At 39.4% G+C, this 130,000-nt stretch overlaps 5 protein-coding genes and 2 long non-coding RNA genes across 13 annotated transcripts in view; 6 read left to right on the top strand and 1 right to left on the bottom strand.

The window, feature by feature from the left end:
* Positions 1–432, top strand: part of LOC133662024 (beta-2-microglobulin-like) — a 4,150-nt gene extending 3,718 nt beyond the window's left edge. Inside the window, exon 3 of the mRNA XM_062065673.1 lies at positions 1–432. This exon is cut by the window's left edge and continues 1,071 nt beyond it. The gene's annotated coding sequence lies outside the window, so the exon portion shown is untranslated.
* An 11,452-nt stretch (positions 433–11,884) lies between these two features.
* LOC133662023 (beta-2-microglobulin-like) lies at positions 11,885–16,236 on the top strand. Of its 2 annotated transcripts, XM_062065671.1 has the most exons (4): positions 12,009–12,033; positions 12,263–12,388; positions 12,681–12,956; positions 15,840–16,236. In XM_062065671.1, the coding sequence occupies exons 1-4, from the start codon at positions 12,024–12,026 to the stop codon at positions 15,851–15,853; spliced, it is 426 nt and encodes a 141-aa protein (XP_061921655.1). In that variant the 5' UTR covers positions 12,009–12,023; the 3' UTR covers positions 15,854–16,236. The 2 variants fall into 2 exon arrangements, with proteins under 2 accessions (XP_061921656.1, XP_061921655.1); XM_062065672.1 differs by lacking the exon at positions 12,263–12,388 and having other exon boundaries at positions 11,885–12,033.
* Positions 16,237–20,577: 4,341 nt separating this feature from the next.
* On the top strand, positions 20,578–33,505 carry LOC133662025 (uncharacterized). Its single transcript, XR_009828051.1, has 3 exons — positions 20,578–20,714; positions 21,915–21,952; positions 27,864–33,505. It is a non-coding gene; the product is annotated as an uncharacterized LOC133662025 (long non-coding RNA).
* Positions 33,506–33,987: 482 nt separating this feature from the next.
* irak3 (interleukin-1 receptor-associated kinase 3) lies at positions 33,988–58,686 on the top strand. Of its 3 annotated transcripts, none has more exons than XM_062065658.1 (10): positions 33,988–34,529; positions 46,441–46,635; positions 48,074–48,222; positions 49,364–49,428; positions 49,516–49,630; positions 50,738–50,856; positions 50,927–51,125; positions 53,988–54,050; positions 54,554–54,718; positions 56,581–58,686. In XM_062065658.1, exons 1-10 carry the CDS (start codon positions 34,427–34,429, stop codon positions 56,932–56,934), a joined length of 1,527 nt encoding a protein of 508 aa, XP_061921642.1. In that variant the 5' UTR covers positions 33,988–34,426; the 3' UTR covers positions 56,935–58,686. The 3 variants fall into 3 exon arrangements, with proteins under 3 accessions (XP_061921642.1, XP_061921643.1, XP_061921641.1); XM_062065659.1 differs by having other exon boundaries at positions 33,989–34,529; positions 46,438–46,635; positions 50,765–50,856; positions 56,581–58,685; XM_062065657.1 differs by having other exon boundaries at positions 33,996–34,529; positions 46,438–46,635; positions 56,581–58,684.
* Positions 58,687–58,969: 283 nt separating this feature from the next.
* On the top strand, positions 58,970–79,792 carry ccdc107 (coiled-coil domain containing 107). Of its 2 annotated transcripts, XM_062065665.1 has the most exons (7): positions 58,970–59,472; positions 60,660–60,726; positions 71,979–72,190; positions 72,249–72,318; positions 72,416–72,506; positions 72,710–72,813; positions 76,474–79,792. In XM_062065665.1, the coding sequence occupies exons 2-7, from the start codon at positions 60,660–60,662 to the stop codon at positions 76,854–76,856; spliced, it is 927 nt and encodes a 308-aa protein (XP_061921649.1). In that variant the 5' UTR covers positions 58,970–59,472; the 3' UTR covers positions 76,857–79,792. The 2 variants fall into 2 exon arrangements, with proteins under 2 accessions (XP_061921649.1, XP_061921648.1); XM_062065664.1 differs by lacking the exon at positions 58,970–59,472 and having other exon boundaries at positions 60,277–60,726; positions 76,474–79,199.
* Positions 79,793–97,387: 17,595 nt separating this feature from the next.
* LOC133662027 (uncharacterized) lies at positions 97,388–98,166 on the bottom strand. The gene is made up of 3 exons (XR_009828052.1): positions 98,087–98,166; positions 97,797–97,959; positions 97,388–97,692 (listed from the first exon to the last, which is right to left on the bottom strand). It is a non-coding gene; the product is annotated as an uncharacterized LOC133662027 (long non-coding RNA).
* A 1,105-nt stretch (positions 98,167–99,271) lies between these two features.
* Positions 99,272–130,000, top strand: part of kcnc2 (potassium voltage-gated channel, Shaw-related subfamily, member 2) — a 142,247-nt gene continuing 111,518 nt past the window's right edge. For all 3 annotated transcript variants that reach the window (XM_062065656.1, XM_062065655.1, XM_062065654.1), the window contains exon 1: positions 99,272–100,111. In XM_062065656.1, the coding sequence (XP_061921640.1) occupies positions 99,557–100,111 (555 nt within the window). In that variant the 5' untranslated portion in view covers positions 99,272–99,556. The remainder of the gene's footprint in view (positions 100,112–130,000) is intronic.

Below are 130,000 nucleotides of genomic sequence, written 5' to 3'. Positions count from 1 at the left end.
CGTGTAAAATACATGGAAAAAATGTAATTTACACTACAGTAAAATTACCATATATACATGTCCTAGAATAAATTGTATGTGGCTGATTTACTGTAACAAAAGATACTCAGAAGTACTAATAATGGATATTACAGAAACTTTTAATTGTTTAGAATCAGAGCAACCATCTTTGAAGCCAACACGGTTGGTGAGGACTCTCCGACTTTCTGAGTAGGATATCCAACCTGTGGGGGGTTCCAATTAAACATTTCCAACTAGGACCTCAAAATTCAGACTTTCCAGTACAAATGGAACGCACCATAAGGAAACAGTTAAATGTTAGCCAACATAATCAGTTTGGAAAACAAGTAACACACATTGTAAGTTTGTTTTTGCACTTTTGCGCTGTTCTAAATATCTTGATTTGTAAAATAAACACATTTAAATAATGTACTTGAATTTTCCAATTTTTACTTTTCTCACCTTTCAGCAGTGTTCAATATACATATATAGTGTATGCAGTATATATATACATACATACATACCTATACATACATATATATATATATATATATATATATATATATATATATATATATATATATATATATATATACTTACATACATGTATGTATGTAATTTTGAGAGCCCTAATATATATGTAATTACTAATTGACATTATAATTGTGTATACATGTATGTATGTATGTATGTATGTATTTTTGAGAGCCCTAATATATATGTAATTACTAATTGACATTATAATTGTGTAGTGGTCTTCCATTATTATTATCACAACTACACTGTCATGGCGTTACCTGGTATGGACAACCCACTTGGTCTGGGAGAACATAAAAAGGGCATATGTGGCTGTCGTCAGAATTTTCTGCAAGCTCAGCAGGGTGTACAACTTCCACAGAAAGTCTCAAAAGGAAAGAAGGCAAAATTAGATGATCTGAGTGTAGAACCATGTTTAGCTTATGTTTAACCCCTATGTCTCAAATGTAATACTTCTCTCAGTACACTTCAATGAGTATACCGTGCACAGTGCTGTGTACTTAGGTTGCAACCATTTAATTGAAAATACATACTGTTGCATCTATCAGATACTGGAAAAAATGTAATTAAAAATCATCGCAGGCCGCTTTTAAGTATACACAGTGACTGATATCACTATCAAATACGACAGAGGTCGGACCAGACGAGCTCTGCTTCTTCCGATCCCTTTTGTAATAATTCCTTTAATAACCAGCAAAATTGTGTGCTTGTACATTTTTAACATGTTGCAAATAACATTTATTTATAGATGCGGTGTACACTATGTATTTCGTCCAAAATACATTACAGTAATGTCGTTGCACTCTTACCGGAATTGACTATTGTGATATTACGTGCTTGAGTTTGAGTTTATTTCGAACATGCAAGCATACAACATGATACATGATAATTTCCAGTTTCTCTTTTCAACATGTTCGAAAAGGAGTAGGAAGAAGCTGAGCTTATTTAATCCTACCCCTTTTCTTTACATAACAGTTGCTAAAACTTTTTGTTCACTTCCTGTTCACAATTTATTCACAATAAACTCCATAAGTAATCACAATAAAAATAAATAAATAATAGTAAGAATTTAATAACAATAATTGGTGAAGTAAGTCATATTTCATATGATGAGATAAGTAAGATTACTTTAATAATGAATGAATGGATGGCTGAAATAAATTGAGAATGTTTGTCATGGTTATTCTTCTTTGTACTTTGTAAACACTTTAAGTTTGAAGAGTTTCTTGAAGTGGATCATATTAGTACATTGTTTGATTGCTTTGCTTAATCCATTCCATAATTTCATTCCACATACTGATATACTGAAGGTCTTAAGTGTTGTACGTGCAAACAAATGTTTTAAATTACGTTTTTCTCTAAGATTACATTTCTCCTCTGTTTTTGAGAAGAATTGTTGTATATTCTTGGGTAGCAGGTTATAGTTTGCTTTGTGCATAATTTTAGCTGTTTGCAAATTCACTATGTTGTGGAATTTCAGTATTTTTGATTCAATAAATAAAGGGTTTGTATGTTCTCTATATCCAACATGATGTATTATTCTAACTGATCTTTTTTGTAGCACCGTTAATGAATGAAGTGTACTTTTGTAATTGTTTCCCCATATTTCTACACAGTAGCTCAGATATGGTAACACTAGCGAGCAGTAGAGAATATGAAGGGATTTTTGGTCTAGAACATGTTTTGCTTTATTCATTATTGACGTGTTTCTTGCAACTTTATGTTGTATATTTTTTACGTGAGATTTCCAGTTCAATTTATCATCAATCATTATACCTAGAAATTTGGTTTCATTTACTCTTTCAATTTCTATTCCGTCTATTTGTATTTGTGTTTGACTTTCTCTTCTACTGTTACCAAATAGCATTATTTTAGTTTTACTAAGGTTCAACAATAGTCTGTTTTTGTTAAACCATCTTTTTAATTTGTTAATTTCTTCTGTTATTATTTGTATTATCTCCTGTGTGTTCTCTCCTGAACAAAACGCTGTTGTATCATCCGCAAATAATACTAACTTTAAATCTTTTGTAACTTTACAAATGTCATTTATATAGAGATTGAATAATTTAGGTCCTAGTATTGATCCCTGAGGTACACCACAGGATATACTTAGCGTTGTAGACGTGTGTTCGCCTAGCTTCACGTATTGTTTCCTGTTCGTTAGATAACTTCTTATCCAGTTTAAGACTAACCCTCTGATGCCATATCGTTCTAGTTTTTTGATTAAAATATTGTGATTAATTGTGTCAAATGCTTTAGTTAGATCCATAAAAACCGCTGCCGCACATTTTTTACTATCTATTGCATTGGTAATTTCTTCTGTAATTTCAATTAAAGCCATTGAAGTTGAAACATTAGCTCTGTATCCATATTGGTTCTCTTCGAGTATTCTATTTTTATTTATGAAACTTTCTAATCTGTTATTGAACAGTTTTTCAATGATTTTAGAAAATTGTGGAAGTAGAGAAACAGGTCTATAATTTGTAAATTGATGTTTGTCTCCAGTCTTATAAATTGGTGCAACTTTAGCTATTTTCATTTTGTTTGGAAATGTACCTGTTTGAAATGATAGGTTACTAATATACACTAATGGTCCTGAGATCTCTTCAATAACCTTTTTTATTTACGTGCTTGATATTATTCTCTCTTTTTCTTAAATAAGGGACTGATTTAAATCCTTAACCTAAATTTGTCCCTAATTTTAAGGGGTCCTACGAGCTGTTTGAAATTTGCACAACTTCTGACATGTTTCCAACTTGTGACGTCAACGGATATCTCCCTATATGGTAAAGTTGTACCCCAAAAGCTTTGAGCGAGTTCGCCATTGTAGTCCGACGCTCTATTCAATAAGTTCCTTATTTTTCTTTATCCTCTGGATGTGAGGCAGACTGGCTCGTACATGCATATGCATGGGCGTAGGAACTGGTTCAACATGGGGGCGACACACAGTCACAAATGTACCGTATTTTTCTGACTATAAGTCGCAGTTTTTTTCATAGTTTCGCCGGGGGTGCGACTTATACTCAGGAGCGACTTATGTGTGAAATTATTAACACATTACCGTAAAATTTCAAATAATATTATTTAGCTCATTCACGTAAGAGATTAGACGTATAAGACTTTATCGGATTTAGCGATTAGGAGTGACAGATTGTTTGGTAAACGTATAGCATGTTCTATATGTTAGAGTGATTCGAAAGACTCTTACCATAATATGTTACGTCAACATACCAGGCACGTTCTCAGTTGGTTATTTATGCGTCATATAACTTATTCAGCCTGTTGTTCACTATTCTTTATTTATTTTAAATTGCCTTTCAAATGTCTATACTTGGTGTTGGGTTTTATCAAATAAATTTCCCCAAAAAATGCGACTTATACTCCAGTGCGACTTATATATGTTTTTTCCCTTCTTTATTATGCATTTTCGGTCTGTGCGACTTATACTCCGGAGCGACTTATACTCCGAAAAATACGGTATTGTATATCTACAATTTTCCCTAGACAGTGCATGTTGTCTGCTTGTTGACTTGCCAAAGCACTGGACAAGTACTGTGGATGTATAGGGTGACTTTCTTGTGCAGTCACAGAGGCAGCATGTCAATGTGTATGACTTTTTTCATGTGCATTAAATTTTTCGATAGCTTTTTTTCTCATTTCTAAATTCAGAAATGATAAAAAATAGACTCTGATTTTACAGAAAATAGTGTGAGTTTGTCCTGGTTAATGGTCTTGCAAGAAAACACAAAGCTTCCTTCTGTAATGCTGTAAGGAGTGCTGTAATGAAGCCAAGGAAAGTCCTTGTACCACTTTTCTTGTAAACTTTGTTTTGTTTCACAGAACTTGAGTCTGAATAAAATGTGGGTGTGGCTGGTATGGCTCTGTGTCTATTGGCTTCAGACTCTCGCTGCTGTCTGGCCCTACTCGCAACATCCTAAAATGAACAGTCACAATGTGACACACTGGGCAAGGGACCATGCCAGAACTGAGATGACTTAACTCAAAATACATGGGTTTCTAAATATGAATGTAAACAAACGGCAAGACGTTTTAAACAAGTAATATTCATGGCAACGTTCTCAACAGACTGCCTGCGAGTGTTACAATCAGACTTCTGCCTGCTCTCTCCTTCTTGCCCCCACACTCAGAGCTGTTTAAGGAAGTCACATGACGCTGTGTTGCGGTTTCCAAAAAAAGTATATCTTTTTAAAGGGATAAATGCATCTTTCTCCAATATTGGGGGCGACATGTACCCGAGAGAGACAAGTGGTAGAAAATGGATGAATGTACCCCCGGCCCCTGTGCACATGCATCGTCCGCTGTTGCCATTTCTAATACAAAGTAGCATAGTCCTAACTTAGTGTTACATTTTTAGGACAGGAGCTAATGTCACAAGTTGACCCTGGAAGCACTAAAAAATACAACATGGCTGACGGGGAGAATAGGCCGTTTACGTGCCATCCATCTTCTTCCGCTTATCCGAGTTCCGGTTGCAGGGTCAGCAGCCTAAGCAGTGAAGCCCAGACTTCCCCAGCCACTTGAACAACAAACAATAACAAGATCTGATAGCTCAGTTACAGCTCATTTTATTACCTATTCTGTGTTTTATGTTGCACGATTGCACCAAGAAAAATTACTAGTTTGTGAACCTGTTCTCAAACAATGGCAATAAAAACGATTCTGATTCTGATTCTGATTCACTTTGTGCTGCCTTCGACTGACGGCCAACTCACTTGCTGTCGAAGTGGAGGCGCATAAATAAGACCGGCCACAAAAACAACTCTACCTGAAGAGGCGTTCAGAAAGCGAATTGACCACGGTCTGTAAAACATAATCTATGCAAAATGTTGACCAAAGAACCACTATTACATGCTATGTGGACCACAAGGAAGTGTTTGTTGAAAATAAAATCCTAACTTGACCCCTTTAAGTGGCTGCAATTCACCACTAAAAATTAAAAAATAAAACAAATTGGGCCAAATTAGTCCAAGTTAGGGATTAATCCAAGTGGACTTTCCACTTGGTGACCATTTTGGCAACGTTTTTTGATTGATTGATTGAGAAGTTTATTGACATCTTAAAGAATTGAATCCATGTAATGCTTTAAAAAGGCAAATGGATGGCACAAAAAGACAGAAGGCTTGTTTCCATTGTGGTCCATTAAATATTCATCACATTTGATACATTCAATAATAAAAGATATAACCTGTAACATATATATAAAAAATTACGTTAAAAAATGGATAAATGATGACACAGTATACATGTCAGGTGATTTGAAAAACAATAAATACAAAAAAAGTGGGGGGTAGTAAGTGTCCAGTACTGCACACTTACTAGTTTGGTAGTTTTTTAAAGTCTTATTTATGCACTCCAAAAGGCTGTAGTGTAAATACGGAAGAGCTCGAACAGCTTGTTGACATCAGAGAGCCATTGTTCAAACAAAACCAGAATTTCAAGGTGTGAATCACACCCACATTAATTGTCATACAGAGTTTACATAACAAAGTATACCCAAGCAGCACAACAAGTGTGCACACAGTAATACTGTTTTTAAAAAAAATCATATAAAATACATAGTGGCTAATGTATACTTTCAATAGTTTTTACATTCAACACACATTTCTGTTTGGCATGTTCTCTATTATGGCCAATGTTTTATTTTTCCTAGTATGATTAAATCGTAATCTTCTATTCGTCCTCTTTTTTTTTTTTAACATTTTATTTATTGGATTTTTGACATACACACACCAGAAATATAATTAAACACATATCAGGTGTTCTTGTTTCCCTTTATATCTGTTCTCTTAATCTTCTGTGCATTGATAGATTTCTGTATATTACAATTTTTTTTCCCACTGTATATATTATCCCACTTAAGTTGCCATTTCTTCATAATTTCTTTTTTTTTATATTGCACTCATTTTCCAAATGTCACATTAATTGTTTCTGTTCTCTTGGTTGCTTTTTTGGCTATTCTATCTGCTCCCTAATTTCCTTCTAAACCAGAGTTTATCAATTATTTTCTGTCATGCCGCCCTCCCCCCCTTGGGTACATTATTTTTTCCCCCAGCTATCAAAGTGGATTTTGGAAAGGAAAAAACACAAATGACCCAGCTGTGTATTTGGAAGGGGAAAGTAATTAAAATTAAAAAAAAAAAGCAGAATTGCAGTATTTTCTATATAGAATAAGCTTATCATATGTTGTGGAAACAATGATTGCAGATTAAATTAAATCAAATTAGGATTAAAGGAAGAATGTATACATGGATAAAAAGACTTCTTAACAAGTCGAAATTGTTTTGTAAAACTAGAGAATGAATACAGTGGAAAATATGAAGTGGAAAATGGAACCCACAGGGGAGTATAATAAGTCCAGTACTATTTTTAATCATGATGAATGAAGCGTTTAGTGAAGTGGAAGGTTTAGTGGATGTGGCGCTTTTTGCTAATGATGGAGTGATGCGGAAGAAAGGTAAAAATACAAATTATTTTAAAAAAGAAGATTCAAAAAGCTGTAGATAAAGTACAAGAGTGGGGAACATCTTGGGGTTTAAGATTTGCAGTTGGGAAAACTAAAGTCATTAATTTTATAAAAAATAATGCTCAAAACAAGCTTCTTAGACTTAGACTTAGACTTAGAAAATCTTTATTGTCCCAGAGGGGCAATTTGGTTTGCAGCAGTAGTCATTAAAAAACAAGGTGCAACAGTAAAATTCATATTAAACTGAAAATATAGAAGAGGTACAAGTTTTAAAATATTTAGGAATATACTTTAAAACAATAAACCAATTACCTGATCAATCCATATGACTAAAACTGTGGAGAAAGCTAAAAACGTGTTGAATATTATGAGAGCTTTGAGGGGCAAAGATTGGGGGACTGATAGACCGGCACTAAAAGCAATATATATCAGTTTATTTAGATGTGTAATTGATACAACATTTATCCATCTGCATCAAAAAACATTACTTAGGAATTGATTGATTGATTGAGACTTTTATTAGTAGATTGCACAGTACAGTACATATTCCGTGCAAATGACCACTAAATGGTAACACTCGAATAAGTTTTTCAACTTGTTTAAGTCGGGGTCCACGTTAATCAATTCATGGTACATAGATAGAATGTAATCACAGTCATTCAAGTTATGTTGTGGAGCAACAAAATCCACCCCAATTCAAGCAAGCACAAGACATTAAAAAACAACATTGAGAACTTGTTAAATTAGGTCCTGACGCAACTCAAACCTAACGTTGAAACACTATGGTTTTTGACTATGTTTAATCAAGGTTGGGTTCTGATGTTGATTTGACCATTGAATCTTGATAATTTCCAACCAATATTCCACAACACAAATACAACGTTGAAACAACATGCTTTTTGACGTTTATTTAATGTCAGGTTGTGACGTTGATTTGACCATTGAAATTTGGTCACTTCCCTACCAACGACATGGATCCAACGTTAGATATCAATGCTCTCTCAATTTACAAATACAACTATTTTGCAGTTTTCTTTCAAAGTCAGTTTTAAAGGACTTGTATGTATAATCAACGTTGTATCAATGTCTTGTGCCTGCTGGTGTGGCAGCGTTAGAAATAGAAAATAATGAAAAACCTTTAGAAATGAGGAGAACTCAACTGTCAGCAGTTGATTAGGCAACTTAAAAGGGTCATGGTAGGGTTGTATGGTATACAAGTACTTATAAAGTACCGCGGTACAACTGACGTAAAATGTACGATACTGCCTTTAAAAACTACGGTACTTTTTTTTTTTTCATGTGCCGGATTGCGCACTGTGTTGACATTGCTGGTAATATGAGCCGAGGCGCATGTGAGTCAAAACATGCCCAGAGCACTTACAAGCAGAAACAGGGTGGACACAGAAGAGGGAGGATGGACATATTTTTTTAAACTAATGATAAAGGTGAATCAATGCACTGCAGAGTCTAAGCTAACAGTGTTTTAGCTGCTTCTAAATCACTAATCCTCGCCGCCATGGCCACAAATGAACTATATCAAGTATCAACCCTGCATGATGAGGATTCGCTAATCATGTTTCACTACACACTGTAGGAAGACACAATAGCTAACCGCTAACAGCAAGCTAGCGCTCCTAAATGTAAATAAATGGGTGAAACTCTAGAAATATCGACTATAACAATACCAATTACAACGGCCGTACATAGTCGATACTACAATGATTACATCAATATTTTTTATTATTACAAAATCTTTTGTCATTTTTGTTATCGTTCATAAATGTGTTATTGTTCATAAAGGAGGACCTTAAGCATGACCAACCCTGTAACTACTTGGTATTGGATCGATACCCAAATATATAGTATCACCCAAAACGTGTATGATATCCAAACAACAGAAAAATAAATGCTTATTACATTTTAACAGAAGTGTAGATAGAACTTATTGAAACAGAAAGTAAGTAAATATTAACAATAAATTAACAAGTAGATTAAAAATCCATCCATTAATTTTCTATCGCTTGTCCCCCATAATTTTGACAGAATAATAAAATGGGAAATGACACAATATGTTACTGCATATGTCACCAGCCAAATTGGGAGACTTTGTAACATACTATGTTATTTGATACCATTTTATTTCACTGTTCTAAAATTGTTATTTAAGTGCTTTAAGAAATGTATGTTTAATGTGTCATTAGATTTTCTGTTAATATAAAGCCAATAATGACACGTTTTGTGGTCCCCTTTATTTTGAAAATAATCAAACATTTTCAACATACATTTTGGTACCGATAGACAACACTCGGCAAGGGCTTTCAACTCACCAACTACTAATACATTGCCAAGAAAAAGAAAAGGTAAAGATTAAGAGGTTCGGATGGATAATAGGAGATAAATGTAATAAAGTTCCATTCATCCATCCATCCATTTTCTACCGCTTGTCCCTTTTAGGGTCACGGGTGGTGCTGGAGCCTATCTCATCTGCATTCAGGCAAAAGGCGCGGTACATCCTGGACAAGTCGCCACCTCATCGCAGGGTCAACACAGTTCCAATTGATAATATTATAGTTTGTCCAATAATTGCAAATCCTGGCATACCGCAGTGGATGTATGACATTCCAGATGTGGATATGCAATTATTAAACAATATAGGTTTTAATCATTATCAGATAGGAAAGGTTATTAAGGAAAAATATTCACATGTTGTCATAACATATACAGATCCACTTAAAACTATAAATCATTAAGTCAGAAAACATAACTTTAAATTAAAAAAATTGTGACAATTTATTGTTTTTTACGGGGGAATTAATAGCAATTTACATGGCATTTAATTGGACGGAGCTGCAGTGAATTAATTGGAATAAAAAAACATAGCTTCAGAAACAAAACAAGATTGACTAAATGAAATAGTTAAGACAACAACTAAACCAGAAATAAACATGGAAATTAATCACAGTAAAGCAGAAGTAGCAAGTATAGTTAACATAGAACTCAAGAAATAATGGCGAGATAGTTGGAATAAAGAAAAAAAATGGAGGCAATATTTACAAAGTCCAGAGGAGTACAGTGTGGGTTAGTTTTTGCCTCATCCCTCACTTAAAGCGTGAGTAAAAAATGCGTAAAGAATGCACTACCCACCTAACAAGACCCGATAAGTCCGATATAGAAAGAGATGATGTAGTATTTTATGCTCACAGATGCAACCCGGTGGTTGTTTGAGCACACTGCATCTAGGCCTGGATAGTCCCACTCCTTAATGCTTCAGTCATGCGCAGGATTCTCACAGGAATAAGGCAATCATACAGCCTTACCTACTGTATATGTACAATAAAGAGGAGGACATAAAACTAGAAAGGAAGAAGATATCAGTACTGGAATGAGGTTAGGTCATACATATCTTAATAGATCACTGAAATTAATAGGACAACATAAAACAGAGCTGTGTGATTACTGTAATAGAATAGAACATGTCGAGCATGTATTAATACAGTGTAGAAAGAAGTAAGTGAAAGAGAAGGTTAGTATAATAATTGAGGATTGTGGAGGGAGAGTGTGATCAGCGCGCCTGCAGGAGCAAAGGTCACCGTCTCTGTCGATGGTGTTGAGGGCGGAGCACCATCGGCTAGGGGCGGGGCATGTGCTGACGGCGAGACACAGCTGGCAGGTGATTAGATCTCACAGGTGGTACGTGGTAATCTAATCATCTATTGTCTTTAACAGTGAGCGGCCAGTGGAGGAGAGGTGGTGGGAGGAACCGGAGAGAAAATGTCTGAAAAATTGTTAATTGATATACACTACTGTTCAAAAGTTTGGGGTCACATTGAAATGTCCTTATTTTTGAAGGAAAAGCACTGTACTTTTCAATGAAGATAACTTTAAACTAGTCTTAACTTTAAAGAAATACACTCTATACATTGCTAATGTGGTAAATGACTATTCTAGCTGCAAATGTCTGGTTTTTGGTGCAATATCTACATAGGTGTATAGAGGCCCATTTCCAGCAACTATCACTCCAGTGTTCTAATGGTACAATGTGTTTGCTCATTGGCTCAGAAGGCTAATAGATGATTAGAAAACCCTTGTGCAATCATGTTCACACATCTGAAAACACTTTAGCTCCTTACAGAAGCTACAAAACTGACCTTCCTTTGAGCAGATTGAGTTTCTGAAGCATCACATTTGTGGGGTCAATTAAACGCTCAAAATGGCCAGAAAAAGAGAACTTTCATCTGAAACTCGACAGTCTATTCTTGTTCTTAGAAATGAAGGCTATTCTACAAAATTGTTTGGGTGACCCCAAACTTTTGAACGGTAGTGTACATGCACATTAAAACTTCGCTGAAACGGCACGCCTGGCTCCTGTGACGTGAGTATACGTGGAACGCGTAGGAAACGACTTCCACAAGGATATTTTAAGATTGCGTTCGTAAAGCAAACAATTTTAAAAAAAATACGTTTGCAGCTGAGATAGGCGACCCCGAGAGGGACACGTGATAGGAAATAGATGGATTGACGTTTAAATAAATACATTTAGAGTAAGGTACTCTCTAGATTTGTTATTTATTGTATATATTATATAAAAAATATAATATAATAATATATTAGTATATATTATATACTGTATATGTAATATTGTATATACTACATATATGTTATATTGCTACTATGGTACATAATTTCGTCTACTTTATACCTGCGTTATCCTTTCCATCCTTACCCTTTCCATCCTTTGTAACTGAGCTACTGTGTGGAACGATTTGCCTTGTGGATCAATAAAGTTGGTCTAAGATTCACACTCCATTCAGAAGGTGGCGGTAGTGCGCACCACAAGAATGCTTGCCAACCGTCATTCAACAAACGAAGAAGAAAGTTTTTATTTGGTGGTGATGGAGGTGGCGACTTGTCCAGGGTGTACCCCACCTACCGCCCTTAATGCAGCTGAGATTGGCTCCAGCGACCCCGAAAAGGACAAGCGGTAGAAAATGAATGGAAGGGGATGGGTTGTAGTAAGTACAGTAAAACACCATTTATGTGTTTGAAATGCCAATACGCAAATAATGTTAGTTTTTTTTTTAAACGGCCCCGTTTGTGTGGATACATGTTGTCTTTGTTATCTGGCGTGAATCTTTTGTGTGAGCAAACACCCTTACCCGCCCTGTAACACCAAATCAAAAAAATGGTCAAGTCTTGATTATGCCAGTGGGCGGGCAATAACGTTGGTACTTGTTTATCCAGGTCGACCAAATACTTTCGTTTTAGTTACGCGCGCTAGAGTAAGGCGAGCGGTCGTCATAAACATGAAGGTTCCAGCATGTTTGCTTGTCCTGGCTGTCGTTTACTTGGAAGTGGACTCCAAGTTCAGTAAGTATTTGTATAACTTTGATGTGCTTTTTTAGAAACAAACATGAAATTGCCGTCGTGTTAGTTAGGTTTCGTTTTCCTGGAACTGTTGCGACTGCACCCAGCAGTACCTGCATGGTGCATAGCACACTAAATACAAATGTATTACAGAATAATGTGTTTTTCTTCTAATACGAAGCAATACGAGGTCTATTGTACATAACTATGGGTATCACGGAAGAATAATCTGTGTCCTTTATTTTGAACCCATGTTACAATATGTTTTGTAACACAACTTCCTTCTTCGTGTCAGGTCCACCAAAAGTTCATGTCTACAGCTTCAAGCCAGCAAAGTTTGGGGAGCAAAACACGGTGATCTGTCACGTGAGCGAATTCCACCCCCCTGACATCCGTATCCAGATGTTCAAGAATGGAGAGGTGATTGGCAAGGTGGTTCAGACAGATCTAAGCTTCAAGAAGAACTGGCACTTCCATCTGACCAAGCACATTGAGACTACACTTGTGCAAGGAGACAAGTTCATGTGTGAAGTCATTCATGGAACGAGTGCCTCAAAATACTTCGACTGGGGTGAGTTATAATAATAAAGTCCTTCAAAATCTCTGGCGTTGATTCCTGGAATTGAAAAAAATCATGACCTATTATACATTTAAAACACGGAATAAAACTAAACTATTTGAAGGCCTTCCGGTGTAGGGAATTTCCTGCTTTTTAGAATGCATAGCTCTCATGTAAGTGTATAAATAAGGCCCCGTTTACACTAAGCCGGATAAGTTTATCCAGGGTAAATCACACCTAACCTTATCCGTTTCCACACAAAACAATGCCGCCGTTTAAGAACCCCTCCCCCGTCAGTCCGCCAGCGCAACGCGACTTAGTACGCATGCGCGGAAAATGCGCACATCATAGTCACTTCCAGTGTTGCTTTGTGTGCAAGGCGTGGCGAAGTTGGTAGCGTGGCTGTGCCAGCAATCGGAGTGTTGCTGGTTACTGGGGTTCAATTCCCACCTTCTACCTTCCTAGTCACGTCCGTTGTGTCCTTGGGCAAGACACTTCACCCTTTGCCTCTGATGGCTGCTGGTTAGCGCCTTGCATGGCAGCTCCCGCCATCAGTGTGTGAATGTGTGTGTGAAAGGGTAAATGTGGAAATAGTGTCAAAGCGCTTTGAGTACCTTGAAGGTAGAAAAGCACTATACAAGTATAACCCATTTATCATTTATTTATTTAAGTTCTTAAATGTAACTTATTTGAACAATATCCAGTGTTGTGGTATTTCAATTAATTGGAATGCAGTGTGCTGTGGAGCCCCGTTGTAGTGAATCACACCAAAGACATAAAAATTAATCAAATCTTTATTACACACGTAAACAATGTGATAAACATTTTACATCGATCAAACTAGGGATCTAGATATCTGGTCGGAACACTCACTCTTTTGCCTTCACCTTCATTGTCCATTCGTTTTTGGTGTTTTTATATACTCTGGACCTAGACGTTGAGTCTGCGACATATATGGCGGACAATAACTGATACAGTCTGCTTTGCCAGTCCAAAATCATTCGCTGTTTTCCGTAGTTAGTTTTCCCTCGACGGCCAGGTAATACAAAGCACATGCTACCCTCTAAAACAGCTTCAAAACCCTCCATCAACATTTTCTATACATACTGCAAGTCTGTATATAATGTAGTAACAGACACGTGCATAATAGTATGTAATATGAACAATATTTACAGTATTTTTATCATTTTAATCAAGATTTCCATGGCAGAGCACGTCCGATGATGTATGTTCCTACTTTCAGATACGAAACGCTTGTGTGTGTTCTAATTATGGCAGACTTGGTAACAAACAACAAAGACGACTATTTTTGGACAAATGAGGATTCACAAGCTTATCTTTTTGAATCTGAATTTATGAAGAATGAACTACTGCTTCGAGAAGCGAGCACGAAGGAAGAGTGATACGTTGGAGCAGACGTAAGCCAAGAGAGTGAGGTGAAAGTGAATCGAAGCTGCAAAATGTGGAATTTGAAGCCAAGCTATTTCAACATAAATGGTGTGCTTAGCCATAATTAACCATTAAAAAATGTCCCTGGCCAGCTGAACCAAGCAGACAACTGTCCATCGAGTGAGTCACTGTAATATCGATCATTAAACACGCAGCACGTCATGCGTGTTACTACAACTACAGTACATACGATGTCTGGCTAACAAAACATGACATGTGGGCTAATACTTTACAGATACTGTAATATGATTGTTCATGTTTTTCAGTCAGTACAGATTGTTGTCTTATCGCATTGTGCTGTGCATTACAAACTCAAACACGTTTCGTGTTGACGTAGAAGCCAGCTTATCTCTTTCCGCAGTTAGCTTCTATGGCTAATACACACGTAGCACGCCGATGTGTTACTACGCTAGAAAAAGAGTTCTTCAGGGTTCGCTCTTTCAATAACAATGTCGCGACAGTTTGGTTTTTATACAGATCACGGAAAGTAAATGAAGTATTGTTGACCATTTTTGAATGCATTTATAAAGTGATTTAGTGGTATATTAATTGCTCCCATTAGCTGCACTGCTAGCTACCTAGAACAAGACAATTTTTATGTTAGAAAGCGAAAAAAACAAACTTTTATCTTCTTGTCTTTCATAATGATTGTGAACGATGGGCAAAATTCCCCAAAAAGTGCAGTTCCCCTTTAAGCGGCTAATTAAAACGAATTAAATTGTTTTGTTTTGGTGTCTGATGGCTTTTTTTTTTTTGGATGTCGTACCTTCTTTTTATTTAGGAAATATATTACAATAATATATCTCCCACATGAAAAGATATCTTTCATTGTGCATATTTTTTTGCATTTGAGTCATTCCAGACGTACAAATTCGCTGGTGATACAATCCACAACCTCACACACAGAAACAAGTGTCAGGTGCCTATTTTTCTGTTGTCTAGATTGATATTAAAGAAAGATGTTACAGATTATAGGCGTGTGCTGCTGGTCCAACACATCGCACACAGGTGGTAACATGAATTTACAGAAAACTATCGTCTATGTGGTAAAAGCCCTATATCCTCATTTAAATAAGGCGGTCTACCATTTTTCAATTGCACACGCAGTGTAAGTAGATCACACGCAACACACCCACTGGTAGTACACGCAATTGTATTTTTTGGACACGCTGTCTAGCGTGTTGTTTTTAGATCTTAGCAAATCAGGCCCTATGGAAGTCTGTCTCAATGTTTACTTGGATACATATACTTAGCATTTTGTGTTGGTTTATGCACACAGAATGCTAAGTGAAAGTATGGAACTGCGAAAATTGAGACACACTTCCACGATTACATATAGTATTTTGACTGAGTGAAATTAACGCATTTAAAATGCTAAATTACTAAAAATCCTCATTGAATGGCTTTAAAAAAAATGTTTTTATAATAATGTTTTTTTTTTTCCAGAGGTCAACATGTAAGAAGAGGTCCAGTGATCTGTGAAACCTAAGAAATGCACTATCCAGCAAAAATAACGCAGGAATTTTACCTTTCATTCCTTCACATCTTCCATTGATCTGTGTCTGTTGAGGGACATTGGGATTGGGTGGTTCTTAATTTGATGTCTTCAATCAATCATATCACACTTTCAATTATTTTAAGGCACTATCAATCTTTTGCTCATGGCAACTGCCACTTTTTTCCACATGAAATAGGGTCTAAGGAAATGGTTGATTAAATGTTAGCCAACATAATCAGTTTGGAAAACAAATGTTGGTTTCTTTTTGCACTATTCTTAATATCTTGATTTATAAAATGGAAAAAAATGTCATGAACTTTCCTAATAAAAAAATTTCATCTTTCAGTGGTGTCCAAACTTGTTCATATGTTCATCACATTTGTGTTGGCAAAAAATGCTGAAACCAGCCAAATGTTGGTCAAGATATACAGTCCTAAGCAAGTATTGTTGACTATTTTCAGAGCGGAGTACATTTTTATTAATACAGTTCCTAATTACAAAAATATAATAGGTCATACTTTTTCCCCATGCAACTGTTTTTTGGCATAGTCAATTATAACACTGATGGATTACTTTTTTTTGTCATTACAATCTAATTATTTAATGTGATTGTATTTAACATGCCACTGGTCAATAAAACAAGCTGAAAAAAAAAGCTACTAGTCACACTTTAGATATAATTATTAGAGATTTAGGCCTCATTATATAAGCAGTGATGAATAATGTGTAGTTCAAATATACTTAATAAAGTGCTGAGATAGGCTCCAGCACCCCCCGCGGCCCCAAAAGGGACAAGCGGTAGTAAATGGATGGATGGAAATTTAATGTGTTGAAAGTGGGTCAGATAAAATCAGTCATAGGTTAACCGTCTAGTGACAAAACAAAACGTGTGAACATGATAGGCTCCAGCACTCCCCGCGACCCCAAAAGGGACAAGCGGTAAAAAATGGATGATAATAAACAAGGCTTTGATTACATTTCATATAGTAAAATAGTGAAACAAAACAATAATTAAACTGCGCAATATAAAATGGCGCCGTCTGTTTACTTCCGCGCAGGCCCAGTAGTATGCTTTGTCTCATGACCCAGGCACGCGCAAATGGGCGGAGTCGTTGTCACGTGACACGGACCATGCGTTTTACTTTTGTTTACCTTAAGTTCTATCTTACCTGTGTGCCGGTTCCAGTCCATTTAAAATCATGAATACACCTCTCTGCATTGTTGGCTTCGTCTTTTTAGGTCTCCTGAGCTCTTCAGCGACTAACGAAAGTAAGTAAACATTCAGTAAATGTATTATGTTGTAGTAATATGTGAACAGTCATATTGTTCTAAAACACGGAAGTATCAGACAAGTCCATTTGGTAAACATAACTCTGATGTTGTTCAAAGCCAAACGTGGTATAGAAATGTTTAGGTTAAAGTTATTCCGCTATATGGATTTAACGTGGCTGGAATTTCAACCACTCGTTTGTTGACTTTGGTATTTCGTGTGCGTGTAAATATTAAGACGAAGTCGACTACCGGCAGTGTTATATTTGCCATTTATTTAACTACGTGTGCGAGTTATTTTGTTCGCCACACCACTGTTTTGGTGTTCAAACATCAAGTGCATAAATGTGAATGATGTTGAAGTGTGTTTATTATCATATCATTATATATATATATATTTGTTATATTATATAATTTTAAGGGGATTCAAATGAATGTTTTGTACTCATGAATAATCACATTAATCGCTTGCATAAAGTTAATGTATCACTGATAGTCACACACACACTAGGTGTGGTGAAATTATCCTCTGCATTTGACCCATCCCCATGTTCACCCCCTGGGAGGTGAGGGGAGCAGTGAGCAGCAGCGGGGGCCGTGCCCGGTAATCATTCTGGTAATTTAACCCCCAATTCCAACCCTAGAATAGCACAGAATAGATTATGAATAGAACTATGAAAAAAAAACTGTGATTTATAATTCTCAAAACCACCAAAATGATTCCAGAGTGCGGCCACCGCTGCTACTCACTGCTCCCCTCACCTCCCAGGGGGTGGAACAAGGGGATGGGTCAAATGCAGAGGTTAATTTCACCACACCTAGAGTGTGTGTGACTGTCAGTGGTACTTTAACTTAACTGTCTGCCAGACCTTATCGGTCATCAAAACAAATGGCGGATACTTACGGTGGCCGAGAGACGTCACAACAAATGCGAATGCTACAAGACAATCATAAAGCAACAACACAACAATTTCAGCTACAGCACAATTGCAAGAGCCACAACAAATATGAATGCAACAAAACAATAATACAAAGCCGAAACACAACATTAAAACACAAAGTACGCGACAGACACAACGGATGTGACAGCGGAGCAAGTTTCGCCAGTGAACCAATCTCAGGTGGAAGGTTAAAACCAGTACAATGAACATAGTATATTAGTAATATTGAGAAAGTAAAAAAAGTTATTCATGATTGAAAAAGTGGTCACACTTCACTTACTTTTCTGACTTTTTTTTTCATTACACCCTTTTCAACTTTCCACCTCGGCCATTATGGTCTTTTGCCAAAACTTGTCCGCGTTTTATGTTGTCGTGTTTTGGCTTATCATTTTTGTGTTGCGGCGTTTGTATTTGTTGTGACTTTTGCAATCATGCTATAGCTGAAAGTTGTTGTGCTGTGGCTTCATGATGTTGCGACTTTTCTCTGCTTCAGTTGTTTATTAAAATGATAGCAGGTTGAACCATTGCTCATTTAATCTAAAAAGATTTGCATACACTTAATTTCTCAGGTAAACCTGGTGTTCGCTCAACCTGTAGAGATGTTGGTAGCACTTTATTTTTTATATTAATATTGCATTATTTTTATGCTGAAGAACAACAGCAAAAGTAGCAGGTAACTCTACTGTTAAAATGTTGGTACCTGTAGTTTTATTAAAACTGTTTTGAATGTGAAAAATGAGAGGTGAAAAAGTTTCCTCTTAATTGAACCTAAAGTGTTCAAATATGATGTGAATGCATTGGCCATTAATTGTTGTTTACTTGCTTGTTTGTATTCATCATTCATTTATACATAATTCTCTTACAAAAAATAACAGGAATACAGGAAACTTCACCTGCAGTGTGGAGTATCCACTATTTATTTCACAGCCGCACTCGTTGATTTATTTTTTTGGGCTAAAAAGTTACTGAATCAATTTCAACTCACTGAATCGTTTGAGGTCGTATCGTTCTAAATAAACTAGTGTCGTCTCAGAATCGTATCGACAACATCAAATTATGATTTTATTCGAATCGTTCTTAAAACTAATCATTACACTCCTAATTATCTAAGTGTGTACAGGATTAATGCAATCATTTTTTGACCTAATTATCTTACAATGTATTTATATTTGTACATTTTATTTCTATTATTTAGTGTACACATTTATTTTAATTATTATTAAGTATTACTCGGAAATCCACCTGCTTTAGATAAGTGGAAATAAAACTACCCACTATGATTTGACATGCAGTGTACTGCAATTACGTACATATCAGATGAACAACAGTGGTGTAATATGTTGCTAGATTTGAAATCCTATATTAAATAAATAAAAAACAACAACAAAAAGACACACACACAAAAATAAATATATATATATATATATATATATATATACAATCTTGTAATTCCACAAAAACTGAGCTTGCTCATGAAACTGTTGTTTTCTTTAAGCTACATGGATAAAGCTAAAGTTCATTTATTGATATCAATATTGTATATCATCTTCAATGACTACATTAAACCTTTTATATGGCCGGTTCATTTATTTCAAAAGATTTATGTATCAATTTATTTTGTGACGTAATGCGTTTTATCTCATATTTGTTGCAGCACATTTAATTAGACCAAAGTCCTAACACAGTGTTTTCCAACATTTATTGAGTCAAGACATGTAATTTACATGAGAAAACATTCACAGTACAGGGCCTTACTGTTGTAAAAAATAGTAACAGGTGGATACACACATTAATTATGTTCCTCTTTCTGTAAATGTCGTTATCTGATGCTGGCACTGATTAATAATAATAATAATACATTTAATTTCATAGTTCCTTTCAGGAATTTGAATGTCACTTTACAACAGTATAAAATACAATAAAACCAAGGCAAATAAATAAACAACACAATAGAATAAAAATAGGGCAAGAGTATTTGGTGATTTAGACAGAGTAGGCAGACCGGAACGGGTGTGTTTTGAGTTTAGATTTGAAGGTGGGCAGAGAGTCGCAGTTACGGAGGTCAGGTGGTAGATTGTTCCAGAGCTGGGGAGCAGAGCGAATGAAGGCTCTGCCCCCCATAGTGATGAGACGGGCAGGGGGCACAGAGAGGTGGATGGAGGAGGAGGATCTGATGGAACTAGTGGGGATGGTGACGTGCAGGAGATCAGACAGGTATGGAGGGGCGAGGTTGTGGAAGGCCATGAAGGTGTACAGAAGGAGTTTGTAATGAACCAAGCCTAATTCATAATAATTATCAGACCAATTAAATTAAATTGGAACATTTTCCACAGCACACCTGATGATCTTGTTCGCCAGTTGAGTTGTGTGTAAAATATTTCTGTTTTCAGCCCCGCCACTAGTTCAGGTGTATAGTCGGACACAAGGAGACTTGGGAAAACCAAACGTCCTCCTCTGCCATGCGAGCAACTTCTACCCACCGGTGATCAAACTCGACCTGCTGAAGGATACCGAGGTGATGCTGGAGGCTAATCAGACGGAGATGGCCTTTGAGGACAACTGGGACTACTACGTGACCAAACATGCTCTCTTCACTCCGCAAAAAGGAGAGGAGTACGCCTGCCTTGTGACTCACATGGGAATGTCCAGAGTGTTTGTTTGGGGTACATTTACTTTTGAAGTTATTTGAAAATCATATCATACAAGGCTGAGCTAAAGAGAAATAAATGGTAGACATCATATTGATGAATAATAATATATGAATATAACATAATAGCATAATTAACCACACTTTGCAATGATATACAATAGAATCTGCTTTATTTGGTCCCGTTTATGTTCACAACTAGTCTATGTCGAGCCACTTATGAAGTCTTGGTCCACCATGTTCCTTTTACAAAAAAAATGCCCTACTTCAAATTATACATACATTGTCAACCGCTTTTGTCGACATAAAATTTGAAATCCAAAGGGATAATTTCGATTAAAACTGGATCCGTTTATGTCAACATGCTTTGTAGTATCGTTAACTTCATCATGATTGCTAAGCAGTAACGTCTAGTTATTTTAAATGTTTTATTATAATACTTTATTAACACTAGCTTAATAATGGATGATGTGATGGTGGCAGTGCAGTACTACATCACAATAATAAATTAATCCCTGATAGTGTAATTAAACTTTTTTTATTTTTGTAAAGGCAGAATTATATGTTATTGTAGTTCTCTGGATTGTGGTTGGTCAAATGAAGACACAAAAAATATCCAAGAAAATGTTTAATTTGTTTTTAATTATTTAATTAAAATATTTTTTTACCATACCATACCATACCAACTTTATTTATAAAGGCCTTTAAAAACAACCACAGTTGAAAAACAAAGGGCTGTACACCACAAAGAAATAAAGGCAAAGGACAGACTAAAAAATAAAATTTAAAACAGAAGTAAAATACACATTAAAAAAGCAAATACAAAATTACCCTAAGAACAAATTTGTTAGATAAAAAGCAGTTAAAAGTTAAAAACAGTTAAAAGTTAAAAACAGTTTAAAGTCTCATGCTCACCCTAAACTATTTTGTTTCAATATTCGCCACAGCAAGTCATTTGCATAAATGATTTTGGTTTAGTTTTTATGCCGGATGCAAATTGTGTTTAGATATTACCTTATATTGTACACCAGTTTGTGTGACTGTTATGTAGATATAATGCATTGACGTAAGTAAAACAGGCAATCCATGTTAATGAAATACTAATGTACAAATCAAGTGAAATATTTCACATTGAAACCTCTTTTTGTTTTTGTCTCTGTCTGCAGAAGCTGATACCTAATTTCTTCGCACTCCCTTGTTTCGGGTATGTACTGGTTTCATTATCCCTGCTTATGTAAGTAAATACATTTACGTTTGTGCTATATCAGTAGTTGTTATCGTTATACTTTCCTTGCTAACATTAGGTCTGCTTTGTCTCAAGAAGGTTAAGGCTGAAGCCCAAATCTGCCCCTTACCCCTTGTCTTAGTCCTTGGCCCCTCGGTTGTGCATGTTCATGTCAAACAAGTGGTGTCCCTATTATCCAGAAGAGCGAAAACTATGAACATGTCGGATATTTAAAAAAAACGCCTTTTCAGTGTTAAAACGATATACATCCACCAAAGTGGAGTGTCAAAACAGTCTTTTGTCTACACGATAATGCATTCACCCGCTGTCGCGCACAGTGTTATGAGAAGAACGCTGAGCAGAAAGCACATAAGTCAGTGTAAGTAACTAAAAAGATTATTGGTTTTCATAGTAATGACCCTCGTGTTTTATCAGGTGTTGTATCTAGTAAACTACGTTGTCCACAGAGCAGCTAACAAGTGATAAGACTGCTAATCTACCTCTAATATTTATATTAGATATGTTTATAATGTTGTTTTTTTAATTTAAAAATCGCTTGACATGATGACCAACTAACACAACAAATTTACATATTGTAACTTCTGAATACTGTGACAATCGTTTTTTACAGCTTATTATCTGTCTCCTAATTGAATTGTAATGTAGTACATGGTAGTGTAGAATGTTTACTAATTACGTCACAGCCATCAAGCAGCTTGAGGTGAGGATGTAGCGGGAAACTAAAAAAAACGAATCAAAGTAAAGTATAGCAATGATAAACCAATAATACAAAAGTGGTCTTTGGATTCCTGGTCACATGACCAAAAAGCTATTGAAAGGAAAAACCAAAACATGAGCCGAGAATATTAACAATAAACAAACAATATTAAAGTTGTTTTGACGTTACAAGTAGAATGACAAAAACACCTATTGAAGATTAAAATTGTCAAAAATTTAAAAAAAATTAAATCCATTCATTTTCTACCGCTTGTGCCGTTCGGGGTCGCGAGGGGTGCCGCAGCCTATCACAGCTGCATTCGGGCGGAAGGCGGGGTACACCCTGGACAAGTCGCCACCTCATCGCAGGGCCAACACAGATAGACAACATTCACACTCACATTCACACACTAGGGCCAATTTAGTGCCGTAATGATGAACAAACAATATGAAAGTGGTTGGGGATTATAAGTACAATGACAAAAATACTATTCAATCAATCAATCAATCAATGTTTATTTATATAGCCCTAAATCACAAGTGTCTCAAAGGGCTGTACAAGCCACAACGACATCCTCGGTACAGAGCCCACATACGGGCAAGGAAAAACTCACCCCAGTGGGACGTCGGTGAATGACTATGAGAAACCTTGGAGAGGACCGCATATGTGGGTAACCCCCCCCCCCTCTAGGGGAGACCGAAAGCAACGGATGTCGAGTGGGTCTGACATAACATTGTGAAAGTCCAGTCCACAGTGGATCCAACACATCAGCGGGAGTCCAGTCCACAGCGGGGCCAACAGGAAACCATCCCGAGCGGAGACGGGTCAGCAGCGCAGAGATGTCCCCAACCGATGCACAGGCTAGTGGTCCACCCGGGGTCCCGGCTCTGGACAGCCAGCACTTCATCCATGGCCACCGGACCTATGCAACTCCCCCTCGCAAGGGACAGGGGAGAAGAGGAGAGAAGAAAAGAAACGGCAGATCAACTGGTCTAAAAAAGGGGGGGTCTATTTAAAGGCTAGATTATACAAATGAGTTTTAAGATGGGACTTAAATGCTTCTACTGAGGTAGCATCTCTAACTGTTACCGGGAGGGCATTCCAGAGTACTGGAGCCCGAATAGAAAACGCTCTATAGCCCGCAGACTTTTTTTTGGCTCTGGGAATCACTAATAAGCCGGAGTTCTTTGAACGCAGATTTCTTGTCGGGACATATGGTACAATACAATCGGCGAGATAGGCTGGAGCTAAACCGTGTAATATTTTATACGTAAGTAGTAAAACCTTAAAGTCGCATCTTAAGTGCACAGGAAGCCAGTGCAGGTGAGCCAGTATAGGCGTAATATGATCAAACTTTCTTGTTTTTGTCAAAAGCCTTGCAGCCGCATTTTGTACCAACTGTAATCTTTTAATGCTAGACATAGGGAGGCCCGAAAATAATACGTTACAGTAATCGAGACGAGACGTAACGAACGCATGAATAATGATCTCAGCGTCGCTAGTGGACAAGATGGAACGAATTTTAGCGATATTACGGAGATGAAAGAAGGCCGTTTTAGTAACACTCTTAATGTGTGACTCAAACGAGAGAGTTGGGTCGAAGATAATACCCAGATTCTTTACCGAGTCTCCTTGTTTAATTGTTTGGTTGTCAAATGTTAAGGTGGTATTATTAAATAGATGTTGGTGTCTAGCAGGACCGATAATCAGCATTTCCGTTTTCTTAGCGTTGAGTTGCAAAAAGTTAGCGGACATCCATTGTTTAATTTCATTAAGACACGCCTCCAGCTGACTACAGTCCGGCGTGTTGGTCAGCTTTAGGGGCATGTAGAGTTGAGTGTCATCAGCATAACAGTGAAAGCTAACACCGTACTTGCGTATGATGTCACCCAGCGGCAGCATGTAAATACTAAAGAGTGCAGGGCCAAGAACCGAACCCTGGGGAACTCCGCACGTTACCTTGACATAGTCCGAGGTCACATTGTTATGGGAGACGCACTGCATCCTGTCAGTAAGATAAGAGTTAAACCAAGACAAGGCTAAGTCTGACATACCAATACGTGTTTTGATACGCTCTAATAAAATATTATGATCGACGGTATCGAAAGCGGCGCTAAGATCAAGAAGCAGCAACATAGATGACGCATCAGAATCCATCGTTAGCAATAGATCATTAGTCATTTTTGCGAGGGCTGTCTCCGTAGAGTGATTTGCCCTGAAACCGGATTGAAAAGGTTCACAGAGATTGTTAGTCACTAAGTGTTCATTTAGCTGCTGTGCAACAGTTTTTTCGAGAATTTTGGAAATAAACGGAAGGTGGGAGACCGGTCGGTAGTTTACCATGAGGTCAGGATCGAGGTTAGGTCTTTTGAGCAGAGGATGAATAACCGCTTTTTTGAATGCTAGGGGAACAGTGCCGGAGGAAAGTGATAAGTTTATAATATTTAACACTGATGGACCTAATAATACAAACAGTTCCTTGATAAGTTTCCCAGGAAGTGGGTCAAGTAAACATGTTGTTTGTTTTATCCCACTTACACGCTGTAATAATTCCTCTAATGTTATTTCATCAAAAATAGAGAGACTATTTTGGAGGGCAGTGTCCGTCGTATATACAGTCGTATTTGTGTTAATAGAGCCCAGTTGTAGCTGGGATGCGTTGTCTTTAATCTCCTTTCTAATGAGTTCAATTTTCTTATTAAAGAAATTCATAAAATCATCTGCCGAGTGGGTGGAGCTACTGGGAGGAGTCCCTTGTTGGGTTAGCGATGCTACTGTACTAAACAGAAATTTAGGATCGTTTTTGTTGAGGCGGATGAGATTTGAGTAGTATTTAGTTTTAGCTAAGGTAAGCATGCGTTTATAAGTTATTAAACTATCACTCCATGCTTGATGGAAAACCTCAAGTTTAGTCGCGCGCCATTTGCGTTCCAGTTTTCTACATGATAATTTCTGAGCTCTAATTTCTTCTGTAAACCATGGGGTGCGCCTTTTAGGGGCCCTTTTTTGCTTTAGCGGTGCTATACTATCAATAATTTCGCGCAAGGCATCGTCAAAGTTGTTAGTGAGTTTATCAATAGAGCCGACATAATTTGGGAATGGTGCTATTACCGAAGGCAGTAGGTCAGCAAGAGTCATCGTTGTGGCAGCATTAATGTTGCGGCCGCTATAGCAGTTATTATTATTATTAGCTTGTTGACAAAGAGTCAAAACTTCAAATTTTATAAGGTAATGATCGGACATTACTTTAGTATATGGAAGTATCATAACTTTGGAGGTGGTGACACCCCTGACAAGCACTAGATCTATTGTATTACCGTTGCGATGCGTGGGTTCATGTATTATTTGTGTAAGACCACAGCTATCAATTATGGTTTGGAGCGCCACGCACTGAGGGTCCGATGGGGTATTCATATGGATATTAAAGTCCCCCATTATGATTATATTGTCGGCGTGCGTCACTAGATCAGCAACGAACTCTGAGAATTGATGTTGAAAATGAATAAAATAAAGTTCAATGAAAGATAAAACGGTAAAAAACAACTTGTGATAATATATAATAATAATAATATAATAATAATGAATTAGATTTACCGTATATGCATTTCTTTCTAGTGACTGAAAGCGTGTGACACTGAGAACCCATCATTTATTCAAGCCACATCCACACACTGATGGTGGTAGGCTACATTTGTAGCCAAAGCTTGTTAGGGGGAGACTGACGGAAATGTAACTGCCAATTTGCGCCAAGGACCTCTCTAACCACCATCAAACATTCATTCACATTCATCAGTGTGGACTGCAGTGGAGGCAAGTGTCCTGTCCAAGGTGATGGTAGCAGGATTTGTACTGAGCTGAGTTACAAATGTTTGAAGTTTTGTAGCAAACCATCAGATTAAAGTTTGGCGCCATGCCAGGCCCACATCTTACGGTGTAGGCAAAATTCCTTTGCAATATATCATCGTTCATCTGTGTAGTATCTGTCATTTTAATCGCGGCTCATTTGGTCAAAGTCCCTAGGAAGAGTTTGTTCAAGTATGACCCCTGTTTTTGGCCTAAAAATGGCCGACAAAAACCAAGATTGCTGACTTTCTGTTTATTTTCACAATACGTGAATCTGGTGGCAGGGGCGCTACAGTCTCAATATTGACATTTTGTGTTTGGGACCCCAAACATATCAAATTTTTCCCCGGACTTTACGCGCCTGCAAAATTTGGTAAGTTTTCATGCATCTTAAGTGTCTCAAAAATGCGGTTGAATTGGGCGAATAATAACAAATTAACAAATTTCAATTGGGCTTTCGCAGCTTTTTGCTGCTCAGGTCCTGATGATTGTGTTGGCATTAGTGAGAAAAAAAACCTTCCTTCTAACAGGAGACATAAACCGGTGGAGTAGCATTATGTCCCAACCGGTTGGTTTGAGGAGCCAAAACAAAACACAGTGGAATGTGGCGACAAAGTGACGCAGCTGACAAATGCCTACCTGAACACACCAGATTACTAGAGCTGTGAATCTTTGGGCACCACACGATTCAATTAAATTTTGGGGGTTAACGATTCAATTCAGAATTGATTCTTGATTCAAAACGATTTTTCACTCAAAATCATCCATTCATACATCAATACTTTTTTACGACATTGGGTGCCAGTTCTATGATTGACTACATTCCTCCATAAAAAAAAATAAATCCTATATTACTTAAAAGAAAACTGGTTTCGTTTAATAAAATTCTGCCCAAACATTTAATAAAGTAAAATACAAATAAGGCAACAAGGGATGTACCTCAGTCACACTTGTCTTTTCTTCAGTAAATCTTTACAGCAGAAATGGGCATCTACATCAACAATATGATTTGCCTCAGTAGCTGGACAGGACAGATTCCAACAACACTACTTTTTTTGTTTGTTTTTAATCGATTTTTTTAATCGATTAAGAATCGTTACAAATAAGAATCGCAATTCATTCTAAAATCAATTTTTTTCGACACCCCTAGATATTACATTCTGACAGGCTACATGGAGCAAGTTGGTGCTTGGAGCACAAACAGGGTGTAGGGCCCGTGCGCACAACTCAAGTGCTAACCATGACACCTATACATTTACCAAAAGTACACTGTTCAGTTGTGATCTAGTCAGGAAATGGAGGTAAATAATTGCATCTTTTGTCTTGCAGTTGAAGGCATGTCATCGTTGGCAGAGTTGTGTGGCATCCACTCGCTGTGGTGGTTTTCATCATCGCCAGGACAAGGTTGTCAACGTGCCTGTACCTGAGGCTTGGGCGTTGCCAGACCAACAGACTCCATTTATGAATTTAAATGAACACAAAACAAAAACCAGTGGTTTATGTTCACAAAATCCACTACCAAAACTATAAAACACTTAGTTTTCACTCCCTGACCATCTTTACAATCAGAAATCATATAAAATGCATTAATTTCTAGCTCAGACTGTCATATAAGTTTAAAATACTGTACAGTAGTGATGCCGGTAACTCGTTACTTTAGTCTAATATGACCAGGTTTTGCTGTAACAAGTAATCTGTTTACATCTGTTTACAAACCAGTAATCAGATTAAAGTCACTGTGCATTATTATTTTTGTCATTTTCCTTCGCAAAAAGATATATTTACCTTCTTCTTGCATTTCGGGAGTGACAGCATGCATGCGACAAGTCACGTTTTTAGCACGAGAACAACTCGCGTGTAAAGCGCTGATCAGACCCAGGGGCCAACTTACCTTAAGGCAAACAGGAAGTTGCGATTCTAAGGGACCCCAATTGTCTCATGAAAACGATGAATACAGTTTTTTTCTATTTGAAACAATTATTTTAGGGTTGTGCCGTTTAGGCGATTTTTGTGAATAAGTACATGATTGGCCATTGCAGATTAACGTCTTTTTATGCCGATCACAAACGCTGATTCTCTCTGGTTGACAAGCTAGCAGCTCATTGTATATCTCCATACAGTGTGGAGCTGCTGCCCTATAAAAATCACCTCAATTACGGCACATAAACTGCATTTTTTTGTATCTTAATTATCATTATCAAATATTATCACTGGAGGACGAGCCTCAACATGTTACACGTTGAGAGAAGCTATCTTGAAACAACACCAATAAAGAAGTGCTTAGTAAAGTTTAAGAAGGGTAGATGGAACTGCGTTTCAGCAGAAAGTAAACAGTTGTTAACTGGAAACTAGTAAGTATATTAATAAGAGTCTAGGTAGATTATAATTTTACAACAACTGCTGGTGTGTCAGCATTGTCTCAGTCAGATCACTACACTGTAAATCGGTGGCGTCCACACCCAAGCTAGTATCAGTATGTGATCGCTACTACAGTGATCCGATCGTTCTTTTTTTCTCATAATTTTTTTGGTTGCTTTCGTTAATGTTAATAAACTCAGGGAATAATTTGCTGGACACAGAAGTACTTTGAGGTAGATACCCAATGGTTGAATGAGTAGCAGATGGTAGTTTTTGCTTTTCTTTAGTTATTGTGTACTATTGACTTTATTTTGCTTAAACAATTTTGTGTAATAGAAGAGAATAGGGAATTATTTTAAATATTGTGTTGATATTATCAAACTGTCAATAGAAGTTACTATAAATAAATGGAAAAATGTACAGTTAATACATGTGATCAGCATTGGTATCGGCTGATCTCACTCATGGATGATTGGAATCGGCAGTATAAAACCTTGAAGATCCTTAAATTATTTATATATTTTGTCATAATTTGTACGGTTAAAATACACCAACAATAATTAACCAGTCATTATTGTTTTGAAATATCCCCCTCCCTGCTCACACAGTGGACCATTTCACACTACTGGCATGTTTAGGGGGACCAAAACAAATTTGTTGGTGCAGTTTTGGGATTTTTTAAAAATTGTATTATTGAAAATGAAGCGGATTTACTTAAGCAGAGTGAAGAATATGGGAAGGCGAAAAGAAAACCATCAGTTTTCATTTAAACTACCGAAGGTATCAATCTTTTCCTCAGTGACAGTGAATGTATGTGATCTACTCTGTAGGAAGCAGAAGTGACGCGTTTCATCACAAATATGGTAAACCATATTTAAAACAAATTATTATTTTTGACTTGACTAATAAAGTGGGGATAGGTTGATTGGCAACACTAAATTGGCCCTAGTGTGTGAATGTTACTTTTTAAATGAGTAATTCATTATCAGATTACTTTTTCAAAGAAACTGGCAACATTGCTGTACAGTACTACGGTATAAAGAGAAGTGCATATTAAAACAAATTGAAACTACTCTACTTTTGGTTACTTTGTACCCAATAAAGTTTTAGTATCAACTATCAACTTAATATGACATGGTGAGTGTTTGTAAATGTTTGACAACAACTGTACATGCTAAAAAAATGAACTGATTAAAAGGCCGTAAGCTAGTCCACTGAGGCACACAATATCTTGGGCCTTTTGATTCACGTTAGTAATCAATAAATACATGTACAGTATGTTGTCATAATTTCTCATTTTAAATGTAGGCTGGAGATAGGTTGATTGGCATCACTAAATTGGCCCTAGTGTGTGAATGTGAGTGTGAATGTTGTCTGTCTATTTGTGTTGGCCCTGTGATGAGGTGGCGACTCGTCCAGGGTGTACGCCGCCTTCCGCCCGAATGTAGCTGAGATAGGCTCCAGCACCCCCGCGACCCCGGGACAAGCGGTAGAAAATGGATGGATGGATGGACACCCTGCCATTAGGTCAAGCAATGTCAAGTGCATGTAATGGTGCCCCCTGCTGGCCATTCCAAATTGTGTATGAGAGCTACTTTGACCAAAAAATAAAAGAGTAATGAGCTATTTGTGTATTATTTATATGAGTGGCAACATTGAAATTGTAAGCAGATCTCCACTCAATCAGTGCGGTCCGATTCTTTTGGCTCTTTAGTTGTACAGTCGTCTCGCCACATCATGCTTCAAATATTGTAGCGTCACAACATGGCAGATTTTTTCAAGCATATTCTACGATTGTTTGGTCTTAACTTAAGCATTCTCAAGCATAACAATGGCTAAATAAACTAAAAATATAAATATTAGTAGTATTGGCCACTGGTGGAGACCAAACTAATCAGAGCGTGCTGTTCAGTATGTTGGCCACTGATTGACTCAGTCTCAGGCTATATTGGATAATAAAAAGGGTGTAAAGGTGACTAAAGGGTGTTATTTTATGTCTAGATGGCTGTTGAAATGTTAAAAAACATATTTATTTGACTTATCATTAATGATTCCTACTTCGCGCGACTTTCATTTATCACGACCATGTCTGGAACCAATGTACGGCGATAAATGAAGGACCACTGTACTTTGTATTATAATTTGTCATATAATTGAAGCACTAATGAAATGTTTCTTAACCATATGGCCAGGGGGCCCACTTTTGCACTGAGAAATCGTGGGACGGTGTGGCTCGGTTGGGAGAGCGGCCGTGCCAGCGACCTGAGGGTTCCTGGTTTTATTCCCCCGGCTTCATCCATCCTAGTCCCTGGGCAAGACACTTCACCCTTGCTCCTAATGGGTTGTGGTTGTGTTTAGGGCCTTGCATGACAGCTCCCGCCATCAGTGTGTGAATACTTTAAAGTAGGGCTGGGCGATATATCGAATGTACTCGATATTTCGCGGGTTTGTCTCTGTGCGATATAGAAAATGACTATATCGTGATATTCGAGTTTAAGTTCTCACGCAGTTTCTTTTAGCTTTACACTACAGGCGTTTCTTACTCTATCTGGTCTCTCCTTCTCACAGAAATAAAACAAGCGCACCTTCTTACATACGTGTCATACGCCCTCACGGAGCAGAAAGGTAGCGGAATGGGTAACATTAGCTGTGGTGCGAGTGGTAATACGAGAAAGAAGGTGCGAATCTGGTAACAAATGGAGGAATAATTAATTCCCAAGAAAAACAGCAGGGGTCCATGGTCTGGCCGTAGTTTGGCTTCAAGCGGGAAGATGTTGAACAGACAACCGTAATATGTCAAGTAAAAGCGTTGCAACAAAAAGTAGCATTACTGCTAATTCGTAGCATCATTTGAAAAGTCACCCGCTAGAGAATGAAGAGTGCTTGAAACTCCGCATGTCAACATCTCCGGCTGGCGCCAAACCCACAAAATGCCCAAGCAACCTGCACATCAACACCATTTCCACATCAACACCGTATGAAAAAAATAGTCAACAACGGAAGGAGATAACGTCTGCAGTAACCTACCACATAGCGAAGGACATACACTATTTGATTTCCTATTATGCAGCTCATTTTTATTTGACAGTTATTGAAATATCTTGTGTGACATCATGCACAAAAGTGCACTTTATTTGTTTTAAACTATTGTAGTGGCGTTCTGTACAAAAAGTGCACTTTAATTTAGTGTTGTTTTGTTATGTCATCTTTGTGACATCATGCACAAAAGTGCACTAATAATAATAATAATAATAATAATACCTGGGATTTATATAGCGCTTTTCTAAGTACCCAAAAGTCGCTTTACATGTAGAACCCATCATTCATTCACACACTAATAGCTTGTTTTAAAATGTCTGTGACAATCTTGCACTTTCTGTTTTGGAAATTATATGAATGTTTGTGCCACTGCTTAATACCTGTTTAATAAATACAGTTTTGGTAAATTGACTTAGTTGGGATTTCCCTCTGCATGAAAGTTTACAATTAGCATATATTAACGCATGAAGAAGAATGTTTTAATGTAGACACATAGAATCATCATACTGCTGTGATTATATGCATCAAGTGTTAATTCAAGGCTAAGGCAAAAATATTGAGATATATATCGTGTATCGTGACATGGCCTAAAAATATCGAGATATTAATAAAAGGCCTTATCGCCCAGCCCTACTTTGAAGGTAGAAAAGCGCTATACCATTATAACCCATTTACATAGAGGGCCGCCAAAAAATAGCTGTTTCTCAGCTGTGGTCCTTGTGGGGCGCAGCGGTACGCCGTTGTAATACACTTTTCCACCACGTGTGGCAGTAATGACAACGTGAAACAAACAAGAAATCTGGAGCTAAAGTCTTAGAGAACAATTATGACTAAAGTGGTGAAATTGTATTTTCATTTGCGCGTTAATTTTATTGACATTTTAGTTAAGAAACATATTCATTTTGAATTTTGTATATTTATTTTAGCACAAAATAATTGTGTGTAAATGTGTTTTTGTCAGTTATTTATGAGTCCCCTACTATGCTTATGTTTTTAATCAGCCTGATTTAGGCCTAAGGTCTATGTGTTAAATAAATAATAATCATGGTTTCATATCATTTGACAGTGTTGTAAACTGTAAGTAGGTTAGATATAATTCCATCCATCCATCCATTTTCTACCGCTAGTCCCTTTTGGGGTCGCCGGGGTGCTGGAGCCTATCCCAGTTGCACTCGTAATTTTATATAAATTAAATTTAAGAGTAAGATGACTAATTCAATGTCAATATTTGAGTGGGTCCCGGCACTATAGTGTAGTGGAAAAGTTGGGCCCCGAGGTCAAAAGGATTAAGAACCCCTGCACTAATGAACATTAATAAAAAACACCAAAAGTTGGAGCAAATATTATGTTCCCCTTTGTAAATAATATAACAATGTCAACAGAAAAAATACCATGATATCTAATCCACAACTGCATTTAATTAATGTAAACACATTTGAAGGCTATGTTGGTCTGGAGTGAACTATATATCGTTGTAGATGATTGCATTTGACTTGTTTTTTCTTACTGCTGGTATAATTGTGATATGTTGGGCGAATGACTAAGACTCAGGGTCTTCCAAACCTTTCCCGCACATTTGTATTGCTGTACAATAAATATTAATAGTTTTTTAGTGTTTGTGTGCGTGTGCAAATACATAGATACAAATTCATATAATACATTCACACGAGAGCAGGAATATATCGATCATATCAGTTTAGTATCGATCTGATGCTGATATCACCATTGGTTTGGTATTGTTGTTATTAGGATTGACGCCCACCTAGGCCCGACCCCCTCAGCTATGACTTTCCTAAAATGGCAATGTGTCCGGTAAAATGTTTTTATAAAGTTTATCGCGTATTTTTCGCCATTTAAAAGCCATTTAACACATTTCTAATGGGTTAATAAGATGTCAAATATTACAATACAACTGCTTTTGCTAAATCGCTAGCTATGAAAATCTTGCTCTTAAGCCTCAAGTTGCTTTTAAAAAGCGTGACGTCACTGTGTAATTAATACACTGTGGAGTTAGTAAACAACGAGACAGGAGACTTGAGCGTAGTCGAGGAAGTTTACTAGCTCCAACCTAGCATGTCATACATTCGACAACAACAACGACCTCTCAACCGGAAGCGGAAGAACCTAACTCCCCCTCCGCTTCTTCTCTTAAAGCTACAGTGTCCTCTTAGGTGAATGTCTCTCATTATATGGTTTGGGTCACCACAACACATTGTATATGCAGCCATAAAAGTTTCTTTTTAGCTTAAATATTTGTTTTTGAGCGTCAAAACTTTGTTTACAGTGGATGAAGCGGTTAAATAGATGTTTGACGTAGATATGAGTCAAACTTTTTTCATCGTTTCATCAACAAGTTTCAAACAGTCAATCAATCGTCTAGACGTAAGCTGTGGGACTGGGGAGTTTCCGCAATTTCGCCACACTCAAATGTATGCCACTATACGTGTCAGCGTGCGTGTAGGTGTGTGCGTGTATTTGTTAGAGCAGTCGTGTAAATGGAGCCACATACATTTCTTTACGATGTTCCCCCGTTGGTCATTGAACAATTCTGCCAAATAATGGACATTGGATGTTGCCGCTATGGATGGCGCGCTCTCGGTGAGTTTAAATTTGTATTTATTTTTAAGTAATAATAGTACTTTTTGTTATTGTTTTCATTATTCGTAATAATATACACGTATATTGTTAGTACTTATAGTAGTATCAAAACAGTAATACTATACTGAGTGGTTTTCAAACTTTTTTCCACCGAGTACCACCTCAGAAAAAAAAGGCTACTGCAAGTATATGGCTACTTGGGTAGCCATATAATGACCAACATCAAAATACAGTAACGTAGTAAGCCCAAGTATTAATTAAAAACAAGGCAGTTTTTAATGAAAACAAGAAGTATATTTAATATTTTTGGCCACTGTAACATAATACACAGTTTGAACAGCAATACAGTGTATCAATATATCAGTGGTGGGCAAACTACGGCCTGCGGGCCACATCCGGCCCGATGGTCCCATTAATCCGGCCCCCGAAATATTAAAACAGAATTGAGAATCTGTTTTGAGAATTACCACAACAAAACTGATACTAGACTTGGAGGCACTGGCAATAATGGGTGATTAAAAACACTGCTCCCACTAAAAGAAAATGTAAGCGTTAACCCTAAATACCATTTTTATGTTTCTTTGATGATATGATATTGTTGAAAATAGATGTACACCGCCTTCCGCCGGAATGCAGCTGAGATAGGCTCCAGCACCCCACGTGACCCTGAAAAGGACAAGCGGTAGAAAATGGATGGATGGATAGATGTATTATGATTAAAATAGCCTATGTGTGAGAAGCCTACTCCTAGTTCCAACATATTTGCAATGCTTTAAAATGCATCATGTGCTCGCCCGGCCCATCTGTCAAATTTCATAAGCCAATGTGGCCCCTGAGCACAAAAGTTTGCCCACCCCTGCAATATAGGAAAATAAAACACTGTATTTTTATCAAGTGATTCTTTAGCGCAGTGGTCCCCAACCTTTTTGTAGCTGCGGACCGGTCAACGCTTGAAAATTTGTCCCACGGACCGAGGGTGGGAAGGGGGTGGTATTTTTAAAATTTTATTATTATTTTTTTAATTTAAGAAATACAATCATGTGTGCTTATGGACTGTATCCCTGCAGACTGTATTGATCTATATTGATATATAATGTATATGTTGTGTTTTTTATGTTGATTTAATTAAAAAGAAAACAAATATTATTATTTTTTTTAATTTCTTGTGCAGCCCGGTACCAATCGGTCTGGTGCCGGGCCGCGGACTGGTGGTTGGGCACCACTGCTTTAGCGTACCACTCGATGGAGGCCGTCTCACAGTTTGAAATAATTTACTGCTATATTCTATTAGTGATGCTAATTTAATCGATTCTTATGACTCGGCTATATGGGATGAGCCGTTTCTTTCAAAGAGTCGTTCAAAACACTCGTTATATGTATTTTTTTCTAATTTCATACTATAGTGAATTCTCAAACAGTTAAAATTATGCCCAAAGCAAACTATAACTTACTACCCAAGAACGTACAACAATTTTTCTCAAAAAAAGAGGTAAAATACAACCTCAAATTTTTTTTTCAATTAAAACATTTGTATGCACATACAACACTTAAATGGGTTATACTTGTATAGCGCTTTTCTACCTTCAAGATACTCAAAGCGCTTTGACACTATTTCCACATTCACCCACTGATGGCGGGAGCTGCCATGCAAGGCGCTAACCACGACCCATCAGGAGCAAGGGTGAAGTGTCTTGCTCAAGGACACAACGGACGTGACTAGGTTGGTAGAAGCTGGGGATCGAACCAGGAACCCTCAGGACACTCTCCCAACCGCGCCACCCCGTCCCCAAATATCAACCAGGGGTAACAATCACTGGTAGAAAGTTATTACATCGGATTTAGATTGGAATAATTCTAATTTACACATCCAATAAATGCCAGTGATTCTCAAACTGTGGTATGCAAAGGAGTCTGTAAATATGTTCTGTATATGTATGGAGTATCATTGGCGATGATGTTTGTGCATTGTGTCTAATGTTACAGTGGCCAACAACATTAAATATACTTGTTATATACATTTACGGCTCTTCTCCTGGGAGTTTAAGCGGCGGGAATCGCTGCAACCATCGGCCGCTGAGCCAGGCAGCTCCGGCGGCTGTTACAGAAACTGGGACAAAGTGTGCACTTGTGAATGCAAGGTCAGTCACGAATAAAACTTTCATCCTTCAAAATTTCTTCAAATTGCTTTCTTTGGATATATTGTTCGTCACTAAAACCTGGATAAATGCTGGTGAGTCTGCTGCCTTCTCGGAACTGTTGCCTCCCGGCTGTACATTCATCAACACACCAAGAAGTATAGCAACGATCTTGAAAGTGTCTTTTTACCACAAAATCGGTGATGTATTTCCCCTCATTTGAAATGAGTTTTTTTGAACTGCGTCAGACTAAGCTGGCGTTTTGTCATTTATCGATCTCCTAAGCGCAACAAAGATTTTATCTTTTCCGATTTTATTGCTGCTATACTTATGAAGTATGACAGAATTGTAATTAATATAATTAAGTTTAATATTCATATGTGTTGTCCCTCCAAGCCAATGGCAAACATTTTTTTTTTAAATTAGTTGATGCTTTTAATTTGATACATGTCACTGGACCTACACAAATACACGGACACACTTTAGACCTGGGGTGTCAAACGTACAGGTTTTATCCGGCCCGCAGGATCAGTTTGCTAAGAAAAAAAATGAGCCAAAATTTTTCAATGACAGAAACTGCTGTTCTAAATGTGTCCACTAGATGTCGCAATAGCAATTCTTTGTATCTTTGGAGATGATGCTACATATGTAAAAAAAATTAACCATGTCAGTGCACCAGTCGAGGAAAATGAGCAAACTACATAAATAACATCCTGTAATTTGATTTTGATATTATTTTTTATTTTGATTAATTGAAAATTTACACCAATGAACATTATCACATAATTTATTCAGAAAGTATAAATACGGTAACGACAAATAAAGATGGAATACTATCAACCGCAACATGTAAGTGTGAAAAAAACAACATTATGATTTGTACATTTTCAGAGTGTGCTTGTTCTATTTTTAAACAAAGAAAACCATCTGAAGTTGTCTTTATTTTTAAGTTATCGTGCCGTGATTTTACCAGTCCGGCCCACTTTGGAGTAGATTTTTCTCCATGTGGCCCCCGATCTAAAATGAGTTTGATACCCCTGCTTTAGACCTTTTATTAACTTATGGTTTTACTGTTGATAACATAATTGTGGGTGATGCAGTATTTTCAGACTTCAGTCTGGTCCTGTTTGACTCTTATTTAAAGGCCTACTGAAACCCACTACTACCGACCACGCAGTCTGATAGTTTATATATCAATGATGAAATCTTAACATTGCAACACATGCCAATACGGCCGGGTTAACTTATAAAGTGCAATTTTAAATTTCCCGGGGAACTTCCGGTTGAAAACGTCTATGTATGATGACGTATGCGTGAGACGTCAATAGTTGAAACGGAAGTATTCGGACACATTGTATCACAATACAAACAGCTCTGTTTTCATCGCAAAATTCCACAGAATTCTGGACATCTGTGTTGGTGAATCTTTTGCAATTTGTTTAATGAACAATGGAGACTGCAAAGAAGAAAGCTGTAGGTGGGATCGGTGTATTAGCGGCTGGCTGCAGCAACACAACCAGGAGGACTTTGAGGATAGCAGACGCGCTATCCGACGCTAGCCGGCGACCGCATCGATGATCAGGTGAAGTCTTTCGTCGCGCTGTCGATCGCTGGAACGCAGGTGAGCACGGGTGTTGATGAGCAGATGAGGCCTGGCGTAGGTGGAGCGCTAATGTTTTTATCATAGCTTTGACGAGGTTCCGTAGCTAAGTTAGCTTCAATGGCGTCGTTAGCAATAGCATTGCTAGGCTTCGACAGGCGGCACAGCATTAACCGTGTAGTTACAGGTCCAGTGTTTGGTTCGGTGTCTCCTGATAGTAGTATTGTTGATCTTCTGTCTATCCTTCCAGTAAGGGGCTTATTTCTTTTGTTTCTAACTGCATTTAAGCACGATGCTATCACGTTAGCTCCGTAGCTAAAGTGCTTCACCGATGTATTGTCGTGGAGATAAAAGTCACTGTGAATGTCCACTTCACGTTCTTGACTCTCATTTTCAAGAGGATATTGTATCCGGTGGTTTAAAATACAAATCCGTGATCCACAATAGAAAAAAGAGAAAGTGTGGAATCCAATTAGCCCTTTTACCTAAGTTACGGTCAGAGCGGAAAAAGATACGTCCTGCACTGCACTCTAGTCCTTCACTCTCACGTTCCTCATCCACGAATCTTTCATCCTCGCTCAAATTAATGGGGTAATCGTCGCTTTCTCGGTCCGAATCGCTCTCGCTGCTGGTGTAAACAATGGGGAAATGCGAGGAGCCCTTCAACCTGTGACGTCACGCTACTTCCGGTACAGGCAAGGCTTTTTTTATCAGCGACCATAAGTTGCGAACTTTATCGTCGATGTTCTCTACTAAATCCTTACAGCAAAAATATGGCAATATCGCGAAGTGATCAAGTATGACACATAGAATGGATCTGCTATCCCCATTTAAATAAAAAAATGTCATTTCAGTAGGCCTTTAAATAACAACGTGACATTGCCTGTTCCTGGGTGCCTTGGCCGTTTTATCAAGCATGACCTGCTAGCTTCTCCCCTCTGTTCACTTCTGTAAAGCAGACTCAAATGAGCACTGTCACCTCTTCTGACACAGAGCAACTAATGGGCTCATTTGTTTCTATTAGTACCGATGTGCTGGATAAGTTAGCTCCCCTGAAAGTTATGCGCCGGAGATCCAAACATGAGGCGTTGCTCAATGACGTCACACGCGCAGCAGGGCATGAGTGTCGTAAGGCAGAATGCAGCTTTTATTAATGCCTTATTATGTTTTTGTTCAATCCTAGATGGGCTGTGACTTAAAGTTGAATTTCTTTGTAGAGACACTGAGGATTAAGTCTAAATTATTTGTGTTCTTCATGGTGTTTTTGAAACGGCACAGATTTTTTTCTCAGAATTTTCCACTAACTTGAAGTGTTTTGTCAAGAGGATTAATGGTTATATGTACATTTTTATAATGTGCTTATTATATTTTGGGCCAAAGTTAAACAAGAAAACAATCTGAAGTTGTCATAGTTGTATTTTTAAGTTATTATGCCATTATTTTACCCGTCCGGCCCACGTGGGAATAGATTTTCCTCCATGTGGCCCCTGAGCTAAAATGCGTTTGACACCCCTGCAGTAGAAGACAGTGTCGGGATGTTGTGAAGGCTGAACAAAATAAGTATTTATTTGACTTAGTTTCGAATAACATTCACAAGCCCCAGGTTCTTTTTTAAAAAATTGGTTCCGTTTTAAATCCCAGTCCATCCACCACGCTGTAAATGTCATGCATGACTTGTGACAAAGGGGCAGCACGGTGGAACAGGGGTTAGTGCATGTGCCTCACAATACGAAGGTCCTAAGTAGTCCTGGGTTCAATCCCGGGCTCGGATCTTTCTGTGTGGAGTTTGCATGTTCTCCCTATGACTGCGTGGGTTCCCTCCGGGTACTCCGGCTTCCTCCCACCTCCAAAGACATGCACCTGGGGATAGGTTGATTGGCAACACTAAAAATTGGCCCTAATGTGTGAATGTGAGTGTGAATGTTGTCTGTCTATCTGTGTTGGCCCTGCGATGAGGTGGCGACTTGTCCAGGGTGTACTCCGCCTTACGCCCGAATGCAGCTGAGATAGGCTCCAGCAACCCCTGCGAACCCAAAAGGGACAACCGGTAGAAAATGGATGGATGGATGGACTTGTGACAATTTCTTGCAATTTTTGAACAACAAGGTTGCTACTGTCACAGCTAACATATCACCCCTGTCTTTTATTCTTGCTCCGTCAACAAATTGTATGAATGTTTTTAATGAGTTTGTACCTGTGTCACTATCAGCTCTCACTGACTTGATTAGTAAACTAAAAGCTGTCTCTTTTCCCACTGACCCTGTCCCACCTCTCCATTTTCAAGGAGGTATGGGCAACTATTGGCCCTATTGTGAAGGATATAGTCAACCGCAGCCTGACTTCTGGGGTTGTGCCTTCCTACTGTAAAAAGGCAGATGTTGAACCTTTGTTAAAAAATCTTGACCCTTCTGTCTTATCCAGCTATCGGCCTATTCCTAAGATCCCCTTTGTATCCAAGATTTTAGAGAAGAGTGTTTTTTATGCAGATACAGACTTTTTTAAATGACGGTGGCATTTTAGATACTTTTCAGTCAGGTTACAGAGCCTTTCACAGCACAGAGTCTGCACTCTTAAAGGTTTTTAATGACTGATTCCGGCAGTTCAGCCATTTTATTGCTTTTGACCTGACTGCTGCTTTTGATACAGTTGACCATGTTTGGAAGACCATGTGGGTGTCAGGGGGACTGCTCTGAAGTGGTTCAGGTCTTACCTGTCAGGGAGAAGTTTCTGTGTAAGATTGGGGGACTCAACTTCCTCCATCTGTGGAGTCCCCCAAGGATCAATTCTTGGGCCCATCCTGTTTGCACTTTATATCATTCTCCTTGGTGCAATATTCAGAAAGCATGGCATCTTTTATCATTGTTATGCAGATGACTGCCAAATATTCAGCATTATTTGCCAATATCTGAAAATAATCGTACCCCCCTGGCAACCCTACTTGAGTGCTTAAATGAAATCAAGGCCTGGCTGGCGCATAACTTTTTAAAGCTAAACGAGGAAAAAACAGAAGTTGTGCTGCTGGCCAACAGTGATCCTCTGTTGGACTTGGACTTTCTTAAGAACTCTGCATGTCCCACAGCCACCAGCCTTGGAGTCATTATAGACCATGGTTTTAAATTTGACAAACAAATCAACGCTGTTGTTAAATTAAGTTTTTATCACCTTTGACTTTTATCAAATATTAAATCTTTTTTATCTTTATCTTTACACTGGAATAAGTCAAAATGCACTGTTACGCTTACAGTTAGTCCAGAACTGTGCGGCACAACATTTAACGGCACCAAAAAAAGAGAGCACATCACCCCGATTCTCGCTTCTCTGAATTGGCTTCCTGTTCGTTTTAGAATTAATTTTAACATTTTACTGTTTGTTTTTAAAGCTTTGAATGGACTGGCCCCAAAGTACATCACGGACCTCATCCAAATTTATGCTCCACACCTAAAAAGTGTCACGGTAAAAACTGTAATTACAGATAACTCAAAACTGTAATTACAGATAACTCCTATGCCACATGACTTTACTGTAACATTTTAACAACACAGATTAAAAAAAAAAAAGATAAAATACCTGCCTCATGTGGCAAGAGTATACAGACAGTATCTGGAGGATGAAGGAATTGACACAATTGAATGGCCCTCACGATCACCTGATCTAAACCCGATACACCTCTGGGACATAATGTTTCAGTCCAGGGGCGTCACTAGCTTTTAAGGACAGGGGGGCTTAGCCCCCAGGAGATGCACAGGATGCGAGCGAACGTAGCGCACGAGCACAAAACTTCACAAACGGCTAACAAAGACTTAGAAATGATTCATTGTTATTTTTATTATTTCAGTGGGTTTATTTTCAATCTGTGTTCAGTACAACAACAAACACAGTGACATTTTGTTTACAGCATCAACAAGAAACAATGACTTGCATGATCCTTCAAGATACACTGAAACACAATAAAAGTCGTGGCATTAGCCTCTATGTTATTACTTCACAACATAGAGGCTAATGCCACCACTTTAGCTCACAATACAATAATTGTTTGTTCCCAAATATTTTGAAGTTGCACAGATTACATTTTGGGCACATATGTGACTAAAATGGTTGTAAATTCAAGCCCTGGAAATATTACTTAATTACTTGAATTAAAGTAATATCTGGGTCGGGATAATTTGGCTTACATATAATATATTTATTTATATATATAATGGCAAGCCGTTAAGGAAATTAAATATATATGGAAATCTGAATAGAAATGAGCAACGTTTATATATACTGTAAATAAGAAAGACTTAGAGTCTGTCTGCTGATCTGAAAAAGAACCAAAGCTGTCAAAGAGCTGAGGGACCATCTTCAAAGTGCAATGCTGAAACAAATAATGCAAACAATAAAATGTAACTTCCAGGGCTTGAGATCAACGTAGTCCCGTCGTCCCGGGGACGGTAAAAAAAATGCTCGGGACGAAATGAAATACTCCCCGGGACGATGGCTTTTAACCATTTTTTTTATTTTTCTTTTTACGTATTTATTAATTTTACATTTTATATTAAATGTCGTGGTTTTTCCTCCCTCTGAAAATCCTATGAAATGTTTAACAAACCATCCTATAATAATACAACAGCTATTAATGTAACAATACAATAAAACAAAATATTTATGTTTTTTTCATTATTTTAACAATAGGCTAATGTATATTAATTTATATAGAATATAGAAACACAAAACTTAAAAACTAAATTATTTACAATTGCAGACACAAGGTTTCGTGCAGCTTCACTCATTGTAAAGGAAGACGGAAGTCCACGCAGGAGAAAAATGACTACAAAGATGGTGTCTGGGTTTTTCTTATATATATATATATACTGTATACAGTATACATATTAAGTCTTTCATACATATATATATATATATATATATATATGTATATATATATATATATATATATATGTATATATATATATGTATATATATATATATATATGTATATATATATATAAAACAAATGGCTTATCGATAAGCCATTTTTAATTTTTTTATTTATTACAACGCCAAAATAGGCCTAACAACGCCAATGGTTGTAATTCTGTAGCACTTTGAGATTTGGAATCAAATGTAAAGTAGATTACAAATACAATCTATTATATAAATAAATATATTATATATATATATATATATATATATATATATATATATATATATATATATATATATATATATATATATATATATTTATATACACATTATATGTGTCCTTACGTAACATCACCAGAATGATTGACAATTAGGAGGACGAATAGTCAACATGATCCACCCAGAAATAAATAAAACAAATGGCTTATCAATAAGCCATTTAAAAAAAAAAAAGTTTTAATATTTATTTACATGTATCATTATTCTCTTACTCCCCTTTCCAGTAGAGGCATCTCCCCTCTCACTTTCTGTGCTCCTCTGCCCTGACTCCTACAGGTCAATAGGGGTTGTGGAGTGATTATTATTATTATTATCTACTGATGATAGTCATACGTGAATGAGCTCAGCTCCTGTTCTCCTCCATGTGTAAAGTGAGAAACACAGCTGATGCTCCAGAAGGAAGTAACCCCAAAGATAGCAAATGGTAAAAAAAGAGTGCACATTTAACTTTATAAATAACCTGGACCTTCATGGTGCATTTCAGGCTAACTAGCTAACTAAGTAGCAGCATTGTTTTAGAGCGGGAATGTAACATTTTGTCAAACACAGACCTGGTGTAAAGTGGAGCTAATACATTTTACTACAAGCAGTGATGAATACTTACTTTCTTGAAAAAGTTTCTTATGTCCATTTTGCATCTGTTCACGTTCTTGTTCTGCAGTGCTGTGTGCTAATGTGCTTCGTACACCTGCAGGACCGCAAGCAAGGTCGCAGAGAAAATGCGGACTGGATTTTGAGTGATGTGGGCATTTTCTATATGAACAAGTGGAATGGATTAAATACCGACGCACTAAAGGGGCTTTCTACCTTACGCTATGAATCAATGTGGAATGCGCTCCCAACAGGTATAAAAGAAAGGGCATCTCTATCCTCCTTCAAAACCGCAATAAAAGTTCACCTCCAGGCAGCTACAACCCTAAACTAACACCCTCCCCGGATTGCTAATAATCAAATGTAAACAATCAAATGTAGATACTTTTTCTTATGCCTTCTGATCTCTCTCTCTCTCTCTCTCTCTCTCTCTCTCTCTCTATGTGCACTACTTGCTGTCCATATCCAACCCCCCCCCCCCCCCCCTCCACACCCCTGATTGTAAATAATGTAAATAATTCAATGTGATTATCTTGTGTGATGACTGTATTATGATGATAGTATATATCTGTATCATGAATCAATTTAAGTGGACCCCGACTTAAACAAGTTGAAAAACTTATTCGGGTGTTGCCATTTAGTGGTCAATTGTACGGAATATGTACTTCACTGTACAACCTACTAATAAAAGTCTCAATCAATCAATCAATCAAAGTGAGGGGAAACTGAGTGAATAATGACAGGTTATATGATTATTTATTTAAACTCATATTCGGGCCACTTTATAATGAATTAGTCGGCATGTATTTGTAAAAAAATAAAAATGGATTATTTTATTTTTTATTTGTATTTTTTTTTAACACCAAATTATTTAGGGGGGCTTAAAAACATTTTAGGGGGGCTTTAGCCCCCCTAAAATAGGCCTAACAACACCAATGTTTCGGTCCATCAGACGCCGCCAGGTTGCTCCTCAGACTTTACAGGAGCTCACTGATGCCCTTAGACAGATCTGGGAGGACATCCCACAAGACACCATCCGTCGTCTCATTAGGAGCATGCGGCGACGTTGTCAAGCATGCATACAAGCACGTGGGGGCCACACAAGATATTGAAAATAGTTTTGAGTTGCAGAAATTGAATTTAGGCAAAATGGATGAGCCTGCCACATAATTTTTTCACTTTGATTTTTGGGGTGTCTATATACTGAGCCCTATATAGGCTGAAAACTTTTATTTCCATCAAAAGATGTGGCATCCTTTTAAGTCTTTTAAGTCTCATCTTCAAACTCATTTGTATACTCTAGCCTTTAAATAGACTCACTTTTTAGACCAGTTGATCTGCCGTTTCTTTTCTTTTCTTTTCTTTTCTTTTCTTTTCTACTCTGCTCCCAACCCGGGGTGGACCGCTAGCCTGTCCATCGGATGGGGACATCTCTACGCTGCTGACCCGTCACCGCTCGGGATGGTTCCTGCTGGCCCCACTATGGACTGGACTTTCGCTGATGTGTTGGACTTTCACAATATTATGTCAGACCCACTCGACATCCATTGCTTTCGGTCTCCCCTAGAGGGGGGGTTACCCACATATGCGGTCCTCTCCAAGGTTTCTCATAGTCATTCACATTGATATCCCACTGGGGTGAGTTTTCCTTGCCCGTATGTGGGCTCTGTACCGAGGATGTCGTTGTGGCTTGTACAGCACTTTGAGACACTTGTGATTTAGGGCTATATAAATAAACATTGATTGATTGATTGATTGATCCTTTTGTTCCTGAGACATTAAACTGTCCATATCAGTATAGATATCCGACATTTTTTTTTCACCATTGAAATCTGATGTGTTTTCAAAGTGTTCCTTTAATTTTTTTGAGCAGTGTATATTAAATATAGAATAAAATAAAAATTAATTGCTGTTTTGTGCATGTTGGCCACTTTTCAGTAGTACTGTTCGGTTGCCAAACTATGATATGTGATTCCATATCTGATCAGGCTCGCTAGGATAGCTTTGTCTGAACTTTGCATGATCTGATTGCTAACATCAGTTGTCTCAAAAAGTATGGTCTCAACTGCAGTTATCAATGCGTGATGTCCAGCTGAACAGATTATCAACATGGACTACTAGATGTTTACAGTATATGTTATCACCAGATTAATAGACTGGTCTTAAATGATAACACACATGAGCTGTGTGTTTTTGCCAGTTTTAAAATCAGATCTTTTTTGTCGCGCCACTTAATGAAGGTGTTAATCTCATTGTGGTTTGCAAAAGTGTTGTTGTGCTTACGCAGAAGACTCACTGTCGTTAAAATGAAATTACCTTGCTCTTCTTGTGGTGTGGGTATAGTGTGCTAAACATCATGGTAGGGGAAACATAATTATTTTTATCTGTGCTTTTGAAATAGCAGCCCGAATCTGCCCGAGCTTCTCGGAGGTTCGTGTGTTTGAGCATATGGAGGCAGGGGGTCGCAGTCCCACCAAGGAGCTGCTGTGGTCCTGGGCCCAGCAGAACTCGCGAGTGCAGGACCTGCTCGGGGTACTGCAAGACATGGGCCACCATCGGGCCTCGCAGATCTTCCTGGGTCACTTTCATGCAGTCAGAGGTACTGTAAGTACTGTACAAACAAGAATGACCACAAACATAGACTTTACCCTTACGCTATAAAACCTAAATTATCTGTACAGGCAATGTATTTCATGTAACATTCCTAACTGTTATATAAGTGTAACTATAACTATTATAGTAGTACCTCAACTTATGAGTTAAAGGGAAACTGCACTTTTTTTTGGATTTTTGCTTATCATTTACAATCCCTATGTAAGACAATAACACATATCTCTTTCCTTTTTTATGCATTCTATATGTAACATACGGCAAGTATGAGGTGGTTATATTGAAGCTAATGGGAGTCACTACATCATTGCGCCCATAAAGCCCTGTAAAAACATCCCAAAACCACCAACAATACTCTATTTACATCTCGGGACCTGAGTACTAACAAAGTATTAGGGATATTGTTATTATAAGCGCTAATGCCAAGGATCTACTTTTAGCAGCGCCATAATCACAGACCACTAAGTAGCTTATGCAGCTGCAGTGTTGACATACTGAGCTGCTGCATCGCCTCTGAGTTGGTCAAAGTTAATTCCAGATTATAAATCATGCCTTTCACTTGGATAGTAGACACATTTAGCAATAAACGAGAAGTTGGTCAACTTTGACGTTCAACTTAGACTCAGAGATGGCGAGAAAGACACAATAAGACGTTTAGTTTTTTATTAGAATTTTTTTTTTTTTTTTTACCAGCGTGAGGATAATTATTAATTCTTCATCTAAAACTAACAATATATACATCCCATTAGTCGGCATCCCAGTGAGAGCAGACATTGTACAGTAAGTGAATGTTTTATTATGTTTGTAGTTTGAATTTTTTTGTTTAGCACTTAGCAATAGTGTTACTTGCTGGATCTGCTTTATACTCAACTTCTAAAAATTCTAGCTGATCCTCTGTATATTCAGGCTCAAAAATACAAGATTCTGCATTATCATTTGTCCCAAAGTAGTCGTCGTTGTCTCTCATGAAGGCTGCCAAGATTAGTTGTTGTTGTTGAAGGAAAAAGTGAAGATTATGATGCATCTGTGAAATCAGTATGTCGCTGTATGCTAAAAATTACCAAAATACGTAAATATTACATGTTATGAATGTGCCTGTTACTACATTACATATATACTTACAGCGTTTGTATTAACTATGATGGAGGTTTTTGGATGTTTTTTAGATCGCTTTTAGGGCGATATAGACACAATGATTTCCATGACCTCCATTGTTAGCTGACTTTTGCAAGTGTTCATTATAGTTAGTTAGAATGCATTAATTATAAGTTAGAATGCATTAAAAAAAAACAACATACAGTATGTGTTATTGTCTTACATAAGATTGATTCCAATGAAACATGCAGTAAAAGTGGGTGAATCTAACTTTATTCAAAGGGGATTCATTGTGTGGATTTTCTCTGAGTGAAGCGGTGTGTTTTCCACAGGGGAACACCAGCCACCAGTCACTTTGCAAGACATCCTTAAAGGAACCAGAGATTTTCACTCTGAAGCAAAAATTTCAGAGGGCAGCTTCTCTGACATCTACCAGGCACAGGTGGAAGGCAAAACATTTGCAGTAAAGCTTTTCAAACAGGTTAGTGGGTATTGTTAGAACTGCTTTAACCCTCACTTTACACCTTGGCTGTGACTCAAATGGAATACTTCCGTCAGTACAATGTGTCTGTACACTGTGTACTTAGTTCCTGAGGGCGCAAATACTTCCTTTTTAATGGTGAATTGCAACCACTCAGGTTGGTTCGTCCCCTTCTGCTCTGTAGTCAAGATGGCGACTGTGCAGGGTGGAATATCCAGGTACTGACAGTGCACTAAATTTTGTTGTACTTTTCGATGTGAACGTATTTTGCACTCAAAAGACTTAAAGGAAACCTATGATACATTTTGTCTTTTCTGACTTACAAATGTCAAAAACCCGTGTTAAACAATGCCAAAGTGTCAAATTATAACATTTATACATTTTGGTGTGAGTTTGCATGCAGTTTTGTATGCCTCTATTCGCGGGGTTCTGCAGTCCGGCTATGTTGTGAGGTCACAACAAGGTGGATGTTCCTTTTTGAACATTGACTGTGCGTTCCATTTACATCGGAAGTTGAGTTATGAGTGCTCCAGTTACAAGGCCTGAAATCAAGATGGCCACATCCACAAAAGCTATTGCGCTTACCTTATCTGAAAACTATGCACTCCTTCTGCAAACTTCAAACACTGTGGAAGAAGAGGTAACATAGGCGCTATTGCTAGCAATCTAGAACAGTGGTCCCCAACCTTTTTGTAGCTGTGGACCGGTCAACGCTTGAAAATTGACCGGGAAGGGGGGGTGTTATTTTTTGCCACTGTATATATATATATATATATATATATATACAGTATATATATGGATGGATACATGTTACTTTACATGCTTTTGGCCCTTGACCAATTTTTTTTAGCCCAATGCGGCCCCCAAGTCAAAACGTTTAGACACCCCTAATGTAGATTCAAATCTTCATAGGTCCCCTTTAAGTGTAAGTCAGGAAATGCGCAGCCGTTGATCATAAGCAGTGTCATTGAGAGATGCAGCTTATCCAAAGTGTAAATTCAGTTAGATTACATTTGTTTTTGTACACAAACTCTTGAAACTGCTCGTCTCACTGAACAAACATCAATTGGTTAGCAGAAGTAAATGTCAGCATGACTTCATGAAGTAAATTTGCACTGACTATCTGTGTCATTCTCTCCAGGTGAACAATACATCCTGGAAGAAGCTCTGGGATATTTTCAGGAAACAGATGGAAGTCCTTCGATTGTATGCACCCTCTGTCATTCTCAGATCTAGTGTCTTCACTGGTGAGAATGTTGTATAGATTCTGTAATCCGCTGATGTTTTTTTTAGGTGTCGACATCCAAACATTTTAGAATTGTTGGGTTGTTTTTCTGATGAGAGTCGCTACTGTCTGGTGTATCCATACATGCACAAAGGTTCACTCTTCCACGCCCTCCATCATCAGGTATGTTTTGTTTTATGCAGGGCTGTGCCGATCAATCGTCCACCAATATATTGGACGATTTGCGTGAAAAAGTATGTGATAGCCATTGCAGATTAATGCATTTTAATGCTGATCACAAACGCAGATCCCCCCCTGGCTGTTATTGTATGACAAGTAGCTAGCAGCTAATTGTGTCTCTCCATACACAGTGTGGAGCGCTCCTTTTAAGCTGTTAATAATCACCTCCACTTGGCAAATAAACTGCATTTCTTTGTATCGTAAGTATCATCATGTACCATTGTCACTGGAGGATGAGGCTGAACATGTTGCACACCAAGAAAGAGAATAAGGATCTAGTTTAAATAGTGTGTTAAACTGTCAATAGTCCAAAACTACGCCAAATAAATTGAAAAATGTACAGTTAACAAATGATTTGTATTGGTATTGGTATCGGTCGACCTCACTAATAGATAATTGATATCGGAACTGCCACCTTGTTGTCAATGTATTTGTAGCGTCCATGCTAGCAGCTGCCTCAAAAACATTTTGCTTTTAGATGCTGTTTCAAATTTGTCATGCTTTGGTGATAAGAGAATTCATCGCTGCAATACATTATATGCATACCAGCTAAAGTAGGGTATATTTTGAAGTGAAAATTTCCAGTGAGCACAACAGTCAGTCTCCTCACTCATCTTTGCACTGACATATGCATTGACCTGATAGCTGACCGTATTACAACCCACGCTGCCTTTCAGGTAACCATCCGTGGTTAAAGTAAAAGAGGACGTGTGGTCAAAATAAATTGCCTGATTAATCTGCGTTTAAGCATAATTAATGTGATCTTTTTTCTTTTTTTTCATGCATTAACGTGTTAACTTTGACAGCCATCATTTCAATAAAACAATTCAAATGAGATTTTTTTTTAAATACACCCAAAATAATTAAACACACCCACCTTTTGTATTACTATAGCTGGACAAATAAAAACATATTCTATAGTAAATTTCTTACCTCTAGCAAATAATAACTGAGCATTTAGCTAAGAAGCAAAGCAGTGGAAGTAGAAGTAATTTGGGCCTGAGAATTAAGGTGAGCGCCAAATGAGTTTATTTGACAATCTATGTACAGGAAGGCGTGCCCCCTCTTTCTTGGCAGGAACGTCTCGCCATCATAAAGGGGGTCGCAGAGGCCCTGCATCATCTCCACAAATCTCAACCATGTGCGGTCATCTGCGGGAATCTCTCCAGGTACACAAATACACACTGACTTGGTAAAAAAATCACAGGTTGATCTGACTCAAATGGCTTCTTTGCACAGTTCCAACATACTTTTGGATAGCGCCATGCAACCCAAGCTGTCCGATTTCGGCTTGGCTGGACTCCGCCCTCATCTGGTCAGCCGTTGTCATACCGGCACCCTGTGTACGAGTTCCCTCGCCAACCTGGGTTACCTCCCCGAGGAGTACATTCGACATGGCAGACTCTCCTGCAGCCTGGATGTTTACAGCTTCGGAATGGTGACAACACAACATCAAAACGTGCTCGCTGGCTGACACAGATTGACTAATTTAGTTAAATTTTGACCAAACAAACATTTGTGTATGTGATTTATAATAAATTTGGTTTGGTCCTGCTGTAACAGGCAGTTGACATACAACTCCTATGAGTACTCATACTGGTAAGGTCTTAAATCATGATAATATATTTTTTGGCGGAAACTACCTGTTTTCTTTTTTTTCAGTATGCACAATAAAATAGAAATAATTCTGTATGCTAACCCACTTTGAACTTCCACTTATGCTCTATTTTCACTGCGGCAGGAAGTGATACTGCTGTCAGTTTTATGTTTTCGAGATGCTGTTATGATCAGCATAAAAGTATGCAGTTAGTGAGAACTTTTGTGGTCAGGTGGGGGATTTTACATACATGCATACATACATAATGGTTTGAACATTTGTATCTACTAGCTAAAAACGTGTATATGTATGTACATATACTGTATATATGTATTTATACAAGTACATATTTATATGTACATATATATATGTACATACATGTACATATATATATTTGCACCAAGAAAAACATATATATATATATATATATATATATATATATATATATATACAGCTGTATATATATATCCATTTTCTACCGCTTGTCCCTCTCGGGGTACTGGGGGATGCTGGAGCCTATCACAGCTGCACTTGGGCGGAAGGCGGGGTACACTCTGGACAAGTTGCCATCTCATCACAGGGCCAACACAGATAGACAGACAACATTCACACTCACATTCACACACTAGGCCCTAGGGCCTATCCCGAGGGGCATGTCTTTGGAGGTGGGAGGAAGCATATATATATATATATATATATATATATATATATATATATATATATATATATATATATATATATATATATATATATATATATATATATATATATATATATATGTATATGTGTATATACATATATATACTGTGTATATATGTATATATATATATGTGTATATATGTATATATATATATGTGTGTGTATGTATATATATATTAGGAATGTCCGATAATATCGGACTGCCGATATTATCGGCCGATAAATGCATTAAAATGTAATATCGGAAATTATCGGTATCTGTTTCAAAATTATCGATTTCAAAAAAGTAAAATTTATGACTTTTTAAAACGCAGCTGTGTACACGGACGTAGGGAGAAGTACAGAGCGCCAATAAACCTTAAAGGCACTTCTTTTGCGTGCCGGCTCAGTCACATAATATCTACGACTTTACACACACACAAGTGAATGCAAGGCATATATGATCAACAGCCATACAGGTCACACTGAGGGTGGCCGTATAAACAACTTTAACACAGATACAAATATGCGCCACACTGTGAACCCACACCAAACAAGAATGACAAACACATTTTGGGAGAACATCCGCACCGTAACACAACATAAACACAACAGAACAAATACCCAGAAGCCCTTGCAGCACTAACTCTTCCGGGACGCTACAATATACACCCCCCGCTACTCCCCCTCAAACTCAACCCCGCCACCCCAACCCCGCCCACCTCAACCTCCTCATGCTCTCATGTCCCAAATTCCAAGCTGCTGTTTTGAGGCATGTTTAAAAAAAATAACGCACTTTGTGACTTCAATAATAAATATGGCAGTGCCATGTTGGCATTTGTTTCCATAACTTGAGTTGATTTATTTTGGAAAACCTTGTTACATTATTTAATGCATCCAGCGGGGCATCACAACAAAATTAGGCATAATAATGTGTTAATTCCATGACTGTATATATCGGTATCAGTTGATATCGGAATCGGTAATTAAGAGTTGGACAATATCGGAATATCGGATATCGGCAAAAAAGCCATTATCGGACTTCTCTAATATATATGTATATATGTTATACATACACATATATATAATGTGTATACATGTATATGTATATACATACACATATAATATATAGATGAACAGCTCTGATCATTTTCAATATTACTTATAATAAAACTGGTTTTGTTTAATAAAATGCTTTTTGGTGTAGCAGTTTAGAGTAGACACAATCACAATATTGCACATTTTAGTTAATAAAATTGGAATACTTAAAAAAACGTTTTCCCATTTTCTGACAATTTCAGCAGTTAAATAATTGTTACAGTATGAAACATTTTAAATTTTAATAATTGGTTGATTACATACTTAATATAATATACTCCACATATATTATACTTATTATTGATAATAAAATTAGTATTACTATTAGGGGTGCTCAAAATAAAATCGATTTAAATCTGAATTGCGTGTATAATTTTAAATTAATTAAATTCATTAATTTATAATTTTCAAAAATGTACTTTTAAAAAAGAAACAAAGGACAATTTTTATTCATTTGTATTTTTTTAAAAGAATCAATTGTTTAAGAATAAGTTTTTAGGCCTTTTCCATGCTTACTCGCTGCACGCATACATCATACAGCAACCAAAAAGAGGTTTTGTAACCTCTAGCCTGTTTTGAAAAAGTTTTATGATAATTATTATACCAAATAATACATTGCCAGAATTGGTTTGAATCTAGAATCGTGTTGAATCAAGAATCGATTCTGAATTGAATCGCCATCCAAGAAACCAATTCAATTGTGAAGTGCCCTAAGATTCCCACCTCCATTAGTTATGTATTATTATTGGTATATTTTATTATATTATATATTTAATTATCATGACACTTAGTGTATGAAACGTTTTAAATCTAGTTTTAAATTCCCCTACAGGGCAAGCTTGCATACAATTGCTTACAATTTCATTGTACGTCTGTTTAATGACAACAATATTCTGATTAACTTAACATTTAATTTTCTCCCCTCAGGTGGCAATGGAAACATTGACAGGACGCAAAGTCATTAAGGAGGTTCCCAAACGTACACAGCTGGTGAGTTAGAGAAACACCTCAAAGAAACGGGAACGTTGTGGCTTGACACTTCCTGCTCTCCTCTATTGCAAACACAGTTAGGATGCCTGACAATTGTGTGTTGTCGGATTGTGTGCCAAAGACAACAGTAACATCCTTTTAATGGAGTGTTTAGAGTGTGAGTCTGTCTCCGCCTGTTACAATAACTTTACCATACAAATTATTGACAATTGTCTTTGTACAAAATCAGCATGAGAGCAAATACTTATTTTACCTACTGTCTTTTTTAATATTCATTATTAATAATAAATGGCAAGATGAGCCATTCCTTTGATTGAACAGTTTGACTATTTTGCATGTATTTGTGCATGTACAATCATACTGTGGCACAATTGAGCACAGATCAGAGCACCAAACTCCAAATGTATTTGTTTTTTCAGCAACATTATTATTATTTTTTTTATCAATCCATGATTACTTTATGATGTACTATGAATAAATAACGACATGGTTTGCCGGTACAGAAATATTTGCTGGTCTCTGAAGCGGAGGACAGTGGTGTAGACGCTTGTCTGCAGTTTTTGGATGCGTCAGCTGGACAGTGGCCAACTTCTATGACGCGTCGTCTTCTGGATCTTTCCTTGCAGTGCACTGCCAGTCACCATCGCGACCGACCCAGCATGAACAAAGTAAGCGCTCAAGTTCAATGCTGATCTTTTCAAACAAGAAATAGTAGGTTATGTGCATATTGAACATATTTCTGAACAGTTATATTCAATACTTAAAATAGCTTTAAAATTGTTAATATTCATATTTGCATATTGATGTACTCGTTTTGCTTGCTAGGGCTGTGTCTCAAGCCAAGTACTTCCATCAATACTCTTTACTAAGAGTACTGTGTAGGGTTGCAGCTATCGATTATTTTACTATTTGATTGATTTATGTTGCGGTTGTGTGTGGCGTTGAACCAAGGATGCAAAATTGGCAACCGTAACGCAGGTAAAAAATATATTTAATGTCAAAACACAGAGGACAGGGCTGACATATATAGCATCCTGGACACACCTGTTCCTGGTTGCCAGTTAGGGACAGGTGAGGAAGCCAACGTCCAGACAGGAGAAATAGTGGCAAAAGGAGGCAAAACAGGAAATGGAACCAAAATAAGAGTGCCCGGGCAGGAATTAAAAGAAATATAGGAACATGAGAAAACAAAGTTCAAACATGTAATGACAATCCATCGATTGGTTTGTTCAATTAATCAGATAAAACAAACTTCATAACCTTAATCTGTATTTTAGGGAATTTTGTTTTGCTTGTCATAACCTTTATTCTTTTTTCTAATAAATGCACATCAATATAAAAATGGCACTTTTAACTTGTGGGCATTAATCAGATTTGGAAAAAAAACTCCGCTGTCGCCACCACACAGATCAAGGCACCTTGATGGGGCAGTATAGCTCGGTTGGCAGAGTGGCCGTGCCAGCAACTTGAGGGTTCCAAGTTCGATCCCAGCTTCCGCCAACCTAGTCACTGCCGTTGTGTCCTTGGGCAAGACACTTTACCCACTTCCTCCCAGTGCCACCCACACTGGTTTGAATGTAATTTAGATATTGGGTTTCACTATGTAAAGCGCTTTGAGTCACTAGAGAAAAAGCGCTATATAAATATAATTCACTTCACTTCACCTACACATCATCGCTCTCATATGCACAGTTTATGCAGTTCGGATTTTATACATTTGATTAGTTACAACCGTTCAACAATTAATCGAAGCAACAAAATATGAATACAAGTTTTTTTATAATCAATTTAATGGATTGATCGTGCGTGTGTGTGTGTGTGTCTTCGTGTGTGTCCGCCCGTCCTTTACACGAGGTGGGCTTGTTCACAGTGTGGATGGGAGAATATGAATAAGAGAAATGTGCGTAACTTCAAGCGTGTAGAAAACACTTCAGTGCAAACAGGAGGATAGGACCCTTCATTTCTGAGTGTGTATATTTTGTCCTGAATCCATTACTGTTGTTGCACACTTACTGGAAATGACGAATGTAATGCTGTATTAACCCGCTTCTTTTTCTCTCCTTTTTAATGGTGAATTGCAACCACTTGTCTGGGCATTATTGCAAACATTTCCCCCCCGCTTTTCAACTGCACTGTTTTGACTGCAACATCCAGTTACCTTACATTTGTCAGTGTGACCCCACTTGTGCACTGAAAAAACTAAGAGTAAGTACAAAAGTGCATAAATTCATAAATTTAGGCTTCTGCATCAAACTCCTATTTTGTTTGATTCCTCACTTTGCAGCAAACTAAGTTTGTTGCGCCCTCTGCTGGATGCTTCTGAGAAGCTATAGAAATTAGTGGCTCTGTCACAATTCATGCATTTACATACTTTATTTACACTTGGATTTTTTCATTGTATACTTAGTGTGCTGATGGAAGTATTCCATGTGAGACCAGCATGTTAGATCAACCACCACGTGATGTCATCATTATGGATACAATGATAAATATAAACTTGATGTTAATCGGTATCATTGTTTCACTCTAGGTTCTCCATGCTTTAATTGAGCTGCTTCCCCCATCAAGTTGCTCCTCTTTGGACCCACCTCACAGCCTGCAGGACGGAGCCCCCATTCATGTCGAGCACACACCCAGCTTACCTGTGGAGAACGACGAGCAGCACAGCCTCCGCACCTCCGCATCGCGGACAGGACCGTGCGAATGCAGCCAGTCGGAGGTGACATATCTAAGTGTCACCGAGGCGGATCATGTCGACACAACAACCGGGGATCCGCACAAAAGCTGGCCGGTGCAGTGCAGCTGCCAAACTGCTACAGGCGATCTCTGCGAGGACTGCATGGCCAACATTTTTACACACACTTCCACACAGTTCTCAGAGTAATGGCCTGTTGTTTCAACCACTGAGACTTGCTGTTGTGGCCACAGAGTAGGTGCTCTTGTGTTAAAGGGGAACTGCACTAGTTTTTGGAATCTTGTCTATCATTTACAATCTTTATGAGGGACAAGAAGACAAACAATTTTTTGTTTTTTTTTGCATTCTGATTTGTAATAATCTGCTCGTTCTTGGTGGCCTGCAATGCACTTAATGGCAGCAATTCATTCAGCATCTAAATCACTTTAAAAATGCATTCAGAAACTGTCAAAATTACTTTATTTACGTTCCGTAACCTGTTTAATAACCAAATTGTAGCGACGTTGTTTTTGTAAGAGCGAACACAGAGGAACTATTTTTCTAGCATAGTAATACATCACCTTGCAACGACCTTACGACGGCATGCAGCTGACTGGCTTTTGAGTTTGTAATGCACAACACTATGCAGTAAGACACCAATCTGTACTGACTGAAAAACATGAACAAATATTTTTACAGTATCTGTAAAGAATTAGCCCACATTTCATGCTATGTTTGTACACAGCTAGCTCGACAGCGTATGTACTGTGGTTGTACTAACAAGCATGTATCATGATCAATATTATAGTGACTCACTCAATGGACAGTTGGGCGTTTGGTCCAGCTGGTGGGGGACGTTTCCAATTGATTTTGGGTAAGCACGCCATTTATGTCGGCATAGCATGGCTCAAAGTTCCACATTTATACCTGCAAGTCACGCCGACCTCACTCTCTCAGCTTCCGTCTGCTCCAACGCTTCACCCTCTGTTCGTGCTTGCTTCTATCAGCAGCAGTTCATCCTCCGTATATTCAGCTTCAAAAAGATTAAAGATTAAGATTAAAGTACCAATGATTGTCACACACACACTAGATGTGGTGAAATTTGTCCTATGCATTTGACCCATCCCCTTGGGGAGCAGTGGGCAGCAGCGGCGCCGCGCCCGGGAATCATTTTTGGTGATTTAACCCCCAACTCCAACCCTTGATGCTAAGTGCCAAGCAGGGAGGTTATGAGGTTGTGAATCCTCATTTGTCCAAAAGTAGTCGTCTTTGTCGTCTGTTACCAAGTCTGCCATGATTAGAACAAACTCACATTTGTTTCAGGAAGTAGGAACACACGTTTGTTGCCGGAAGTCCGCTGCCGATTTAAACGGAAATATATGCGCTGAGGAAATAAGTTCCGATATTCCTTAAAATGACCAAAATACGGCAAATTGTACATATTACATATTGTTATGAAAGGGTTGAAGTGGTTTTAGAGGGCTTTGAAGGCTACACTGGTACATCCTGCAAGCGTTTTTTATAATCTTTAAATTCTTTAAAAAAAAAAGAAAAGATGGGTGTTCTTGTCTCATAATGATTGTGAACGATAGGAAAAATTCCAAAATAAAAGTGCAGTTCCCCTTCAATACTTAAGATAGTATATATGTAATACATGATAGTAGGGGTGCTAAAAAAATTGATTCACCCCTAAATCGCAATTCTTATTTATTCGGATTTTTCTAAAGTCTTTATAAAATGATGTACTTACGTTACATCCGTTTGGGAGAATGCTGCATTTAAGTAACCTTGTTAATTTGAGATTCAGAGATCATGAGCCACAAAGTATAATTCCCTTAAAAACATGCATTTTATTTTGTATAGCTGTCATCTTGAAATTTCGAGCCAGTAATAACGAATTTTAAACATCAGAATTGTGTTAGATTTGTTCAAAATGAATTATTAAAGTAACTGGGTGATAAATGTAAGACAATACCCTTAACATGTTTTTCATCGTACAGCTATGGGTGAGGGCCGACATCCGGGCAACTGAGCTACATACGGGTTCTTCGAGCCATAGCAACCAGACTGGCGTTGAAAACAAACCGTTGCCATTACTCTTTAACCTGTCGCCCCTACGCTGGTTAAACCCGTCATTCTGCCTCCAAAATGCCGAAAAACTGTGTTGTTTTTGGTTGTGCTAACCACAACTGGAAACAGGGAAAACAAAGGTTGTATTCTGTTCTGCCAAAGCGTGATAAAAGCCCACAGAGACGAGACAAATGGCTCGCAGCTTTACACTGGGAAAACGAGGACGGTTCTCACTGGAGTCCCCCAAAGTACCGGGTCGTGTGTTCGGATCACTTCGTTTCTGGTAAATATAAGGAACAAAAATCCACCTTCTTAACCACAACTTGGCTATACGTCCGTGCTAATGTTGTACTTGTTGAATTTGTACCTTATAACGTTCGACAGCTGAAGTTGTTGTACAAAAATAACATGCGGTATATACTATATAGTCTATAGCCTAGCTAGCTATTTTCGAAAACCGGACAACGAGAGGATACCAAAGGCAGCGTTAAGATGGACACCACCGGGAAAACGTAAGCCAGGGCGGCCAAAAAACACCTGGCGAAGAACAGTTGAAGGGGAGCTGAAAGAGATGAAGCTTACATGGGGCGAGGCACAGAGACGAGGACAGCAGCGAGATGAATGGCGTCGAGTCGTCGAAGCCTTATTTCCCATCCGAGAAGAAGAGGATTAAGTTAAGTAAGTATATTATATGTATATATATATATGTATATATATATGTATACGTATGTGTGTGTGTATATATATATATATATATATATATATATATATATATATATATATATATATATATATATATATATATATATATATATATATATATATATATATATATATATATATACATATATATATATATATATGTGTGTATGTGTATATATATACATGTATATATATATATATGTCTGTGTATGTGTGTGTGTATATATATGTGTATATATGTATATATATCGATTTATATATATATATATAATATATATATATGTATATATATATATAATATATATATATGTATAATGTGTGTGTATATATGTATATATATATATGTGTATAATGTATATAGTGTTTGTATATATTTCAATCAAGAATTGTGTTTAATCGCAAACCGTCGACCCAATAATATAATCGAATCCTGAGTTGTTGTAAGATTAATTGCCCTACCTAATATAATGATTGATTACATGTTTCTGTGATCTCAAATTGTTGAAATATTAGTCACCGATTACATTGCGTAAAATTATCATGTTTAATGTTTGTTTGGCTTTAAGGTAAATATAAATGAACGTTGGATGAAGACGTTTGGACCGCAATATTGTTTTTATGTCCTAAATTCCTAAAAATCCCATTTTCCGGTTTACCCTAAAGGCAGCATGAGCTGTCGCAGGAAACTGATTGGGAGGCTTTCAAAATAAAACCCGTGTTGGTGCTATACACATCTGTCATATATTTTCTTATCGGTTTTTTTTTAATGTATCGTGTAATGTGATAAAAATAAAATGTTTCCACTACACGTTATGTCTTGTGCAGGCGCTATTGTGCCAACCACACGTTCAGTTACATCTTTGAGTGAAAATTCCCTCGGCGGAAGTTATGTTGTTGCCTTGCTCGCCTAGCCTTGCACGGCTCATCCATCCATCCATTTCCTACCCCTTGTCCCTCTATTTGGGCTAAACAAGCTGGTTGGAGTTCGACACATTTGGGTCGTCTCTTGTTACTTTCCATTTATTCCGGTTGTTTCGGCAGCCTACCTTTTTGATTTTGTTGGAAGCTCCGTGAGTTTGAGGCGAGCTATGGTCTTATCAACATCCCAGCAAGTCGCCTTGGCATTTACGGCGGTGATGTTGACGTTTGTGGTTTTCCCCAAGATGTTCAGCATTGGCGGAGGTAATGGGGTGAAGGAAACCAGGCGCGACTCTCGCTACGCCAGAAAAGGTGACGTATTTTTAGTGTGTGTACATTTTATGTGTATTGTGTTGTACATGTGTTTATTTGTTTCCCTAAGTAGGAACAGCTGTGCTTAAGAAGCCTAATACATTGTCGAACGACCAATCAGTCAAAGTTTATTTATATAGCCCTTAATCACGAGTATCTCAAAGGGCTGTACAAGCCACAACGACATCCTCGGGTCAGATCCCACATCAGGGCAAGAAAGAACTCAACCCAATGGGATACAATGAGAAACCTTGGAGGGGACCGCAGATGTGGGGAACCGCTCCTGGGCGACCGGTGCAATGGACGTCGACTGGATCTAGTTAACAGTGTGAGAGTCCAGTCCATAGTGGGGCCAGCAGAGGATCATCTTGAATGGAGACAAGTCAGTAGTGCAGAAACGTCATCAACTGATGCACAGATGAGTGGTCCACCCCGGGTCCCGGCTTTGAACAGCTAGCGACTCATCTGTGGTCACCTAATCTGTACCCCCCCTCTCCACGCAGAGCAGAAAAGAGACGGCAGATCAACTGGTCTAAAAGGGGGGTCCATTTAAAGGCAAGAGTATACAAATGAGTTTTAAGATGGGACTTAAATGCTTCTACTGAGGTAGCATCTCTAACTGTTACCAGGAGGACATTCCAGAGTACTGGAGCCCGAATAGAAAACGCTCTATAGCCCGCAGACTTTTTTTGGACTCTAGGAATCACTAATAAGCCGGAGTTTTTTGAACGCAGATTTCTTGCCGGGACATATGGTACAATACAATCAGCAAGATAGGATGGAGCTAGACCGTTTAGTATTTTATACGCAAGTAGCAAAACCTTAAAGTCGCATCTTAACCTATTGACCTATTGCTTATGGCGCGTGACCCCTTAAATCAGGGGTCACCAACGCGGTGCCCGCGGGCACCAGGTCGCCCGTAAGGACCAGATGAGTCGCCCGCGGGCCTGTTCTAAAAAAAAAAATAAATTTTTTTTAAATTAAATCTACATAGAAAAAACACAAGATACACTTTCAATCAGTGCATCAACCCAAACAACCTCCCTCCATGCACACTCATCCACACCCACTCACACAAAAGGGGTTATTTCTTTCTGCTACCAATATTCTGGTTCCCACAACATAGACAACACATCTGCAAGGGACACAGTCCCTGAAGCACACATAATTGTATAGGCTGCTGGTCCACTAACATTTTCATAATTACTATTTTTTATGTAATTATTTTTATATTGGTTTACTTTCTTTTTTATCCAATACATTTTTTTTAATTTATTTATCTTATTTTATTTTATTTTTTTAAAAAGGGCCTTATCTTCAACAGACCAGGTTGTCAATGAAATTAGATTTGTTTAAAGGGTTTTTAAAACCAGGTCCAGTCCAGATAATGTCCAAGTCGGACTCAGCAACACACACCTTCATTCATGTACACAGAAAACAATTAGGGAACACAACAGATTGCATATAATTTATAAACAAAATTACATTTTCAAAATAAGCATTTATGTACAGTCCAGATTATGCCCAGGTCACTCAAATTAGGGAACACAACAACAGATATCATATAATCTATAAACATAATTATACTTTCAAAATAAGCCTTTGAGGACTTCTCATCTTTTTTTTAATGTTTTTTGGCATCATTATCGTTTTCAACCATGTAACTTTCTAAAGTTGGAAAATACTGAATAAATGTTTTAAAGAGAGTAATACTAAGTGAATATCTGTTTTTGGCCTTAAAAATAAACATTTTACGGAGTACTATAATTAAATTGACTAAATCATGATTGTCAATGAACTCCTAAAATAACAGAAACCACATTAAGCTTCATAAACAAACCAATCCTTAAACACATTTTTTCAACTTCCACCCAAAACAAAGACACAATATGACAATACCAAAACAAATGCAGGGTGGATTCAGACTCCTGACAACAAAATCGGCAATCATCTGACTCTGTCATATTCCATCATTTTAACATTTTCCCTGTGGGCAAGAAGTTATAAATAATTTTAATTTGAAAATAACGATTTTGCACATCGATAGTAGTTTTATAGATTAGTTTGAATATGGCATCCCATGGCAACGGGCAGTCAAAAAAGTCCTCCCATTTTCCACATGTGTTGTATGGGGCAGCCTTCAAAGATTTCTTTATTAAATAAAAATTATATAATTTTCTATTTATTTTAGTTCCTTTTTGCCAACTAGAATTTCTTATTAGAGGTTTACAAACTAATAATTTAGTAGTTCCATAATTAATTATTTGTTTCCATCTTTTCCCAATTACTCCAGTTAGTTGATAAAATGAAAAGCTTGAGCAAGCATCACCATACATAGTTCTAAATTCATCATACTTCAGCATTTTACCATTCTCATTGATAATATCATTGACAAAAATGATTCCTCTTTCAAACATATTTTTCCAAAAGAAAGGCTTTCCATCTATTACAATATTAGAGTTCATCCATATTATCTGCTGCAAAATATCGTCTCTTTTTTCTGGCACATAAAATTGAAAACACCACTATGAGTGGATTGTTTCCTTTATGAACCCCGCCATGTTTCCCAGCAGACTCTCTACATAAGAAAAATGGGAGGGGATCACTTGTAAAAAAGGATACAATTTCTTTTGATACAGTACATGTTTTTTGTCCAAAAGGACATTTGTGTACCACTCAATGTTTAAATACATCTTTGGAACAATTGATGCTTTTAAAGACAGACACATAGCTTCAAGGTTGAGAAGTTTCAGGCCCCCATATTCATATTCTTTGTACAAAACCTTTCTTTTAATCTTTTCTGGTTTGCCGTTCCAGACAAAATCGAAGAACCTCCGCTCATAAATCTTAAAAAAGTTTTGTGATGGAGCTGGTAATGACAAAAACAAATAAATAAATTGAGGAATAATTAACGAGTTGGCAATAGACATTTTACCATACAAGGTTAGGGATTTCCCTTTCCATAATTGCATAATTTTGTCCAGCTTTCTTAGTCGATTATCATAATTTACTGAGCCTAGATCTTCCAGATTTTCTGGGACAACAACACCAAGTATGTTAACTGGTCCATCTGTCCACAAAACAGGCACTTTGCATTCCATTCGAAAGGACGTTCCCTTTAGATTTCCGATCCTTAACATTTTACATTTATCATAATTAAGCTTAAGGCCAGATTGCTGTGAAAATATGTCCAAAAGATTAAGAAGGTTCCGCAAACAATGAGGAAAAATCTTATCTTTGTGACTTAGCCTTTTCTGACATGAACTTCATCAAGAACAAACACAGAACACGCCTCACTGATGCACATCTGCAAGACTCACTCAGAGTTGCAGTGTCAAGTTACACACCAGAGTACAACACACTAGTTAACAGCATGCAATACCAGGCTTCCCACTAACTGACAAAGAAACAGATAACAGATTTGGTGTCCAGTTCAAAGTGTGACATGATTTAAAAATTTGAGAGTTTACTTTTGTATTTTACATGAGTTATTATTTGTACAAACATGGTGCAAAGTAATTCATGATTTGTTAAAAAATGTTAGTGGCTAGCTAGTTAAAATGGGATATTGTGATTTCACAAGACTGTCTTAGAAGTGATCATTTGAAAATGTTCAATTTGAAAAATGTGCACTTAGAGAAAATATAAAAATAAAGTGTTGCATATTGATATTTATCTGTTTCTATATATATTTATTGTGAGAAATCATTAAGATGATCAGTGTTTCCACAAAGATAAATATAATTAATTATTAATAATAACAGAGTTAAAGGTAAATTGAGCAAATAGGCTATTTCTGGCAATTTATTTAAGTGTGTATCAAACTGGTAGCCCTTCGCATTAATCAGTACCCAAGAAGTAGCTCTTGGTTTCAAAAAGGTTGGTGACCCCTGCCTTAAATCAACCCCTATACATATATATCATGTTTAGAATGCTTAACTAAGTATATAATCGATTTAGTAAAGTTTGTGATAATACAGAATGACTCATTGTGCCAAAGAGATAGCATCCTTTCAGCTTCACAGATACAGTGCATTTGTTGTGGCGCTTCATATGCACGTCTAATACATTTAAGTTAAAGTTAAAGTACCAATGATTGTCACACACACACTAGGTGTTCGGGAGCCTGTAAAGGACTGTATATTTACTTTAGGGGGATGCTCTAATTTTCACTATTTACCAAATAAAGATAGTCTAGGAGAGAGTGAGAGGACACCACTTATATAGTTAACCATTTACTATACAATATAATATACAATAATCTGACAATAATGAACACATATTAATTACACTCGTACACTCATCACCACTCACATGCTACCTCCCCAATGAAACCTCCCGCACTAAACCAATTACACAACACACACACACAGTCCAACCTGGGCCCCTCGGCTGGGCCAGAAGATAGTCTGTTGTGGTCCAGCTGATCGTTGGTGCACGTAGTGTGGGGTGAGTTGAAATGCTGGATACAAAGGGGGCGTTGGAGAGGGGGGACACCTCCCGTTGTAGAGTAGAGAAGGGGGGTGGAGGGGCTCGGCCGTGCTTCCTCTTAGCTCCCTCACGAGTCTAGTCTGGAGCGAGAGGAGAACCAGCCTCGTCCTGGGTCACCTCCCTGTCGACTAGCCTGTGAGCGCGAGCCACTAACACTTGTACCTCGCGCTGTCCACTTCCCTCGCAGCAAGGTAGCCACGATAGCACACAACTAAACTCTAAAACGTTCTCTAAACAATGAATAGTCCCAGGGGAGAGTGTCTCTTAACTAAACTTAGTCCGAACGTGACGGAACCTGGCGTTCGTGAAGTCACGTTGCAGCCAACAAACACAGGTGCGAGCTGCGGTGAGCTAACTAGCGGTTAGCTTGCGCTTCACCTCCTACTGGCTACGTGAAGCGACCAAAACGTCTTTAAACTTAAACTAGTGCACTGGCACTTAACTGTCACTTATAACAAAGTTAAATACACCGCTTAGAGTACTAGTTACTTATCTGATCTGCAACTGTTGGGATCTCTCTCTCCGGGTAGTATTACCGACGCTCCTCTGCCTGTCAATGCTGGAGCTCCTTTTAAACACTTTTTCTACCTGCCGGCGGAAACGGAAGTGCCCGTCACCATGGCAACCGTAACCGTGGCAACGATTAAACAACTAACGAAAATACATTCCTTTCCCAAAACAACATATGAAATATAAATAAATAATAATAATAATTAGTCCCTTAACAGAAATGATCTATATATATATATATATAACTAAAACAGACAATTTACAGAAATATGCAAACCTTCAGAACAGCCGCCCCCTGATTTATGTGAAGGAAATCAGTTATACTACTGAAGGTTTGATATATAAGCAGATCAGGGGGGTTTAGGGGGAGTCGGGTCACAGTATGAGGGAGTCGGGTCAGAGTATGGGGGAGTCGGGTCAGAGTATGGGGGGAGCTTGATAGGGCGAGGCACTGGTCGATGGTAAGTTCTCTGGCCAGTGTCCACTATTGCTGAGCGAACTCTACCATCCTTCCCCTTAGTGACTGTCTTCACTCTGCCCAGGAGCCAATGCGCTCTGGGTAGCGCTGGATCCACTATCATGTCTGGCCGCCCCATGAGGAGAGAGTTGGGTGTGATGGAATGGAGGTCAGCCAGGTCGCTACTTGCATATTCCAATGATTTGGAATTCCGGATCGCTTCCGCTTTGACTAACACAGTAGCGAGGACTTCAGCTTTGGGGACCTGTGTTCCAAGGGTGAAGTTTAGAGTGGGAGGGGTGCTAGGTGGGTTGTACTGGAAGTCAACTTGAAGAGGGGTTAGTTGCTTCTTAAGCTCCTCTGTCATGTCCACATTGTCCTCAATCACATCTGCTTTGATTACCCCAAGGACTGCTTCTGTCTCACTGGCAGCCTTATTGGGCTGGTTTGAGGGTTCCTCCATTTTGCACTCGGCCCCTAGGAAGTGCGTTTGGGTCTGGCTGGGATTAGCACTCTTCAGGTTGATAGGGCCTTGTAGAGTCCAACCAAGTGGGGTGTCCAGGGCGACAGGGAAGCCACATGGGCATAGGAGGATGCGCCTTGGGAGGGTCAGCCTTGCTTGATCGGACCCGATTAGGATGGTCGGTACCACTTCTTCTTCTTGATCAAGCCTCAACTCTGCCAGATGGGGGTACTTTGCCTTGAGTGCCTTCATTGGGTAGCCGTAGTTAGAAAGGCTCACGTCAGCCGCGGTGAACACATCGCGCAGGGGGTGCACTTCTCCTGGTCGCCCCTTTGCCATGATCTCCAGGGACACTATCTCACCCGCGATCTGGGTGGGCTTGGGTTGGATGGTGAAGATCTTCATCTGATGAGGATGACCTTTGAGCCCGAGGGCGGTGGCTGCCTCCTTCATCAGGATTGTGCACTCTGCACCGTCATCAATGATGGCATAGGTGGACATCTCCCTCCCATCATGGCGTAGGATGACCGGCACCATCTTGAGTAACACTCGGGGGTTGTTACCATGGACTGGGCCTACTTAGTAGGTACGACCCTCCTGGATCTCACTTGATGGGTCCCGGGGGTACTCTCCGGTCTCCGGCTTGTCGCTTATGGTATTGAGGTCGTGGAGGACCGTGAGGTGTATCCTGCCGCATTCCTTAATACGACAAGGCCTCTTCAGGGTGCATTGCTTGGCCATGTGCTCACGGGCGCACCTCCAACACCGCTTGTTGTCCTTGATCCACTGTTTCCTCTCTTCTGTGTTATTCTTCCCAAACTCTGGACAGTGTTCAAGCCAGTGGGGGCCCGTGCAACACGGGCAAGGCGGTTGTGACTTCTTGTCACCCTGCTTTGGGCCGCCCCTCTCACCATGGGGGGTGTCCCTCTCCTCCTCAGTGTCAGCCCCTGGGATCGTCGTCATCACCCGGACTGACCCTTCCTTCCTCTTGGTTGCTCGATTGGTCCATTCGTGGCCGCCGTACTTCAGCTCAGCTTTTGTTGGGAGACGGATGTGCTTTACCTCACTTCTCAGAAAGTCAGATAGCTCCTCTAAGCTGGCTGCTGGCTGGTCGGGGTGGAGCTGGTCGTGGCGCCGCCGGAACCTTTCCTCTCGATGTCTGGGCAGCTTCCTTATGAAGCGCTCCACGGTGGAGCCTGTGTTTAGTTCCCTGGCTCCAGTCGGTCCCTGCAGCTTCAGCATCGTGACCAGGGAGCGGATGCGGAGGGCGTAGTCATCCAGGGCTACGTCGGTTCGGATCTCGGGTAACTCCCCGAGGGCTTCAACCTCATCGAGGATGTGGTCCCATGGACATCCCCAGCGGTGATCTAGTTCGTTCATGCTGTCTGTGTAGGGAGTGAGGGACTTGGCGTGGGAGAAGCAAAGTCTCTTAGCTATTGGTAGTTTACAATGGAGTTGGAGTGTGAGCCACTTCTGCTGCTCACTGTGGTACGCCTGTGGTTCTCCTAGCAGGTACTCCAGGCTCAGCCGCATCTCCCTGTAGTTCTCCCTGCTGTCTTGGGTAAAGAAGGGAACTATGGAGCCAGGCGGGTGAAGAGGAAGTGGGTCATATGATCCTGTATTACGGCGGGCTGATGGTGATGGTGAGGAGGTGGGAGGGGCGTGTGGATACCGCACCCTACGATCCAAAAGGGAGTCCAAGCGTTCGTCAGGCTCCATTTCCTCCTCGTGTGCGCTCTGGGTTTCTGGGTCCAGCGCTCGAGACCTCTCGACGCTCCTCTTCCTTTCCTCTGGCGAGCCAGGCCTTGAGGGCGCTCTCGAGATCCGGCCTGGGGAAGAGGGCTCTGGTTGGTGGGAGAGAGCGAGCTTAGCGAGCTCCAGGCTCTGGACGGCCGCCTTCTCTAGTGCCTCCGCAGTTGCACGGGTTTGCCGTTCCAGGCGCTCCTTGTCAGCGCGGGCCTCTATCTGCAGGCGCTCGTCTCTAGCACGGGCTTCTTCGTGCAGACGCTCCTCTCTAGCACGGGCTTCTTCGTGCAGACGCTCCTCTCTAGCTAGGGCGTCCTGGCGCTGGTTCTCCTGGTTGTCAATCAACTGCTGGATTAACTTCTCTGAGAGTAGACTCTCATGGCTTGATCGTCCTGAGTGGCTGCTGCGATGACTACCAGTACGGCTACTATAGACGCTGCTACGCCGGCCAGAAGATAGGCGAGACTTTACCTTGGGGGGCTTGCCTTGAGGATTAGAGTTCTTGAAAAACTCACCCGGATGGAAGGTTCGTGGGTCGGTCCTGTCTAGTGGGGTGGCGGCATCAGGGGGAATTATTTCCTCACCGTTCTGTAAGTCGCCACCTCCTGGTGGATCCTCTTTGCCTTGGCTGACGATTTCTGTCGGCGGGGGAATGACTGCTGTCAGCGGCGGGCCCGCCTTTTCCTGTCTCTCTTCATCCCTTGGTAGTGAGGAGAAGGGGTGAATACTGGGTTGCATAGTTGAACCTAATTCTGGTGTTGCAATATTGTCCTCCGCCACTTGGGGTGCTTTACTCTATAAATTACTGGGGCTGTCAGTCTCATCTAGGGTAGTCAAGTGATAGTCCTGTAGTCTAGTGGGTAACCTACGCTCTCTAACAGGGCGTGTTGGTGGTTCTGGTTTTGGGGAGGGGCTTAAGGTTTTCTCACTCCTTTTGGACATCCTAACTAATTAGACTATCCGGCTCGAAGGACCAAAATGTTCGGGAGCCTGTAAAGGACTGTATATTTACTTTAGGGGGATGTTCTAATTTTCACTATTTACCAAATAAAGATAGTCTAGGAGAGAGTGAGAGGACACCACTTATATAGTTAACCATTTACTATACAATATAATATACAATAATCTGACAATAATGAACACATATTAATTACACTCGTACACTCATCACCACTCACACGCTACCTCCCCAATGAAACCTCCCACACTAAACCAATTACACAACACACACACACAGTCCAACCTGGGCCCCTCGGCTGGGCCAGAAGATAGTCTGTTGTGGTCCAGCTGATCGTTGGTGCACGTAGTGTGGGGTGAGTGGAAATGCTGGATACAAAGGGGGCGTTGGAGAGGGGGGACACCTCCCGTTGTAGAGTAGAGAAGGGGGGGGCTCGGCCGTGCTTCCTCTTAGCTCCCTCACGAGTCTAGTCTGGAGCGAGAGGAGAACCAGCCTCGTCCTGGGTCACCTCCCTGTCGACTAGCCCGTGAGCGCGAGCCACTAACACTTGTACCTCGCAGCAAGGTAGCAACGATAGCACACAACTAAACTCTACAACGTTCTCTAAACAATAAATAGTCCCAGGGGAGAGTGTCTCTTAACTAAACTTAGTCCGAACGTGACGGAACCTGGCGTTCGTGAAGTCACGTTGCAGCCAACAAACACAGGTGCGAGCTGCGGTGAGCTAACTAGCGGTTAGCTTGCGCTTCACCTCCTACTGGCTACGTGAAGCGACCAAAACGTCTTTAAACTTAAACTAGTGCACTGGCACTTAACTGTCACTTATAACAAACTTAAATACACCGCCGAGAGTACTAGTTACTTATCTGATCTGCAACTGTTGGGATCTCTCTCTCCGGGTAGTATTACCGACGCTCCGCTGCCTGTCAATGCTGGAGCTCCTTTTAAACACTTTTTCTACCTGCCGGCGGAAACGGAAGTGCCCGTCACCATGGCAACCGTAACCGTGGCAACGATTAAACAACTAACGAAAATACATTCCTTTCCCAAAACAACATATGAAATATAAATAAATAGTAATAATAATTAGTCCCTTAACAGAAATGATCTATATATATATATATATAACTAAAACAGACAATTTACAGAAATATGCAAACCTTCAGAACACTAGGTGTGGCGAAATTATTCTCTGCATTAGACCCATCCCCCTTGATCCCCCCCTGGGAGGTGAGGGGAGCAGTGAGCAGCAGCGGTGGCTGCGCCTGGGAATCATTTTTGGTGATTTAACCCCCAATTCCAACCCTTGATGCTGAGTGCCAAGCAGGGAGATAATGGGTCCCATTTTTATCGCCTTTGGTATGACTCGGCCGGGGTTTGAACTCACAACCTACCGATTTCAGGGCGGACACTCTTAACATTATTTAGCATTAATGATGGGTGTAGTAATCATTTCGTAGTCAATTTGTTGATTAACTTCAACTTGGCTGCAGCCGACAGCTGTTGATTTAGCCTTGAAACACAAACAACACTGCGTTTTACCATAAAGTCTAAGTGTAAATACTAAAGTGCACCAGTCAGTATGTTTCTTCTGGGCCGATACTGATTATTAGTAGTCAAGAAGGCCTATAACCAATATTTGGAGCCGATATTCACTTGCAGTAAAAGTAATTTAAACATGAATAGTATACGTCTGTAAACAGCCGGACAAGACTTTATGCAGGTTTTTTTTAACATTATTTATGAGGAAACGTCGGACCAGTAGCGACAGTGTTTTATGCGGTGTTAATGTTGTGGTTAATTTAGCACAGGAGTCCCCAAACTTTTTGACCCGGGGGCCGCATTGGGTTAAGATAATTTGGCCGGGGCCCGGGCTGTGTGTATATGTATGTATATATATATATATATATATATATATTCCGAGCACGATGATGTCACGTCATCGATTGGAAAATGCATTTTTAGACAATATGATTTGCCTGAGCAGCTAGGAGACACCGAGAGTAACGAGCGGTAGAAAATGGATTAGAAAAGACAGATTAAAGAAAAAAAGTTTTTTTTTTTTTTTTACTTGGGACTTCCCGCGGACCGGCTCTCGAACGCTGGCGGGCAGGCTGTAGTTTGGGGACCACTGATTTAGCACAACATTAGGGGATTACCACACCTTTATTACATGTGTCTAAGTTAAGCATCAACATTTGTGTTTGTAAATATAGGAAATTACGCTGCTAGTGCTGCAAACGGAGGCTTGTCGTGTGCTCGCCGCAGTAGCGAAAACACACAAAACAAGTCGAAGAAAGAAAGAAGGAATGCCTGGAAAGAAGGACAAAAACTGGAATTCCCAGCAAAACTTGGAAGTGGAAAGGAGCCCTGGTTATTACTACTAATTTACTTTATTACACTTTTTTATCTTTTAATACTAATACTGGTATCATATGTGTAAATATTGTAAATGCTGATGTATTTCTATTCTAATTGTTAAAATAAATTAATAAATAAAATCAGGCGATACTGATAAAAGAAGGCCAATATCAATATACGTCAAAGGCCAAAAATCTGGGCCGACAATCGGTCGATCCCTTATCAGTACATCTTCTGTGTTCTGATATGTGCCATGTTTGTGGCAGGTGGTCCTGGTCTGAGGGGTCCAGCTGCCAGCGTAAGCGCCCCCAGTTCCCATCAGTCTCCTGAAAGTGTGCTACAGATGAAGAAGCTGATGGAGCAGGAGATGAAGAGTAACAAGTACAAATCCAACAACAACAACAAGGGCTATGTGTTCACGCTCATGCCGCTCTACGCCATTGGGGTCGGAGTTTTTGCGGCTTACAAGTTTCTGAAGGTAATCTAAAAAGACAGAAAAGTGCATGCGAAACATGTTGAAATATTTTTAATTGCAGATCAAGTCTTCAGATGAACAGGCACAAAAGGACAAATTTGCAAAAGGGGCCAAAAAGTCTGTAGAAACAGGTGTGTTTTGCATGCACTTGGATTTCTATTTCAATACTTGTTTTAATCACACATTTGTTTGCTTGGAGTAAATGAATGTCTGTTTACTTTTCTGCAGAAAACCAGTTAAATGAACTGGAACAAAGGCTCGCCCAAACAGAGCGAATGCTCAATTCTATTCTCACCCAGTTGGACCCGCTCACAAACTGGTGAGTGACTTGTCATCCATGTTTGTGCACTGACACAATCCCGTGTTGACACTAGTTGGACTTCTTTGAGGAGGCGTGGGGGGCACAAACATACACACATGCACATACGCAGACATGATGTTGATACAAGTAAATGAGGCTGCAATAATTTACTTTAGTACAGGTGTTGTATTTGATAAATACATGTGTGCGTTGTCTTTCAGTGCAAAGAATGTGGCCCAGGAGCAAAAGAACGAGATCATGTCCCAACTGCAGACCATCCGCAGCTTGATGAAGAAGAGAGGAATGGACTGTCCGCCATTAAACGGTGAGCAGACGTTGGGAATAGTCCCACAGCAATTTTGCCGAAGCTGTGTGACACCTTGCTTGAAAACAGAAAGAAAGCTTTGCGTGTGATTTGACTCGTTGATGTAGTCAGCGATCTAAAGGGCACACAAGATGCAAAGCAGTTGTGGTTTCTATTCACATTTGTTATGTTGATTTGTAGGCCCATGTGACATGTTTCTGATGTTAAATTAATAATCTTTATTGTCCTTGTGCAAGCTAACAAAATACACCTGTTCAATGAAATGTGGGCACAGTTTCTCTCCTGTGTGCAGAACAAGTGAATCATAAGTATTAATATAAAATTAATATAAAGTATAAAAATATATAGAAAAAAAATGTACAAGAAAAATATAAAAACTGGAATCCTATACACTACACAAAATTTACATTGGCAGCAGATTGTTGCACTGGTTATTACACAAAACATTTATTTATTGCACTTGGTTGCTGATTGCACTTGTCCGACATTGCACTGGTGCCTGAAATGACACATTATGACGCAGTCATTGCACATGTTTTTATTTAACAGGATCATGGCCCTGCTTTAAAAACTGTCCCTCAGTCTATTAGTCCGTGTTTTCAGCAACCTGAATCTTCTGCCTGAGGGCAGTAGCTGAAACATCTGGCGTCCAGGATGTGGCCTGTCTCTCAAAATGCTGCCTGCCCTCTTGAGACAATGGGTGCTGTAATGGTCCTGTAGAGGGGAGAGTATGGCCAACTCGGTTTCAGGCGGTCTCCTCAATGATTGGTCAAAAGGCACTCCCATGACTACAGGGCGCCATGACTACTACCAACTTTAAGATGATCCAATGTGTTTGCGGTGCTTCTTTTGTTAGTTTTTCGATGTGTAAAAATGCCCTGTTGTGCACCATGGTGCTGCTCTATCCGTGAGAATTGTGAAAAGTTTTACATCGCTTTCCCAACAACCTGGAAATAAGACAAGTATGGGAAATATAGGTTTGCCATCAACACTGGGGAGCCAGTGGTAAACACACAACATGTCTGGGTTTTTGTTTTCGGACAGAACACAGAAACTAATACAAATAATAGCATAAGAAATTCATACATCTAAGATATGATTTGACAAAAAACAGACTATCTTTGAATCTCATTAAAACTAAAATGATGCAAAAAGGTTGTAGTTGAAGAGAAAATCAAACAAATACAAATAGACGGACATTGAATGAGTAAAAGAAAACACATGTTGGGTGCAATAATATATGAGAGAATGAACTCAAAAGCTCATAAAAAATAAACAACAAAGTGGCAAGAAATATGTCAATAATGAATAAAGCAAAATATGTTCTGGTTGATTGGCAACACTAAATTGGCCCTAGTATGTGAGTGTGAATGTTGTCTATCTATCTGTGTTGGCCCTGTGATGAGGTGGCGACTTGTCCAGGGTGTACCCCGCCTTCCGCCCGAATGCAGCTGAGATAGGCTCCAGCACCCCCCTGCGACCCCAAAAGGGACAAGCGGTTGAAAATGGATGGATGGATGTTCTGGACCAAAAATCACTCCATATTCTCTACTGCTTGTCAGTGTTACCTTATCTGAGGTGTTGTGCAGAAATATGGGGAAATAACTACAAAAGTACGCTTATTCACATACCATGTTACAAAAAAGAAAGAATAATACATAATGAGTACATACAGGGATTACAAATACATTGGAGGCAGCCACCACAGTTGACGTACTTCACACAAAAGTCCCAATTTCTCCGTGATTGTTAGTCCAGAGCTAATGGAAGACTTTGGCAAAGTGAGGTTGATACTTTCTTAATTTTTTGGTCGTTCTGTGTATTTTTTAACGTTTATTGCACTGTGGAGTGGGTGTTACAGTGCCTGCAGGTCACGAAACACCGCAGGAACGTAGCAGCAGAGTACCGTAGTTTTCGGAGTATAAGTCGCACCGGAGTAAAAGGCGCACCTGCCAAAAATGCATAATAAAGAAGGAAAAAAACATATATAAGTCGCAATGGAGTACAAGTCGCATTTTTGGGGGAAATGTGTTTGATAAAACCCAACACCAAGAATAGACGTTTGAAAGGCAATTTAAAATAAATAAAGAATAGTGAACAACAGGCTGAATAAGTGTACGTTATATGACGCATAAATAACCAACTGAGAACGTGCCTGGTATGTCAACGTAACATATTATGGTAAGAGTCATTCAAATAACTATAACATATAGAACATGCTATACGTTTACCAAACAATCTGTCACTCCTAATCGCTAAATCCCATGAAATCTTATACGTCTAGTCTCTTACGTGAATGAGCTAAATAATATTTGATATTTTACGGTAATGTATTAATAATTTCACACAAGTCGCTCCTGAGTATAAGTCGCACCCAACTATGAAAACAACTGTGACTTATAGTCTGAAAAATACGGTGCGTCAAATATGGTCGCAAAATTCTACTTTTCGCAAATAAATGTTTTATTGTATGTTTATGAAATTATTTTATTTATTTTAGATAACTATTATATTAAACCTGTTTGTATAAGGCAGACCTGGGCAAATTAAGGTCCATTAAGCTTTTCAATCTGGCCCGTCGGACATTGCCGAATCATATTTTTTATATCTTTAAGATTGAAACTGTAGCTGCCATTATGATGTGCAGTGATGTTTTCAAATTACCGTAAGTCTTGAACTATACAAAGTATTTTAATGGTTGGAATCTGCGCTTTTGTCTGATATTCTAGTTACTGTGTTAATCAAAGTCACAGCAGCTTCAGACGAGGCACCAAGCAGTGTGGGTGGGGTGCGTTTTCACAGAGTGTTTCCAGGGCGACCAGCCTGAAATGCGAGTGTCAGGGACAAACACGGAAGGAGATTTTTTTTACAACAAAGTTCTAAAGCTTAGTGATGTATCAGATAGTAGGTGGGGTTTTTTCGCATTCATGTTTCGCTGTGTTTGTTGCGTTTTGCTTGATTGTAAATTATGTCAATCAAGAAGGTGTGTGACGTTCATATGTTGTCAATATTCAGTGTTTTATCGTTCATAGTTAATATTTTAAAACCCACATTCTTTATTTTCATGTACATTCTGTGTGTCTCATTCAGTAAAAAAATTAAAATTCTATTCTGTTTTTTAAGGCGGTCTGTCATAACGTTTTTAGCATTCAATCAAACATTATTGTGAGGTTTTGTATTAGTGTCCCTAAAAATCAGATATACCGGCCCCCAGACACATTTTTTTCTCTAAATTTGGCCCCCCGAGTCAAAATTATTGCCCAGGGCTGGTATAAGGTATTTTAGTATACATATTTGCATCTTTTAGTTAATTTAGTTTCCAATTATTTCCACATATATCAATATTATTATTATAATATATTATAATACGATATAATTGCACAGTATTACCAGTGATCTATTCAATACGTCATTTTATATCCCCAAAATGACAGCATAAATGATATAAAAATACAAACATGTTGTGTGTTTGAGTACCAACACATTTTTATATGTATTTACAAGTTTTTTACATTATTTTATTTATATGATTAAATCATTATTGAATGTCTATTTTTAAATGTATTAATGATGAATTAGTTTAATGTTTTAAAATATAATCTTTGTGTATATTATATATTGGTACTTAACCTGTACATTGAAATATTACTTACCTTTCAGAGCCCTGCTTTGAGCAGAGTTTGGACAACCTGATTGAAACGCTGGGTGCCAGCGACACCTCGGCCGCTGATGTCTCCAGTGTGGACACGCAGACGTCCACAGCAGTGGAGGACTCAGCTGTTGGAGGCTGTCAAACACATCAACAAGGAGTTTTAGCAGAAGGTGAGGCTCAACAAGGAGGACTGAAAGGTGATGTGGTGGAAGAAAAAGGAGATGATGAGGCAGAGGAAGTAGAAGAAACTGATCAAGAGGAAGAAGACGGTGAGGAAGAGCAGGAATATGAGGAGATAGATTTAGTGCCTTCACCTGAGGACCCAAACACTAAGGAGACTGGAGGAGTACAACAGGTGTGCGGCCTTAGGCAACGTTCTAGAATGAGCTAACTCCACCACTCCTGGGCTCTGTCTCAATTGGACAACTTCAATTAGTATACCTTGTACAGTGTACTTAGTTCGTGAGTGTGCACATTTTGACAGTGTAGTGCTGTCCTCAATCCATACACTCATTACACACTTACAGGAATAATGATTGCTATATTTGTTGGCCCCTCCCCTTCTGCTAGGTAGCCAAGATGGCGACTTTTGAGGGTGTTTTAAGTGCATCATTCGGGCACTGACAGTGCACTGCTTTTTGCTGTACTTCTCATAGGGAATGTACTTATCCACTCAAAAGTCTAAGTATGCAAATGCACCAGTTGAGACACAGCCCCGCCCCCTTGATAAATTATATTAATAATTTAATATTATTCCAAAATGTAGATTTGTTATGAGTTGATCTTCTGCAAAACAGTGCATTTTCTGACTTTATAGGGCTGTAGTAGTAGCTGGTTGTATGCATACTATTTGTTTTACCACAGTGTCTTAAAAGGGAAATATTCTTTGACAACACTAGGGGGAGCCCTTGTGTAATTCCTGTCTCATAAAGTACTGAGCCTGAGCTGCTGATAACAGAATAGTGTCTGAATATGTTGTGTGTTGTATGTAATAAAACATAGGGTTTAATGATTTGTCCACTGCATATGTATCTATTTTTATTTCCTTACTTGCATAATATTTGTTGCATGATAAAATAATTTTTAAACCCCAAAAATGAATTTCTATTTGCCAGCGCTTTTATTGTTTGATACTAATCCTAATCAACAACTTCAATCTTGTGGATAGTTAATTACATCAGAAATACTTGACACTGAATTTTCCTACTGCTGGACAAAAATTACAACATACAATTATTATTATTATTTAAACCATCATTGCCCTAATTATAACTCATTTATTTTCAAGGATCTATTTCCCCCATATAATTAACTAACACAACAAAATATTTGATTATCCTCAATTTTTTGCTCAATGCACATTCATGTGTTTTTAAAAAAAAAAAAAGGAATAAATGGATGAAGAAGGCCGGTTTGACTTCAAGCTCTGAATGTTTTGTAGTTGCGTAATTTATGTAGCTATGTACTACATGCAGAATCAAATTGATATTCAAAGTAGAATAAGTACAATAATACATTTACTGTATGTATTGGATTATTATCGTATAATAAAAAGTAAAATCAATATTTTTATATAGCACTATTCCATGTAATCAAAGATGCCCTTTTGACCCTGTGACAGACCAATGCAGGGGTCGGCAACCCTAAATGTTGAAAGAGCCATATTGGACCACAAATACAAAAAAGTAATCGGTCTGGAGCCGCAAAAAATGAAAAGACTTGTATAATTGTTATAATGATGACAACACGTGATGCAAGTGGCTGAAATTAGCCTACTATCAGATGACCATGTGTCGCAGGTTGAAGCAAATCTTTGTTGACAGAAATGTTGAAATGTAATATTTATTCTACACACTTTTACAACATTGGAAAACATTAGTACAACTTCTCAGAGGGTGAGCTAACTCCTGGAAATGACTGTCTTAGAATGGCCAAAGGTGTAGATGTGTGTGATCCAAGTTAAAGGAAACGACAATGGGTTTATTACAATCTTTGCTAGCTGGGTAAGGTTTGCTGTGGTCTGGAACAATGTGGTGCACAAACAACTATCAGAAATGCAGCCAGAATATATTACATACAGATAATGTGTCATGAAACATGGAAAAATAAACTAAATACACATAAGTAAAGGAAATTAAATGAGCTCAAATATAGCTACATATGAGGTACAACGATGCAATATGTACATACAGCTAACCTAAATAGCGTGTTAGCATTGATTAGCTTGCAGTAATGCAGTGACTAAATATGCATGATTAGCACTCAACACTTAACGATTACATCAACAAAGCTTACCTTTCTGCATTCACACACAGCATAACACGTTTGGTGGACAAGGGAGTGGCATAAAACATGTCTTTCTGTGGCAGCGTCGGAGAAAGTTGTACATGTAAACAAACTGTTGAGTCACAGTCCACACAATGGTGAGTTCAAGGGGCGCTGAAATTAGTAGGACAAAACGGCGCTCTCCAAATACTCTCATCAATGAAGCATAAATACAAACATATTAAACAGTGGGCTTTCTAATGTGTCGTGTTTGTCCTCCTACAGAAACCATATTACAACAAAAAACATATTTTCATCCCATTTTTTTCTCCATTTCCATACATTTTTGAAAGTGTTAATACTTGTGTTTATTTTAATCTATATGCAGATGCCGTTCACCATTTTACGCTGCAAGACAAATAAAGTCACTTTGAATCTTGAAGCATGTTCCCTGGGGTCACATGTGTACACACTTATTTACTCATTTATTTACTGACTGTTCTGTTATAAACAGAGAACAAATGAATGGAATAAAACTGCTATGATACGAAAAGGGCAGTGGTGTGACGTCAGGGCCAGCAAGGCCTTCTCTGCTGGCCTAACATAACCAGAAATCATGATCATAATTAAAGATAAAAGTAATTTTGAATTTACTTTCCCTAAATATCTAAAATCAGAATCAGAATCAGAAATACTTCATAAATCCCTGAGGGGAAATTAAATTTTTTAGCACAATCCCATTCAAGATCAGACAAAGGGGGGCCAGACTGAGGCCAAGGGAAAAAACAACTCATAGCCATAGCACACCATCCATCCATCCATCTTCTTCCGCTTATCCGAGGTCGGGTCGCGGGGGCAGCAGCCTAAGCAGGGAAACACAGACTTCCCTCTCCCCAGCCACTTCGTCCAGCTCTTCCCGGGGGATCCCGAGGCGTTCCCAGGCCAGCCGGGAGACATAGTCTTCCCAACGTGTACCGAGTCTTCCCCGTGGCCTCCTACCGGTTGGACGTGCCCTAAACACCTCCCTAGGGAGGCGTTCGGGTGGCATCCTGACCAGATGCCCGAACCACCTCATCTGGCTCCTCTCGATGTGGAGGAGCAGCGGCTTTACTTTGAGCTCCCCCCGGATGGCAGAGCTTCTCACCCTATCTCTAAGGGAGAGCCCCGCCTCCCGGCGGAGGAAACTCATTTCGGCCGCTTGTACTCGTGATCTTGTCGCCATAGCACACATCCCTCTTAAATGTGTGTAAGAGGGAAACATCAAACATCAAAGAACACAAAGGACATTAAAGACATTAAAAGAGCAAAAGTATTCATATTCTCTTCATGTCATATTATGTTCCTTCCAATGCTGTTGTTTTTAGTTTGTATCCAATCAGAATTCAGCTAAATTATGTTGCCATGCTGTACAAAATCTGCCCAGAGCTTTCAGAATCAACAATGCGGGCATCTGTGCACTGTAAGTGAACGGACACATAGAGTTGATAGACAATTGTGATAGCCAATCAGATCATGAGTTGTTGTCAGTAAGACCTTCTAGCTGGCCTTATGCTGTGATTGGATACTCACTTGGGAGTCCCAAGTGAGTATCCAATCACAAGTTGCGAAAACAGGAAGTGGCACCAGAACCATACAAGCCATAGAAAGCCACAGAAAACTCATTCAGTTTTAAGAAGCTGAAAGACACCAGACCCAATAATGCAAATGAGCTAAAGTCCGCTATTGAAGCATCCTGGGCATCCATAACACCTCAGCAATGCCACAGGCTGATTGCCTCCATGCCACGCCGCATTGGTGCAGTAATCTGTGCAAATGGATTCCCAACCAAGTACTGAGTGCATTAATTGACATTTTCAAATGTTTGATTTTGTTTTGCTGTTATAAATCTTTTTTTTTTTTTTACTTCGTCTGAGGAAATATTTTAATTTTTTGAGATACGATTTTTGAATTTTCTTAAGCTGTATGCCATAATCAGCAATATTAAAATAATAAAAGGCTTGCAATATTTCTGTTGATGTGTAATGAATCCAGATTGTATGACATTTTTGTTTTTTTAATTGCATTACAGAAAATAAAGAACTTTACCACAATATTCTAATTTTCTGAGACAGTCCTGTATTTTAAAATCCGCCCATTACTTGTGTTGCTGGATGGCATTTCTTTTATGAAGCAGCACATTTTTTAAGCACTAGAGTTTTTTAATGTTTTTTAAAAAACTGAGACACCCTGAGTCTGCGTCAAATAAATACAGAAAAAACATCACACAGCGAACAATACAAAATAGTACAAACTTGTAGTTATTGGTCTTCAAATTGCGGCTATGGGGCTAATTATGGATGAAAACTTGTTTGATTCTAAAAATAAAAGAATACTACTAATAATAATATGTTTGATATTTCACAACGCTGAAATGCATGCAGCATATTTACATTGATTACATTTACATTTAATGAAAAACAAAACCTTAGATTTTTTCCTTTTATTTTAGTTAGTAGGAAAAAGTTTGGACACCCCTGCATTAAAGCTTTCCAAGCCGAAGATCCTCGTGTGTTAGGTTCCACTCAGATGTAATCACAAGCAGTAATGAGTAATTAGGTTACTCTGAGGCTGCTGTTTCACAAAGCAGAGCGGCATTGGGGAATAATGATGCATGTAATTAAAGGCGAGCCGCTCGCTTTGTCTCGGCGCTGATTGAGCTGTGCTCAAAGATGTCAGCCTCTCCTCCTCCTCCTGCACTGAAAGCAGAGTTTGTTCCACACCCTGCGCCACCAAAGAGTGCCCATGTTGCACGTACCGCTGTCTGGGTCAAAGTGCTAAATGATCATGTCTCTTCTTTCAGAGCTGCACTCACACTGTGTCCTCACTTGGAATGATTGACTTTGTGACAGTTCAACATGTACTGTAAACATTGTGTACTTATACATCTCGACAGGGTAGGACTGTCCCAAGTTGCCTCTCCTTTTTTAATGGTGAATCGCACCCACTCCAGCTGGACCCTCCCCTTCTGCACATAGCCAAAATGACGCCTATAATTAGTGTGGTGAGTTAAGTTTACATATTCAAACTCATTGAACAATTCAATGTTTGATCACATTTATAATCAGACAAAAACACAGGAAGGCGGTGTAACAATATCATTTATATGATTTCCTACTTTTGACTCTGATTTAAATAATTTGATTTCTGACCTTAAAGTCCTCCTGTGCCCAAGGATTTATTTCCGGAGTTTGTAATCCATAGCAAAAACGACTAAATATTTTGTGATGATAACACATTTCCTACTAATCACTGTGTTATCAAGCATATACGGATACTATAATTGGGACACGGCTGGAATGTGTCATCAATATGCATTATCATGAAATAACGATGGTATTAAAAACTATCGTCGACCAAATTGATATAATTTATATCGTTCACATGGATGAATGGACATCCTTCAAATCAAATCAAATCAAGCTTTATTTATAAAGCGCTTTTCATACATAAAAGAAATGCAACTCAAAGTGCTTTACAAAGTTAAAAACAATACCCCGGTGACCCATATCCCCCATTATCACATACTGTCAGGTTCAAACACTGATGACATCTATTGAACAAGACAAAAGACAAGGAATCAAACAGAGACAGAATTCAATTTGGACTCAATTGAGGAGAGACATGGCCACTGTACTTCTCTGTACAGTCTTGCACCACGCTCTGACGAAGAAGCTTTTCGTCCTCTCTTTTATTTAGATGTTCAATGTTTACGCAACAACACATTTCTCAACAGGATTGGGTAGTATGTGAACAGTCCTTGTTTTCGGTCACAATAGAAGACAAAAGAAGAATATCCCTCGGGCCTGGGCTTGTCGTAGATTCAGCTTTGGCAGGTTTTTGAGGACAATGGATGACCCCTCCCGTCTGTTTCTATCGTACACAGCGGAATCTTCCAAGCGTTTGGCTTGGTACAGCTGAGTCAGCTTCTTGTCTGTTCATTGGGAACTCAGAATGGAAAGTTTTTTGATAATTTAAATACACATTTTCTGACATTTCCCTCCTGTTTATCAAACAACTTCCCCAGATTCTCCTCATCCCCAATAACTTCTTCTTGCGATTTTCAGTCAATGGTTCATTTTCCTAGGGCCAAGTTATGTTTACACTCAGAGTTCAACATCAATTTTTCTCTCATTGTTACTCGGGTCTGGAAACAGACCAGGAACACCATCCAGGTAGGCATCCCCATCATCAGATTCATCTTCCTTATCGTCCGCAAGGAGGTGCATCTGAACAGCTTTATCATCTGCTGGGCCAATCGCTGTGGTGATCAGACGGTTAAGCAGAGAACGCAGACAGGGAATACAACAACATCCACACAACGTCAGTATTGCTGGAAACACGGCCATAGATACTAGAATTGATGATACCAAAGACTTGTATTTGCCGAATACGTCCATCCAACCATCCCACATAGATGTATCTATGCCTGAGTGCTCTTTCATTTTACCGTTGAGGGTGCGAAGGCCTTCCAGTGCTTTGGTCAGGCTACCTTCTGCATCGGTGTTGTTTGGTATGAACGTGCAACACTGTTCACCAAATGTTGCGCACACACCCCCTCTTTCCGCTAACAACATGTCTAGCGCCATACGGTTTTGAAAGGCCATAAGGGAAGTGGCGGCGAGTTGATCAGCGACTGCTTCAAGTCCGGCCTGTGTCCAATTTCCCAATCTCTGTACGTTGTAGTGGACATAGTTTATTCGGTCAACATTCTTGTTAATCGTACACCACCAGCAGATGAATGATTCAAATCCAGCTGCAACTTGATTTACCAATTTATAGTCGTCAGGTACACCTCTTGGGACACCAATGCATCGATATAAGTTGGATCTCCATCACTTTGCCAGGTCACATCACGTTTAGTTATTTTCCAATGTTCAGGTATCAAACTGTTCAGGCGTGTTAGCAATTCTTGTGCTGTTGTGGGGTATATGGAGGTGGGCAGGAGCAGTGTAATCAGAGCACAATGTCCTGTTACATTTTGTGGTAATCGGTCATAGATTCTTTCCTCACCGCACCACCACCACACATCTCCTCGTGATACTGGTACAAATATTGATACATTTACTATGTGTAAGCAGTTATCCAATGATAAATTTCCTAACTGTTGTCCAGAGCCTAGCATGTTAATGCAGGTATAGTTAGCTTTTGTCACATGTTTATCAAATAATGGTTTCTGCTTTGTTTCCTTAGTTACAAGGTAGATTTTGTCCCATGTAGTGCAATTCTCTTCAGGAGTTGTTTTGCTCATTACTTCAATTAAACATTTTTCACTCATAGGTGCCGGGATGATCTTGAGTAATGGCCTGGGGCTCATGCATACCACACAATCAATTTTAGCAGCCTTTCCCGCTTGCTCCGCCATGAGCAACCAATTATTGTTTTGCCCGATACTCCTGTGGTAATAGTAAACCATTCATCCTTGGTTAAGGGTCCATTGACAATGTGGACCTTGAGAGTGCTTTTGGTCAGGGGTCCTATTGTTAGACCTGTGTGTGTTTTCCCAGTTTGGTTCCTAAATTGTTTACTTCCATCTTTAATGGTCACATTTGGGCAGAGTGATATGACAGCACAGGGATCTTCACCAGTCTTGTAGACACAAATAGCCAGAAGATAACATTTAGGGGCAACATGTCTATTAACAGGTGGAGTGGAGTTGAGTGGAGACTCTGTTGTATTGAATTTCATTACTAGACTATTGCCTGTTTTGGTCAATTTAAATCGGGATTTCCATTTGATTGCCTCTGGTTGCCACCCATAAGTGGATGTGTCCCACGAGTCGGTGGTATGAGAAACCCATCCCCAATCAGAAGTATATCCGCTCACTCTTATGTACCATGGATAGCTTTGCCACTCAATCCCCCTGTGTCCTCCTATTTGTAATTGTGACAGTGGAATTTGTAGTGTGCTGGTGAACATGTCCCTTTGATAACACAAATAAAAACCTGAATACTTTTGTCCATTACTGTTTTTCTGGCAAGGGTTTTCTGGCATTTTTTCCACTAATGGGGTTACTCCGAATCCTCCCATTATCCGTCTTCTAATACGACCTCCCCTGTGAGTGTATTTTACTTCTTGATTCTGCCAATGGTTTGGGTTTACTATGGGCGCAGTATCATTTTGTTTCCTGAGTTCTACATTTTCCTCAGATTCCCAAGTGAACCATATTAGGGGGGCAGGGCCGACCAGTACCAATATCGTTAACCCATATGTTATGGACCGTCTGAGCGAATGGGGTGTCATCTCTGCTGATTCACTCCTCTAACAAGGTCAGTGGTTTAGCTCAACTCTAGTTATCGTGTGCGTCCACACTATTACCAGACTTTGCTTCCCTTTCCTTATTGGATGATTCAACAGTTATGACCTTTTTGCAATGTACTAAGTGTACCCAGGTTGGTCTTTCCGCTATCTTTACTGCTGTCGGGGTTGTTAACAGTACCTGGTACGGTCCCTCCCACCTTGGAGAATGCCAATGTTTTCTTTTAACGCTTCTTATCAGAACCCACTCTCCTGGTTCCACTAGGTCTGTTATCTGTGGAAACACAATAGGTTTGTCTCTATTAGCTTCTGTCTCTTTCAATTTCTCCAGCATCTTGCGCATATAATCTGCTAAATTTGGTTCATCATTAGGTTCACATTGATTTTTGAAATTTGGTAGCTGATAAGGTCTTCCAAATATTGTTTCAAATGGTGTTAGTCCTGTTGTACTTGTAATGTTCATGTACATTTTTACTAAATCTATACATTGTGTCCATGGACGTTTGGTTTCTTCCATACATTTCTTTAGTCTGTTTTTAATTGTTCCATTTGTCCTTTCCACTAGTCCTGCGCTTTGTGGATGGTATGCAGTGATTTTTTTAGATTAATGTGGAATAAAAATCCTATATTCTTGATCAATTGATTTACAAAATGGGGTCCGTTGTCACTGTATAGTTTTTCCGGTATACCATATCTTGGTATTATCTCTTTGCATAATGCCTTTGCTACTGTTAGCGCATCTGCTTTTCCTGTAGGAAATATTTCTACCCATTTTGAAAATGCATCTACTATGACCAGACAATACTGCTTTCCTTCACTCTTATTTAATTCAATACAATCCATGCATAGATGTTGGAATGGGTGTTGTGGTTTGGGGAATTGGCCACGTTGTGGGCGCATATTCCCTTGTGGATTGTGCCTCGCACAGGTCATGCATGCCCTACAAATTTTTTTTTAATAAGTATTAAAACCATAGGTAGTATAATACTTCTGTATAAGACCTGTCATCCCTCCTGTTGAGACATGAGTACAACCATGGCTCAAAACTGCTGCCCATTTATACAGATTTTTTGGTAAGATTGGTTTATTGTCTGGACATACATAGATGTCTTCTTTGTTTAACGTGGCTCCGTTTTTTATCCATTTATCTTTCTCTTTTGGAGTACTTTGTTGTTGCATGTCTTTTAGTATATCATTATTCATGTCACAAGTTTGCAGTTTGAAAACTTGTATGTCCTCTTCTGCTGCTTGTTTTGCTGTTTTGTCCGCAAACGCATTTCCCAGTGCTACTGTGTCCGTTCCGTTTGTGTGTGCTGCACATTTGCATATTGCTATTTTAGCTGGTAGCTGTACTGCTTCTAATAATTCTTTTAATAGTTCTCCATGTGTTACAGGTTTTCCTGTTGACGTTATCATCCCTCTATTTTGCCAGTGTTGTGCAAATGTGTGCACTGTTGAGAATGCGTATTGACTATCCGTGTATATTGTGACCATTTGATCTTTCATTAATTTACATGCTTCTGTTAGTGCCACTAATTCCGCCGCTTGCGCGGAGTAATTCGACGGTAATTTGAGAGCTTTCAACACTTTAGTTACTGTAACCACCGCACATCCTATTGTATTTTTCCCATCTTCCCCTTTCCGTGCTGACCCGTCTACAAACAATACTCCTCCCCCCGTGAGAGGTTGGTCTTGTAGGTCAGGTCTGGGCTTAGATGTTTGTTCTGCTAACTGCTGACAGTCATGTGGTTCTCCATCAATGAGGTCAGGATTTAATGTTGCTGGATTAAGTGTCGTGCATCTCTCTATTGTCAGATGTGGTTGTGACAGTAACGTTGCCATACAGGATAAGTGTCTAGCTGGTGATAAGAACGCTAAATTAGTTTGTAGTAATAGTGCTGACACAGCATGAGACACTTTTAGGGTTAATGGGTGGAACAGTACAATTTGACTACTGCTATCAATTGCCATAGATGCTCCCACTACCGCTCGCACACAATGAGGGAGTGCACATGCTACACTATCTAATCTAGATGAGAAGTATGCCACAGGCCTTTGTTTCGCACCATGTTGTTGTAGCAACACGGATGTCATAAAATGGCCTCTGCAGTCTACCATTTGTATGAATGGTTTGCTATAGTCTGGTAAGGCTAACGTTGTGCTGGACACTAATGTCCTTTTTATTTCACAGAATGCTGCTTCAGCTTCTGGATTCCATTCTACAGGTGATGACATTTTTAGATCTTTTTCATACATTAATTTACTTAATGGAGCTACTATTTCAGCGTAATTTGGTATCCAACTTCTACAGTAATTCGTTAATCCTAAAAATGACATCATTTGCTTCTTTGTTTGCGGTTTTGGTGCTTGTAGTATTGCTGTTTTTCTGCTTTCCACAATAGTGCGTCCATTTTTGTTTAAAGAATGTCCTAGATACTTTACTTCTGTTTTGCATAACTGGACTTTTGCTTTGCTTACTTTGTGTCCTTCACTATGTAGATGATTTAATAACGCTAGTGTATCTTTTTTACAGGTTTCCTTATCCGGTGATGCTAATAATACGTCATCTACATATATTAGGACTTGACTTCCTACTGGAGGGTCGAATTTAGACATACTTGCATGCATTGCTTGTGAATAGATTGTCGGACTTTCCGCATACCCTTGAGGTAGTCTTGTATGGGTGTATCGTTTCCCTTTATAAGTAAATGCAAACCAAAATTGACTTTCTTTATGTATAGGTATCGAGAAGAATGCATTACTGATATCAATTACTGTGAAGTGTGTCACATCCGTTCTTAGACTATTCAACAACGTGTATGGATCTGGTACACATGGTGCACGTTGTATTACTGCATTGTTTATTGCTTGTAAGTTTTGTACCATTCGCCATCCCACTGAGGGTGGCTGTTTTTTTACAGGAAATATTGGGGTATTACATGGTGAATCCTCACATTCTATTATAACTCCTGCTTTAATTAGATCTTCTATTACAGGTTTTATTCCTTCTAATGCATCTGTTTTTTGTGGATATTGTTTTATGCATGGTCTATATTCTGTTCTTGATCTGATTTGTACTGGTTGTATATTTTTAATTTTGCCCACATCAGTGGGTCCTTTTGACCATAATTCTTTTGGTATTTCATCTAAAAATACTTCTTCAGCTTCGGTAAGTAGCAATTGTCAGTGTTTTGTGTCGGGTTCCAGATGTACTCCACTTTGTAGAGTTATAGTCCAGAACAGACTTGTTTTTGTCATTCCAGTTTCTCTATTTACCCATGTTTTGTCTGAGGTTTTTTCCCAATTAGTCAGATATTCCCCTTTCGCTACTAATGCTCCTAGATCTTCCCATTTCATGTCATAATCTTTGTACAGTGATATATGTGGTGCAGTATACATTCTGAACAGGGTAGACATGGGTGCAGGTAGCTTTACAGCCACTGCAGCTGCTGCTTCCCCGTCAGTGTACAGATGTGTCAGTGTTACTTTTGTTGGAGTCTCTTTTTCTAATTTCTTTTGATAGCCAAAATCTGGTCCGTCTCTGTACCACATGGTCACATGCAATTCATCAACATTCTTGTTGTCTTTTATTGTTACCTGTTTCTTTCCCTCATTTACAATGCCGTTGCTGTGTTTAATGGAGGTGTATTTTTCAGATCTAGGGAGTACAAATATTTGGGTCCTCCTACTCCTTCTAGTACGCATATGTCTCCTCTCTCTAGTTGATGTCGTCTTTTAACAGTCATTCCTCCTTTATAATTTGATACAATCGCTAAACCTAGCACAGTCATTACGTCTCGTCCTAATAGGTTTACTGGACAGTCTGGGAAACTTATGATTGGCATGTTACACGAATTCCCTAACGGGTCTCGCAACCATACTACTTCTATTTCCGCTACTGTCACAATTTCACCACTTGCTGCTCTTGCAGAAATTTTATTCCCACTTAGTTTTATACCTGGAAAATGTTCTCTACATGTAGTTCTACATGCTCCAGTATCGCACAAGAATTTTATTTCTTTGCCATTTATTTCAATTATTATTTCTGGTTTAGTCGCTGTTTGTTTACTTAAATCCTCATAATTTAGTATGTCCTTGTGATCACTCTGATTAATTTCTATGTCTTTTTGTGTGGTCTTTGAAGATTTGGATGTCTCCTGATCTAGTCATGCTGAGTAACCTTGATTGTTAAATTTTTGCTCAGGACAAACACGTGCAAAATGTCCTTCTCTGCCACAGTTCCAACATGCAGTAGAGTACAACTGCTGTTGTTGTCTTCGTTGTCCTCCAGCTAAGTTCCATCCCCCTCGACCTGATCGTCCTCGTCCTCTAAACTGTCCTCTACCACGCCCCCTATTTTGGTTGTAATATATTTCGCTATTTTCCTCCTCGTGGTAGAATGTGTCAGTGTTTTCTCTTGCTCTTTTTTTGTTTGTAACTTTTTCTGCATGTAATGCATGATTTATGTATTCATCTAATGTTCCTGTGGGGAAACCAATGTAATGTTTGTTCACCCACTCATGTATGGCTTGTCTGGAGTTTGCATGCAGAATGTTTTTTAATTGTTGTTGGTAGGGTCCCTGTGGATCAGCATTTTCATTTAGTCCGCTGTGTTGTTTAAATGTTTTTTCCAGTCTTATTTTATAATCTTCAAATGTTTCTTCATCTTTTTGTTTTGTTTTTCCCAATTCTGTGTAATTTGCTCTTTTTTGGAACCTTTGTTCAACACGTGCCATTAAGTCTCGTACCCTATTTCTTAAGTTGTCGTGGTCATGTTCTAATGGTATTCCTCTTCCGTCCCGTATGTTTATTCCCATGGGGTCCCAATTGCCTCTTACTTGGTGCCATTTCGGCCCCAATGCAGTCATCCATGCAGTCTGTGTCTCCATCCCGTTAAGGTGATAGGATCTACGGAGGTTTTCTATTCCCTCGAGGAACTGTGTTACGTCCTCGGTATATGGTGTTACCTCTTCTAATGCCTTTTTAACATCTACCAACGTCCATGTCCTGTGTACTAACAGTGTTGGGACTTGTCCATGTTCTCCTGCACGTGGATTAGCCACTTCAATTAATGGATATAATTCCCCATCGTCAAGATTATAATCTTGAGTTGTTTTTTTAGGTTTGGGTGAAAACACTACCCCTTGCTTTTTGGACCATTTCAGGTCTGAGTTTTTTGGGTCCCTTTTTGATCTTACTGTTAGTTGTGTTGTTACATTTTCATTATATGGCGGTGGATTTTGTAATCTGTTTAGGTCTGGATATATCGCTAATTGATGGTTTGTTTTTGTTGGCGCGCTGTGTGTGTCGGCTTCTGTTTGTACTTCTTCCTCACTTGACTCATCCTCACTGTCTTCCCTTACAAACTGCCTATTTCTTCTCCTAACTCTCTCTGTTTCATAATCTTCTGTTCTGTGAAACATTAGCTTTTCGTCTCTCTTAGCCCTTTCTTTTCCCTCTTCTCTACCTTTTATTTTCCTTCCTTCCTGCTCTTCCTTTTTTTTCTGTCTTTCTCCGTCTTCTCTATTTTGAGCCATACTCATCCAGCATCCCGTGTGGTCCCACCCCATTCTGGCTAGCTTTTTTCTGTTACTTACGCATTTTTCTATTATTGATTCCCTTAACTTTAATATATCACCTACTATGAGGCATCCGGTAAATTTATGTTTTGATATACAGTGATCGAGAAATTTCAGTAAATATGGGTTTTTTATTTCTACTGCTTTCCAGTCTTTACATTTTAACTCGTCTTTTGGACTAACCTTTGGTTTACTTGTCCCTTTTCCCATTTTGTAAATTTGGAGTAATCCGTCGTCCCCTACAGAGCCGAACTTATAAGGATTACTTTTTCTTTGTTGTAAGATAGTGGTTTAATTTATTATTGTGGTACACGTCGCTTCTACTGGAGATGGTTCCCCAGTGGAGGTGTCTTGCCTACTAGCTTCCACAATAACCCACTATTTACTTCTCACAACTTTAATATGGAGTGATAGCCTAATGGCGATTACTCCCACACACTCTGATGTTCATACCAGTGTTATGATATTCGGAAATTTCATGTTTCATTCATGTAGCGCTCCGACACCCTCCAGGTTATTGTTTTTTTACGGACAACGTTGGACTCCGTAGTCCTCAGGATATTAGTTCACGGATATTTCAATATTTATTGTGGGACTCCGACACCCTCCAGTATGTTTGTTTATGGTTCACGGATATTGTGGGACTCCGACACCCTTCAGTATTTTGGCCTCTTCAGTTTTTATTTTAATTCAGTTTTTATTTAAAATTTTAATACTCACGGACATTGGACTCCGACGTCCCTCTAATTTTTTGGCCTTTTTACCTGTTAGAGCCTAGGATTTACAGGGTTTGTCTATGCGTCGTAACCCTCAGTCACACGCTTTTTCTTAGTCGTTTCTTTCTTCGTCAATTCAAAACGTACTCACTGCTCTCTGCGTTCCTTCCTCTTGTCCTCGGATATCCGTCAGTCTAGCCAATTCCAGCCCGAAATGAAGAAAAGCAGCTTCCTCAATCAGGAGTTGGTGGTCATTCCTCTGGTTTCACTCACTCCAGCTGGAATCGTCAGACGTTTTTGGAATCCGGCTCGAAGGACCAATTAGATGTCAGGTTCAAACACTGATGACATCTATTAAACAAGACAAAAGACAAGGAATCAAACAGAGACAGAATTCAATTTGGACTCAATTGAGGAGAGACATGGCCACTGTACTTCTCTGTACAGTCTTGCACCACGCTCTGACGAAGAAGCTTTTCGTCCTCTCTTTTATTTAGATGTTCAATGTTTACGCAACAACACATTTCTCAACAGGATTGGGTAGTATGTGAACAGTCCTTGTTTTCGGTCACAATAGAAGACAAAAGAAGAATATCCCTCGGGCCTGGGCTTGTCGTAGATTCAGCTTTGGCAGGTTTTTGAGGACAATGGATGACCCCTCCCGTCTGTTTCTATCGTACACAGCGGAATCTTCCAAGCGTTTGGCTTGGTACAGCTGAGTCAGCTTCTTGTCTGTTCATTGGGAACTCAGAATGGAAAGTTTTTTGATAATTTAAATACAAATTTTCTGACACATACGTACGCATTCATGCAGATACCAAACACAAAAACACACACACAACATACACACATATGCAACTATATGGACCAATAGCATGGCTGAGTACAGAGGAGCCAGGTGAGTAAACACTATCACAGGAGCCATCTGCACCGGGAGGTCATCAGACCATGGCCACCAGGACGCTGACACAAAAGCGCCCCCACAAGCATGGCCGATAACCCCTGAGGCAGATGGCTCATCTGAGCAACGTTGGAAAATAAGGTGACGTTTGCAAACAAATAGAGTCTTTTAAATGGCTATTTTTACGTAAACACACGCTTCACATTTTTATCACGTCGTTTTCATTGTAGTTTTTTCTTTATGTTTTTATAAACATATACACATTTTATTCTTACTTATTATGTGTGTATATTTTTCTCGAGTGTTAAAATGCTTTTTTAGTTGATGGAAAATTCTAAATAGTGATGATGCTGTCAAAGCATGGGCATGCGGCACCTATTTATGGAATGTCTTGAAAACACAACAATTAAATCACAGTCAATAATTCAGAATAGTTTCCACCAATGGAATAATATTGGTTTAGTTAATTTGTGAAATTATTATGATCCACATCTTATTTTATTTATACCTGCTCCCAGTGATAATAATAAAATGTTTAAAAAAAACCCAACTATAATTAAGAGGCTGTCTTTTTGAACAACTCTTTGGAAGGAGCCTTCAAGAATCCATCAATCCCATCTCTAACACACTGACTTTCATGTTTCATTTCATGGTTGTGTTAGTCGTGATCCCAAGATCCAGAGTTGGCAGGCAAAGTGCAGGTAAAATTGTCTTTGACAAAACAAAAATAGTGCAGCAGGGAAGGATATGGTAAAGCTATGCTTTTTGGAGGTACACAGTCTAGAGCAGTGGTTCTCAAATGGGGGTACGCGTACCCCTGGGGGTACTTGAAGGTATGCCAAGGGGTATGTGAGATTTTTTTTAAATGTCTGTCAAAAAGAACTGTGAAAAGAAATGCAACAATGCAATATTCAGTGTTGACAGCTAGATTTTTTGTGGACATGTTCCATAAATATTGATGTTAAAGATTTCTTTTTTTGTGAAGAAATGTTTAGAATTATGTTCATGAATCCAGATGGATCTCTATTACAATCTCCAAAGAGGGCACTTTAAGTTGATGATTACTTCTATGTGTAGAAATATTTTTTTATAATTGAATCACTTGTTTATTTTTCAACGAGTTTTTAGTTATTTTTATATCTTTTTTTCCAAATAGTTCAAGAAAGACCACAACAAATGAGCAATATTTTGCACTATTATACAATTTAATAAATCAGAAACTGATGACATAGTGCTGTATTTTACTTCTTTATCTCTTTTTTTCAACTAAAAATGCTTTGCTCTGAATAGGGGGTACTTGAATTGAAAAAATGTTCACGGGGGGTACATCACTGAAAAAAGGTTGAGAACCACTGGTCTAGAGGACAAGGTTGGCATAAGAAACATCCTGATTGTTTGTCCGGCTGGAAATCTTGGATATTACAGCTTGCCGTAGTTTTGATGCAATCCATGATGGGAATCCGGATGTTGTGTGTCAGTGTATTAACGTGCCGGCTGGAATAAACACACGCTGAGAAATAGCTCCGTGCCTGCCTACTTTATGGGTTATAGATAAACCTATGGATAACGGAGACATATATAATAGTCTCCTTTTCAGGTGAGAGACGACGCTAAAGGCAGTGCTTTTAAGGCATGCCCCCAATATAGTTGTCCGGCTGGAAATCGGGAGATTTTCGGGAGAATGGTTGTCCCGGGAGATTTTCGGGAGAGGCACTGAAATTCGGGAGTCTCCCGGAAAATTCTGGAGGGTTGGCAAGTATGGTCAACAGGACTTGTCACTGTGTGGTGTCTTCTGGAGAAATGTGTTTCAAACTAAGTATATCTTAAGTTTGAAATACACTGTGCAATAATAATCTTCTCAATGATCTATGAATAGGGGTATTGCTTATTTTGTCATGATCTGTTGCCCGGATCATGTTTAGTTTAGTTTTGACTCTGTTCTGTTTTCAGCACCCTTGAATTTGTGTGTTTTGGTTACCATGGGTGCTGACTGGTTTCACCTGCCTCTGATTAGTGTCCGGGACGCTCACCTGCTGCCGGGCACGAATCAGAGAGCTACTTATTCCCGTTTTTCGCCACGCTCGGTCTGGCTTTCTTGTTTGCGCAACGCAACAGTGACGACGTCTACTATTTGCTTCCATGCAATATGTTACGTTAAGTATTTCTACAATCTTTGATTCCTGTGCTAAGCTTCGCCATAGCTCCCACGCTATCGGCACGCTTTTCTGTCTTTTTGCATGTTTCATGGACAATAAATCATTGTCTCACCTGCACTTTGCCTCCGGAGTTCCTGCTGCATCTTGGGAGAACAATTTGTGCATTACCATGCAACCGCGTCGTTACATATTTCTCCCAAATAATGTACGTTGTTCCTAACGCTCACCTCCTAAATGCTATGTGTGCAACAGAATAAAACATGCTTTGATTCAAACTTACCAGTGTGAAAATGCCATGAACACACCATAATGTACCAGGTGATGGCGTTAGAAGTCATGTTTGATCATCCCACGGCTGCTATCCTGGCTATTCATCAGCCCGTTATTAGCTCACCGACCTGGCTTCCTTGGCTTTGCTTCTACCATGGAAATGAGACAAATTTCAACAAATCATTTTTTTCCTGAAATGATCATGACAACCTTTGGGGCAGTTAATGATGTCGCATGTTTGTGCCATGTTTTGAACTTGTTAAATAAAAGGAGACAACTTTTGGACAGAGGCCAGCAAGAACCACAATGCCTTGCGTTTCCACGTCACACCTTCGAGCCCTATTATCCATCCATCCATCCATCTTCAACCGCTTATCCGGAATCGGGTCGCGGGGACAACAGCTCCAGCAAAGACCCCCAGACTTCCCTCTCCAGAGCAACATTTGCGACTTCCTCCTGGGGAATCCCGAAGCGTTCCCAGGCCAGAGAGGAGATGTAATCCCCCCATCTGGTCCTTGGACTGCCGCGGAGCCTCCTCCCAGTGGGACGTGCAACGAGGACCTCCCTAGGGAGACGCTCGTGAGGCATCCGCACGAGATGCCCGAACCACCTAAGCTGGCTCCTTTCCAAGCGAAGGAGCAGCGGCTCTACTCCGAGTCTCTCTCGGGTGACTGCACTTCTCACCCTATCTCTAAGGGAGATGCCAGCCACCCTTCTGAGGAAACTCATTTCGGCCGCTTGTATCCGCGATCTTATTCTTTCGGTCATTACCCACACTTCATGACCATAGGTGAGAGTAGGAATGTAGATAGCTCGGTAGACTGAGAACTTTGCCTTCTGGCTCAGCTCCCGTTTCGTCACAACAGTGCGGCAGAGAGACTGCAATACTGCCCCAGCTGCTCCGATTCTCCGGCTGATTTCCTTCTCCATCTTTCCCTCACTCGTGAACAAGACCCCGAGATACTTAAACTCCTCCACCTGGGACAGAGTCCTGTCCCCTACCCGGACTGTACAAACCATCGGTTTCCTGCTGAGAACCATGGCCTCAGATTTGGAGATGCTGATCCTCATTCCAGCCGCTGAACACTCGGCTGCGAACCGATCCAGTGAGAGCTGAAGGTCACAAACCGAAGGTGCCATCAGGACCACATCATCTGCAAACAGCGGTGACGCAACCTTTAGCCCCCCGAGACGTATACCCTCTCCGCCATGGCCACGACTCCGCCTAGAAATCCTGTCCATGAAAATCACAAACAGGATAGGTGACAGAGCGCAGCCCTGGCGGAGACCAACCCCCACTGGAAACGGATCCGACTTACATCCAAGCACCCGGACACAACTCTCGCTTTGGTTGTACAGAGATTGGATGGCCCTCAGCAGGGTTCCCCTCACTCCGTACTCCCTCAGCACCTCCCACAAGATCTCCCGAGGGACGCGGTCATACGCCTTCTCCAAATCCACAAAACACATGTAGACTGGATAGGCATACTCCCAGGCCCTCTCCAGGATTCCCGCAAGCGTAAAGAGTCGGTCAGTTGTTCCACGACTAGGACGGAATCCACATTGCTCCTCTTGAATCTGAGGTTCGACTATCGGCTAGGTATGTGGGCTTGTATTAAGCCTCAGGGAGTCGAACGCCCCTGCCTTACATAGTTCCGGGTCACCCTTGGGCAAGGTGTAGCACCCGAATGCCCCCCCCATCAGGGTTACGATACCCCCCATGAACTACACTAAAAGAGGATGCGTTACTCGGCCCGGAGGAAGCCCGGGGCCCTCCTCCGGAGCTAGGCCCGGAGGTAGGGCTCGTCAGCGAGCGCCTGGTGGCCGGGCTTGCCACGGAGCCCGGCCGGGCACAGCCCGAAGAAGCTACGTGGACACACCATCTTCTCTGCCACGTGGGCCCACCACCCGCGGTCGGAACCAGTGGGGTCGGGTGCGCTGCCAAGTGGATGGCAGTGAAAGTGGAGGCTCCGGACGGACCAATTCGGGGCAGCAGAGGCGAGCCCTATTAATAATTGTTATTTGAGATCATGACATTGACATTTTCGAGCGGAGGTATGATGTGTGTTTGAGAGTGAAAGGGGGGCACCAGTCACTCATTTAAACATGCACAAACAGCTGGTAAATACTTCCCTGCCCATTGCTTTGGCACCGCATTTAATGCATATACCCACTTTTTGCACCACTCTATGAAAGTAAACATAAAAGTATGTGAAAAATGGTAAAAACGACCCTGGACTCTAAAACAGGGGTGTCAAACTCATTTTAGATCAGGGGCCACATGGAGAAAAATCTACTCCCAAGCGGGCCGGACTGGTAAAATCACGGCATGATAACTTAAAAATAAAGACAACTTCAGATTGTTTTCTTTGTTTAAAAATAGAACTAGCACATTCTGAAAATCTTAAAATCATAATGTTGTTATTTTTTTTACACTTACATGTTGCGGTTAATAGTATTCTATCTTTATTTGTTGTTATTTATATTTTCTGAATAAATTATGTGATAACGTTCATTAGTCAACTCATTGGTGTTAATGTTCAATCTATCGAGATACAAAATTATATCAAAATGAAATTACAGTGTGTTATTTATGTAGTTTGATAATTTTCCTCAACTGATGTACTAACATCATGTGATTTATTTTGTTGTTTTGTTTCTTATGTAGCAATACGTAACGGTACAGCGGGAGAAGGAGACAGTGACGTCGTTAGCTGTCAGCAGATTTATTGACAGACAGGAATGTAGGTGAGGTGTGTGCGTACTCAAAATTAATGTAGTGTGACTATGTGGTAAGTATATGTGAGTTGTTACCAGAGGGTGTTGAAGGTGCATGTTGGAATCGAGGCGGAAGTCCAAAGAGGGAAAGGCAGGCTTGGAAGTCCAAAGACAGGAGGAAGGTCAAGGGCTGGAGCGAGGCTTCGTGGTTAAAGGGCAGGCGTGAGGTGGAAATCCAGAGAGGCAGCAGAGAGTCCAGAGGGGATCCGGGAAGACGAGACACACAGCTCGACAACGGGGAAGGAAGATGGTAAGCTGGATGACAACACTGGACAAAATGAGCACGACGGGGGAAGAACACAGCGAGCGATGAAGCACATGCAAGGAAAGCTGGAGACGTAATCGGCTGACTGTACTGGTACGAGTAGCTACGTTCTGGCACTGGATCTCAGGATGCGCTGGCTTAAGAAGGCAGGTCTCTCATCACGGGCAGGTGTGTTGATTGTTGATTCTATGCAGCCACGCGGAGGCGCGACTGCAGCCGTAGGGGAACGCCCGTGGGCGTATCCCGCGGTGCGCTCAGCAGGAGGAGACGCTGCAGGAGTGTGAACATAACACATCATCTACAAAAATACAAATAATTGCTATTGCGACATCCAGTGGACACATTTAGAACAGCTGTTTCTTTCATTAAAAAGTCTCAGGTTAATTTTCATACTTACCAAAATCATCCCGCGGGTTGGATAAAACCTGTTCGCGGGCCTGATCCGGCCCTCGGGCCGTACGTTTGACACCCCTGCTCCAAAGGGTCCACAAAAAAATGATTAGTGGCCCCAAATTCAGTTCAGTTTCAGATTATTCAATGTAATGCATCACACAATTCCAGTTGTTTCATTACAGCACGTCCGAAAAGGAGTAGGAAGAAGCTGAGCTTATTTATTCCTACCCCTTTTCATACCATAGCAATTTTATCCAATTTCCTTGTTCTCTTTAACAGAACAGTGAACAAATAAATAATTAAAGCTGCAAGCAGCGATGGACGGGACCGACTTTGAGGGCTCATAAAATCCAAACTGGAGCAGTACTTAAAACTCTTTCATCAACTTTTAATCAGAAGGGTTAAATCTCTCTCCTGTGCTAATTTGAAGCCGAGACGACAAACGCGCTCAGGGGAGATAATGTTTGAAAAAAGGTGATTGTTTTAACACTACTTTTGTTTTGAAGGGGGAATTGCAAACTTCCTGTTGATTTTTGCTGGGGGTTGTCAGTATATGAAATATAGGTCTAAGTGAGACCTACATAGAGGTTTTTGTTTCATGTCTCTACGACATTCCTACTGGGAGTTACAGGCAGTTTTGTCTGTGTTTTCTTCCTAGGGGGCGCTAGAGCGCAATTTTGAGTTTTGGGGTTTGGTTTTTTGATTTGATCACAATTTTCGCCAGTCCTGATGTGTGTCCAATTTGGTGAGTTTTGAAGCATGTTAAGGGGGTCAAATTACAGCTCAAAGAGGCGGCGGTATAATAATAAAACGCTAGAAATACAATAGGGTCCTCTGTCCCAAAGAGACTAGGTCCCTAATAAACCATATAATACATAAATAATCTTTGTCTCAATTAAAAAAAAAAAATTAAAAAAGGATTCAAGATGGTCATCATAATCCTTGTTCTGCTTTGTGAACACTTGTAGTTTGAACAATCATATTGGTGATTTGTTTGATTTATTTGGTTAATCCGTTTTATAATTGAATTCCATGCATATACTGATTTGGTCTCAGATCTAATCTTTGGGCACCTCCGTAGTCAAATTTTTAAAAAATAATTCTGACTCTGCATGTCGAATTACTAATTTTCTCTGCAAATGTAAAGTGGCAGCATTGCATATATTGTTGACTATTTGTTTTCAAGAAGTGACGTGACGCGGCTGTGAGTCTTTAGAGGAGGGGCGCGTAACGGCAGCATCATTTCATGCCAGCCTGCTTGGAGCAAGTGTGAGACATTGTCTGATCCACATCCACCAGGATGGGCGCCCTCCACGCGTCTTCCGTAAAGAACCACAAAGGCGCCGGTCGGAACCTTCCAGAACACCAAGCGAGCCTTTCCGAGCAGGACCGTGGGTGTGTGCGCGTCGTTACCTCCGGACTGCACCCGCCCGACTTCCACCGCCGCCCGTCGAGTCATGTCTGATCCACAGCAATGGGCAAGTTCGACGACACCGAGAGGATAATCCTCAACGTGGGGGGCACCCGACACGAGACGTACAAAAGCACCCTGAAGACGTTACCGGGTACGCGTCTGGCCCTGCTGGCGTCCGACTCCGACATCGACTCGGTGCTGGACCACCTGCAACAAGTCCCCGGCTTCATCGAGTACAACGCGCGGACCAACGAGTACTTCTTCGACCGCCACCCGGGCGTCTTCGCCTACGTGCTCAACTATTACCGCACCGGGAAGCTCCACTGCCCGGCGGATGTGTGCGGACCGCTGTTCGAGGAGGAGCTCTCCTTCTGGGGCATCGACGAGACGGACGTGGAGCCCTGCTGCTGGATGACGTACCGGCAGCACCGGGATGCCGAGGAGGCGCTGGACGTGTTCGAGCTCAACGTGGACACCGGGGACGAGGACGACGACGTGGCCAAGAGGCTCGGCATCGAGGACGTGGCCGCCGACGGCAGCGGGAGCCTGTGGAGGAAGTGGCGGCCGGTCGTCTGGAATCTATTCGAGGATCCCTACTCCTCCCGGGCGGCGCGGGTAAGGGCGCACCGCTGCCACTGGAGCGGGGGAAAAAAACTCACTCCAAATATCACTTTAGAACTTATTATGCATATTTTATTACACTTTCATTGATTAATAGGACATAACGGCGTTCAATTAGGGGTGGGCGATACTGCAAATGTCAATATCAATTTAATACTAAGTACATAGGAACAATATCATTGATACCGATACTTTTTGACTTGACATTTTCAATTTGTTCCCCCCCTTAATGTGTACAAAAATTGTTCTGTGTGTATTTTTTAAAATGTAATCATTCAATCATCTAGTGCAGTAGTTCTCAAACTTTTTTCACCAAGAAAAAAACTAGGCTCTCCAGGTACCGAAAGACCAACAATAAAGTATAGTAGCATAGTAGCCCTAAGTCAGTGGTTCTTAACCAGGGTTCGATCGAACCCTAGGGGTTCGGTGAGTCGGCCTCAGGGGTTCGGCAGAGGTCAAAACACACCCGACTCATCGTGTAAATACAAACTTCTCCCTATCGGCGTATTACAGATACGGCAACAGCAGAAGTCAGACTGATTTGCAGGTGTGTAATTTGTTGTGAGTTTATGCACTGTGTTGGTTTTGTTTGAACAAGGTTCAAGGTTCATACACGGTTCATTTTATGCACCAGTAAAAAAACATGGTAACACTTTAGTATGGGGAACACATTCACCATTAATTAGTTGCTTATTAACATGCAAATTAGTAACATATTGGCTCTTAACTAGTCATTATTAAGTACTTATTAATGCCTTATTCAGCATGGCCTTATTATAACCCTAACACTCTAACCCTGACCCTAACCCTAACCAAATAACTCTAAATTAAGTCTTTATTATTTAGAATATGTTCCCCTTGTGTCCAAATAACTCTAAATGAAGTCTTTGTTACTTAGAATATGTTCTCCATACTAAAGTGTTACCAAAAACATATAACTTTGTCTTGAATTTGAAAAAAAAAATAAAAAAAAATTTCACTAAAGAAGGGTTCGGTGAATGCGCATATGAAACTGGTGGGGTTCGGTACCCCCAACAAGGTTAGGAACCACTGCCCTAAGTATTCACTAAAAACAAGGCAGAGGTTTTATTTAACAAGTATATTTAATGTTTTGGCCACTGAAACATAACACACAGTTTGAACAGTAACATTGTTTTTGAATATAGGAAAATAAAACATAAAGAAACCAATAGATGGAGCCCGCGTACCACAAAAGGTACACCTACGACAATTTGAGAATCTGTGATCTAAGGTTTTATGCTGCCGATTCCAATACCGATCATCCATGCGTGAGATCGGCTGATACTTATACCATATAATTGTATTAACTGTAAATGTATCGGTTGAGTGCTATGACAGTTTAACAAGATCAACACTTTGTTTAAGATAGTTTCTTATTCTCTTCCTCTGTGTGTAATATGTTCAGCCTTATCCTCCAGTGTTAATGATACTTGATAATGGTACTTAAGATACAAAAAATTGCATTTTATTTGCCGTAACGGAAGTGATTATTAGCTTACTTGAGCGGCTCCACACTGTGTATGGATATACATAATTAGCAGCGAGCTGCTTGTCAGCCCGGGGACTAGTAATAACTACAATATTTGCATTAATTAGCCATGGCGATCATATACTTTTTCACTCAAATCAGCCGATACAGATCAGTAGTAGCTCTAATACACACAATTGTTTGATCAAAATAAAGCTAGTAGTGCCAGATGAGTAATCCAAAAAGTCCAAATCAAAAGCTCATTTTAATTATTTGGATTTTTGCCCCTAAAGCATTCCTGTGCCAAAAAGTATTTGAATTGTGTAAACAATATACCAATGCAATTATTCGACAACAACAAAATTTATACCTTGTAAATGGAAAAAAAAAAAAAAAAAAAAAAAAAAAAAAGCTCAATCTGATACTGGATCAATCCAACGACGCCTAGAGTCAACATTTACATGAAAAAAAATATATAGAAATGGAGGCATCGGCACCACAATGCAACCCACTTGGCTTCGTCATATAATTGATAATACAAGATAGTTAATTTGAAATTAAATACAAGTTTTGACTTCATAATAACTACATGGATGTGGACGAGCACCATGTATTCCACCAGGTGTACTCCATTAATTTATGTTACTGTGTATACCAGTTAAATATTTAGAGACACTTTTGCACCTTATTGAATGAGAAAGTGTCTCTAAGCTTTTGACTGATGCATACAGTTGACAATAATCACTTGTTTATCGCTGTTAATTGGTACCGGACAAACATTTATTTCCGCAAAGTATAGGACTCATTAGTTATAAATCGAATATTTTCATAGCAGAGTATAAAAAACTGTTTACGCATTATGAGAGCTGTCTAGACATGAAATAACATTCTATAGTCACCTTTACACTATCTTAATCCAATGTAGTAACGCTGCCTCAGGCTGAGCCAATCAGTGGCCATGATAATGAACAAAGCGATCAGATTGTTTTGGTCTCCTCTAGTGGCCATCACTACTGGAGTATTGATATTTTTAGTTAATTTAACCATTTTTATGATTGAAAATGCGTCATTTAAGACAAATATGTTGTGGAATACGCTTGAAAAGACAAACATATTTGATAGGGTGAAACCGCAATACATATTTTATGTTATCTGATCAGACTGAGCTAGTCTATGGAACCTAACTAGTTTTGTGAGGGCACATCCAACATTAGTCAAAAGTTAAAAATAAAGTGCAAAAGTGTCTCCATACTTTTGACGGGCACTGAACATTCCCTCACACAGTCATTCTCAAACTGTAGTAGTTCTCCAGCTCCATCTAATTGCACCTCAAAGAATCACTTCATTAAATATTTAAACAGTGTGTAATGTTACAGTGGCCAAAAATATTAAATATACTTCTTAAATAAAACCCCTACCTTGTCTTTAATGAATATTTAGGCCTACTACGCTACTGTATTTCAATGTTGGCCATTATGATGGTACTTGGAGAGCCAAGTGTCTTCTGAGGTGGCACTTGGTGAAACAAATGAGTACCACTATTCTAACAATACAGCCAAATTCCAATTATTCAGCTTCATCTGTTGATATTTATCATAAACAGTATTCACATTTCTGATATTATAAAAGACTGCATTCAGAATTATATGGTTGTAGATGACCACAATGTATCCAGTCAGGCATATTCCAGCTGTTTGTGATGCCGTCTGAACTGGATAGATGTATAAAGGTTGCATATTTGATCAGTATATTTCCACATCATGACATTTATTATTACTCTGACGTGTGTATTTAAAATATATTTAAAGAAGAAGGTGTAGGAACACACAAGGAGCTATCTCTCTGCCATGGTGGGTATTTATAGCAGAGTATTTGAGGTGTGTAGGCTCGTGCCAAGCACATTTGTTGCATTGTGGTTGTGTTTAGTTTAGCTTAGACTGCAGGGATCAAGTTGTATTCGTTTGATGACACGCATGCAGCAGCTTGCTTTTTGTCGCTAATGACCAGAAAATGTAGATATGACTGAGCGTGTCCTTGTGTGTTACAATCAATAACGCCTCTCATTGGCATTCGGATGCATGTCACGCAACAAGGTGGCGGTCTTGGTGGCACCTTCAAGGTCAAATGAGTCAAAAATGCATGGTGTAAAATGCATGTGTACATGTGCAGTAAATGTAAGTTAGACACCATGCATTAGTTTTCTTCTAAAACAGGAAGTAAACTGCTTCTTAAGTTTGTGTTGCTCCATATCAGTTTATTCTGTCAACTATATTGAGGCTGCGTCTCCAATAGACAACTTACACTGTGTACACTGCTTCTTAGCAATTAATGCAAATGATGATCGCAATATTTACACGTTTCTTCTTCTCTCCTGTTTGATTGTGAATTGTGTGTGTGCGTGCGTGTCGACAGGGGTGCTGCAAAGTTGTTTTTTTTAAATAAAAAAAGTTGATCCAAAACCCTTTAACGTAAATTCCTGACTATAAGCCATCACTTTTTCCCTACACTTTGAAACCTGCGGCTAATAAAACGGTACAGCTAATTGAAGGATTTTTTTCCCGCTAATGCCCATAATGTTTTGTGTTCAATAGTTTGCATCAAACCCAAGCAGAGGACTGAAAAGGTGTGTTATAGTTTGTGCTATGGCGCCATCTTTTGGACGCATTCGCTCAATGCCGGTATTGCGGGTTGAAAATGTATTTCCTGTTTCAATGCCTTGAACCAAAAGTAAAATAGTCGATAGCGTTTCTGCCCCAAATTATTCTTCATTTATCCCTCCAAGCAATGTGTAAGTTTCACAGTTGAACTAAAACAGTTCTCTCTTATTAAACCGTCCCATGTTTGAAGTCTGTAAGAGTGTTTTCAAGCATATTTGCACATGCTATCGTAATGTAATCAAGCTAGCGTCGTTAGCATTAGCTCATCTGCTAACACGTCTCCGGGTGTTTATTATTAACTTACAATGGATATTCATTGTATATTGTTTCAGTTTTACAAATTCCTCAGTAAATTCACCGTAACATCACCGCAAAGTTATTCAGTCTGTTTAGCTGATTGGAAAGCTAGCTTCCGCAGCGAGTGGGTCCATGATGATGACTTCTGTTTTGTTTAGGGCTGCAACAACTAATCGATTAAATCGATTAAAATCGATTATACAAATAGTTGCCGATTAATTTAGTCATCGATTCGTTGGATCTATGCTATGCGCATGCGCAGAAGCTTTTTTAAAAAAAAAAAAAAAAAAAAAAAAAAAATGTATTTTTTTTTTTTTCCAAATAAACCTTTATTTATAAACTGCAACATGTACAAACAGATGAGAAACAATAATCAAAATAAGTATGGTGCCAGTATGCTGTTTTTTTCCAATAAAATAATGGAAAGGATAGAAATGTAGTTTGTCTCTTTTATCCGATTATTAATGGATTAATCGAAGTAATAATCGACAGATTAATCGATTATCAAATTAATCGTTAGTTGCAGCCCTAGTTTTGTTTGATCAGCTGTTTTACTGCCGTGTTACAGACAACGTTTGGAAACAATTAAGGTATGTAAATAAACATTTACAAAATAATTTCTGTTTAAATAACTCCTTCCACAACATATGTATATGCAGCTTATAGTCCAGTGCGGCTAATACATTACATAGAAAAATATTTTTTTCTTCTAAAATTTAGTGGCTGCGGCTAATATCCCAGTGCGCTCTATAGTCCGGAAAATACCGTATGTTAGTTTGATATACAGAACTTGATATACAGAACTTATATTATGAACTACACACTTTTACTATAATATGGACTTTTGTCGAGGCTGGAACCCATTAATCACGTCTACATTGTTTCTTATGGAGCGATTTGCTTCAATATACACACTTTTCTATTCACAAACCCTGTTCAAGAACCAATTAAGTTCATAAATCCAAGTGTATTTCTTCTATCAGTACACTTCAATAAGTATACTGTGTAGACTATGTTTTTAAGTTCCTGAGTGTGCACATTTTGACATTGTAGTGCTGTCCCAAATCAATTATTGGGAATGATGCTTGCAATATTTACCCATTCTTCTTCTTCCCTCCTTTATAATTGTAAATGGCAACCACACGACTGGGTCGCTCCCCTTCGGCTAAGTTGCCAAGAGGGCGACTATTGAGGGTGGTAAACATCCAGCACTGTGCACTCACTCACCATTTTGGCCACAATGAGTCCAACGTCTGACATTTTGCCGCACTACTCCGTGTGAGCGCACTTATGCACTTATTGTAAAAGAGTGTTAAAAAGTGAGCCAATTGAGACACCGCCTCAATGTGAATGCTGGTGCACTAGATGTCAGCTGGTATTTACACACAAATGAGGTTGAGTACACTAGGTGACGGCCTTCACTGCCTACATATGAGGTGTTGCTAAGTTACCATCTAGTGTGAGGAAAGGCAAGCAGCATACAGAAGGAAGCTTCTTTCCTCTTTTTGGTTCATGAACTCAACTTTACGATATGACATGTAAAGGTTGTATGAGACAATAACTGGCATGCATATTCACTCAACTGTTATATTGTTTTTTTCTGTTTGTTTTGACTGTCCGGTGACTGAAAACGTGTTTTTATGAGTTTCTGTATACAGGCGAGAGAAAAAAGCCCAAATGTACGCCACTGTCCCTTTAATGAACTCACTCGCAAGCGCTCATGCCAGCAGTCGTGTTTCCGTGGGCTCCCCACGCTGTTTCTATTGTTGTAGCCGCCCTGTTCTGTCTACCCTCTCAAACGCAGCCTCTTTAAAGCACATGCAGCGTCTCTTAGCTCCTGTCACTGAAACGCTGGCAATGTCTGTCGTTTTTGTGTCTTCAAAATGGAAAAAATGACAAAAGGAAAATTAGGGTGAAGCTACAATGGAACTACAAGAATAGAGTTATGATATAATTGAATTATATTGTCATTAAGAGAATCCACGGGAATGGTGACAGATTACATTTGTTGATTTGCACGAATAAAATGATAAAATTATGTAGAAAAAAATGCACATTTTATGAAAAGAAAATCACTAATTTACTAGGAAAACTAGAAAAAACTTGAACAAATTATTTTATTCTCCTATTCATAAAATGACGACTTTATTCTAGTAACATTGGGACTTTTTCAATAACAATCAACTTTATTCTTTTAACATTATGATTTTTTTTAAGGAAAAAACAACAACTTTGTTCCAACCAACGTTTATCTTGTAACTTTATAACTTAAAAAAAAAAAACAGTTTTAACTTTACAATTTATTTATCATAACTTGACACAAAAAGTGACATTGTGGTCCTATTTGTAATATTATGACTTTATTCCTGTAACATTACAATTTATTTGTCTTAAGTTTGTCAACAACTTTAAAAAAACAAAACAACGGTTACATTATGACCAATTTATCGTGCGTTTTTCTCATAATCATTATAGCTTTTTTAAATTTGATTTTAAATAACCTTCTTCTCCTCTTCCTAATGTTATGTTTTTGTCCTCACATAGTTAGGACTTTATCCTCATAATTTGACCATTTTTGTCATAACATCACAACGTTATTATTAACCTTTTAGCGAGTGCAGCTGGGATAGGCTCCAGCACCCCCGCGGCCCCAAGAGGGAAAAGCAGTAGAAAATGGATGGATGGAAGTTGTTTCTCAAAATAAAAACAGGCCTACACTCATAACATTATGTCTTTATTTTTGCAATATTAACACTTTATTCTGACAATTACATTTTACCTCCTATTATTAAATCTCTTTTTTTTCTTTCAAAGTTTCACTTCATTCTCAAAAGTTATACTCTACATCCCTTAAATAAAGACAGACACAAATAAGAGTGGTGTTCCTCAGGGAAATGTTAGAGGTCCTTGTGTGTTCAATGAAGGAGATTTAGTTGGTTTGTAAATAAATGTTGGTATCAATCAAAGTTTACTTATATAGCCCTTAATCACAAATGTCTCAAAGGGCTGCACAAACCAGATCCCACATCAGGGCAAGAAAAAACTCCACCCAATGGGAACAAGAAGAAACCCTGGAAGAGACCACAAGTGTGGGTACCGGTTGCAAAAAGTCAAATTTTCTCGCTGTAATTATGATTTTTTTGTCTTTCGTAACGTTGCATGTTTATCTTGTGGTGAATGTGGTCCTAAAACTGTACTGCTTGTGTAAGAAATAAGTGAGAATATAAGGTTGTTTTTTTACATGTGTTTTCCTGTATGTTAATTTATTTGTCCTTCTCATATCTCTGTAGTTGGCCCTGGCTGGATTGGGATGGTAACGAATTCAAAGAAATACAGTGGAACCCGCTTAAGTCGACCCCGTTTACGTCGACAACCCGTCGATGTCGATAAAGACAAAGTCCATGTCCACTTCATCACTACTGTCTAGTTACACAGCATTGAAACATGCAGAGAGTGACTTCCTGTTTAGTGCGAAGTAAGCTTCAAAATAAAAGCATGGCTATATAAACCGGGATTCTACCGCAGAAACTAACAGAATGCAACCATCTTAAAGTATTTTAGATTGTTAAATTTATGAATGTACAAAAGTTAAATAAGAGTATGAAACATACAGCCAGGAATGGATTCATTTGGCTCTATTCTTGGGTGGGGGTTAATTATTTTGTAATGCAGTCTGCTGAAAATGATGGAAAGCACCACTCTATATAGCAAGTGACACTGTGGTCCAAGTTGGAATCAGCACAAAACACAATTCAAGATATTCAACAATCTACTGGCGGCTGAAGTGGATAGTGCACACCCTCAATTCCTCAGGATTCATGTGTCAGGTAAACCGTGACAGATGTGACCATATGAATCTCCTTCCTACTGTATGAAAAATCATAAAGATATGCTCAAATAGAGGAAAACTATACAACACAATCCTTGATTATTGCCCATTCTCCTCATGTCTCTGGGCAAAGTCACAAGTGAATGTGTAATCAATGGCTAACTTCAGTTTTGTCGACGGCAGTCAGTTAGAGGGGCATCGACATAAACGGGTTCTACTGTATAACAAGAAAGAAATATGACCGTCCACGTCCGCGCAATGAGACAGAGGTTTTACAGCCTGTTGCCCCCCCCACCCCCCTCCACTTTCACCTCACATGCCTCACCATCGCCCACACACACGCGCGCACAACACATGCATACACACACACGCCATGTCCGCTCTCCATCCATTCTCTGTGATCTCATCTGAGACTGATGCTTGCTTTCTGCCACTTAGAGGTTAAAAATCCAACCCCGTCTGGGTGCTGCCTGCTGCACGCCTCAAGACACCAAGCCGGGGCTGCACGCTCTGCCTCCCTGTTGTCATGGCAACATCATTGCTCATCACCACGGCCTGTTTTCATTGAGATCCGTCTGGTCTGTGAAACGGATTGATTTCAGAAACCTGCTCGACCGTGAAGCCCTGATTGCTCGGTAACCCCTCGCGTGCCAGCTTGTTAGTTTTGATGCGTTGGAGCGTGACTCATACGTGGTACGAGCACGCGTGCATGTTTCTCTCTGACGGCGTCTTCGTCACCGACTGAGGTGAGGGTCGTGTGGCGTCTTCTACATCCCTTTTGTCTAAGCAGGACCACAGGTGTATGAGGACCTGACACGCCTCATTGGGGAACTGTTGATCCTGCGAAAACAGACGTCGAGGCCCTGTTGAGTAAATCGAGGCTGACGTGTGAACAGCGGCAGACCTGATGCCGGGTGGGGGCGCACGGCAAACGGCTGTCCAAGCGTAGGCGGTGATGGCACGCTGCTGGGCATGTTTGTAGCTGCTTGCCAGTCCATGCTAATCTGACCCGCCAATCGTCATGCCATGTTGATGCTGTTAACTATAAAAGCTTGGTGTGAAAGAGTAGTGGACGGGGCCGTAGGAGCTTTGTCTCCAGTCCCCGCACCCCCAAAACACCAAGAAGGTCAAGTTAATTTAAAATGGAATTCTTTGTTTAGCGCCAGATTACAGCAGAAGTCATTTAAGGGCAGTTTTCATATAGAACAGGTCTCCACACGCATTAACAATGTATAATTTGCTCCCTATTGCAAGAAAGAGTGATGACTTCAATTAAATGAGTTTTTACACAAGCGCAGCGTGTGTATACGTGGTCACCCCAAATGTTACTGCCGAGGAACGATCGCATTACAGTTGGCAGAGCTTGTGTGTGTGAACCAAGGACAAACACTGGTCTCCACCAGTGTTGGGTTAGTTACTGCAAACCAGTAACTAGTTACAGTTACTTTATTTTAAAAGTAACTCAGTTACTAACTCAGTTACTTACACCAAAAACTTCTTCTTCATTTTTTTTTTTTTTAAAGCTCCTATTAATGCCCTTTTAGCCTTCATTTCAGTACTGTTATTGCACTGGAGAATAATAAAATCTGTTGATCAACTTGACATGCATTTGCATCACTGAACTCTGCTAAGCAATGTGGTCTACATACAACGCACAAAGACAAAGATATGTTTCAAAGGGCCAATTTATTTCAGCCAAGAACAAATTGACAAAACTATTTTAAATAGCTGCAACATAACATACATAAGTAACAAACAGCATAATAACAGCATAGCTGTAAACCTGGCTTCACCCAAGAAAGGCACACATGACATACACAAAGCCTAACCAGGCATTTTTTCTCTCTCAAGGAATTCAGAAATAAAATGTCTTCAGGAGATCAACACTGTACTGAAGCCCAGAACACTCTACACATTTCCCCAGTTTTAGTTTAGAGATAAGGAAAGATTGCCCTGGCCCACTAGCATCCCTCTCTATGTTTGTGAACTTTATAGTCTATACATTTAGAGTGATGTGATAATCAAACACTCTAGAAGTTTAGAATGAAAGAGTATATAAGAGAATTGACATAGAGTGTGTACCTTCAATGATGAATGATGAGCAGAGGCAGAGTTTGGAGTGTTTTCTTTAGCTCGCTTTCCATGTTTATGTACTCACTGTCCAGGTACTTGGAACATGTTTTCGATGCCATTTGCTGTTTGACGCCGGTATCATGCTAATTAGCTGCCTGAAAGCGGGTGACTCCACTGTAGAAATAGCCTGCATGTCTTCTAGCACATACACTGCTATGGCTCTATCAATGTTGTCCTGGCTAGCAGTCCCTCCGTTAAAATCCTTAGGTGGAGCTGAACTGGCATCGAAGTCTGTGTCTCTCTTTACTAGCTTTGTTGAAGCATGTTGCTTTTGTAGCTGTTTTAGCAGATTTGAATTGCTGTTTTGGGCAGTATTCTTGGGCGCGGTCATGCTCACTGCTCCCTTCACCTCCCAGGGGGTGATCAAGGGTGATTGGTCAAATGCAGAGAATAATTTCACCACACCTAGTGTGTGCGTGACAATCATTGGCACTTTAACTTTAATTTTAAATAGATGGGATCTTTGATCCAAGACACAACTTACATTTAACTAAAATGTTCTTTTCTTTGTGCTCGACAAAAGAAAAGTAGTGAGAATGTTAAGAAACTCGACTTCTGGCTTCGCCATGATGTCTTGTTAGTTGTTATGAGAGTAGCGTATGTGTGTGTGTGTGTGGCCCATTAAGATATGACAGCATGTGAGGTGAGTGACGTCAGTGAGTGAGTGGGCGAGAGAGGTGAGGGAGCGCTACAGTGATTGGTGCGGGGGCTCATAGCTTGGTGGATGGCTGCGTGCAAGACACCAATAAAGTCACAAAGTTGCAACAAACTGCCGGCCTCGTCATTCACCCTCGAGTCCGGAGCTGTAAAGACCCACTGTCGGGTAAAGTAAAGGTTGTTAGCCCCGAAGTACATAGGCCCTGGAGGAACGTCTCCCCTGCACTCTTCGACTACGGTCTGGGGGACCTCCACCCCCGCCCCTACCCACACAAAGCACACCTTTTCTTTTCCTTGTGACACAGAAGGACGACACCGCAGCACTCCAATAAAACACACTCAGATCTTATGTTTCTAGCCGATACTACATAAAAAATAACGTAAAATAACGTAAAATAACGCAGTAACGCATCATGTAGTAACGGTAACTGAGTTACTGAATATAAAAAATAACGCGTTAGTCCCAACACTGGTCTCCACTGAAGGTGAGGTCAGTTGTTGTCTAGAAGTCAACTTAGAGGGGCTGTTTGCAACTTGCTCACAGTTATTTTTTTCAAAGCAAAAAATATATCAAGAACACATTCCGGCTGGCTTATGTTACCAGGAGTTGTTTACCAGAACTTATATGTGTTAAAACTGTCTATATTTTTTTCCCAATTACAAGTCTGTGTAACAATTTTTTTGACTGGCCTGAATAAAAGGATTGGTGTTTACAGCTGTCACTCAACCGGTCTTGTCAACACGTACACGCAGGGAGCGCTTGCACACATACAAAAGCAGTCCAAGAGAAGCTTAAAAAAATTTGCAGTCATTTTGTTATGAGAGAATATACAGTACAGGCCAAAAGTTTGGACACACCTTCTCATTCAATGCGTTTTTTATTTTATTTTCATGACTATTTACATTGTAGATTGTCACTGAAGGCATCAAAACTATGAATGACCACATGACCAATACTTAACAAAAAAAGGTGAAATAACTGAAAACATGTTTTATATTCTAGCTTCTTCAAAATAGCCACCCTTTGCTCCGATTTCTGTTTTTGCACACTCTTGGCATTCTCTTGATGAGCTTCAAGAGGTAGTCACCTGAAATGGTTTTCACCTCACAGGTGTGCTTGAAGAGAATGCCAACAGTGTGCAAAGCAGTAATCAGAGCAAAGGGTGGGTACTTTGAAGAAACTAGAATATAAAACATGTTTTCAGTAATTTCACCTTTTTTTGTTAAGTACATAACTCCACATGTGTTCATTCATAGTTTTGATGCCTTCAGTGACAATCTACAATGTAAATAGTCATGAAAATAAAGAAAACGCATTGAATGAGGAGAAGGTGTATTCTGTATATTCAATGACAGCTAACGCTAGCTACCCAAATTTCTATTATTAACTAAAAAACCCTAAAGCTAATGCGTGTGCATGTGTTACGTACTTACGTAGTCACGTCATTCTGTGAGAAAAGCCGTGAGAGGGCGGGATATACTGTGTGAAATACTTTGGAAAGTTGGCGCCCTCTAGGCGTCTGTGTAAATGTTGCAAACTGCACTTTTTTTTTGCAAACTTGGCTATATTGTTTACCATCCTTATGTAAAACAAGAACATGTTTTTTTTGTTTTATGCATTCTAACTAGCAAATAAATGCGATCAAAAGTCTACTTCCAATGGAGCCAATGGAAGTCGCTCTATTCTCCCTATAAAGCCCTTCAAAAAACATTATCCACAAAAGTTTTATATACAGGATGTAAGTGTATATGTCATGTAGTAACAGACACATTTATAATAACATGTAATATTCACGTATTTTGCAAATTTTAAGCATTTGGCGGCGCATTATCAAAAACGCACCACAATGTTCACTTTTCCCTTCGACAACAATACTGATTACCACTTACTGCAGACTTCATGAGAGCCAACATACATAGTAAAACATTGCTTACTGTACAATGTCTGCTCTCACTAGGATGCCGACTGCTTGGATGTTCATATATTACCATATAGATGAAGAATGACTAATTATCCTTTCTAAGAAAAACGGAGCGTGGAACCAACCGTCTTTTGGGGTCTTTTTCGCCATTTCCACGGTCTGGAGGCTAAAGTTAACCAAATTGTCGGATTATATTCTCATACTTCTACTGTAAAGGTCAAAAACAGCCAATGACGTCAACTTAGCAGCAACAAGCTGGATAGCGCTCCGTGACAATGCGCCGCTAAAAATAGTTTGTCTGCGTTCGCGCTTATAGTAACAATATCACTAATAATCGGTTAATATTCAGGTCATGAAATGTAAATGGTGTATTGTTGGTGCTTTTTGAATGTTTTTTTTAGAGGGCTTTATCGGCGGAAAAAAGGACCTCACATTGACGCCATTGTAAGCGGATTTTCATTTTCGTTTATTTACGAGTTATAAGCATTAAAAAAAAATACATCTGTTGTCTCTCATAATGATTGTGAATGATAGGCAAAATTCCCCAAAGAGTGCAAATCCCCTTTAGCAGTTACATTTATTTTTTTTTGCCTTTGATATATATAAACGCAATTGAAAATTTTACATTAAAATGGTAAGACAATGTTTCAAAGGAAATTAACGAAAACAAAATACTGATAAGTGTTTTTGTATAAAAGTAAAACGTGCGAGCAACAGTTATTTATCGGTCAGCTGCGTATGTCGACTTGAGTCAGCCAGCAGGGGAGATGTCGACTTAAAGTCTCAGGTACTAGGGAGGGGCAGTTAAGTGTACCAGGCTTTAGTACCCATCAGTCAACATGTATTCTTCCACTGTGCTGTTTCGCCTTTTTTTTTCCGTTCTTGATTGACCTTTTTGTGTCGAGACTCTACCATCATTCGGTGTCTTTTGCAGTCCATTTTCATGCAGCCATTGGGCATTTTCTTGTGATTGTTGCGGCCTATGATGCCTGAATTTGTGGCAGCTATTTCAGAAAGTTGCGGTAAGAGTTGTAATGGAAGCTTATTTTTTCCAGTAACATTGAATTTGTTATCAGTGTTTTAAGTGTTCATTGTAACTTTAAAGTGAACCTGTGATGCTTTTAAGCTACATTAAAAGCACTTCATTGTGGTCTAGAGCAGTGTTTCTTAACTATTGGGCCAGGGCCAATTGTTGGGCCTTTAGAGGGCCGCCAAGAAATATATTTTTCTCGGCTGTGGTCCGTATGGGCCAAGTTGGTTGTAATACACTTTTCCACCACTTGTGGCAGTAATGAAAATTTCAAGCAAACAGAAGAAGTCCAGAGTCAAAGTCATAGAGAAGTTTCTCTAGCGCAAAAATTATGACTAAAGTGGTGAAGCTATATTTTCATTTGCACTTTAATTTTATCAACAATTTAGTTAAGAAACATTCATTATTATTTTAGTTGATTTATTTCAGCACAACATAATGTAAATGTATTTTTCATCAGTTATTGAGTCTTTTCTTTTGCAGTATATTTGGTTAGTACTTACTTTTCTAATCAGCCTGACCTAAGCTTAAAGGGGAACTGCAATTTTTTTGTAATTTTGCCTATCGTTCACAATCTTTATGACAAGAAGACTAAAGGTGTTTGTTTTTTTCGCTTTCTAACATACAAAATCGACTCTTTCTTTGTGGCTAACAGTGCAGCTAATGTGAGCAATCAATTCTACCACTAAATCACTTTAAAAAAATGCATTAAAAAACCGTCAACAATACTTCATTTACGTTCCGTAACCTGTTTAATAACCAAACTGGAGCGACGTTGTTATTGTACGAGCGAACACTGAGGAACTATTTTTCTCCCTCTTCAAAAGTATCATAAATTATCTTGTGAAAATGTACACTGTATAAATATATATCTCGAAGTCGTCAAAGCTATTTTTCTTCCAGACACAGGTGAAAATAAACTTCATAAACATGATATAGATCCACCCTGTCATATTAGGCACACCTGCACATCAACATTGTAACAACATTTCTAAGTCAGAAGGGACAAAAGTCATCATTGGTCCTCTTCACCACAAAAAGCACAGGATTTAAACAAAACTTTGATTGCAAAAACTGTATTAATGTTTTACTCGTTTTATACCACACAGACTTAAAAGTAAACACTAGATGCCAGTAAAAGCACATACTCAGATTGCACCGTCTTAATTATTTATAATAATAATGGATTAGATTTTATATCGCGCTTTTCTATTATTAGATACTCAAAGCGCTCACAGAGAAGTGGGAACCCATCATTCATTCACACCTGGTGGTGGTAAGCTACATTTGTAGCCACAGCTGCCCTGGGGTAGACTTAGGGAAGGGAGGCTGCCAGTTTGCGCCTACGGCCCCTCCGACCACCACCTATCATTCATTCATCATTCATTCACCAGTGTGAGCGGCACCGGGGGCAAGGGTGAAGTGTCCTGCCCAAGGACACAACGGCAGCGATTTGGATGTCAAGAGGCGGGGAGCGAACCTGCAGCCCTCAGGTTTCTGGCACGGCCGCTCTACCCACTACGCCATACCGCCCCCGTTTATATGTAGTAATCATTTACAATTATATAAAGAAACGCCTCCAAAGAGAACCTTATTGTCCACATGTTGCAAACATTTTTCATGCTTAAAAAAATGTTTATCCATCTTAGACATTAATTTATGCTCCAACCCATTTCCCCCCGTACGTTAAGAGCATTTAAGATCTGTTGAGAGTGAGCAATAGCGCTAATTTCCGCTGGTAAATGAGACCATGAGAGAATATCATCACACATCAAGATCTCTGTCATGTAAATGTTGGCCAGCAATTAGAGATGTCCGATAATATCGGCCTGCCGATATTATCGGCCGATAAATGCTTTAAAATGCAATATCGGAAATTATCGGTATCGTTTTTTAATATATTTTTTATTTAATTTTTTTATTAAACCAACATAAAAAACACAAGATACACTTACACTCATTCACACTCATTCACACAAAAGGGTTGTTTATTTCTGTTATTAATATTGTGGTTCCTACATTATATATCAATATGTATCAATACAGTCTGCAAGGGATACAGTCTGTAAGCACACATGATTGTGCGTGCTGCTGGTCCACTAATAGTACTAACCTTTAACAGTTAATTGTACTCATTTTAATTAATTACTAGTTTCTATGTAACTGTTTTTATATTGTTTTACTTTCTTCTTTATTCAAGAAAATGTTTTTAATTTATTTATCTTATTTTATAAATTTTTTGAAAAACGACCTTATCTTCACCATACCTGGTTGTCCAAATTAGGCATAATAATGTGTTAATTCCACGACTGTATATATCGGTATCGGTTGATATCGGTATCGGTATCGGTAATTAAGAGTTGGACAATATCGGAATATCGGATATCGGCAAAAAAGCCATTATCGGACATCCCTACCAGCAATGCAAATGCAAATATGCTCTTGATTGTCTTGGTAAAACATTTTTTCAATGAATACATAAATACATGTAAAATAGGAAATAAATGTTTATGACGTACTACATAACTTCAAAGGCTTAGCGCTGTAGACAGGGTTAGGAAGGATGGCATTAGTGCCGTTTGATCAACACAGAGTTGATATATTGTTGTTGTTCCTGCTTCGTCTACACAAGGAACAAACAGAAGTTTTGATTAGACAGTTGACAAGCGCATGTGAGCGACGCTTGGAGACAATTTGGCAAAAATGACACTGATTGGCCAAACTGTGCGGGGAAGTTGCTTTGGTTTGGACAAAGTTGTGAGATTGGCTGAATTTGCGTGAATTGTGCGAAATTCTAAAGGAACTACTTGGGTGGTCAACATGTCAGTCATTACACGCACTGGTCGTCATGTCACTCAGTCGGGCAATTTTACTGCATGCAACTTCTTTAATCTAAGCCTCGTCCACTTCCTAAGTCCTACCTCATCTGTCCACGAACAAATCATACGCCGATGCTACACACATCCACGGCCTGCAAAGAGGAAATTGCAGAAATGTGTTTGCAAACAAGAGGCCTGCTGGATAGTTAATGAAGGCGACTTCTTCAGTATGCATGAATGGAGCCTCTTCCTCACAGTGGCTCGCTATAGACAGCATCCCGTTGGGCTTTTTGCGCACTCCCTGTCTCGTCTGTCGGTCTGCACACCCACCCCGCACACTCCCAACCACAAAATGACGAACAGGCTCGCTCACTTGCAAAGCGACTTTTAAATTATTAGGCACCAGAAGTCGTGCGCCACATTTGGCATCCAGGAGGAAGGAGAGGAAAAGATGTTAGTCTGTGCCTGTCTGCGGCTGATGAAGTCCTTTTCAAATTTTATTGAAGCAGCCACAGTTTTCTGAGGGAGTCTTACATTACCGCACGTCTTTCCGGCATATTTGGTGTCAAATTCAGGTGCAGGAGGCAGCAGAAAGATTATAAAGCAACATTTGGTTGATGTGTTTAACTTCATGTTGATAACATTTAGATTCAGAACACACAAGGTGCAATTATGCACTACAGTCATTCCTTTCCAGTGCGCACAGAAGGAGAATTATTAATAGCTATTGTTGATTGATTGATTGATTGAAGCTTTTATTAGTAGATTGCACAGTACAGTACATATTCCGTACAATTGACCACTAAATGGTAACACTCGAATAAGTTTTTCAACTTGTTTAAGTCGGGGTCCACGTAAATCAATTCATGGTATGAATTGAACATCCATAGGAAAAAAATTACAAAGGCACCCTTATCTGCCTGAATCAAACTCTTGGTTTTTAGCATCGTTTGCAGTTAAAGAATTCAATAGTAAGTTAGTTGAAGATTGAGTTATATTAAACTATCAGTGCAATTCCCTTAAAAAGTTCAGGTATGTGATGCTGTTGCAGACCCAAATTGCAAGCAAATAAATTAATACATTGATGACTGGTTATTGCTTCACTACTGTGTATTCCACAAATCTTGCCCTCCTGAGGGATGTGCACACCCTCAAGGTATAATCATCTAGCTGGATGGTTAGTCAGGCGTCTCTTACAGAAACCATTACATTGTTTTACATGAATTTGCTTGTGATTTTCTTGCAGGAAACGTCTTTATTATTGCCCATTCTCCTGACCAAAGTCAAGTAAATATGCACGCAATGGCTACTTTTGGTTATGTTGACAACCGCTTATGTTGACGTAGAGAGGTGAGGCAGAGATTCAACTGTGCAAAATTTTTTTTTAATGGCTCCAGTCTTTTCTTAAATTAAAAAAACACTGAATTTGCACGATTCCTGATTAGACACAAAGCAGGAGAGTCTCTCCTCTCCTCTTAGTGTACAGGCCGAGCACTCCTCTGAGTGCACTGGGTGGGTAAATGATCGCCATTGCCGATTAATGCCTTTTAAAGCCGATCACAAACACTGATCTCCTGTGGCTGACACTGTATTTATATTTAGTCCCCCGGCTAACAAGCAGTTAGCAGCTAATTATGTGTCTCCACACACGGTGTGGAGAAGCTCCCTCAAGCTGAGAATAATCACCTCCATTACGGAAAATAAACTGTATTTCTTAGTATCTTAAGTATCATTCTGGAGTATTATTATCACTGGAGGACAAGGCTAAACATGTACCACACCGAGAGCAAGCTAACCGCTGAGCTAACTTTAATCAACACAGAGAAAAAGGTGCTTAGTAAGGCGCTTTAGGAGATTCAGATGAAACCTGGTTGCAACAAAAAATAATCTGTTTTTAACCAGAAATAACCAATAAATGAATAATAATAGATTACATTTATACAGAGCTTTTCTGTCGACTAAAAGCGCTTTACAGTGCAAACTGATTCACTCCACATTCACACGTTAATGGTGGTCATCTACATTTGTAGCCACAGCTTCCCTGGGGTAGACTGGCAAAAACGTGGCTGCCAATTTACGACAACGGCCTCTCTGACCACCACCAAACATTCATTCACATTCACACACCAGTACGAGCGGAACTGGGTGCAAAGTGGGTGAAGTGTCTTGTTCAAGGACACAATACCAGTGACTAAGATGGAAGAAGCTGGATTTGCACCAGGAACCCTCAAGTTTCTGAATGGTCACTCTACCATCTGAGCCACACCGCTCCAATAAGAGGCGAGAGTGGCCCTCAAGCATCCACAATCTGGTCCGCAGGTTAAATATCGCTCTTTTTCTGGCCATTTTGAGCGTTTAATTGACCCCACAAATGTGATGCTCCAGAAACTCAATCTGCTCAAAGGAAGGTCAGTTTTGTAGCTTCTGTAACGAGCTAAACTGTTTTCAGATGTGTGAACATGATTGCACAAGGGTTTTCTAATCATCAATTAGCCTTCTGAGCCAATGAGCAAACACATTGTACCATTACAACACTGGAGTGATAGTTGCTGGAAATGGGCCTCTATACACCTATGTAGATATTGCACCAAAAACCAGACATTTGCAGCTAGAATAGTCATTTACCACATTAGCAATGTATAGAGCAGGGGTCACCAACGCGGTGCCCGCGGGCACCAGGTCGCCCGTAAGGACCAGATGAGTCGCCCGCGGGCCTGTTCTAAAAAAAAATAAAAAAATAAAAAATTAATTTATTTTTTATTTTTTCATTTTTATTTTTTTAATTTAAAAAAAAAAAAAATTAAATCTACATAGAAAAAACACAAGATACACTTTCAATCAGTGCATCAACCCAAACAACCTCCCTCCATGCACACTCATCCACACCCACTCACACAAAAGTGGTTATTTCTTTCTGCTACCAATATTCTGGTTCCCACAACATAGACAACACATCTGCAAGGGACACAGTCCCTGAAGCACACATAATTGTATAGGCTGCTGGTCCACTAACATTTTCATTAATTACTATTTTTTATTTAATTATTTTTATATTGTTTTACTTTCTTTTTTATCCAAGAAAATGTTTTTTATTTATTTATCTTATTTTATTTTATTTTTTAAAAAAGAACCTTATCTTCAACAGACCAGGTTGTCAATGAAATTAGATTTGTTTAAAGGGTTTTTAAAACCAGGTCCAGTCCAAATAATGTCCAAGTCGGACTCAGCAACACACACCTTCATTCATGTACACAGAAAACAATTAGGGAACACAACAGATTGCATATAATTTATAAACAAAATTACATTTTCAAAATAAGCATTTATGTACAGTCCAGATTATGTCCAGGTCACTCAAATTAGGGAACACAACAACAGATATCATATAATCTATAAACATAATTATACTTTCAAAATAAGCCTTTGAGGACTTCTCATCTTTTTTTAAAATGTTTTTTGGCATCATTATCGTTTTCAACCATGTAACTTTCTAAAGTTAGAAAATACTGAATAAATGTTTTAAAGAGAGTAATACTAAGTGAATATCTGTTTTTGGCCTTAAAAATAAACATTTTACGGAGTACTATAATTAAATTGACTAAATCATGATTGTCAATGAACTCTTCTAAAATAACAGAAACCACATTAAGCTTCATAAACAAACCAATCCTTAAACACATTTTTTCAACTTCCACCCAAAACAAAGACACAATATGACAATACCAAAACGAATGCAGGGTGGATTCAGGCTCCTGACAACAAAATCGGCAATCATCTGACTCTGTCATATTCCATAATTTTAACATTTTCCCTGTGGGAAAGAAGTTATAAATAATTTTAATTTGAAAATAACGATTTTGCACATCGATAGTAGTTTTATAGATTAGTTTGAATATGGCATCCCATGGCAACGGGCAGTCAAAAAAGTCCTCCCATTTTCCATATGTGTTGTATGGGGCAGCCTTCAAAGATTTCTTTATTAAATAAAAATTATATATTTTTCTATTTATTTTAGTTCCTTTTCGCCAACTAGAATTTCTTATTAGAGGTTTACAAACTAATAATTTAGTAGTTCCATAATTAATTATTTGTTTCCATCTTTTCCCAATTACTCCAGTTAGTTGATAAAATGAAAAGCTTGAGCAAGCATCACCATACATAGTTCTAAATTCATCATACTTCAGCATTTTACCATTCTCATTGATAATATCATTGACAAAAATGATTCCTCTTTCAAACATATTTTTCCAAAAGAAAGGCTTTCCATCTATTACAATATTAGAGTTCATCCATATTATCTGCTGCAAAATATCGTCTCTTTTTTCTGGCACATAAAATTGAAAACACCACTATGAGTGGATTGTTTCCCAGCAGACTCTCTACATAAGAAAAATGGGAGGGGATCACTTGTAAAAAAGGATACAATTTCTTTTGATACAGTACATGTTTTTTGTCCAAAAGGACATTTGTGTACCACTCAATGTTTAAATACATCTTTGGAACAATTGATGCTTTTAAAGACAGACACATAGCTTCAAGGTTGAGAAGTTTCAGGCCCCCATATTCATACTCTTTGTACAAAACCTTTCTTTTAATCTTTTCTGGTTTGCCGTTCCAGACAAAATCGAAGACCCTCCGCTCATAAATCTTAAAAAAGTTTTGTGATGGAGCTGGTAATGACAAAAACAAATAAATAAATTGAGGAATAATTAACGAGTTGGCAATAGACATTTTACCATATAAGGTTAGGGATTTCCCTTTCCATAATTGCATAATTTTGTCCAGCTTTCTTAGTCGATTATCATAATTTACTGAGCCTAGATCTTCCAGATTTTCTGGGACAACAACACCAAGTATGTTAACTGGTCCATCTGTCCACAAAACAGGCACTTTGCATTCCATTCGAAAGGACGTTCCCTTTAGATTTCCGATCCTTAACATTTTACATTTATCATAATTAAGCTTAAGGCCAGATTGCTGTGAAAATATGTCCAAAAGATTAAGAAGGTTCCGCAAACAATGAGGAACAATCTTATCTTTGTGAATCAGCCTTTTCTGACATGAACTTCATCAAGAACAAACACAGAACACGCCTCACTGATGCACATCTGCAAGACTCACTCAGAGTTGCAGTGTCAAGTTACACACCAGAGTACAACACACTAGTTAACAGCATGCAATGCCAAGCTTCCCACTAACTGACAAAGAAACAGATAACAGATTTGGTGTCCAGTTCAAAGTGTGACATGATTTAAAAATTTGAGAGTTTACTTTTGTATTTTACATGAGTTATTATTTGTACAAACATGGTGCAAAGTAATTCATGATTTGTTAAAAAATGTTAGTGGCTAGCTAGTTAAAATGGGATATTGTGATTTCACAAGACTGTCTTAGAAGTGATCATTTGAAAATGTTCAATTTGAAAAATGTGCACTTAGAGAAAATATAAAAATAAAGTGTTGCATATTGATATTTATCTGTTTCTATATATATTTATTGTGAGAAATCATTAAGATGATCAGTGTTTCCACAAAGATAAGTATAATTAATTATTAATAATAACAGAGTTAAAGGTAAATTGAGCAAATTGGCTATTTCTGGCAATTTATTTAAGTGTGTATCAAACTGGTAGCCCTTCGCATTAATCAGTACCCTGGTATAGAGTGTATTTCTTTAAAGTTAAGACTAGTTTAAAGTTATCTTCATTGACAAGTACAGTGTTTTTCCTTCAAAAATAAGGACATTTCAATGTGACCCCAAACTTTTGAACGGTAGTGTATATATATATATATATATTGTTGCGTCGACCAGCATTCCTCCAATGGGTAATTCAAATTGCTAGTCTCTCCCAGATTATTTTTATGGCAATACGCTGATGTTTATATTCAATCTCCAGGCAATAGTTGGTATTTTGTAGTTTATTCTCAAAGCTTAGAGGACAAACCTGAGACCAACCCAGCACCCAAGCGTTCCCTAGCCCGGTCCAGATCGGTCTAGCTGAAACCCCCCGGAAGTCCCGTGATCTTCCGTCTGTCCCTCGCCCCCACTCTCTTTGTTTAGACTACTCCGAGTTATCTCTACTCTGACACATTCCAATCTAGAAGGCCAACACCTTACTATGAGACTCAAAAGAAGGAAGAATATTAGCTATTCTTTATATGACTATAGGAGTTTAGAAAGAAGTAACACTTAAATATGGATATGCTTCCAACAAGTCCCCCTTTAAGATCTTCTAATAAGATCTTTATTACTTGTACAAAACTTATAAAGCACGCCCCACACTAAAGTAGGTGCTGTTTTTTTTCTTTAAGCAAGCTAGCAATAAAACAACAGCTTATTTACATGGGAGATAGATGGAAGGAGTCCACGTCAATGTCGTCATGGTCAGGGAAGTAAACCAACAATTCTCGAAAGTCTTAAAGTTACCACTTTGCTAGACCCCCTTTAGTGACACTTAGCCCAAGGGGCGATAAAGCAACCGCATGAGGCTATGATGGCCAAAAAAGCTCCGAATGGAGACCAAGACAGACTTAATTAGGTCAGTCCACCTGCCTAATGTGCTTAGAAGCCAATCTTTGAAGGGGTCAGAGAGAGAGTTCCCTAGACAGGGCCTGGAGGCCCTTTAAGGCCCTCTGAACTGAGCCATCGGGGGTAGTGTTGTTAGGAATGAAGGTACAGCATTGGTCACCAAACATTGCACACACTCCTTCTTCCTTGGCTAGGATGCGGTCAAGGACTATGCGGATCTGAACGGCCCCGAGGGAGGTCGGGGCAAGTTGTTCAGCAAGTCCCTCAACGGCGTCACGAGTCAGGTTGGTTAGTCTCAACGGCGGCGGGGAGTTAGAGAGGCCGCTGAAACAGGAGTTCCAAGGGGTGTTAATTTGGTGAGTGGGGTCACCAGTCTAACCATAGCACAAAGCCCAACAGCTGACGTCGGGATTCTAATGTACAATCTGTGCTTCCCACAACACCAGAATAAGTCAGCTCGTGCCTAAGGGCCTATCCTAGAGCCATCTATCAGTGTGGTGCACCAGTAACGGTTGATGTCACCCAATTTGTTGGGGGACGGAGAGGGTCCTGTAATTTGAAAACGCGTGTAATTCAGCTTTTGGGCCACAAAGGGAAGAAGTCGGGTGGCATTGTCAACAGAAGGGTACACATGTCAGTCAACTTAAAAGGGGCGGGGTAAGTGTGGGAAAAGGGACATCCAGCGGAAGAAGCAACACAGTCACCCAGGTTTTGGCATCCACCTGAGCCACAGGTTGTCTGCACCCGCTCCTAAGGTCAAAGTTACCAGGCCTTCGGTGGTGATGTCATTAGCATGCACGGATGTGAGCCTTTGAAACACCACTGAGGTGGGGTGGTACTTTAGGTGCTACAGAGGGTGTAGAGGTAGTTAACGCCCTCTCAAGGACATTAATTTTAATAATTCCTTTAGCGTCTGTATCAGTCAGGTCAAGCCCCAAAACAACATAAAAGGGACGATGGGCACAACTTACCAGAGTATGTTGTCTGCATCCGACACCAATGGTTCAGGGTTGAGTCGTAACAAATATAGAGGTTATTACCACGGTAATAGCTATTGTGTCCCCCGTAATTAATCACACTGCACAGGTAAAAAATAAGTCTTGCTATCCCCTCTGACCCAGTCTATTTAAAGGCCTACTGAAATGAATTTTTTTTATTTAAACGGGGATAGCAGATCTATTCTATGTCATACTTGATCATTTCGCGATATTGCCATATTTTTGCTGAAAGGATTTAGTATAGAACAACGACGATAAAGATTGCAACTTTTGGTATCTGATAAAAAAAAGGCTTGCCCCTACCAGAAGTAGCGTGACGTAGTTAATTGAACATATACGCAAAGTTCCCTATTGTTTACAATGATGGCCGCATGAAGTGAGAGAGATTCGGACCGAGAAAGCGACAATTTCCCCATTAATTTGAGCGAGGATGAAAGATTTGTGGATGAGTAAAGTGCAAGTGAAGGACTAGTGGGGAGTTGAAGCTATTCAGATAGGGAAGATGCTGTGAGAGCCGGGGGTGACCTGATATTCAGCTGGGAATGACTACAACAGTAAATAAACACAAGACATATATATACTCTCGTCGTCGGCGGTCACTCGAAACGAGTATGACTGTCCTCCAAGGGATGTTAGGGTGGATTCCCTATATGGAGGACGCCTGTGCGTGGAATCTTTTAATGTGGGGAGACTGGTGCACGGTCAGCCACCACACAGTCCTTGGCATTGAGCGGGCCAGGGTCCAGTGGCATGGAAACCAAGACGACTGGGGACCCGTCTTTGCTGCAGCCTTCATCCGCCTTCCCAGCCGTTGTGGTGCATTCCGCTGCCGCCATCTTCCGCCTGGTCCACCGTTGAGGCGGTTTTCACTATTCGCCCATAGCTGGGGTTATTTACCCATAGCTGGGACAGGGGTTGACTGGGCACCAGGGCATGTCCACACACCGGTGGGCCTGCATGCCCCGTCTCTGGGGCCCCCTGCTGCTCCGAGATCCCGTACAACTTAGCCTGGAACCGCGAGGTTCCAGTTACCGTGTGTGGCCACGAGGAGGCATGTACGAGTCTTGACAATGGAGAGGCTATGTACCGGCTGAGGAGGCTTATGCACTCGGCTCCTCTTTTCGCCCTCTGAGACAGAGGGCTAGCCGGCGGCACTAGCTGAAAGCAATGAGTATCAGGCAGAAGCAGCATGCAGCATAGCAAGCAAAAGCGGCATGCAGCATGCACTAACTACAGGTACTACTACTCCAAGGCTACTGCACTAGACGCATCACATCGCCCTGTGCGATGTTTTCTGCACACACACACTCTAATATAATATACTCTATTAGCCACAACACAACCAGGCTTATATTTAATATGCCACAATTTAATCCTGCATAAAAACACCTACGTGTTTGTTATGCTAGCTCCTAGCTCCTCTGCTAGCTCCTAGCTTCATAGAACACGCCAATACAATTCAAACACCTGATCAACACACACAATCACTCAGCCCAAAAGACCGTTCACCTAACCCAAGGTTCATAAAGCTTATATATTTTTAAAAAGTTACGTACGTGACGCGCACATACGGTCAAGCTATCAAATGTTTAGCAGCCAAGGCTGCATACTCACGGTACCTGATATTCAGCTGGGAATGACTACAACAGTAAATAAACACAAGACATATATATACTCTATTAGCCACAACACAACCAGGCTTATATTTAATATGCTACAAATTAATCCTGCATAAAAACACCTACGTGTTTGTTATGCTAGCTCCTATGCTAGCTCCTAGCTCCATAGAACACGCCAATACAATTCAAACTTCTGATCAACACACACAATCACTCAGCCCAAAAGACCGTTCACCTAACCCAAGGTTCATAAAGCTCATATATTTTTAAAAAGTTACGTACGTGACGCGCACGTACGGTCAAGCTATCAAATGTTTAGCAGCCAAGGCTGCATACTCACGGTACCTGGTATTCAGCTAGGAATGACTAAAACAGTAAATAAACACAAGACATATATTTACTCTATTAGCCACAACACAACCAGGCTTATATTTAATATGACACAAATTAATCCTGCATAAAAACTCCTACGTCTTTGTTATGCTAACTCCTAGCTCCTATGCTAGCTCCTAGCTCCATAGAACACGCCAATACAATTCAAACACCTGATCAACACACACAATCACTCAGCCCAAAAGACCGTTCACCTCACCCAAGGTTCATAAAGCTTATATATTTTAAAAAAGTTACGTACATACGCAAAAAAAAGTTGCGCACATACGGTCAAGCTATCAAATGTTTAGAAGCCAAAGCTGCATACTCACAGTAGCACGTCTGCGTCTTTGTCATCCAAATCAAAGTAATCCTGGTAAGAGTCTGTGTTGTCCCAGTTCTCTACAGGCGTCTGTGTATCAAAGTCAAAAGTCCTCCTGGTTAGAGTCTCTGTTATCCGAGTTCTTCCATCTTGACTGCATCTTTCGGGAATGTAAACAAAGAAGCGCCGGCTGTGTACTGTTGTTGCTGACTTCGTTCGAAAAATACGTCCATTTCGCACCGACAACTTTCTTCTTTGCTTGCTCAGCTTCTTTCTCCATAATGCAATGAACATGATTGCAACAGATTCACGAACACAGATGTCCAGAATACTGTGGAATTATGAAATGAAAACAGAGCTTTTTCGTATTGGCTTCAATGTGGAAGGCATACCCGTGTTCCCCGGGCTACGTCACGCGCATACGTCATCCTCAGAGGCGTTTCGAACCGGAAGTTTAGCGGCAAATTTAAAATGTCACTTTATAAGTTAACCCGGCCGTATTGGCATGTGTTATAATGTTAAGATTTCATCATTGATATATAAACTATCAGACTGCGTGGTCGGTAGTAGTGGGTTTCAGTAGGCCTTTAAAGGCCGCTGTATGTTCTTAGACACTTGTCAGTCACTGTCGTCAGGAAGGATGAACTGAGACACAAAGACAGTAGAACACGCCCAAACACCAGTCCGTCAGGTAACACTACCAAGTGTAACATCCTGCCTTTCGTCTATCAATATCAGAGTAATTTAGGTAACAAAACGGGGATGAACATCAAACTTTTCACTTAATGTAATGACACATACAGTTATGCTGAAAACAAGCAAGAAAAACTAAGAAACATTTAGCATACTGGATTGGTCTCACACAAGGATATACAATATAGAAGTTGAAAAGAGTAATGTAGGTAGAAAATCTCTCTCGTCTCCTGGGCTGTGGGGCAGATGATGTGGCGATGTCAGCAATGACATCCGCTGGTAATCTGTCAGGTTCTTCAGCTGTAGTGCAGAGGGAGAGGTGGTACCAGGTGTCCCCTCCACCAGCCAGTCGAAGGGCGTGGGACGTCTGTTCTACGACCTAGAAGGGACCAGTCCACCTGGGCTCCGTCCACTTGCGTTTGATGACCTTGATCTTGACCCTCTCAGCGGGCGGAAGGGAATCTGTACAGAAGAACTGGCACACAAATTCTGCAATTTTTTGTGTAAAATATCATTTTGGTTTTACGCTGAGTCCTCCTTCCATGGGGGGCTGCTGGTCCTGTGAATGGCTGACCTGTATGCAGCTCATAGGGTGAAAAACTCAAAGGGCGGTAAAACAGTTTTATTCACGGACCTTCGAATGATCATTAACACTAATTGCAACATGTCACTTCAATTAAATTTGGTCTGTGCACAGATTTTAGCCAATTAGTTTTTGATGTTCTGGTCCATCCTTTCAACCTTACCTTGGGACTCAGGATGGTACCCCAAACCTGTGTTCTAGTCCGAAAGCCTTTTCGACCAAGGCTAAGTGAGTATTTTTTTTTTAATGGTTGCCGTTGTCTGACCTAATCTTTTTGGGGAAACCATGTCGGGGTACTAGGTCATTCACAAGTCATTTAATTACTGATATTGCATCCTCTTTTGAGGTTGTTGTTGCTTCCGGCCAACCACTGTGATTGTCAACACAAGTCAGTACGTACCTTTTCCCTTGTACTGTATTGATCATATCAGTGAAATCAAAGACTATACATGGTTCACCCTCACCTCCTCCATATTCTAAATTTGATCTATTAAACTACTATCGATGTGTAAAATCATTATTTTCAAATTAAAATTAGTTATAACTTCTTACCCACGGTAAAAACGTTAAAACTATGGAATGTGTCAGAGTCGGATGATTGTCGATTTTGTTCCAAGGAGTCTGTATCCACCCTCACTCACCCCCTTCTGTTTCTGAAAAAAGGACTGTGTTAGTCATACTATCACTTTCAGTAACATCTAAGAAAAAGGTCAACTAATAGCCAAGTAGCGGAGGACAGGTCATGTGTGAGGTCAATGATTGTCTCTTTAGCCTCTATGGTCCACTGGGGGGTGGTGTTAGGGTAGGGGACCCCTTAGCAATATCACAATTAACTCAAACTCAACTAAACCCTAGCTTTTATGTAACTTATTCAATATGGTGAAAGTAACAAATATGCTTATATTTATATTGTCACCAATACTAGAAAAATACTACCCATGTGGCGAATGCTTTAGCAATAGTATTTTGAAATTTTACCACACCTGGTGGCCCCAATAATTCATTAAGTCAAGCTCATGTTGTAGAAAGTTGAATGATGCAGACACGTTTGTTTCTGAATACTTTCTATCAGACTTCTGTCTTGACGACTATGTGTATGTAATGAGCAACTATGATTATTTGATATGCTTAAATGTGTAATGTGTCGTTTTAGCTCAGCTGTTGTGTAGCTGCTAGCTCCTCGTAGCCTACAGGTGTCTAAAGTGCAGCCCATAGTAATGTGTTTAACATCACTATGGGCTAAACCTAATCTTTTGAAAATGTGGTATTTGGGCGTCGGTGTAATGTTTGGCAGCTACGCCGTGTCTTATCATTGGACCTAAGTTCTTTGGTTTTGTAGGCGAGACAGAGAGCAAGGGAACAATGTGGGACACTATTGTGTCCATCTTATACCATGCTAGCTGTTGCAAAGATAGGTCAACATGAGCAGCCACACCTTGAGTTCCAACATATATAAATAATCATAACATATGGCGACTCGGGTGGCAGAACACACGGAAGCATCTCAGCCAGTCAGGGTTTTCACCGTTAGAGCAGTTGGATGTCAGCCATTCCTGTTGTTTCAGGCTGTGGTATGAGCTCATGGAGTAGTCTTGGTAGTGGTGTCGCAGCTGGGTGGTTCAGCCGTCAGGTAACACCAGGAATGTTCCTTCTTTGCGATTTGAATGTCAGGGTACAGTCTGTAAAGGAGGTCCAGCAATCTGAACCGGAAGTGGTTTGGTGACAGGTAACCTTCTTGTGACCCCAGCGAAGCCTTCGACCTTTAAAGAGGAAGCACACAGTTTTTTTGGTACCTCTGCATTCAGAATCGAATGGGTGGCTGATAAAATTGTCCGTTGACACTCATGTCCAGCAGGGGTCCTGTCGGTACTTCCTGCTGCGGCTCCTGATGTGGGCGTCCTCTTACACGCCTTCGTGTTCGTTTGTTGGCACGAC

The sequence above is a fragment of the Entelurus aequoreus genome, linkage group LG12 (assembly GCF_033978785.1).
Source record: "Entelurus aequoreus isolate RoL-2023_Sb linkage group LG12, RoL_Eaeq_v1.1, whole genome shotgun sequence".
Taxonomy (NCBI): domain Eukaryota; kingdom Metazoa; phylum Chordata; class Actinopteri; order Syngnathiformes; family Syngnathidae; genus Entelurus; species Entelurus aequoreus.
The sequence above is the reverse complement of the archived record's forward strand: the minus strand, read 5'-3'. Positions and strand labels throughout refer to the sequence as shown.

Coding starts and splice junctions, on each gene's coding strand:
- LOC133662023 (XM_062065671.1), top strand. Junction 12,389..12,680: donor GGAAGTGGACTCCAAGTTCA/GTAAGTATTTGT, acceptor TCTTCGTGTCAG/GTCCACCAAAAGTTCATGTC.
- irak3 (XM_062065657.1), top strand. CDS start 34,427: ATGGAGCCACATACATTTCTTTACGATGTTCCCCCGTTGGTCATTGAA. Junction 34,530..46,437: donor CTATGGATGGCGCGCTCTCG/GTGAGTTTAAAT, acceptor CTTTTGAAATAG/CAGCCCGAATCTGCCCGAGC. Junction 46,636..48,073: donor TCACTTTCATGCAGTCAGAG/GTACTGTAAGTA, acceptor TGTTTTCCACAG/GGGAACACCAGCCACCAGTC.
- ccdc107 (XM_062065664.1), top strand. CDS start 60,585: ATGGTCTTATCAACATCCCAGCAAGTCGCCTTGGCATTTACGGCGGTG. Junction 60,727..71,978: donor CTCTCGCTACGCCAGAAAAG/GTGACGTATTTT, acceptor TGTTTGTGGCAG/GTGGTCCTGGTCTGAGGGGT. Junction 72,814..76,473: donor GGACTGTCCGCCATTAAACG/GTGAGCAGACGT, acceptor CTTACCTTTCAG/AGCCCTGCTTTGAGCAGAGT.